The sequence below is a fragment of the Neolamprologus multifasciatus genome, chromosome 5 (assembly GCF_963576455.1).
Source record: "Neolamprologus multifasciatus chromosome 5, fNeoMul1.2, whole genome shotgun sequence".
Classification (NCBI taxonomy): domain Eukaryota; kingdom Metazoa; phylum Chordata; class Actinopteri; order Cichliformes; family Cichlidae; genus Neolamprologus; species Neolamprologus multifasciatus.
Window position 1 is genome coordinate 36,501,743 of NC_140443.1, and position 144,179 is coordinate 36,645,921.

General features: G+C 42.0%; 1 protein-coding gene and 1 long non-coding RNA gene across 6 annotated transcripts; both read left to right on the forward strand.

Annotated features, from left to right (window-relative positions):
- The first annotated feature begins 19,834 nt into the window (after positions 1–19,834).
- Positions 19,835–87,159, forward strand: LOC146519245 (NACHT, LRR and PYD domains-containing protein 3-like). Of its 5 annotated transcripts, none has more exons than XR_014874085.1 (15): positions 19,835–19,931; positions 31,823–31,954; positions 32,039–32,143; positions 42,702–42,791; positions 50,489–50,724; positions 50,829–52,620; positions 61,044–61,220; positions 67,349–67,519; positions 67,814–67,987; positions 68,273–68,446; positions 68,714–68,887; positions 70,760–70,933; positions 84,607–84,653; positions 84,808–86,036; positions 86,274–87,159. XR_014874085.1 is itself a non-coding variant. In XM_085159432.1 (15 exons), the coding sequence occupies exons 3-15, from the start codon at positions 31,866–31,868 to the stop codon at positions 85,344–85,346; spliced, it is 3,942 nt and encodes a 1,313-aa protein (XP_085015558.1). In that variant the 5' UTR covers positions 19,856–19,931; positions 25,787–25,837; positions 31,823–31,865; the 3' UTR covers positions 85,347–87,159. The 5 variants fall into 5 exon arrangements, 4 of the variants coding, with proteins under 4 accessions (XP_085015556.1, XP_085015559.1, XP_085015560.1 ...); XM_085159432.1 differs by adding an exon at positions 25,787–25,837 and having other exon boundaries at positions 19,856–19,931; positions 84,808–87,159; XM_085159430.1 differs by having other exon boundaries at positions 84,808–87,159.
- Positions 87,160–88,468: 1,309 nt separating this feature from the next.
- Positions 88,469–92,653, forward strand: LOC146519246 (uncharacterized). The gene is made up of 2 exons (XR_014874087.1): positions 88,469–88,800; positions 89,380–92,653. It is a non-coding gene; the product is annotated as an uncharacterized LOC146519246 (long non-coding RNA).
- Positions 92,654–144,179: the final 51,526 nt, after the last annotated feature.

Consider the following 144,179-nt stretch of genomic DNA (forward strand, 5'->3'; position numbering starts at 1 on the left):
ACGGACCGGTGCAGCGTCTGCATCACTGCAGCCGCCGCACCAATCCGTCTGTCGATCTCCGGCTCCCTTCTCCCATCACTCGCGAACAAGACCCCGAGGTACTTGAACTCCTCCACTTGGGGCAGGAACTCATCCCCGACCCGGAGTGGGCACTCCACCCTTTTCCGGCTGAGAACCATGGCCTCAGATTTGGAGGTGCTGATCCTCATTCCCGCTGCTTCACACTCGGCTGCGAACCGTTCCAGTGCGAGCTGGAGGCCCTCACCCGATGAAGCCAACAGAACCACATCAACCGCGAAAAGCAGAAATGAGATTCTGAGGCCACCGAAGTGAAAGCCCTCCGCCACTTGGCTGCGCCTAGAAATCCTGTCCATAAAAATTATGAACAGAATCGGTGACAAAGGGCAGCCCTGTCAGAGCCCATCACCCACCTGGAACGAGTCCAACTTATTGCCGGCAATGCGAACGAAGCTCTTGCAACGGTTGTATAGGGATCGAACGGCCCGTAGCAATGGGCCAGACACCCCATACTCCCGCAGCACCTCCCACAGGACACCCCAAGGGACACGTTCGAATGCCTTCTCCAAGTCCACAAAACACATGTAGACTGGTTGGGCAAACTCCCATGCACCCTCAAGTATCCTTGAGAGGATAAAGAGCTGGTCCAGTGTTCCGCGACCAGGACAAAAATCGCATTGTTCCTCCTGTAGACGTGCCAGTGGGATTATTAAGGAGGTCCTCGAAGTATTCCTTCCACCGCCTGACAATTTTCTCAGTCGAAGTCAGCAGCGCTCCGTCAGCACTATACACAGTGCAGGTAGAGCACCGCTTTCCCCTCCTGAGACGCCTGACGGTTTGCCAGAATTTCGAGGCAGTCCGAAAGTCTTTTTCCATGGCCTCTCCGAACTCCTCCCACACCCGAGTTTTTTCTTCAGCCACTGCCCGAGCCGCATTCCGCTTGGCCTGTCGATACCTGTCGGCTGCCTCCGGAGTCCCACTGGCTAACCAAGCCCGATAGGACTCCTTCTTCAGCCTGGTGGCTCCCCTCACCTCTGGTGTCCACCATTTGGTTTGGGGATTACCACCACGGCAGGCACCAACCACCTTGCAGCCACAGCTCAATGCAGCAGCTTCGCCAATGGAGACGCTGAACATGGTCCATTCGGATTCAATGTCCCCAGTCTCCCTCGGAATGCTGTTGAAGCTCTGCCAGAGGTGTGCGTTGAAAATCTCGCACACCCTCACTACGCGTTTAGGTGCACCGGGTCTGTCCAGCGTCCTCCCCCGCCACCTGATCCAACTCACCACCAGGTGGTGAGTTGGATCAGGTGGCGGTTGACAGCTCAGCCCCTCTCTTTACCCGAGTGTCCAGAACATATGGTTGCAGGTCTGGTGATACGATTACAAAATCGATCATCGACCTGCGGCCTAGTGCTTGCTGGTGCCACGTGCACTTATGGACACTCTTATGTTCGAACAAGGTGTTTGTTATGGCCAAACTGTGGTTTGCACAGAAGTCCAATAACAAAACACCACTCGGGTTCAGATCAGGGAGGCCGTTCCTCCCAATCACGCCCCTCCAGGTCTGGCTGTCATTACCCACATGAGCAGTGAAGTCTCCCAGCAGGACAACAGAGTCTCCAGGTGGAGCACCTTCCAGCACCCCACCCAGGGACTCTAAGAAGGCTGGGTTCTCTGAACTGCCACGCGGCGCATAAACGCAGATGACAGTCAGGACCCATTCCCCGACCCTAAGGCGCAGGGAAAAAACCCTCTCATCCACCGGGAAAAACCCCAACGTACCGGCAGCAAGCCGAGGGGATATTAGAATACCCACCCCAGCCCGCCGCCTCTCACCAGGAGCAACTCCCAACTGAGTCCAACTGGTGGACTAAGGCCCGGCCACCAGACGCTTGCCCTTGGGCACCCTCCCCGGGCCTAGCTCCAGGGCGGGGCCCGGGTAACCCTGTCCCGGGCAGGGTAAACTGTTTCCTCGATGTTTTCCTCATAAGGGTCTTCTGAATCGCTCTTTGTCTGGTCCCTCACCCAGGACCAATTTGCCATGGGAGACCCTACCAGGGGGCAAAAGCCCCCAGAAAACATAGCCCCTGGGATCCCTAGGACACACAAACCCCTCCACCACGATAAGGTAGCGATTCACGGAGAGGAAGGTGTAGGTCTGTTAGGTTGTGGTGATCCTCGAGTTGGGGGATGGGTGTTCATACTGGAGTACAAAATTAAAACCAATGGAAGATGGACAAGAAAAGTTCAAAGCCATCAGGTGCTCAGTTTAGAAAAAAGAGAAAAGAAGAGGAGGAGAAATGAGCAAAAAGATACAGGTAAGCAGATGTGTCATTGGATAATGGCAGGTCATCCTGAAATAATCAGAATCAGAATACTTTATTAATCCTTAAGGAAGTTATGTGGGTTACAGTTGCTCCAAGAAGAAATGGTAAAAATAGTAACAGTAACAGACTAAACTCCAAACAATGCCTTATGTTACAGATTTTACACATTCAAGAAAAAGCACTAATAAATACAGATCACTCAATTATAAATATCAAGGATTAACAGAGGTGATTATAAATAAATATCAAGAAAATTGATGAGAATATTCCAGAGTAGAAAAGAGCGTGTGTTCAGCACAATATTAATTAGTCATTGTCAATTCTCGATTTGTCCTGTTCTCATTGTATGGCGAATTATAATGGCTGATGGCTGTTTGGTAGCCGTTTGCATACTATGCATACTCTCTCTCTTCATATATGTGTGTTTCTCTGGTGAAATTCAGTAGTGTTCCAACAAGTTTCATATTAATGTTCAATCCATAATATGTTTTATGTATGTGTGTGTGTGTGTGTGTGTGTGTGTTGGGGGAGGGGGGGGGAGGGGGCACCAGAGGGAGTGTTCGCCCAGGGCGCCAAACAGGCTAGGACCGCCACTGCATGACAATAAGAATAAAATGTGTAGCTGCTTCAGTGTTTCTGTCAATTTCTGCAGATCTTGACTCATCGGTAATGTTTGTAGGGTGAGTGCATTTTTAAAACAATTTGTGCAAACTGCACTACAAGGTGGAATATTTGCAAAATCATGACTACCTCATGATATTTTGTCTCAAAAATTAACCCTATGAATATATCAGTACTATTAGGATGAAATTATTGTGTCACCAACATTTTAACATTAGACATATAATTTTAACATCCTCTGTAAACAAATATCCTGGCTAACTCGAGGCTGCCGTTTTCTCTGACAGTTTCAATCAAAATTAGAAATGCTACTCTGGGAGACTGAGATAACTAATAGTGCTTCCTGCTGTGCAGTTAGTTTCCAAAACACATTATTCATGGGTACATACAATATTAGACTGATGTGGGCCAAAGCCTAGCATAGCCTGTAATGTTATTATGACGGACACAGTTTATGAGTGAACTTGGCTTTAAGTAACTTACAGGTTTCTTTGAAAAATACTTTCTTATATCCAGGTTCTTCCTTTTTTCTGCAATCTTCCTCTCTTCCCTGTGCAAGGAGGAGAGAAGCTTACTGCTGCTAAAACTAAACAGAGCTCCCTGAAAGGCACAGCCCATCACATTGGCCATATTATTCACATGACGTAGGACTCCAGTAGAGAACATAATTTAACTCTTTCTGCACCGCTAGGTGAATGAGACGTTGACAGATCTTTTTTTTTCCTTTCTATCGGTTGTGTTTTTACTCGGAGAGATCAAATTATTGGTGGGGACAATTCAATAATCGATGGATATTGGTGGGCACATGTCTCTTCTGTCCATGCCAAATCTACGCCCTTGCCGCAATGAGCATCGTATAATCATATATACTCATAAATATACTATGCATAGTCACAATGAAGCGTTTTTATAGTGGAGTCATTGTGTTAAGCATTTAGCCTGCATGTTCAAATCACGACACATGTGTTGGGTCTGCGCTTCAGCAGGCTCACTAGTTCAGACTTATTCCCGTGAAGAAAGCAAGACAGAATAGCGATCGATCAGTTTTCACAGGCTTTTCACAGGGTACCAGGGGGCAGCATCTCTGCCCTCGGTCTCAACCGACTCCAAAGAGCCAGCGCCCCCCTTCATCGTACAACATATTTGTTTAATATGTGCGTTGAAAGATATATCCTGGTCAAAAATGACTTCAAGGTTCCTCACAGCGTTACTGGAGGCCAAGGTAATGCCATCCAGAGTAGAGATGGACCGATCCGATATTACGTATCGGTATCGGTCCGATACTGACCCAAATTACTGGATCGGATATCGGCGAGAAATAAAAAATGTAATCCGATCCATTAAATATCAAAAAAGCACCTCACAAAACTTGCTACGTGGCGTAACTCCGCTCATAACCGTAGCACTTAGCAGCAGTGTGCATCACGTGATAGTGCGGCTTTGTGTATTTGTAGCCTAGCTACCAAACCAGCATTTCATCTCCGAGGAAGTTTTCCCAGAGAGAAGTAAAGCAAGTGTGTAAGTTCATCTCTGAATGTCTGTAAAGCGTTCCCACGTTAAGCTTAACAACCATACCTGGAGCGACTGCCTCTCTCTCTCTCTCTCTCTCCTGCTGCTTCAATCGTGAAACAGCTTAATGATCAGCTGATCGGCTTTTCTGTCGCGAGTCCGTCTCTCTTCTTAGTTTTTGGCCCACTTCTCACCAGAAAGAGGAAACCAACGTGCTGCTGAACAACAGCAACAACGTTTAAGCTTGATAAGCTGTTGTTAGAATTTATTTAATATTATTTTCTACACCAGGATCTTTTTCTACATAGCTGACAGCTGGTAATTGTGCAGGGGCGGATCTAGCAAAGTTTAGCCAGGGGGGCCGATAGGGCATGAACAGGGAAAAGGGGGCACAAAGACATACTTTTCTTTCTTATTCTCATTTAAAATGTCTAGTTTTTAATAAATAATTATCTGACTCTTACACCCAAAGTTTTAATCTTGTGTAAAATATATAGAAGTCCATTACTGTATATAGTAACTGTTAAGTCTAATATACCCTAGTAAGCTATAGTACTTTTTCCTTTGGGAAGATACCATCTGTGCAGTCTGCAGTTCTGTTGAAGAAAGATGTTGAATCTATTTAATTATTCTTGAAAAATAATTTATTTTTGTGCATTTCCCCCCTGCATCAAATTAAATTTGATTACATCGATTAAGCATCATGAGGTGGAGGGTGGTTCCCTATTTTTTTTTTTTTTTTTGCTGGGAGTTTGCAACCCTATTAGTTAGGTTGCTTAAAATTTCTTCTAAGTACTCTTTAAAATACCAGAATAGGGAGGATGGAGCAGGTTTAACTTTATTAGATTGATCAGTGTTGCTGAACTATGACATATTTTGGACGCAGTGTATTTTTTACATACAGGTATAACAGAATAGCTTTAGTGTTGTTGTTTATTTAAACTTGAGTATAAACTTATACAAAATGCAGCAAGATATTAAAAAAACGTTTTGTTGATTAAAAAACACACTATATCGGATTCATATCGGTATCGGCAGATATCCAAATTTATGATATCGGTATCGGTATCGGACATAAAAAAGTGGTATCGTGCCATCTCTAATCCAGAGTAAGAATCTGGTTAGATACCATATTTCTAACATTTTCAGGGCCGAGTTTTATTCAGATAAACCTGAGGTTCAGTTTTATCTGAATTAAGGAGCAGAACTTAGCGGGCATCCAGGTCTTTATGTCTTTAAGACATTCCTGCAGTTTAACTAATTGGTGTGTGTCCACAAGAAGATGATGATGGAGGTTGAAAGCTGGGTGGTACTTTGTGTCAGGCTTCCAGTCGGTCCTGTAAAGCAGACAGGCTCACAGAAAGAAACACTTCTCTACCAGACTGAAACTGAAAAGAAAAATGGACTAGTCTCCCGTTGACTGTATAAATATAGTTGCATTTTTTAGTAAATTATCTCATGAGTCACTGTGATTTTGACAACGGACATTTACCGCTTCACTTTGCTCTGTACTGCCTTTTGGGGAACCTGACACAGGGTCATTTGCATACTAACAAATGACCTGGTGGATGTTTAGCTGGGGGGCAGAGTGAGTACTGTGTGAGCTGTGGACAAATAGGCAAACCAGAGGTGAATCCATCACATTTTTTTATTTTTCCACTGGACTTTTCAGCTACTGTAGTAAATCTTCTCCATATTCAGTTTGTGGGTAATCTATTATTTTCTTTCTCACCTTCTAAATGTTTGTTTCAAGGGTTGTTGCCCCCTCTTGTCCCATTGTTTAAACTAGGGAAAGTGTATAAACTGGATATTGGATGGTAATATTCAGTTTATCAGGTTTACAAACAGATGAACAACCACCTCCCAAAACCACAAGGGTCACTGAGAGAACCGCCGTGATGACGAGTCAGTCTCTTGCTGCTGATTGGAGCATCATAAAACTGCACACACACTAATGGTATTTTTACCATTTTATTTGTATATAATTATAAAAAATGCTGAAATGAACACTCTACATTTCACTTTTAGTTTTTGTCTGCTTTGAGCACTCATACTGTAGCACATTTACTACTCCATGACATAATTTTAGTCAAAGTGCAGACGTGGATCAAAACACACTTTCTGAATGCTAAATCATGTGCTCTACCACCTAAGCCACAGCTACAGACAGGGAGGGACTTTTGACTTTTCACACAACTTTATTTACACAAAATAAAAAAACAAACAAACAAAAAACAAAAACGTAAAAAAAAAATGCTACCCCATAATCAGTAACATTTATTGTACACTAAACATTAACTAAGGTACTCAGCACACACACTTAAAAGTTAAGAAAAGGTCTCCCATCTGCTCCTACTGAACACAAAACCTGTCCAATCCCCCACAAAATTTCAAAGGAGTCCTGTCTATTAGTCAGACAGTAAAAAGCATGCTCTACTCTCAGACGGGATGCCAACAATCCCTTTAGATTCTGCACAACATCAGTCCAACCCTGAGCTAGCATCTGGTTCTTCCTAGTCTTCCATATTGCCAGCTTTGCTCTACCAAACAAAAAAATTAATCAGAACCAAGGTCCGTCTTTTCTTCACTGAATACTTAGGGCCAAAAACAAACAAATGTACAGAGAAAGTCTCCCCCAGAGATTCCACCCACTCTTGCAACAAAGAAAATAAACCCACTAACCGCGGACAACAGACCGCTAAGTGCTCCAGCGTCTCCCTTTCTGAACAAACAGGACAACCCTCCCCAGTAGTGATGGGTCGTTCGCGAACGAAATGGCTCTTAGAGCCGACTCTTTGAAGTGAACGACGCGAGCCGGGTCCTTATTGGGAGCCGTGAGTTGTTTTTTTTTCTTTCTCTCAGCCTCTCTCTCGCCCTTTTTTCTGCTAAACTCAGCACGCGCTGCCTGTACTTTGCGCTGGGCAGAGGGGGGAGGGGCGTTAGTTACACTCGCAGTAGCACAGGAACAGAGCCAGAGAGAAAGAGAGCGAGGGACAACAACGTCACATTAGAAAGGTATAGTAATCATCCACTATTTTCAGTTGCGGATGATAAAGGATTCAGAAATCATGCAGGCCCATATGACAGAGAATGTGCATCTTCTTTTTGTTTTAATATTTTAATTTATATTTAATTGTGTTGTGGTTTGCAGTGTTTTGTGTTGTTTCACGTTAAATTTGTTTAAAAGGAAAAAGCTGAAAATTTAAATAGTTAAAAATGTAAAATGTAAATAGTTGTTTTTTGTATTATATGATTTATTTATTACATTTTATGTGGAGTGAATAAATAAAGTATATTTATGGTGGCCCTTAGAGACAAAGCACGTACAAACTCCTAAGCATGTACAAACTCCAAAACGCGTAAAAACTCCAAATCACGTACAAAAGACAACAGAAGTGCTCCAGGATGCTAGGGCGCAGTGTTGAGCTTTTGTTTCCTAGTGGCTAGACAAGCCAGGAAGTATCAACAACCGGATTTGGTGTGTGGTAGTAACAGGTAAATGAACTTTTTTTTTTTAAATTATTTGAATAAATATGAGTGCTTGTCTATAAATACACAAACAATACACACATGCTTTCAATTGTGTAATTTAAGTGATCTGGGTAGCTCTGTTTTGGAAGTTCAGTAAACGCTAGAAATGTGTTTTGGAGTTTGTACGTGCTTTTTGGAGTTTGTATATGCTTTAGAGTTTGTACGTGCTTTGTCTCTAGGGGCCATATATAAACATATATAAATAAAACCACTTTTTTAACATTAGTAATTCCTTTTCTGCATAATTTTATATTATTGTTAATGATTAAATAATTAAAGCAACAAAACAACCTGAAGAGCCGGTTCGGAGCCGAAAGAGCCGGCTCTTTTTAGTGAGCCGAGCCGAAAGAGCCGGATCTCTAAAGAGAGCCGGAAATCCCATCACTACTCCCCAGTGCTTGGGTCCAGGTGGGCTCTGTGTCTGTTCATCTTTGTAAATGTTTATTTATAATGGAGCACTGTAATGAAAAATAATTCCCCCTAGGGATCAATAAAGTATTCTGACAGACAATACACTAACTAAGAATAGCACAATATATACAGGCATATATATACATAAAAGTCACTATACATAAAATTCACTATTAATAAATAGCTGGAAAAGAACATGTGCAAGAAGGGTGTAGCTGTTGCAGTAAACAGTGTGTTAAGTGGATGAGATGTACAGGGAGATGGCCACAGGCAGGAATGATTTCCCGTGTCGTTCAGTGGTGCTTTTCGGTACTCTCAGTCTTTCACTGAACGTGCTCCTGTGACTGACCAGCATGTCATGGAGTGGGTGGGAGGTGTTATCCAACATTGTCTTTATCTTGGACAACATCCGCCTCTCCGACACCACCTTGAGGGAGTCCAGCTCCATCCCCACAACATTACTGGCCAACATTACTTGGCCTTTGCTTTGTAAGAATGACAGCAGTTAATGATCCGAAGTCTACTATTATTAACTAATGCTAATTTGATGTGAATAAGCATTGTCCCATAATGGTAACTCTTTTCCCCTGCATTATAATGATGTCAGGAGTTAATGCTATGTAGGCTGCCATTTGGGGCTAACTCTAATTTGGGGTGAATAATTATTAGCAGCTAATGCTAATAATGTTTTCCCTTCCCTTTTAACAATGTAAGCAGCTAATGCTAATTTGATGTGAATTACCATTATATTAGTGAGCAGTTAATGCTAAGTAGGCTGCCGTTATTAACTAATGCTACTTTGACGTGAATTAGCATTATGCGCTCATGCTAATACTTTTTTCCCTTAGTTTTTAACAATGTGGGCAGCTAATTCTAAGTACGCTGTTGTAAATAGCTACTGCTAATTCAATGTCAGTTAGCATTATCCAATAATGCTAACACTGTTTTCTCATACTTATTAAAAATGATAGTAGCTAATACTAATACTCTTTTCCGTTGGGTAACAACGAAGTAAGGAGTTAATGCTAAGTAGGCTGCTTTTAGTACCTTATTCTAATTAGGGGTGAATAATTATTAGCGGCTAATGCTAATACTGTTTTCTCTTTCCTTATAACAATATGAGCAGCTAATTCTAATTTGATGTGAATTAGCACTATATTAGTGAGGGGTTAATGCTAAGTAGGCTGCCATTAGCAGCTGAAGCTAATTTGAGGTGAATAAGCATTAGTAGCTAACGCTAATACCATTTTTCCTATGTTGTAATGATGTGACGTTAATGCTAAATAGGCTGCCATGAGTGACTCTTTTCCCTTGCGTTATAACGATGTGAAGAGTTTATGCTAAGTAGGCTGCCATTAGCAACTAATGCTAATACTGTTTTCCCTTGCTTTCTACAACTTGAGCAGCTATTGCTAAGTCGGCCACTTTGCTCTGCTAAGGATTTGTGTGACCATGATTGAAACTCTGATAAGCTAATGCTGCTGAGCTAATGCTGTTTATGGGCCCTGTTAGAATCAATATTTCAAAAATTTCATTTTCATTCTTTTGTTTGAGAACAATAACAGAAAAATGTGCACTTGAGAACAAATTTATTATGAATTCAGCTGTGAATGTAGAGTTTGTCATTATTTAAGCTTCCATTTCCAAATGTTAGCTGCTCCTGTCTGCCTCTTTGTCACACACACAGACTGAAATGATTCACAGCCTTGTTTCATCCTTCTGTCACTGTCACTGTGGACATACAGGATACATACAGGATGGGAAACATACACATGGCTGACACTTTATTAGGTACACAGTGGCATCTATCTCAGGTACACCTGTGACCTCAGTGTTCCTGCAAACAGACTCCTTGGAGACCCCCTACATAAATATCCATGTACTATCCAGCTAGACTAGTGTGTCTGTCCCTGAAAATATTCCTGCATGTGTGATCGTTCATGTGTCATCTACAGCAGCGGTCCCCAACCTTTTTTGCGCCACGGACCAGTTTATGCCCAACAATATTTTCATTATTTCAATACATTATTTTAAAGAGTGAATCAGACACACCAGTGTCATCCCTGATATCTCTGTCGCTACCCGATCCGTACCGGAAACCCGATCGGTACCCCGCATGCGCAAAAGGTGTCTACTTCCGGTCGTAGCGTTTTACGATAGTTATGGGTCAGAGTATCAGTTAAGATGTTAATAATAATAAGTATATCTTAAAATGTTTGCAATAATGAAGCATTTCTGTACAATGTAAACAAAAACGAAAAATAAAAAGATAGTTACGGATCGGGACTCCCCGATCCTTACTGCGCATGTGCAAAGTCGGACCGTACAAATCGGGTCTACCCGATCCGCACCGCGCCAGTGTTGCCAACTCCTCAGTAAGGAAAATCGCTATTGGTTGTCCTAAAAGTCGCTAGAAGTCGCTAAATGACGTCATCACCTAATTTGCATAATTGGTCATGCTAATGTAATTGTAACCTACGCTGCTGGAGAGAGAAATAACATCGTGGACGAGACATAAAGTGAGCAAAAAACGTCCTAAATGCATTTAGAATTTATTTAGAACTACAAATTAAATTTCTTTTAGCAATTATTGTTTTTTGTAATGTCACAATTCCAACCCTGCTCCTTTACCCGGGCTTGGACCGGCAAAAGTGACCCGAAATAGGCACTCTGGTGGAGTTACTTTGGGTGTGTGTGTGTTTATAAGTAGTTTTAAACCTGATCCACAAAACAGCATAAGAGTAAAAGAAGAACTGACTGCGTTACAGCACCCGCTGCTTGTTGAGAGTAAAAGCGATATGCGCTTTCACGTCTTTTTTTAGCGACTTTTTCTAGAAAAAAAGTCGCTAGGGGGTCTGAAAACTTGCTAAATATAGCGACAAAGTCGCTAAGTTGGCAACACTGCACCGCGCATGTGCAGATGTTTTCTTCTTCTTCTGTTCGTTTAATGGCAGTTTACTCCCCAGTGTACGAGGATACTGCCACCTGCTGACCAAGCGAATGAACCCTATTGTAAACTGAATTAGCGTCATTACAAACATGTGTTAAATTTGATTTAGTGATAGTCGAGTGTGTTTATGCTTGTCTGTGTGGAGAGGATTGATTGGAATAGTGATTATGATGTCCGCTATCACTGTCAATTGCCAGTAAACACTTCATCTGGCTGCTGAATCTTCACGTGACATATTACAAAGTCTGTATTATTAATTCTTTAATTAGGTGTCATTCTTCTTATTTTACGGCGCTGTTGTTCAATCGGGGAACGCTCTCTGTTGAGGAGAAAAGCATAAATTTTTTTGTATACGGATTATCCATAGTTTAAATGTCCTGGTAGTCGAAAAGGAGGCAGAGCTGCTGAGAAATGCTAGGAGCTAACCAGGCGCTAACCGTATCATTCAAATATATTGAATGTCGCAATGTTGGCAAAGAGAGGAAGTGACGTAAGATTTGCGCATGCGGGGTACTGATTGGGTTTCCGGTACGGATCGGGTAGTGACAATCTCCACTAACATTTAATCGTCCTTCAGCTTGTGGCTGCAGTTAGCTGGTCTGCTAGTTAGCTGATCTGCTAGTTAGCCGGTATGCTAGTTAGCTGATCTGCTAGTTAGCCAGTGTGCTAGTTAGTGTTACGGATTCAAATATTGGGGATGGATACAAGAGGAAAACCAAAATAACAACACTGGTCTGGCCAGGTTGAGTCAAACGATGATTTAATGAATACACGCGTGGGAGATGGATACCGTACGCAGACGGCATCAGATCTCTAAATGGTGGAGCATTGATCAAACTCTTATAGCCTCTAGTGGCCCCCACCTAATCATAAAAGCCTAAACATTCACATTCTTTCTCACACACAGCGCCTAAGCTACGACCTTGGCTCCCTGTTTATCTGCTCCTGCTGAGATGGGGCAGAAAACCTCTCCGGTATGCTCTGTTCTCTTCTAATCAGACAAATAAGGCGATGACTTTCTGCAAACAGTATTTCTTATAACTTAGCAGTATAATGCATCATAAAACAATATCATTCATTCACAATAAATCAGCAGTCTAATGTAATGCAAATCAGTTTAACAAATGTAATACTTATCACCTTCTTCTAATTCAGGAGAATAATGCAAACTAAAACTACATAATAATTCACAATCTTTAATTAGGGGTCTAACATGGCATAAAATAATATTATAATCCCACATTAAAGGGTTCGCTAGTTAGCCGGTGTGCTAGTTAGCCGGTGTGCTAGTCAGCTGATCTGCTAGTTAGCCAGTGTGCTAGTTAGCTGGTGTGCTAATTAGGTGGTGCGCTAGTTAGCTGGGAGCTAACTCACTAGAACATTTGATGCTAAACTGTCTAAACTGTGTGAGCAGCTTTCAAGGCTGCTCTGTGTTACTCTCCAGCCTCTCTTTAACTCAGTCCTCTCAGTTTTCTCCTCCTTACAAACTAGAAAACCTTCTTTTTCAGCTTCTCCACACCTGAGCTGTGGCTAGGCTACCAGCATGGAGGCTCGGTGTGTCTCACTCAACAGTTACACTCGTCACCCAGACTAACAACACTCCACAAGTTCACCACTAGGAGGCGCTAAAAGACCACATACAGTGAGATCATCACTAAATGTCTGCTATGTCTGACGGTGACTTGGGTTTTTACTAACTGGCTACATGAGAAAGGATTAGCTGCAGTTCCATCTTTGTAAAAGAGACTCAGCAGCAGATTGGAACCAAACAGAAACATTTCTATTTTTTCTGCAGCACCAGCTGAATGCATGGAGCCTAAACTCCAGTGACAATGAGACACATACAGTATGACTGCTGTGACTTTAAAGCTGGGCCTCATTCACTGACATTAGTCAGATATCTATATCACACTTAAAGCTTTCTGTAAATGAAAGTGAAAACGAGGCACTTCAGTAAATTTTAAACATAATCTCTGAACATAACCTGATCCAGACCAGGTTGTAGGTTCAGCATCAGTAACCATGGTGATGCAGCCATATAAACACAAAGCTAGACAGAGACAGACAAACATTTATGTTTACAATCACTCATCTCCAGTTAACCCAGCATGCATGTTTTTGGACTGTGGGAGGAAGCAGAGTATCTGAAGAGAACCTACACAGGCCACACTATCACCCTTATTTAGAGAATTATCATTTAATTAGGTGATAAAGTAGAGAAAAAATATTTTAATAAAATAATATTCATAAATCAACTATTATTCAAGTAAGTAAGTAAAATATATTTATATAGCACATAATCTCGTTTGTATAGAAATGTCTGCAGCTGCTTTTTCAAAGAGTCGGTGGAGTCTAGACAGCGTAAAGACAACAGCAGGGAGTTCCACAGCCTCGGTGCCTGAAAAACTCGATCCCTACTTGTGTTGAACCAAGTCCATGGGACCAACAGTGACCTCTGACCTCTTTAGGTCAGAGGTCACAGGATGAAGCATGGGGTTTCAACAGGTCAGAGATGGACTGAGGATCATGTACAGCTCTAATAGTTATGACTAAAATGTTAAATGAACCCTAAAATTTTGTGGCAACCAAAACTGGAGTAATGTGTGACCTCTTGTTTGTGCCAGTTAAAAGTCTCGCCGCAGCATTCTGTACAGTGTGAAGCTCCAGAGCTGATTTGTTGAAACAAGTAAAAAGACCATTACAATAATCAAAGTGAGAAGAGATAAAAGCATGAATAATCATCTGAAGTTCTGCCTTTGACACCAGTCTGAGTTTAGAAATGTTTCTTAGATGGTAACAACAGTTTTGAACCAGTTGTTTAGAGAGTTTCTCAAGCAACATTGAACTGTCGAATATAACACCTAAGTTTCTGAGACTTGATTTAAAAACTGATCTGGTGCCTAATTTCTGAAGACATGTGATCAGGTGCAAATATCAAAGTTTCTGTTTTATCCGTATTAAATTAAATCTTTGAAAGAACAGTATAACTGAATGTCATCAGCGTAGAGATAATAAGAAATATTATTGTAACGCCTGATAATTTGGCCTAGAGCAGGGGTGGGGAACTCCAGGCCTCAAGGGACGGTGTCCTGCAGGTTTTAGATCTCACCCTGGGTCAGCACACCTGAATCAAATAATTATTCATTACCAGGCCTCTGGAGAACTTCAGGACATGTTGAGGAGGAATTTAACCATTTAAATTAGATGTGATGGATCAAGAAAACATCTAAAAACTGCAGGACACTGGCCATCGAGGCCTGGAGTTTGACACCTGTGGCCTAGAGGAAGTATATAAAGCAAAAAGAGCATCGGACCTAAAACAGATCCTTGAGGTACCCCAGAAGGCAGAACTGATGTTTCAGACAACACATGATTTATACAGACAGTAAAAGATCTCTCAGATAGACATAAACCATTTAAAACAACACCAGTAATCCCAAACAAGTCCTTCAGCCTATTTATCATGATGCTGTGATCAACAGTATCAAAACCATAGGTGAGATCCAACTCGGTGTACTCTTCAGAGTCTGCTGCCATCAGAATGTCACCACACACTTTAAGTTAAGCCATTTCAGTGGAGGACAGTTTACAGAAACCAGACTGGAAAATGTCCAGAGCTTTGTTTTTCTTCAGAAAGTTGTTTAGTTGTTCTGCAACTGTTTTTTCCAAGATCTTTGACACCAATGGTCATTTTGATATTGGCCTGTAACTGCTTGGAAAAGATGGGTCCAAATTTGGTTTCTTTAATATTGGTTCAATGACAGCTTGTTTAAAACAGCTGGGAACTGAGCCAGTATAAAGACAAGTATTAATTATGTCCAGAAAACAGGGGCCAATAGAGTCAAACACACTAATGAAAAATGGTGGAGGAAGTACAGGGTGGGCCATTTATATACACCATAATAACATGGGAATGGTTGGTGATATTAAAGTCATGTTTGTGACCATTTAGAAGTCGGCCATCTCGGATACAGCTTTTGTTTTTTCAATAGGAAGAGGGCCATGTGACACATCAAACTTATTGGTAATGTCACAAGAAAAACAATGGTGTGCTTGGTTTCAATGTAACTCTATTCTTTCATGAGTTATTTACAAGTTTCTGACCACTTATAAAATGTTTTAAATGTGCTGCCCATTGTGTTGGATTGTCAATGCAACCCTCTTCTCCCACTCTTCAAACACTGATAGCAACACCGCAGGAGAAATGCCAGCACAGGCATCCAGTATCCGTAGTTTCAGGTGCTGCACATCTCGTATCTTCACACCATAGACAATTGCCTTCAGATGACCCCAAAGATAAAAGTCTAAGGGGGTCAGATCGGGAGACCTTGGGGGCCATTCAACTGGCCCACGATGACCAATCCACTTTCCAGGAAACTGTTCATCTAGGAATGCTCGGACCTGGCACCCATAATGTGGTGGTGCACCATCTTTGTGGAAAAACTCAGGGAACGTGCCAGCTTCAGTGCATAAAGAGGGAAACACATCATCATGTAGCAATTTCAAATATTCAGTGGCCTTGAGGTTTCCATTGATGAAGAATGGACCCACTATCGTTGTACCCCATATACACAGCAAATTCAAAAGTGAACTCCTACAGGGGCTATGACACCAATACAGTAAATTCACAGACTCCACCCCCAGCACCATAGGCTCCAATCGAAGCTGAAGTGAAGCCGTTTCAGAACATTTTGCTCTACATATTTGAGTTGTTTGCCATGCTTGGTAAGTCATTTTTTCACAGATTGTTTCAATTATTATTATTAGCTTTTACTTCTGTGGCTCTTTGGAGTTGAGACAAAGCTGTGTGAAAGGCATTAGCCATGTTGCTCGGTGATAGCATAATATTCTGTTTTAGCTAGCTGAAAGGTATTGTTTGCGGGCAAATACCACAGCCTTGAAAAAAAAGCTTGCATGTGAATTTTTAGTCAAATTTTTGGTCAAAAACACCTAAAACAATGTCTAGAATGTGAAATGTTGGTATAACGGTGCTACTTGAAGCCTGAAAACGATCTCCCATAAAAAAAACGAGCAAACAGCAGTAGCAGACGTCCTGACTGGGTTCTACGTTAGCATTTAGATCCCTCCAGAGTTTTGTGCACACGGTTTAGGTAAAAATGAAAAAGGTTGAGGTTTTACATTTAGTTCAGTATTACCTGTTGCCTGTGTCCTTGTCTTTTGGGAAAATACTTTACACAAGTAATGGCTCAAAGAGGATTCCTTTTTTTTTTTTTACTGTGCTGCAATTGATTACTGGATTATTTGTGCCATTAATTAGTGTTAACTATTTTTTATTCAATCTCCACATAGGATATGCTTGTGAAGATGGGATATGGGGGAGAGCAGAAGTGCGTTGCAGTTCCACAAAGTGATGAATGAAGGACATGCATATTGTATTTTGTATTTATTGAAATAAGTGATGAGAATGCTGTTATTTGCATTTACCAGCTCACCTATGTCAGACCTTTTGATAAACGAAATTCTAATGAAAGTGAGAACATGTACACTGTTACATCTTTCAGAAAATGTTTTGAAATTGTGGTGCACAGTTCAGAATAAATGTTTTTCAAAAACCATCGCGTCTTTTTAGTAAATGTTTATTTTCAAAAGAAATTTCTAGAAGTTCAGAACAGTAAAATTCCCGCTTTTTAGAATTAATTAGAAGATAACTCTTACGTAGTTAAACTAAAATACTCTTTGAGAGTTAATATATAAACTCTTAACACCAAGTGTTAAATTATCAACTCCAGACAGATTTGGTGTTTAACACTAAATCAGAGGTAATGTACCAACTCTCCAAAAAGAGTTAAATTAACACTCTCTGGTGTGGACCCATATAGACACTTTAATAGTGTTGAAATCAAATCTGACAGTTTTAATTTGGACGTGCTGGATTTGCTGTGTACCACACCAAACCATCACTTTTGTTGTTCCAACAGTCTTGGAGGGATCCATCCAATGTGGGTTAGTGTCAGACCAATAGTGGTGGTTTTGTTTGTTAACTTCACCATTCCCATAAAAGTTTGCCTCATCACTGAACAAAATCTTCTGTGTGAACTGAGGGTCCTGTTCCAATTTTTGTTTTGCCCATTCTGCAAATTCTGTGCGCCGATCTGGGTCATCCTCGTTGAGATGCTGCAGTAGCTGGAGTTTGTAAGGGTGCCATTTGTGAGTAGCTAATATCCGCCGAAGGGATGTTCGACTAATGCCGCTCTCCAGTGACATGCGGCGAGTGCTACGCTGTGGGCTCTTGCTGAATGAAGCTAGGACAGCCACTGATGTTTCTTCATTAGTGACAGTTTTCCTGCGTCCACATTTTGGCAAATCCAACACTGAACTAGTTTCATGAAACTTAGCAAGCAGTTTGCTAACTGTAGCATGGGAGATGGGTGGTCTCGTAGGGTGTCTTTCATTGAAATCTGCTGCAATGACCCGGTTACTGCGTTCACCAGATATCAACACGATTTCGATCCGCTCCTCACGTGTTAACCTCTTTGACATGTCAATGGCTGTGAACAAACCAAGCACATCATTGTTTTTCTTGTGACATTACCAATAAGTTTGATGTGTCACATGGCCCTCTTCCTATTGAAAAAACAAAAGCTGTATCCAAGATGGCCGACTTCTAAATGGTCACCACCCATCTTGAGGAGTTTGCCCCCTCACATATACTAATGTGCCACAAACAGGACTTTGATATCACCAACCATTCCCATGTTATTGCGGTGTATCCATATAAATGGCCCACCCTGTAGAATAAAAAATTGTGATATTTAATTGTGATTAAGCAAAATTAATCCACAGTAACCCTGTGGTGAAACTGATTAAAAATTTTGTTTGACAGCACTAATATATATTATATATATATATATGTCTGTGAAGGTTCTCAGTCATCCAGGTCATCGTAGTCATCGTAGCTTGCAAAGATAAGCGTCTGGACTTCTTTAAGTTGCTTGAAGATGTTTCACCTCTCATCTGAGAAGCTTCTTCAGTTCTTCAGTTATATATATATTAATGCTATACACTAATATATATCATATATTAGTGTATACTTACCTAATAGTATATAGCTTTTTTAAAAAGCTGTATTTCACAGGAGAGAACTTGTGTTAAACTATTCAAATTATCTTTGAACATTTGACATTCTTTGTGTTTATTGTGCATTTACTTCATTATATTGCATAAATGTCAGTTACATGCTTAAATATGAAGTTGAAAAAATGTAATTGCAACCAGGCTATTGATCAAGTAGTTGCGATTAATCATGATTAATAACAGAAAATTGTGAGATTAATTAGATTTTTTTTAAAATCTATTAACAGCACTATTTAAAACACTTCCTGTCAAGTGCAAGTCCAAAGCTAGGAAGATTATGATGGACCTCTCCCATCCCAACAATGGACTCTTCTCACTGTTGAGGTCAGGAAGCGCTTCCGCTCCCTTAAGGCCAAAACAGAGAGAATGAGGAGGAGCTTCTTCCCCCAGGCTATTCGGGCCCTGAACCAGGTGTAGGACTGGACTCTCCCACACACATCACATCACCACATGCACCACTACACATTTCCTATAATCCTATAATTCCTATAATTTATAATCTTTATAATCTCTTTCTGCTATTTGCACATTTTTTACTGTAAATTCCTAAGTTAATTTGTAAATTTTGTAGTAACCTGTAAATTGTAAATACTGTAAAACTTTTTTTCTGTCATTTAATGGTCGGGCATTGTACAGCTACAAGCATTTCACCCCCATGTCATACTGTGTATGGTTGTGTGTGTGTGACAAATAAAATTTGAATTTGAATTTGAATTTTGTCACTGTGGTGGTTACAGTGAAATCATGCAGTTTGCGTTTTGACCTCCAGAGGGCGACAAATCAGTACAGACAGAGAGCTCCATTCAAACTTTGCTGCCATCAGTAATAATTCTTTAAATATAATTAGTTTGAGCAATTATGATATCAGGGACAATCTAGACATGTGTGACAATACTGAAAATGTTACATGACACATTAAACATAACGTGATCCACTCTCAGTCTGCACTTTCATTCATGACTTCAACATGTTAAAATGAGCTTTGAAGAAAAATACGGTGAAATAAATTTTTCATCACAGGATTCATGTGAGCACCAGATGAACTTTACAAAGAATCAGTGGATTTAGAGGCTTAAGTCTGTTTTTTTCCAACTTCTCACTGACTAACATCTTATATAATTTCAGATCCCTGTTGTTCCCCCACCTGCCCTGTAGGTGCCCTACAGGTTTTCCTACTGTTTCCTGACCCCTCCTCCATCAGCACACCTGTTCCCTGCTCCTCCTGTGTTCACACCTGCAGCTAAAACAAGGTTTCAAGTCTTCACACGTCAGCATGTTAACTTTACTCAAATTAGACTCAGTTTTACCAGTCAGACGACATATTTCTGGAGTGAGCACATGAAGGTGTGGCCCTCTCACACTCTGAAGGTGGAGTCCCACCACCTTTCAGGAAGCAGCTCACCTGTGTGTCTGTGTTTAGTGTCCAGGTGTGAAGTTGAGCTTGTTGTGGTGTGTTTGAAGAAACTGTAAGTTTGCTTTGTTTCCTTTGTTTCCTCCTTTAACAGTTCGACTGTTTGTTTCTATGATGTCTGAACCAGATGTTCAGCTCTTATTTCAGGACAAACTTTGATCAAATCCACATGATTATAGATTATTGATTGACTGAATCCACACTGGAGATCAGTCAGTAACTCTGCATTTCTGGTTTTTATAGACCTTTGTAAATTAGATTTTTCTATAGCTGTGGCTTAGATATAGATTACACATATAGGCCTTTGCTTAAAACTACTACATCACGATTGGCTCTGTTCAAACACACTACTCAGATGAACATAGTGGTTTGAAAATACTTTTATTTTTAAAGTAATACTGCACAGATGTAAAATCATTAATTTATATGATAATGCTAATTCTTCAAATAGAGATACTCACCAATAAAGCATTTCTATGAGTTGAAAATAAGTGTTATTATAACACAGTGTAAGTGTTATTCGCTCTCTGTATTTCAGTGTGAAACAGTAAAAATGAACAATTCACATTAGTTTACATGTAGATGTACCAAACTTTGTAGGAAGTGTAGGAAAGAATCAACACAAACCAAAAAGAAATTTAGACAATTTATTTAGGGATTTTTTTCATATCATCTGGCTTATGTTTGTTTATTTCAGAACAGATCCACTGTGTCTAATCAGAACTTTGGATGTTATAGATACTACATCTGGCTCTGCTTTAATGTCTGATTGGCTCAGAGATGTCTGGAACAAATTGGGCTGAATGATTCTGATCTGCTGTGTGATAATGCTGACAATATGGCCAAAAATGTTAATTCAGGAGGTAGATCAAAGGGCCTTAATAAAAGTTCTTAATATCAGTAATAATATTTCTGGTGTATAGCACAAGTTCCGAAACACATGAGCACATTTCCAGCTTGGAAAGCAGAACAGCAGCTCACTAAATGGATAGTTTCAACTCATTTCCAGCAAACCGATGTCAGTGAGCACAATGATTTCGTCAGCAGGATGATGACCTTTGACCTGTGAGCTGGGGCTGCCACTCCTTTATAGTTTGAAGTGTAAGAGACAAGCTGTGATCAGTTTGTCCACTCTGAGCAGTCAGACGACATATTTGTAAACCAGCACATGAAGGTGTGGCCCTCTCACAGTCTGCAGGTGGAGTCCCGCCTCCTTCTAGGAAGCAGCTCACCTGTGTATCCGTGTTTAGTGTCCAGGTGTGGAGTGGAGCTTACTTTGGATAGATTATTGTTCAGCTGGACTCAAACAGTTTGATGAACAGCTGATATTTGATTAATTTCTTAAGAAATTGTGTTATTTCAGAAACAGAATTTGAATACTTTATTGATCCTAGGGGAAATTATTTTTGGTTACAGTGCTCCAGTAAACAGTAACAAAGACAGACAATACACTGAGTAAGAAATAGCACAATATATATATATATATATATATATATATATATATATATATATATATATTAGGGGTGCAACAATACTCGTATCAATATTGAACCAGTCGATGCAGTGCTTTCGGTTCGGTATGCATATGTATCGAACAATACAAAATTTTTTATTTATTTTATCAACTTTTCTTCTGACGATGCTGTCTGTGTTGAGCGCTCAGTGGATCTGCGTTCGACTACTCCGCCTCCATTGAGTGCAGCACAAGCTAGCAAGACAGAAGCTAAGCTCATTGCAACATGGCAACTGCCTCAATGCTAGCCGAAATTGAACCTCCCCCACCCTCATTCAGATCTGGCGTTTGGAACTATCTTGGTTTTCATGTGAAGTATGACCCTGATGGTAAGTGCGTCATGGACAAAAGTAAAACAGTATGTTGGATGTGCCACGCAATGCTCAATTGGTGGGAACTAGTGCGTTAGTGCAGTTAGCTTGCTTGTTAACGTGTTGGCGCTGTCCAGCCCCACGCACGGGGAGATCCGCGGTAACTCATTAACGGAAATTTGCCGTGTTGTGGCGTTAACGTCATTTCAGATTAACGCTGACAGCACTAGTAGGAACACAACGAATATGACTGCACATTTACTCCGACATCATCCTAGTGCAAAGACAAGTGGAAGCAGACAAAAACAACAAGCACGCATGCTACAAACTTTACCAGAGTCATTTAGACAGCCGTTAGCACATGATTCTCCTTATGGGGACCTGATATGTTTAATATGCTGCTGAGAATATAACCCAGAAGAAGCGTATAGTATAGCTTTTATTTTGGAAAGAGCCATTTCTCTGTAATAAACTCTCTTTTCCAAAGATGAGTGATTCCTCAATCAGATAGATTTTTTTATTATTATTTTGTTATTTCAGCAACAATAAATTTAAAAACTGTACTTTTGAGTTAAAATATATATTTATAATTTTAATAAATGACAAATTAAAAAGGCATGAACATTTTTTTGTATCGAAAAAATATCGAACCGTGACACCAAAGTATCGAACCGAACTGTGAATTTTGTGTATTGTTGCACCCCTAATATATATATATATATATATATATATATATATATATATATATATATATATATATATATACACACATACACATAAAAGTCACTTATTAATAAATAGCTGAATAAAAGAAGAACATGTGACAAAAGGGTGTAGCTATTGCAGTGTACAGCATGTTAAGCAGTGTTGGGCAAGTTACTTTGAGAAAGTAATTAATTATAGTTACTAGTTACTACTTCAAGAAAGTAACTGAGTTAGTAACTGAGTTACAATATTCTAAAAGAAATTAATTACTTGAAAAGTAACTATTGCGTTACTTTAAAAAAAAAAAAAGTTTAACCCTCTGCCGTCCAGGGTATAATTGGCCATTTTTAACAACTTTTGATTTTCCCTCCACATTTCACCTTAAAAAACTATTTACTTTGTCTTGTTTTGTATCATTCTTTTTAGCATAACCTCAGGTGTCTCATTGTTACATTTATGTTTTTATTTTGACATACTGTATTAACACAATTGATTTAAAATCAGACAAAAAACATAAAATCCGAGTAGAAAAAGTTATATTTTTTACTGTAACAACTACAAACATGTTCAATGAATCATATTTCATAACTTTAAATGCAAATATAAAAAAAGTGACAAAACTATTGAGGAAAAAATGCCACATCTATATTGTTTATCATGACTCTGGTTTTACTGGTATATATCACCTTGTTGCTTTGTCTTTAAGTGGTCATGTGATTGGCTTACCACGACAACTTTATTCTTCCTCAGTCAGCAGCAGCACTCATGCGATTGTTTTGCCCCCTTAGTTCTTGGTGTTGTGCCAAAAAGTGATCGTCGGCCAGAACGTGATTGCCGTCCGCGGGACCGCGCACAGCTGCTTAAAGCTGTAGCGCCCAGATTACTTATAGCTACTTCCATGCAACTGATATAAGATGCGGTAACCTGAACACAGGTTCAAACGTCTGTTTGTTGAAAAATTGTAATGCGGTAATGGCGTTGTAACGAAATAAATAGTAATTAGTTAGATTACTCGGTACTGAAAAAAGTAACGCCATTAGTATAGCCGTTATTCCCATCACTGGTGTTAAGTGGATGCGTTGTACAGAGAGATGGCCACAGGCAGGAATGATTTCCTGAGTCTGTTGGCATCTGCGACCCTCAGCCTGCTCCCCCAGCATGCGACGGCAGATTGTACTGGCGACAACAGACTTATTTCTTGATTTCCTAAAAGAAAACCATCTCTCCATTTATGTCACACACAGCAGTGTGCTGCTGTGTCCTGTTTCCTGCTGGTCCTTTCAAAATAAAATGACAGCAATGTTAGTTGAAATGTGTTGGTTTGCAGCTGGGTTATTAAATTCATATTTCCTTAATGGATCATTGACTCTACTTATGTTAATGTTTGATTCTCATCGAAGAATCACTTTGCAGTGATCCTTTAGGATGGACTTATGGAGGCTTTAGTGAGTCCATCACAGCTACACACACTTATTGTGAGTTTAGTGTCATCTATGCACAAACATTCATTCATGTTTCAACTGCTGCTTACAAATCTGTCATAAAGGAGAATGGTAAATGGTAAATGGCCTGTATTTATATAGCGCTTTACTAGTCCCTAAGGACCCCAAAGCGCTTTACATATCCAGTCATCCACCCATTCACACACACATTCACACACTGGTGATGGCAAGCTACATTGTAGCCACAGCCACCCTGGGGCGCACTGACAGAGGCGAGGCTGCCGGACACTGACGCCACCGGGCCCTCTGACCACCACCAGTAGGCAACGGGTGAAGTGTCTTGCCCAAGGACACAACGACCGAGACTGTCCAAGCCGGGGCTCGAACCGGCAACCTTCCGATTACAAGGCGAACTCCCAACTCTTGAGCCCCGATCGGCAGAAGTTAATTCTACACTGATGGGCACAGACGAGGAAGACATGTGTCTCAGTTTGTTGGCCTCGTTGGTCATGTGACTGTGTTTCCATTTGGACTCAAACTAATATGAGTGGTTTAGCTGCAGCGCAGGTTTGACATGATGATGCTGCACAACCTGATTGTTCAGGTGTGAGTCAGACAGTGTGAGAGAGAAAATTATGTGTTTGTTCATCAAACTGCTTCACAACAACATGAATATATGAAGCTGGGCAGGTAGCTCCATGCCCTCCTGGGTTTTAAATGCACCTTAGAACACATATGCACCAACACTACATATGAGAGGGCGGAGGGAGGTTTGGAGACTTCACACACCCCCGTTCTCTGTTGCTACCTTGGACCCCACACATGAATGGTCTCAGGATGCTTTACTGTTGGCATGACACATGACTGATGGTAGCGCTCACTTTTTCTTCTCCGGACAAGCCTTTTTGCAGATGTCCCAAACAATCAGAAGGAGGCTTCATTGGAGAATATGACTTGGTCCCAGTCCTCAGCAGTTCATTCACCATACTTTCTGCAGAAGATCAATATGTCCCTGATGTTTGTTTGTTTGTTTGTTTTTTGGGGGGGGAGAGAAGTGGCTTCTTTGCTGCCCTTCTTGACACCAGGCCATCTTCCAAAAGTCTTTGCCTCACTGTGCGTGCAGATGCGCTCACACCTGCCTGCTGCCATTCCTGAGCAAGCTCTGCACTGGTGGCACTCTGATCCCGCAGCTGAATCCTCTTTAGGAGACGATCCTGGCGCTTGCTGGACTTTCTTGGATGCCCTGAATCCTTCTTAACAAGAATTGAACCTCTTTCCTTGAAGTTCTTGGTGATCCTATAAATTGTTGATTTAGGTCCAATCTTAGTAGCCACAATATCCTTGCCTGTGAAGTCATTTTTATGTAGCGCAATGATGGCTGCACAAGTTTCTTTGCAGGTCACCATGGTTAACAATGGAAGAACAATGATTTCAAGCATCACCCTTTTAACATGTCAGGTCTGCCATTCTAACCCAATCAGCCTGACATAATGATCTCCAGCCTTGTGCTCATCAACATTTTCACCAGAGTTAACAAGACAATTACTGAAATGATCTCAGCAGGTCCTTTAATGATAGCAATGAATTGCAGGAAAGGGTTTTTTGGGGGGATTAAGTTAATTTTCATGGCAAAGAAGGACTATATAATTCACCTAATCGCTCTTCATAACATTCTGGAGTATATGCAAATTATATACAAGAACTTAAGCAGCAACTTCTCCAGTTTCCAATATTTATGTAATTCTCAAAACTTTTGGCCACGACTGTATGTGTGACTATAAACCCATAACTCTGCCATCCACACAGCCACAGCTCACGTCTGGACTCTGTTTCAGAATTAATTGGAGAATACATAAATAAACAAATATGACAAAGCTATATTTTAATTACTTGGTGTAAAACATTATTAAATATCAATCACAATTCTTTATTTTAATAGATGCTGTGTTGTCTTCTGTCCTGTGTGTCTCCCCTCCCCTCCCCCAACCAGGTGAGGTGACTCAACTAAAAAGTTCAAACCCTTAAGTTTTTAACTACATTGACTCACATGATTTTTTGTTTTCTTTCAATTTCAATTATATTTATAAAGCGCCAAATCACAACAGCAGTCGCCTCAAGGCGCTTTATATTGTTCAATAGTTTGTACAATAATAGATACAGAGAAAAATCCAACAATCCTATGACCCCCTATGAGCAAGTACTTTGGTGACAGTGTGAAGGAAAAACTCCCTTTTAAAAGGAAGAAACCTCCGGCATAACCAGGCTCATGGATGGCCACCCCTCATTTTATTAATAACTGACATCTATGGTGTTACAGGTCTATTTCGACCCATTGATATTTACAACAAGAAAAGGCAAAAAGTATTTTTTTCAGCAATAGAACGTTAATATAAACTGAAAAAAATGAAAAGCAGACATGACACAGATCATCAATCAATCAAAAATCAATCAAAATTTATTTATATAGCACATTTTAAAGACCGAAGTACACCAAAGTGCTTTCCAGTAAAACCATGATACATTAGCCTCGAATGCCAGGTTAAACAAGTACGTTTTTAGACGTGATTTAAGAGATTGAATAGAATCTGATGCGTGAAAATGAAGAGGAAGAATATTATTATTTAGGATTTTATAAGTAAACAATTACATTTTAAAATCAATTCAATATTTAATAGGAAGCCAATGTAAGTTGGCTAGAACAGGGGTGATGGAATCATACTTTCTAGAGCCAGTTAAGAGACGTGCTGTGGCATTTTGGACCAACTGCAATCGCTGAAGGAGGGAAGATTGGAGGCCCAAGTAGAGAGAATTACAATAATATATTCTTTAAGTGATGAAAGCATAAATGAGTTTCTCCAGATCTTTGCGTGGTATATAAGGTTTAGCCTTAGAAATTAGGCATAGTTGGTGGAAGCTGGTTTTTACCACAGTGGACACCTGTTTATCTAGTTTGAAGGAACTATCCATGAAAACTCCAAGATTCCTAGCAGCATCAGTGAGGTGATTAGCAACAGGCCCGAGTGTACCAGTCAGTTGGCCCAGAGGCATATTTCTATCAAAAACAATAATTTCTGTCTTCTTTTCATTTAAAGTAAGAAAGTTATGAAAGTTAGCATGACACAAAATATAGATTTGCATGGTCAAATAAACAGCAACGAATCAAGCAAATCAAATCAATAGAAATCAATTACTAGTTCCAAAATAATACAAAGCTAAATCAGAGTAAAAGCCTCTGTATGCAAGAACATGCTTATGTATGTGTGTTTAGAAGCATGTCATATCGAGGACCAACTAACGGTTATCGAGGTTAGCCAACTAACGGAGTTGCAGAAAGGTGCAACAACGAAGGTGCATAAAAAATACAGCAAGCTGTCCATACCTGAGTCCTTGGAAAATGCCAAACAAAGACTCACAGCCTTGGCAGCCGCTTGAGGAGGTACACCAGAGAGATAGAAGGCAGGAGAATAAACCAGCTGTTCTCCACCGAACCAGCAAAGGTGTACTCTCAGTGGCAAAGGAACAATAAGAGAACAGCACCACCAAGGCTGGAGACGGAGCAATACTGGAAGAGCATATGGGAGAAGGACGCAACCCATAATGGCAATGCTCAGTGGCTAGTGGATCTGAGGGCAGACCATAGCAACCTCTGACTGCACTCCACGAGCGTCTGGCAGTACAAATGAACCAGCTGCTAGTTGACAAGAGACACCCTGAATGGCTAACCGAAGGTCGGACGGTCCTGATCCCCAAGGACCCCAAGAAGGGACCGGTCCCATCCAACTACCGACCAATACCAGAGGCGCAACACACCAGCTACTGGTAGACAGAACAGTCAGCCGAGACTGCAGGACCAGACTGACCAACCTGTGCACTGCCTGGATTGATTACAAGAAGGCCTATGACTCAATGCCCCACAGCTGGATACTGGAATGCATAGAATTGTACAAGATCATCAGGACCCTAAGAGCCTTCATCAGGAACTCAATGGGGATGTGGCTTACAACACTAGAGGCCAACTCCAAGCCCATAGCACAAGTCACCATCAAGTGCGGTTCTGCATAGGCCTGAACCCCCTCAGTGAGATCATTAACAAGACTGGCTACGGATACCGACTACGGAACGGAGCAGTTGTCAGCCACCTCCTGTACATGGATGACATCAAGCTGTATGCCAAGAGTGAACGAGACATCGATTCACTGATGCACACTACCAGGATATACAGCAATGACATCGGGATGTCATTCGGGCTGGAGAAGTGTAGTCGGATGATAACAAAGAGAGGGAAGGTAGTCAGAACTGAGGGGATTGAACTACCAGAAGGCAACATTGCAGACATAGAGGACAGTTACAAGTACCTGGGGATCCCGCAGACGAATGGGAACCATGAAGAGGCCGCTAGGAAAGCTGCAACCACCAAGTACCTGCAGAGGGTCAGACAAGTCCTGAGGAGTCAGCTGAATGGTAAGAACAAGATCCGGGCCATCAACACCTACGCCCTGCCCGTGATCAGGTACCCAGTTGGTATAATAAGTTGGCCAAAGGATGAGATAGAAGCCACTGACATAAAGACAAGAAAGCTCCTTACCATGCATGGAGGGTTTCACCCCAAGTCCAGCACCCTGAGGCTGTACGCTAAGCGGAAGGAAGGGAGCCGGGGACTGGTGAGTGTCAGCACCACAATCCAGGATGATACAACGAACATCCAAGAATACATCACGAAGATGGCCCCAACTGACAGCATGCTCAGCGAATACCTCAGGCAGCAGAAACCCAAGAAAGAGGAAGGAGATGAGTGTCCTGATTCGTGATTTGAGGTGAAAGACAAATGACTGGAGGTCCATTGTGCGTCAAAACAATGATTTTATTGAAACACATATATGTGGGAAGCCGAGCACGATCACCCAAACAGCATCGATCTTCTTCGAACAATAAATGAGCAGTCATATATATAACATAGTTGATGACGAGCATAATGCGTCAAAGCAGATAAATGACCTGCATCAGTTCCAGTAATTCCAAGCTTGGACATATTCTAAAAAAGAACAGTTCCTTCCTCTGTTCCTCCGCCACCGCCAGATGCTTCCTCTTATTTCATTTACTGCACTTCACTTATCTGTGGAACTAAACTGTCACGTATGCAGGTAAAACAACTCTGCAGTTTCAAGCAAAACAAGTCTAGATACTGTGTATGTGTACAGGCAGCCTGTGTGTGTCTTGACCTCAGTGCATGACCTCACTCGACAAACAAAGACATTTTAGAAGTATACTTCCTGACTTATTCCGAGTCATCTGTTACCAGGCAAACTCCAATGCAGCAGGCTGCTGAGTGCACACAGGCCTGTACTCTGTTTCTATCTAATATGTGGTGTATTGTAAGCATGTATGCAATCTTTTCTTTAGCTCAATAAAGTTTCCAATTGATCGGCCAGACTCACGCTGACCGAAGCTTCAGACCATTATCAACTGAGCTTCAACTCTTTAATTAGCACAAAAATGCAATATGTGTATAACATGATTACAGTTGCATCTGCAATGAAAGATTATTATGTGATTATGCTCACACCTGAAATACAGACTTTAATGTAACATCAACAGCTTCAATAACTGCTCTGATGAAATGATAATGATAAATGATAAGTAGTGCAACAGTAATAATAATGGTTATGAATAGTAACAGAAAAATAATGTTCTCATCTCCACACGAGGAACCATCATGGAAGGACAGGCCCCTGCACGGTATGTACCACCGGCAGATAGAGGAGGTGGCTGATATCCAGAAATCCTACCAGTGGCTGGACAAAGCTGGACTGAAAGATAGCACAGAGGCACTAATCATGGCAGCACAAGAACAAGCTCTGAGTACAAGATCCATAGAGGCTGGGGTCTATCACACCAGGCAAGACCCCAGGTGCAGGCTGTGTAAAGATTCCCCTGAGACAATCCAGCACATAACAGCAGGGTGCAAGATGCTAGCAGGCAGGGCATACATGGAACGCCATAACCAAGTGGCCGGCATAGTATACAGAAACATCTGTCCCAAATATGGCCTGGAAGTTCCGAGGTCAAAATGGGAGACGCCCAAAGGGTGGTGGAGAATGACCGAGCTAAGATCCTGTGGGACTTCCAGATACAGACGGACAAAATGGTGGTGGGTAACCAACCGGACATAGTGGTGGTAAACAAACAGAAGAAGACGGCCGTAGTGATCGATGTAGCGGTTCCGAATGAACACGAGAAGCTGGAGAAATACCAAGGGCTCAGAGAAGAGCTCGAGAGGATGTGGAGGGTGAAGGTAACGGTGGTCCCCGTGGTAATCGGAGCACTAGGTGTGGTGACTCCCAAGCTAGGCGAGTGGCTCCAGCAGATCCCGGGAAGAACATCGGAGATCTCTGTCCAGAAGAGCGCAGTCCTGGGAACAGCTAAGATACTGTGCAGGACCCTCAAGCTCCCAGGCCTCTGGTAGAGGACCTGAGCTTGAAGGATAAACTGCCCGCAGGGGCGAGCTGGGTGTTTGTTTTATATATATATATATATATATATATATATATATATATATATATATATATACACATATATATATATATATAGATAGATAGATAGATAAAGATATGTACATAGACAAAGTCATTTTATTCATTTAGAATTTAAAACGGGTATATGCTGAACCTAACACAAGAGGAAGGTTAAGACTTACAGGTCTGTCATATCCACCACTGTTTTGATGTGCAACAGGAGGTACTCGGACTGAAACAGACCAATTAGATCCATCAGAAAGAGAACAGGAAGATCAGGTGAGGACACATCAAGTGTTTGGGCCACAGAAGACACGTGTTGATCCCAGATCCTTTCCTTCATCACACTAACCACGTGTAGAAAACTCTACAGGATGTTTCATTATGAAAATTAAAAAAGTAAATTATTTGTATTTTTATATTTTGTTTAGCCCCAACCATTGCTGAGCTAAACAGCCACTAAAAAAGCATTTGTAAAAGTATATTTTTAATTCGTCCCATGATCGGAAGGTCGGGAGTTCAAATCCACCAGACGGCTACCCTGAGGTACCCCCGATCGAGGTACCGCTCCTACACACTAATCCCCGGAAGCTGGATTAGTGGTTGCCCACTGCTTCATTGAGTGAATGGGTTAAAATCAGAGCACTAATTTCCTATGGGATTAATAAAGTGTGAAGTAGATCAATTCCACTGTTTATAAAGAACAAGCAAATGTATTACAAGACAATGGGAGATCAAAAAATGTAAAGCAAAAAAATAATTGTCTTTTTATTTTATGAGTTACAACTTTCCAGTGAAAAAAGAAAACATGCATATTCACTCGAATGAGATAAAAAACAAAAATGCTACAACATTATTAACATTTTAACATTTTTTTTTTGCTCCAAATTGTTGATAGGTCCAGTTTCACATTGTAATAGAGAGCCTTAATAACATATGTGCTTTTACTCAATTTTCTTATTTTATTTTGTGTAGATAGAAGTTAATATTTTTATTTGGTCAGTTTTGTTTTACAACTAAATACTGTAAGATTACTGTAAAGATCATTTAATACTAATTGATACATTATTATTATTATATTTCTTTTTTTATATTTTATTATGTGATATTTTCAAAAACATTGCCCATCAGGGGGAAAAAAAAGACTTTTTCAATTTAATTCAGCTTTGTTCATATAAAATTGACAAGGGAGGGGCGGGGCCATCTGCTGCGACCGGTTGGGGTGAGACAAGGAAGACAGGATAAAGACATGCTGTGGTGTGTGTCAGTGAATGCATTGTGTGTTCTTCATGGCTCCATCTAGTGGACTGATGGCAGCTTCCTCTGCCTCACACTGCTGTCTGACTGCATTCAGCTGACACTGAGATGAAGCAGGAAAGAAGCAGCTGATTTTGGATAGCACACATGATGGAAAGGAGGATTTTAGTTGATGTGCACATGAATGATTTGTGTTTCCTCTGCAGGTGAAGGTAGAAAGTGTGTGTGAGCTGATGTGAATTGAGCAGCATGGATCAGTGTGAGGACAGAGAGGAGGGAGTCCCTCCCTCTAAAACCACTCTGTGTGGGGAACATGAGAGCCAGACCAAAGCTCAGAGGTGAGATGACCATCTCTAACTGTCCATGACTCTTCTCCATGTCACAGCTCAGCACTCACATCACTGCTCCATCATTATTCACAGGAACCCACCTGGACCTCCACCCAGCTCTGTGTCCTTGCAGAGTGACAGAGCGTCTAAACATGCAGATATTTCTTTTAAAGTCCAGCCTCCGTCTGCTTTAGAGAGGTGAGCTGTTAGTAACATGAACTCTTTGATTTAACCGCTTGATGTTGTTGAATATAAACTTCAGTGCAAACACATGATTCCCTCAATCCCATTTAAACTGCTCATGTTTTCTACTATTAGTCATGTTGTGCTGTATGTTGGAGGAAGTTGGAGGAGGTAACTAACTTTTACAATCAGGTTTTAAAAGCCTTCATAGCATGGAGTCAGCACTATTAAAGGTTTGTAATGACATCTTCATTAACTCTGATTCTGGTTCTTGTCCTTGGCCTAACAGCTGCTTTTGACACTGTAGACCAAAACATTTTACTGTGTAGTTAAAACCATTCTGCAGGCATTTGTGATACTGCATTGAATTGGTTTTGGTCTTATCTGTCTGACAGAACTTTTAGTGTTTACTTTATAGGGTATGAGTCCTTTTCCAGTGCTCTCCAGTTTGGGGTCCTGCAGGGCTCAATTCTATGGTCTCTGCTTTTTTCAAGAGGTGGGTGGCCAACCCCCCCCAACTATTTCTGACAAACTCCAAGAAGTGATTATGACAGAATGGGTTGCTATCAGTCAGGATTTGGCCCAGAAGTTGATTGAGAGCATGCCCAGTCGAATTGCAGAGATCCTGAAAAGGAAGGGCCAACACTGCAAATACTGACTCTTTGCGTAAATGTCATGTAACTGTTGATAAAAGCCTTTGAAACGTATGACGTGCTTGTCTTGGAGATTATGTATTGCAATTTCAGGAGCGGGACCACGCCTCCAAACACTCTCCTTCTGGTTGTCACCTATATAGGTTCGCCCCAGTTCTGCAAATTGTTCATTCTCGTTTAGGTGCAAACAGGGTCCATTCTCGGCGAATACCTTTTAAACACAACTCATCTCTCAGGAGTAACATAATTTTACTCACCCTTCCATTCGCTACAATCGCCCTCTCGTCCTTCAGTGCGTCAGACGTACAACTTCTCAAGCTCTGCATCCATCGCTTTTCCTCCGGCAATCCCAGAAACACATCAAACGTCACAGCTGCACTTCCAAAAAACCGAATGCTGACGAGCTCCTAGCAGTTTTCTCGCCACCTGACATATGGTCTGCTATGCAGTGGCGTGTCCAGCGGGGTGGCCTGGGAGGGGGGGGCACAGGCAACCCCCAAGCCAGACTGGCCACCCCAGGTGCCACCGAAGCTAAAACAATAAATTAAATCAAATATACAATACACAGTTATGTTCTCAAAGTGAAGGCCAGATATCCGAGTGTAAGTGAATGCAGCATTGGCTTCTGCACTATGAGCACCACGTTAGCAAAGAAAGGCAAGCGCGAAAGAAAACAATTTTTTGGTGAAGAAAATGAGGAGAAAATAAATTTCCCGGTAAGTAATATTAAGTTTGTTGAGTTTACTAAACTTCAGTGAGATTAGAATACCAAGGAAAAAATAACACTTAAAGAACTATTGCAACCATCGAACATTTCAGACAGTAGGCTACTGGGGGGAGCTAGCATAAGACTTATGAGTTATAAGATATAATCCAAGTCGTAATATTGCTGTATGGAGCTGCAGATTTGGTTGCAGGTTAATACTGGCAGTGTCACCATGCCAGCTGACTGTATTTCATCACTTACACTACACTTTGCAGTCTAGCTAATTTCTCTCATTACTTATCCTGCCAGCTCCATGTTATGAATAGAGTGTAAATCACCTCATCAAATGGTTTTGCCATGTTCAATGCAGGGATGTGCAGTTCTGATTCTCAAGGCTCCTGTCCTCCCGGTTTCAGACGTTTCCATACTTAAACACAGCTGATTTAAAGAATAATTTACAGACTTGTGCACAACTAGGTGTTTGGGGGTTATTTTATTTGAATTGGCTATGTTGGTATAGGTAACATCTAAAACGTGCAGGATAGGGGTCCATGAGGGCCAGAATCTGACATCCCTGACTTCTAGTCAAGGTCATACATCAGGAAAGTTGTCAGGGAAAGGTAGACTGAGCAGCAATAATCATTGTCACCTGTGAGTTCTACAAATGAAGGTATGTGTGATAATGAATAAGGAAAATGCAAGGAAGGGATGTTTATATTGCCAATTGTTCAACCGATCCATAGGGGACAAATCCTACTATTTGGGAATAAATAATTAACTAAGCAAATATATGTATTGTGGCACATAATTGGAAAGTAAAACAAAATCCTGCTTTGAATAACATGTTTTTTTATCTAATGATCCACCTATTCTAAATCACTGATATTATTTGATGAATCATTGAGTAGGTACTTGAGTAAATGTTCACTTTCAAAACATAAATATTTTGCAACTGCAAGTCCTGCTGTTTACAAATGTTTTTGTACTTCTTGTCTTCCTAACATGTAACAAACTCTTATTAAAAGTTCAAGAGGTTTATTTTTGCACAATTACTTGCTTTCAGATTTCATTCAAATGTTAGTTTTTCATTTGTTTCACCACTTTTTTCCTGTTTCAAAATCAAACACCAGTTTATGAGAAGATTATCTTCTATTTTTTAATAGGCAGATGAAGTTTTGCATTGACATTGGCTAATTTGCCAATCGTATGTTAAAAATGTTCGTATTTTAATATTCAAAAATGTTTTTGCCCAAAACATATGTGCACTATATATCAGTAAAAATACTATCCAAATATTGCTGTCCTTGAATGCTGAATAAACACTGACAAAGCACTGATTGTATCTCTTGTACTTCATCAACACAGTATCTAAAAACTTTGCACTGTAGTGGTTAAAATCTCATTCTAATAAGAGTTAAAAGCGCATTCGGTTATTAGGTTTATAGGGTTATTGAATTATGGTAAACGGTTCGTAGATTTTTTTTTTATCATCATCTGCCAATTACATCTGCCACCCTTCTCCAAATCTGTGCCCCTACCTGGCCCCCCCCAACAAAAAATTTCTAGACACGCCACTGCTGCTACGTCCATCAATTCAGTCGTCTTATCTCCGGCCGCCTGCTACTTAAGTGAAAACCAGCGAGGTCGCCCGCCAACAGAACTCACAGCTCCTCTCACTTTGCTCCAAAACGGATCACAGGCCGGGCGAGTTAGCCGAAAAGCCGGCGGACGTCAGCGCCAAACTCACGCTTCCAAACAAATCGCAGCTCCAACAACAAAAGCTACAACGTACTTCGTAGCTCCACCCACCCGCCAGCGCCAGGTAGCAGGAGGAAGCTCAGCTCCACGCTCCATCCTTCTAACCAAGGGTGTAGATTTGGTTTTGGCTAGTGATGTGCGGATCGATCTTGAAATATCGATTCCTCCAATACCAATCATTTATGTTCTGGAATCGATTCTCACATTAAAATATCGATATTTTAGTAATTTAGAGTAAATTTGTAGTTTATCATTAACAGGAACACAGTGGAAAGAAACTATAACATTCGGATTGTCTACATTCAAAGGAACTACTTCCTCTTCCGCCTTTCATAGTCATGTGCGAAATATACGGCTGTATAAATGTCTCACAGCCCCTGGCGTGCGCACTCACAACAATGGCTGAGCGTAATTGTGTGTATTTTACCTCCACAAACAGCTGAGACGTAGTTTGCGATACATGTGGCAAAAAATTGAGGTGTTGTGGCCATACTTGCCAACCTTGAGACCTCAGAATTAGGGAGACAATTCAAAAGGGCTGTTGGGGGGGTGGGGTGATAAATACATTTTACAGTGTTTATTTATCGGATAAAATACGTTAAATGTCACCGTTATTATTGGCCGGCCCGGAAACAGCGGGGGTGTCCAAATTCAGAGGCTGCTTCCACCAGAGGACCCGGCCTTCGCGGTGTAAAGAAAGCCGGGTAGTGCGGCACGAGCTCCCTCGGTGGAGTGAAACTCTGCCGTCTGCTCCTTGCTATCTATTTTTTTTTTCTGTCTAAAGGCGAGGAAAGATGCCCAACGGATTTACTTTACCAAACTGACCATCCCAGCCTTGCCGTAATGGTCTATTTGATTCACCTTTTATTGTTTATTTTATTTATCTTTTTATTTTCATTTGCTAGATACAGACTTGAATGAGGAAAAGAAAAGGGAGAAAAGAAGAGGGGGAAAAACAGCGGAGAAGAGGGACGGGGATAAAGGGCAAAAAAACCAAAAACCAACTAAATAAGCAGACAAAAAAAATACATATATCAATCACCTGGATCACCTGTTGAGAAAGAAAAAAGAAAACAAGAAGAAGAAAACAAGAGCAATACAATAAACAACATCACGATGATATATGGGAATATAACAGTAAATACTAAATATTAAACATTATTGTACAGCACGTAATATCAACAGCGCACAGTGTGCTTTGAGGTAGGAGCCAAAAAGGTGTAGTTTGTGTGTGTGAGCACCCGTGTGTACACTTGTGAGCATGGACGCGCTTGTTTTTAAAATGTTCCTTCATGTAATGATCTGTTAGAGGGTGTGGGGGGGGGGCCACAGCTCCGTCCTCCAGGGCATGAAACAGGTATGGAGGAGATCAAGACTCCAGACATCCAGAGGCCCCCAGAACACAATAGACCAAGGAAGACCAACACAGGGGCAACCGCGCCACTATTCCAGAAAGAGCTGAGGAGAGTCCCAGATGAGGGGTCACTCAGCAGCCGCGGAGCAGAAGCCAGGGGGGGTTGCAGTGACGAGGTCGAGGGCACCCCACCCCGAAGTGGCCCGAGCGAGCCCCAGGCTCCAGGCCCCGATAAGCAGCCACCAGGGAGTGAGCCGGTGTACCTGGGCGCCCATCTCCGGACACAAAGAACCACCAACGCACCGATGTCTGAGGGCGTCTGCCACTGGCAGGGGGAGTGGTGGGGGGAGATAGGCCTCCATACCTTAGAGGGCCTGAGATTTCCCAAGAGGTGGCGTCTGATACCCAACCTGACATATAGACACAGACATACAGGCACACACAGATACAAACATCCATTCCCACCCTCATGCTCTCATATGCAATTACTCAACACTCACCCAACGTGGAGACAGACATAGAGAGACATTGTACACACAATCACACTCCCCAAGCGTACTCTAAGAACCTCTATAGCTCCTTGCTATCTAAAACCAGGCGCTGACGTAAACTCTCGACCGTCTCACACTTTGTTTAATTAGTTTTCTGTTTGACGTTTATTCAGCTGTGTGAAAACCCCGGAGGAACAATCCTGAGGGATTAATAAAGTTAAATTTAATTTAATCTAATCTAATAACTTTAATCTCAGCCAAACCGATTTACCCACGAACAAATAAAACACTGAAAAAGCCAAACAATAACATTTTTAAGTTATCAAAGTGACATATGTCATGTTTAACCCGAGTAGCGAAAGACCACGGGGGTTTGAAAATGATGTGTCAGATATTTGAAGTTTACACAGCTATATTCTCACCTGAAAATATGTTAAAAGTTTTTTTGCGACCCAGAAAGAGGTGAACTGAAGAAGAGGAGAGGGACAGATGCTGCTAGGGCGAGACAGATGTCTCTCACGGAGTCCTTTAGTGCTGCAGGCAGGCAAGGTGTTCAAATAGCGCAGAACTTCAGATTTTCTTTATTTCTATATGATGAACTCTGCATTATTAAGTGATAAGAACACATAATCTGATGTCCTGTAATCATTATGACGCTATAATTTGAGATACAATGAATAAAATAAGTTTTTGTACAAAGTATCGGTATCGGATCAGTATCGTCGATATCACCCTGAATATTACTTGGTATCGGATGGGAAAGGAAATCAGTGGTATCGCACATCACTATTTTTGGCATTGGTGGGGACAGATGATTCAACCACCGAACCCTGCCCTGTTTCTTTTTTTCCCCTTTTGTCTTTGCTTCTTGATAAAAAACCAAGATGGCGCTGGAGTGACGGCAGCCTTTCCAAGTAGCTCTGCAACACCGCACTTTTTCTTAACTTTTAACTTTTTTTAGACTAGGCTTTCAAACTTTATTTCACCTTCCTCTAGTTACTGTACTTCTACCTCTTAGATATAGCGATACAAGATGGATAATGCACTTTTTAAAACTTCTGGAACCAGCTCCTTCATCTACTCGAGAGCGGAGCTGCTGGCTCTAAGAACAAAGGGACAGACCGGCATGCGACACAACATCCCAGCTGAGATAAAGAGGAGCTACAGAGGCTGCAAGGCTGGAGCGAGGAAAGCGGATCACCGGAGGCGATTCAAACCATCAATCCCGACAGTGATAATGGGCAACGTGAACTCGCTACCGAATAAAATGGACGAACTGTGTGCTCTGAACAACCACCGACTATACCGTGAGTGCAGTTTGTTTATCTTCACGGAGACGTGGCTAACCGAGCTAACGCCACAGGCTAACGTAGACCTATGCGGTTTCACATCGGTGAGAGCCGATAGGGACACGCAGGCCAGCGGAAAAAGCAGAGGTGGGGGACTCATTGTCTACGTTAACAACAGATACTGCAACCCCGGACACGTCTCCGTTAAAGTTTCGGTATGCCGTCCGGACCTGGAGCTGCTAGCTGTTAGCTCGCGGCCATATTATCTACCTCGGGAGTTCAGTCATGTGATCTGTGTGTGTGTTTACATCCCTGCGAAGGCCGACGCAACAGCTGCCTGTGAGAAAATACACACAGTCACAGCAAGACTTCAGACACAAAACCCCGAGGCTTTCATTATTATATCTGGAGACTTTAATCATGCCACACTGGATTCTACTCTGGCTGCTTTTCACCAGTTTGTGAATTGTCCCACAAGGAGCAACAGGACAATTGACCTACTGTATGCTAATGTGAGAGATGCATACAGCGCCACCCCCCTCCCCCCACTAGGGAAGTCAGATCACAACCTGGTTTACCTACAGCCACAATACACACCCCTCGTCCAAAGGCAGCCTGTCACAACACGCTCCATCAGGAGATGGACCCCAGAAAAGGAGGATGCTCTGAGAGACTGCTATGACACCACAGACTGGGATGTGCTTCTGAGCCCATATGGTGAGGACATAGAGGGGGCGACACACTGTCTTACAGACTACCTCAACTTTTGTGTGGACACGGTCGCCCCTGCTAAGACGGTACAGTGTTACCCTAATAACAAACCGTGGGTAACACAGGAAGTCAAAGCTGTCCTCAACATGAAGAAGAAGGCTTTCAGGAGCAAAGTGAAGGAGGAGATGAAAGCAGCACAGCGGGAGGTGAAACGCTGCCTGAGGGAAGCAAAGGACACCTACAGGAGGAAGGTGGAGCAGAAGTTGGAGAGGAACAATATGAGGGAGGTCTGGAATGGTGTGAAAACCATCACAGGCCACAACACCAAGAACAGCACAGTGGGGGGGACTGTGGAGAAGGCAAACGAACTCAACAACTTCTTCAACAGGTTTGACCAGCCCACAACCCCCCCACCCTCACCTTTACTACAGAGCCCTCTCCCCACTCTCCTACCTCCCTTGCTTCCCCCCCTTCCTGACACTATGATGACACCCCCCTCCTCCAATCCCTCTCTCAGCAGCAGGACATCTTCCCCCCCCTCCTTCCAATCATCTCCCAGTGTCACAGTGGATCAGGTCAGGAGACAACTGAGGAAGCTTCGCCCCAGAAAGGCAGCAGGTCCGGACAAGGTGTGTCCGAGGATGCTAAAGGCGTGTGCTGCTGAACTTGGGGAGCCGCTACAACGAGTCTTCAATCTCAGTCCGCGACTGGGGAGAGTGCCCGCCCTATGGAAGACATCCTGCATCGTCCCGGTCCCCAAAAAGAACCGGCCCAATGAGCTGAATGACTTCCGACCGGTGGCACTGACGTCACATCTTATGAAGACTCTAGAGCGGCTCTTCCTCAACCTCCTCCGACCACAGGTACAACATGCCCAGGACCCACTACAGTTCGCCTACAAGGCGGGTGTCGGAGTGGAGGATGCCATCCTGTACCTCCTACATAGAGCCCACTCACACCTCGATGGGGGAAAAGGCACGGTCAGGATCCTGTTTCTTGACTTTTCCAGTGCCTTTAATACCATCTGGCCCTGTCTGCTCCAGGAGAAACTGAACAGGATGGAGGTGGACCCCTGCCTGGTGGCTTGGATCTCTGACTACCTCACCGACAGGCCACAGTATGTCAGGCTGAAGGACATCACGTCTGACACTGTGGTCAGCAGCACAGGAGCACCACAGGGAACTGTGCTGTCCCCTCTTCTCTTCACCCTGTACACCTCTGACTTCTGCTACAACTCTGAATTATGCCACATTCAGAAGTTTGCAGACGACACAGCCATCATGGGGTGTATCTGGGATGACCAGGAAGAGGAGTACAGAAGTCTGGTGAGGAACTTTGTCACATGGAGTCACACAAACCACCTGCAACTCAACACCTCAAAGACTAAGGAACTGGTTGTGGACTTTGGGAGGTCCAGAGCAGGTCCACTGCCGGTTCAGATAGAGGGGAAGGAGGTGGAGGTGGTCAACAAGTACAAGTACCTCCGGCTGTGGGTGGACAATAAACTGGACTGGTCATGCAACACAGAGCACCTGTACAAAAAAGCCCAAAGCCGACTGTACTTCCTCAGGAGGCTGAGGTCTTTTAACATCTGCAGGAAGCTCCTGAGGATGTTTTACCAGTCGGTGGTTGCTGGAGTACTTTTCTATGCTGTGGTCTGCTGGGGGAGCAGCACAGCAAAGAAGGACTCATCCAGGCTGGAAAAACTGATCAGGAAGGCTGGCTCTGTGGTCGGCATGAAGCTGGACACTCTGGTGTCAGTGGCAGAGAAAAGGACACTAAAGAAACTGCTGGACATTATGGACAATGCTGGGCATCCTCTGCACACGGCCATAAACAACCAGAAGAGTCTGTTCAGTGACAGGTTGCTTCTCCCAAAGACAAGAACCAACAGACTTAAAAACTCCTTTGTCCCACACGCCATCAAACTGTTTAACTCCTCTCTGGAGGGGAGAGGGAGGGGAAACAGGAGGACAAAGGAGGGGGGAACAACTAAGCTGTAGTGCCTCTTCACTTCACTGTGCAATTACCTTTTGTGCAATACTTTTTGTTAATAATCAGCGGTGCAATAGACTCCATACTTGAAATGTGCAATTCACTTGTATTTTTATTTTTATTTTTATTCCTATTTATTCTATTTATCCCCTTTGTATATTTTATCTATATATGTCTTTGTATTTATATATGTGTGTATATATATATATATAATATTCTTAACTCTGTAACTTCTGTCGGTGCTGTGCTTTTTTGGAAAACAAATTTCCCAGAGGAACCCACCCGAGGGATTAATAAAGTTTTATCTATCTATCTAAAAAAAGGAGAAATATACTTGCTTACATGAACCACCAAGTCATCATCCAATTTCACCTGTGATCTTGTATCACCATTGCTCTCTGAGCTTTGTGTTGGTTCTTCTGTCACCTGACAAATAGGACATATATGACAATAAGAATAAAATGGGTAGCTGCTTCAGTGTTTCTGTCAATTTGCGCAGATCTTGACTCATCAGTAATGTTTGTAGGGTGAGTGCATTTTTAAAACAATATGTGCAAACTGCACTACAAGGTGGAATATTTGCAAAATCATGACTACCTCATGATATTTTGTCTCAAAAATTAACCATATGAATATATCAGTACTATTAGGATGAAATTATTGTGTCACCAACATTTTAACGTTAGACATATAATTTTAAAAGCCTCTGTAAACAAATATCATGGCTTGCTCGAGGCTGACATTTTCTCTGACAGTTTCAATCAAAATTAGAAATGCTACTCTGGGAGACTGAGGCTACTTCCACACGTACCGGGGTATTTTTGAAAACGCAGATTTTTCTATGCGTTTGCACCTTTCGTCCACACATAAACAGCGTTTTCGGTCACTGAAAACGGAGACTTTTAAAAACGTCTGCCAGCGTGGATATTTTTGAAAACTCAGTTTTTGCATTTATGTGTGGACGAGGAAAATGGAGAAAACGCAGTGTCAAAGGTGTGCTCATTTTTTGACGTCTCACTGTGCGCCACGTTATTGTTATTATTGTTATTGTTTCGGTAAAATGAATTTCTACAATGGCGGACTTAGACAAAATACTGTTAATACTGTCTGAGGTGTTTAAATGCTTACATATACACACAGTTACTGTCCCTCCACACAGGACTCTTTTCTGCTTCTACGCGCCATCTTTGTTTACTCTTTTCCACCCAGGCTTCTAGACTTCTGATTTGCCAACATTTTTACACGGTTAGGAATATATCGCCATCTGCTACTTTGGCATGTTCCTAGCAGCATTTTCCTTCATTTTTGCGTTTACATGTGGACGGGATTTTTTATCTAAAAAAAAGGAATATCTCCGTTTTCAAAAATACCCGTGTACGTGTGGACGTGGCCTGAGAAAACTAATAGTGCTGCGGGTTGTGCATTTAGTTTCCAAAACACGTTATTCGTGGATACATACAACTTTAGACCAAAGCTTAGCATAGCCTGTAACGTTATTGTGACGGACACATTTTATGAGTAAACTTGACTTTAAGTGACTTACAGGTTTCTTTGAAAAATATTTTTTTTGATCCAGGTTCTTCCTTTTTGCTGCCATCCTCCTCTCCTCCTTGCAGGTCCTCGCAGCGCAGGTTTGCCGCTGCTAAAACTAAACAGAGCTCCCTGAAAGGCACAGCCAATCACATTGACCATATTTGTCACATGAGGTAGGACTCCAGTAGAGAATGTAATTTAACTCTTTCTACACCGCTAGGTGAATGAGACGTTGACAGATCTTTTTTTTTTCTCTTTCTATCGGGTTTATTTTTCTTTACTCTAAGAGATCAAATTATTGGTGGGGACAATTCAATAATCACTGGATATTGGTGGGGACATGTCCCTTCTGTCCATGCCAAATCTACGCCCTTGCTTCTAACACTTTTTTATTGCAAGCTGGAAATCTGTCGCTAGCTCCATACTCTCTATTGTTCTCCATCGTCATGATAATTTAATTATGATAATCATAATTATTAAAGTTAACTCAGAAAGATCAATTGGAGAAAAAGAGTCTAACTTAACAATAATGGTACTAAAAGTAGCTGTAGATAATATTACATCTGTGGGTTGATTATTGGTAATTTTTTCTCTAATGATAAAAATTGTATTTGTGAAGATGTTCATGAAGTCATTACTAGTTAACGTTAAAGGGATGTTTGGCTAAATAGAGCTCTGACTTTTTGTCAGCCTGGCTACAGAGCTGAAGAGAAACCTGGGGTTGTTCTTATTTTCTTCAATCAGTGATGAATAGTAAGATGTTCTGACTTTGCGGAGGGCTTTCTTATAAAGCAACAAACTATTTCTCCAAGCTAAATGATGATCCTCTAAATTTGTGACACGCCATTTCCTCTCCAGCTTACGAGTTATCTGCCTTAGGCTACGTGTTTGAGAATTATACCACGGAGTCAGGTACTTCTGATTAGAGACCTTAGTTTTCACAGGAGCTACAGTATCCAGAGTCGTACATAGTGAGGAGGTAAAAAAAGATAATCGACCTCTGTTGGGGTAGCGTTCAGATAGCTGCTCTGCTCTATGTTGGTACAGGGCATTGAAGATGATAACAGTGGGTGGATTATATTCTTAAACTTAGTTACAGCGCTTTCAGAAAGACATCTACTGTGATAAAGTCTATTCCCCACTGCTGTGTAATTAATTATTGTAAATCTAAGTGTTAACAGGAAATGATCAGACAGCAGAGGGTTTTCAGGAAACACTGTTAAATGTACAGTTTCTATGCCATGTGTTAAAAAAATATCTAGAGTGTGATTTTCCAGGCACTAGGATATATGTGGACAATGATTATTCCCCGGAGATACAAGGAAGAAAAAGAGAATATGCGGCAGCAAAGAAGGTGCTTAAGGAGAATAACATTCACTTCCAGTCGCCTTTCCTGGCCATATGTTAAAACGAGATCTAGAGTGTGATTGAAGTGGTGGGTGGGTTCTTTTCCCTCCTTTGCAAATTTCTGCAGCAAACCTCGGCACCGAATTGCCAGGTTCCCAGCCTCTTCCCTCCTCGGCTAAACTCTATGGCAAACATCGGCACCGGGTTGCCAGGTTCTCTCTTAACCCTTTAAAACCGGTCAGAGCGGGCACGCTCCGTTTTGCGCAACTACTTTTAAATCCTTGTAGAACCACAACCACGTAAGCTAGCGCAATAAATTTTTTTTGCATATGAAATCGGAGGAGTTGTACTTACATCTTATGCCATCAGCTTGTCCTAGGTCACAGTTTCCTTCCACATATGGCTTTGCAAAAACTGCATAAAAAGCGCTTGCAGCAACAAAAACATAATATTCCAGAAACACGCTTTGCCGATCCGATCAGCTGTTCATACCACTTCCTACGTTAGAATAGACGTCAGCGTGAACTATCGCATGCCGCCATTACCTGGCCAAAACCAGAAGTGATGTCATTTTCGCGGAAATGTAGTTTTTTACCATCAGGGCCTCATAATAATGGATTGGATTTATATAGCGCTTTTCAAGGCACCCAAAGCGCTTTACCATGCCACTATTCATTCACTCTCGCATTCACACACTGGTGGAGGCAGGCTACGGTTGTAGCCACAGCTGCCCTGGGGCAGACTGACAGAAGCGAGGATGCCATATCGCACCATCGGCCCCTCTGGCCAACACCAGTAGGCGGTAGGGTAAAGTGTCTTGCCCAAGGACACAACAACCAGGACAGAGAGCCCGGGAATCGAACCGGCAACCTTCCGGTTACAGATACGCTTCCCAACCCCCTGAGCCACGGTCGCCCATAGCCCGTCATGAGCTTATACTGGTGTTTTTAAAAGTTATGTTTGACTTTATGACTTTCTGTGTCGTTTCTGGGATGCTTAGAACTAAAATTGCACTGCTAGAAATAGATTATTTTGATGCATATGCTGCTTCTTTGCAAATTTGCACTATAATATTTATTTTTGTTTTTCCTGCAGTATATAAAAATTGATGTATTTCAAAAATAAAACTATGAAGACACTCAAAATAAATTCCCTGTGGTGGGAAACTATTTTGTGCAACTTTTTTGTATTTACAGTTTTGAGGGATAAGCCTCTTAAATTTCTCTAACTAGAAATATATGTTAAAAAACAACAAAAACGATTTTAAATTTTTTTGCAGTTTACTGCACTTTCTTGCAATTTATGTAATTTCTATGCACTTAATGCATACATATTATTAAAATTTGGGCTATAATGGTTGTATTGATGTATAGCAACTTGAAATGCTCCCAAAAATGGCTCCACAGCATGTAAAAATATAATATAAGCTCTGGCGGACTTGGTTCTATGGTAGGTCTTAAAGGGTTAATCCCTCATTCGAAAATGCAGCAGCATGCTTTCCGCACCACAATGCCAGGTTCTCTTCCTCTGTCCCTCCTTTACGAATGGAATATCAAGATTGACACAAAGATGCCTGTTTCTTCTTTATCCCTCATTCGCAAACACAGCAGCGCGCTTTCTAATATAGAGTTGCACCGAGATGCCAGGTTCACTCTTCATTCCTCATTTGCAAATGCAGCAGCATGCTTCCGGCACCGAGATGCCAGTTTTGGCAGGAGCCTTTGCAAAGCAAAGGTAAACCTTCGTGGCACCGAGATGCCAGGTTCTGTCCTCTATCACTTCTTTTAAGACACCCAAACTGCGTCGTGTGCATAATTCTTCATGGTGTCCCTTCATTTCTGATGTGCTATCACTAGCACCATCAGGCATCCACCCTCGACACAATCATTCGAGGCCCCTCTCTAAGTCGACTCATGGTTCTGACTACGTCTGAACAGCTTATCATCTCCCACGAAGTCCAATGGACTCGCAATCTGCTCTCTGATGATTTTGGGGGTTATTATTATAGACATTATTTTCCTCTAATCAGTCTTCCCAAGCTGCTGCTGTCACTTCTGTTAATTCAGAAATCAGCTCAGTCATAATTGCTACCCTATCCAAATTAATTAACCCACTAAGCACCCCCCTCTCCATCTTTTACTCAAACACAAGCTCACAAGCTTTTCGAGCCGTCAAGCCCTACCTCAAATCTCAAATCCAGCATTCTTCTCTGTCAGAGTTTCAGCTGAAAGTCGAGCCACGTCACTACCCGATTGAGGGTTCCCCTCATTCATCCATTAAGATTTTTCTCTTTGTTTGCAACTTCCTTGGATCTCTTCTTCCATTCCTCCTGAATTGTCCGAGTTCATCCACTCCACACCATGGAGCGACGTTCCCTCTCCGTGCAATCTCCGTGTGCTCGTCTTCGTCCTCTTCTCCTTCTCTCTCCCCAACCGGACGCGGCAGATTGCTCGTTTGGCTCTGGGCGAAGGCAGTCGCACTTTTCTCCTCTCCTCTTTCCCCTTATCTTCCCTGCTTAGCCTCTTGTGTCCTTGTCTTGTCTCGTGTGTATTACTTTCCCTGGAACACTCTCTCACAGTCTGTTTCTAAAACCTAAAAGAGAATTATGGATTTGATCAACTGGTCTCTGAAAGAATTCTGGGCTCGGGAGAGCCCGAGTGCCCTGGAGGGACTTTCCCTGCCGGATACACGATGGACGGGTGGCAGAAATGGAGGGTCGTGTGCCTAGCGGGAATGTCGATCGAGGACGCTGAAGATATCTACCTATTTGGAACCATGATAACAGGGTTCTTGCTGATTGGAGCTGGCTTGGCCCTGGCTTATCGGAGAATTAAGAAAGCAGAACCAGCTGTTCAAACCCCCCAAGGCTGCCCGCTGGGATTGAAACAATGGGATGAGGCGCGACTTCTCAGAATGGGCTCACTGAGTGCAGCATGGTTAAGACCTTGGAGAAGCTTACGGCTGCCGTGAATACTCAGAATAACACCTCTGAGAGTATATTGGGTTACATCAAGGAGAAATCCACTCAGAATAACACCTCTGAGCGAAAGTTGGATTACATCGTGGAACAGCTCACTGCAGTCATGAGTTCTCAGAATCGGCTGTCTGAGCACAAGAATGACAAGACCACGGAGAGCAAGTTTGATAACATCATGGAGAAGCTCGCGGTTCTCCATGAGATTGAGAGACCAGTGTCGGAGTGTTAAAGAACAGCTTGAATGAGCTGCGAGCATAAAAGAAAAATCAACAACATCAACATCATAATGCACACATGGCTTTGCGGAGGGTTTTCTTATAAAGCAACAAACTATTTCTCCAGGCTAAATGATGATCCTCTAAATTTGTGACACGCCATTTCCTCTCCAGATTACGAGTTATCTGCTTTAGGGTACGTGTTTGAGAATTATACCACGGAGTCAGGTACTTCTGATTAGAGACCTTAGTTTTCACAGGAGCTACAGTATCCAGAGTCATACGTAGTGAGGAGGTGAAATTATTAACAAGAAAATCGACCTCTGTTGAGGTAGCATTCAGATAGCTGCTCTGCTCTGTGTTGGTTCAGGACATTGACGATGATAACAGTGGCTGGATTATATTCTTAAACTTAGTTACAGCGCTTTCAGAAAGACATCTACTTTAATAAAGTCTACTCTCCACTGCTGTGTAATCAATTATTGTAAATGTAAATGTTATCAGGAAATGATCAGACAGGAGAGGGTTTTCAGGAAACACTGTTAAATGTTCAGTTTCTATGCCATATGTTAAAACAAGATCTAGAGTGTGATTAAAGTGGTGGGTGGGTTCTTTTACATTTTGAGAGAAGCCAATTGAGTCTAATAACAGATTAAATGCCATGTTGAGGCTGTCATTTTTAGCATCTACATGGATGTTAAAATCACCCAGAATAATTATTTTATCTGAGCTCAGAACTAAATTAGATATAAAGTCTGAGAAATCAGACAGAAACTCTGTGTAAGGCCCAGGTGGACGATAGATGATAACAAGTAAGACTGGTTTCTGAGTTTCACAGCTGGGGTGGACAATGTTAAGCATCAGGCTTTCAAATGAATTAAAAGTCTGTCTTGGTCTTTCATTAATTAATAGACTGGTGTGAAAAATTGCTGCCACACCGCCCCCTCGACCTGTGCTTCGAGATTTCTGGTAGTTAGAATGACTCGGGGGTGTTGATTCATTTAAACTAACATAATCATCCTGCTGCAACCAGGTTTCTGTAAGGCAGAGTAAATTAATTTGTTGATCAATTATTAAGTCATGTACTAACAGAGACTTGGAGGAGAGAGACCTAATATTTAATAATCCACATTTCACTGTTTTACTCTTTGGTTCAGATGTGGATACTGTATTGTTCTTTCTTTGTAATTGTTTAATGTTTAAGTTGTTTGTTGCTGGTTTTTAGTTTGTTTTTTGTCTTTTTGGAAGCTGACACAGTCTCTATGGAGATGGGTTTTTGGGGGGGTAGCAGGAGGAGAGAAGCTGCAGAGAGGCGTGTAAGACTGCAACTCTGCTTCCTGGTCCCAACTCTGGACAGTAATATTTTGAGGGGTTTAATAAATTTGTCCATATTTCTAGAAATGAGAGCTGCTCCATCCAAAGTGGGATGGATGCCGTCTCTCCTAACAAGACCAGGTTTCCTCCAGAAGGTTTGCCAATTATCTATGAAGCACACATCGTTTCTGGGACACCACTCAGACAGCCAGCAATTTAAGGAGAACATGCGGCTAAACATGTTACTCCTGGTCTGATTGGGGAGGGGACCAGAGAAAACTACAGAGTCCGACATTGTTTTGGCAAAGTTGCACACCGATTCAATATTGATTTTAGTGACCTCCGATTGGCGTAACCGGGTGTCATTACTGCTGACGTAAATTATGATTTTACTGAATTTACGTTTACCCTTAGCCAGCAGTTTTAAATTTCCTTCAATGTCGCCTGCTCTGGCCCCTGGAAGACAATTGACTATGGTTGCCGGTGTCTCTAGCTTCACATGTCTGAGAACAGAATCACCAATTACCAGAGTTTGACCCCCAGCGGGTGTGTCGCCGAGTGGGGAAAAACGGTTAGACACATGAACGGGTTGGTGGTGTACCTGGGGCTTCTGTTTAGGACTATGCTTCCTCCTCACCGTCACCCAGCCGCCCTCTTTCCCCAGCTGCTTGGGATCTGCCGGGGAACAGCTAGCGGGGCCTACGCTATCTTCGGCTGCACCAGCTACAGGGGCCTGGCTAGCTAAGGGTGAATGAAGGGTGCGAAGCCGAGTCTCCAATTCAGTAATCCTGGCCTCCAGAGCTGCAAATATGCTACATTTGTTACAGATATCATTACCGCTAAAGGAGGCCGAGGAGTAACTAAACATCTGACACAATGAGCAAGAAAGTGCAGGAGGGACAGGTGAAGTAGCCATGGTGCTAACGAGTCGGCTACGAGCTAAGCTAAGCTAGCGAAACAGTACAGAGACAGTGAGTGAATACTTTGGCTATAAATTAGGTAGTGAGTACACAGAAAGTGTGCTTCAGATGAAGCACGTGAAGATTATACTCTGAAAAAAGAATGTATTTAAAAGTTGTTAATTAAACTGCTAAGCAAATAAGCTACTCAGAAACACCACTGTGTTTGAGCAGGAACAGGAAGTGATACTCTACCACAGAGCGAGCGAACACCAAGTGACAGCGCCACTGATCTTGGCTGTTCAACTTGTAGCCAAGCATCTCACTGATCACTGCTGCCGTATTGTAGATCAGCTTGTTAGTGTCGGTAATCGTGGCTGTAGGTATCGTCCGTAGTCCTGCATTAACATCATCTAGCAGACCTTCTGAGGGTACTTCACGTAATCTTGGTAACCGGCTACGGGGGGTCCAGGTTTCAAGCTTGGCCATGATCCTATCTTTCAGGTCAGTTCTTTCAGGTCGCACTCAACGATCCTTCTCCTATCGCACTTGGGGCTTGGTACCCAATCTCGGGTGGGGGTGATGATATCTCCCCATTGCCGTAGCATTTATGTTGTACCTCGTCAATCTCTAGCTGTGAGAGCAGTCCCGTCTTCCGAATGTTGGAACACTGAGCTGTCATTGTGGATGTTGGGTATCGAAGAATCCATAGGTCCCTTATCCTATTCATGTAACCCCTCCCGCCAGGGTTACTTGCGTAGTCGCATTCCAACAACGCCCTGTTGTCGTCTCTTGCCCACTGATGTCTTCTTGTTCCAGTAGCCCACTTCTCATCAGGGTGCCCTGGTTCCTCAACACCTGACGCGGACCTTGTTGATCCGGGCGACTTCCAAGCCAGCATGCCTTCGGTCATGTCTGCGGTAGGCTTGCTTAGCATAGGGGGTCTAGCCTTAGGACCCTTACTGGATACAGACGCCCCAGGAATTGAACTTGCGGGACTCTGCTCCAAAGGCGTGTAGTCTAACCACTATCTATGGTCATAATCTCTTAAATTTGGATGTGTTTTTTTTTTGCACCAGTCAGTAAATGATTTTAGTGATCAATAAATGTGTTCACAGAGAGAGGAAGAGGAGTGGTGTTTGTGAGGAGGAGCCGCTGTCCTGCTGTGCTTTGTGCCAGGACGTCCTGAAGGATCCAGTCTCTACCAGCTGTGGAGACTGGTTCTGCAGACAGTGCATCTCCTCATACTGGGACCAGTCTGCTTCACCAGGAGACTTCTCCTGTCCCCAGTGTGGAGAAAGATCCAGAACCATAGCTGGACTGCAGACAGCCAGTCAGAGCAGCTGTGTACAAAGTAAGACTGAACATCTGTCTGCTGAAAACTGGACCTCTTGTTGTGTTGTTCCTACCTTTAAGAGTTTTCTTTCTCTTTAGTCTCATTGTTTTTCTTTCTTTCAGCAGATGTTGGTCTGCAGGAGGTTTTAGATGAACATAAGATCAGTCTGAGGAGGAGATTTGAATGTGTGACTGAAGGAAGTGATGAAACAGGAAGTAGAACCCTCCTCAACAGGATCTACACTGAGCTCTACATCACAGAGGGACAGAGTGAAGAGGTTCATACCCAACATGAGGTGAGGCAGCTGGAGACAGCTTCCAAGATGGACACCCTCCATGACACTCCAATCAGGTGCCAGGACATCTTTAAAACCTTACCTGACCAACAGAGACACATCAGAGTGGTTCTGACCAACGGCGTTGCTGGTGTTGGAAAAACCTTCTCAGTGCAGAAGTTCACTCTGGACTGGGCAAAGGGCTTGGAGAACCAACATGTCAGCGTGGTGGTTCTGCTTTCATTCATGGAGCTGAACCTGATCAGAGATGAGCAGTACAGTCTTCTGGAGCTGCTCCATGTTTTCCATCCAACATTACACAAGGTCACAGCAGAGAATCTCACTGTCTCTCAGCTTTTGTTCATCTTTGACGGCCTGGATGAAAGCAGAATTTCATTGGATTTCACCAACAGGAAGCTCGTTTCTGATGTCACACAGAAGTCATCAGTCGACGAGCTGCTGACAAACCTCATCCAGGGGAATCTGCTTCCCTCGGCTCTCATCTGGATAACTTCCCGACGTGCAGCAGCCAATCAGATCCCTTCTACATGTGTTGACAGAGTAACAGAAATACGAGGTTTCACCGACGCCCAGAAGGAGGAGTACTTCAGGAGGAGATTCAGTGATGAAGAGCTGTCCAGCAGAATCATCTCCCACATGAAGACATCCAGAAGCCTCAACATCATGTGTAGTATCCCAGTCTTCTGCTGGATCACTGCTACAGTTCTGGAGCACACCTTGACTACAGAGCAGAGAGGAGAGCTTCCCAACACCCTAACTGACATGTACTCACACTTCCTGCTGGTTCAGACAAAGAGGAAGAAGAAGAACTACTATGAGGGACATGAGACGAGTCCACATGAGCTGACGGAGGCTGACAGGGAAGTTCTTCTGAAGCTGGGAAAGCTGGCATTTGAACATCTGGAGAAAGGAAACATCATGTTCTACCAAGAAGACCTGGAGCAGTGTGGTCTGGATGTGACAGAGGCCTCGGTGTACTCAGGAGTTTGTACAGAGATCTTCAAAAGAGAGTGTGTGATCTTCCAGAAACCAATCTACTGCTTTGTTCATCTGAGCATTCAGGAGTTTCTGGCTGCAGTCTACATGTTCCACTGTTTCACCAACACGGCGGCAAAGGTGGTAGTGGACTTCCTGAGGATAGACTACAATGAGTCATCTCTGAATGTTTTCCTGAAGAGAGTCATGAAAAAATCCCTCCAAAGTAAAAATGGCCACCTGGACCTATTTGTTCGCTTCCTTCATGGCCTCTGTCTGGAGTCCAACCAGAGACTCTTAGGAGGTCTGCTGGGTCAGACAGAGAACAGTCCAGAAGCCATCCAGAGAGCCATAAACAGCCTAAAGAAGATGAATAGTGATCAAAACTCTCCTGACAGAAGCATCAACATCTTCCACTGCCTGATGGAGATGAACGACCTCTCAGTACATGAAGACATCCAAGAGTTCCTGAAGTCAGAGAACAGATCAGACAAGGAACTCTCTGAGATCCACTGCTCAGCTCTGGCCTTCATGCTGCAGATGTCAGTGGAGGTCCTGGATGAGTTGGACCTGCAGAAATACAACACATCAAAACGGGGACGACTGAGACTGATTCCAGCTGTGAGGAACTGCAGAAAGGCTCGGTGAGTCCAAATTGGTTCATTACCATCATCAGAATAGAGCCGTAGATTTTTTATTCAGAAATACACCAGGTTTTCTTTAGGTTTTTAAAAATTCTGAAATTAAAATCAAAGAAAATAACAAATTTCAGATCATATTTCTAAGTTAAATCACCTGTCAGCATAATTTTGTATGTGAATACATAGCATAGCCATTAAGATGCATTCTACAAGCACTTTTTTTTAACTGTTTGGTGTGACTTCATTTTGATGTTCCCTTAGTTATGAATTTTTAGGATGTAGTGTGTTGAAATCTCCCAGTTCTTTGAATCTTTGGGCTGAAGGAAGGACAATACTCGGTGTATAAATGCTCAATCAACAATCCTTTATTTCCATACACACAATGAGCATAAAAACCATCCGGATGGGGAGAGATGCATGAGAGGGTCACAGCAAGTCTCAAAATGGTGGTGTGTTACACAGCTTTTTATACTTTCTACTGGCCCCCACCTGGTCGTAAACCTAAACATTCACAGTCCCTTATCTGTCATGGCGCCTAAGTTATGACCTCGGGCTCCCTGTCTTTCTACCTCCTACAAGGGTGGGGGCACAGAATGTGGTCTGTTTCTTCTTATCATCGGCACAAGGTCTTTTGCACACAACATTCTCAGAAAATGATTTAAGCAGTCTGACATGACAAGAAAACAGTGTAAATCATTCACAGCAGATAAATGGCGGCGCCCACCTGTCTAACAGAACCCAAAGATGGTCACATTCTTTTAATCCCCAAAAATATACTGGAACATTTGTCTAACATACTACAACAATGGTCATGTTCTTTAACCTAAAAATATAAGGGAAACTAAGCTACATACTTTGCACACAACCTAGACTAAGGAATATATTTATGTTCTACAGCTGTTTAACATAATTCATCTACCTTGACTATGGGTATAAGATAACATAGTTGGAATGATGATCTCACAAGTGATATGGAATAACTCACTGCTAACTTCTTTAACATCCAAGATGGGTAATTAATGAGTAGCAATGGATCAATGGACAGATATCAGATCTCAGCTTAACACCTGTATCTAAAAAAGTACCGTCAAAACATTACTTAATGATTATGAAATTTAATAACATCTATGAGGACATGGAGAGAAAATGTAAACACTGACTTGTGTTAGTGTTGTATTGAATGAATGCCTTTTTTTGCAGTTACAGCAGAGTCACTGAAACAGAGCAGTGACTTAAACAGGAAAACACAAACTAGACAGATACCCGGAAAACCAACTGAGTCCACTATAACCATACTATACAAAATATTTATATCCTTACACATATGTAGGTGTATAAGCTGAAAAGTCTCTGAATGTGGGCCTTTACAATTCTTCAAATAATCCCTGAGAGGAAATCTTGCAAGCAGATGCATTTCACATTCTGTAGTGGACAGAGACGTTCCTAGACTGTGAAAGTAGTTGAAGTGCTGATAGAGAGCACCAGACCATCTGCCACTGTTTCTCAACTTGAGGATATAAAATATATACAGGGATCAAAATTACAATACAAGCATGTTTGATGAATCAATAAAGACAGTCTGAATCAGCAGAGGTGGAGCAGGATCAATAAACTAATTAGCAAGGCTGGAAGCATCATTGGTCTGAATCTGGAGGTGTTTGAGTCAGTGAGGGTCAGAGGTCACTCAACATGAAACAAACTTTAAAGTCATAATCGCATGACTGAGTTATCAGAGAAGAAAAAAAATATGTAAATGAAAAATGATGAAATTCACAAATGCAGACCCTCAAATATTATCCAATGACCTGTTAATTAGATTTTTCCGTTTTTTCAGGCGATTCTCTGTAAACTGAGATGGCTGTGTGGGAAAATCGAGTAGATCTTATTAAATTTCGTTCTTTGTATTCTTGAACTAACCCTAGACAACAAATTTTATTCAACTGTGGTGCTCTGTGCTTCTTTTGGGTGCCCCTCTCTGGTGGTTCCGTTCGGTCCGGTGCTCCCTGGAGTCTCGCCACCCCTGTGGTCGCTGTGGTCCCGAAATGTCCTGCAAAGGAAACAAAACACCTTTCCCTACTACGCCTTACTAGTCTACTATGCGTATCAATTGTTCTTTTAATTATTCAAAGTTAGTTCAACCTATCATGTTCTGGGCTCTATCCTTTAAGCGACACTTTTGACAACTTTTAAAACACTTAAAGAGCCGCTGTCACATCCCTCCAGGTGTTTCCTGTTGCTCACTCTCTTCTCCTCTTATCTGATTATCAACATCCTGTACACAAACTGTTGCTTCTGCAAGTGCGAAAGTTGCCAAGCAGAATGTGTCTTAACTCTGACCTACAATTCGCAGTACGTTATCTGTCTCTGCAAACATCTTCATTGACCTTTTACACCCTGTCACCTTTCACAATAGATCATCTCTTCATGAGCACTTTAAGTCATTATAACCGCTTATTCTACTAAAATATCAAAGAGAAAACAAACATTTCCAATCAATTAAGTTTAAGCATAAAAGCAATTACTTATGCGTAAGTTTTATCATAGCTAAATTATCAAGCTCCCAGAAAGTCCAAACATGATCATAAAGCCCCTTATTTCAACTTAAACACAAAATCACCCCTTCATGACACACCTCATGTGTCAAATAAGCTAAAGACCAGCTACTAAAACTGAAAATACTGAAAATATTTCACCACCTCTTATAAAATTAAAAGAAAAGCTTAGTCACATTATTTCTCTAAAACCCTCAGCAATTCTCCTCTCGGGTATATTGCCCCGGGCCTCCAAACATGTCTTTAGGAATAAAATCAGTTTAATCATCATGTTAAATCTTTTAAACTCCTGGCTCCATTCAGAGCTGCCTAGAAACAACACCTGTGTGTTAACACTAACTTCATTTTTAAAACTCACATTTCCCACTTGTAATACCTGTGTTATAACAAAACTTAAGACAAAACAGTTATCAATCATGTTCTTCATACACTATATTTTGATTTCATTTGCTCCTCTTAATTTAATGGTACATGTTACGGATTCAAATATCGAGGAGGGACACAGGAGGAATCCAAAATTACAACACTGGTCCAGAAGGGTTAGATCAAACGATGTTTTAATGAACACACGTGTGGGAGATGAACACTGTACACAGACAGCATCGATCTCCACCCAAAAATACACCAGCAGTTGTGTTTATAGCATCAGGGTACGTTTTCTGACGCCCCCTCTTGCGTCATTACATGCATAAGTTATAAAAACTTTGTGGAAAATTGGTCCAGGTCTGCTTTGCCCTGAATATAACAAAACTGAGACATTCTCTAAACCATCACGAGTTCAGGCTTCAATTTCAATCCAATTATATCCTGTATTCTCGCACTCGAAATCGTCCTGGCTTCACCTCTGACTGGTCCCTGTCCCTCTTCTCACGGTGTCCGGTGTGGCCTTAAAATCTCCAGCCAACACCGTCAGCTGTTTCTTCTTCTCAGTTGATCTTTTCCCTTTAGGTTAACTCCCAGCGTGGCAAACCTGAAAATCAGTGTCCAGTGCTTTCCCACAGTCATTTATCCCACTGTTCTTCCCAGCCTGTAATTCACAGTGCATGTTGTATCACGTGCTTTCTTACATGCTACTGCTGGAGTCGTCAGTGTTATAGTTCAGTTGCACTGTTCTGTCTGTCTTCTGTCTTCATCAGGAGATTGACTGTCCTTTAAGATCCTTCTCAGGATAAGGAGACAATGAGCGGTGAAGCTGTCAAATTTTAAGCCAAAGCCTGTTTTCCTCCCAATTCTGTTAATCTATGCTTTTGCCGCTGTACTCATGTTTTCAAGTTGAGAAGAGTCCACCTGTATTGACACACTAAAACATTCAATTAATATCATTTTCATTGCTGTCTTAATACATTCAGTCTCTAATTCCTCTGTTTTCATATTGCAACGTCACAAGCTCACAGTTTCCTGCTTCACTTCCTGCCAGACACAAACACTGCAGTTTGCCTACGCATACACTTTTCATCTCACTCAATTGTCATCTGCTTTTACAACCTAAGTGAACTGTTATTTTATATTTACAGTCTATAAACCCTCTGTAACTCGGCTAAGTCTTAATCTAAAACCAATGCACCCTTATTACACACACACACTTAAATATACTAAGCTCTTTGCATTTGCCAGCATTCACATCAAAATCTTCAGCGTGCTCAGCAGAACTCTTTTGGCACAATTAACAATTTAACAATTTTCCACACATATCACCATTCTTTCATTTCAGTTTTGTAACATCATTCACGCAATACTTTCATCATCGTCTCACACTCACCGCCTTTTCTCTCAAAACAATGTGCATCTTTAATCATTCATCCAAATAACAATTTTACACTTCACTTATACATTCACACATTTATATATAACAAAAGACACTGACTGCCAAGATAAATAATTTCCATTTCCATATCACAACTTCACTTCATTTCGACCACTTTAAAAGGCTCTAAGGCCCAGGTTTGCCCACCCTGCTGGTCAATCACCCTCAATTCGGGAACGCTCTCTCCGATAGCGGTCAAATTTCTAGGCCCTAATTAATTTATAACTTCTTCCCACAGCTCGACAGGAAGCTCCACTTCCAGCGTCTAAGTATCCACTTGCGCCTTAAAGCTTTACTTAAATCTTACCTGTCAGTCACGTTGAAGGGTCATGGCTGGGACCCCGCCCTGTCGATCAAACAGTGCAAGAAAAGTGGTGCTTGACCACTGATTATTAACGACTGTCTCTATCTGTCGCGGGTATCACCCGAATGACCCTGTCGCCGCAGGAAATTGCAGTGCATCCGCCGCAAGATGGAGCCATAACACTCAGAACATTTTGCACCCCTAGAGAAACGCTGTCTCCGTCCTACAATTTAAATAATTCTAGAAGCATCACTGTGGACTCTAACCGCCAGTTTATTATCTGATGCCCAGGTCCCACCCTATAATCAATGTGGGAATAAAATTCCCTGACCAAATGTCCTAATCTAATCTCTTTTCTTGGCTGACGTAACACACCCACACATATAACACACCAACTTCAAACATACGTCACAACAACTTTTAACTTCACCCTAAAATTAATCACAATAAATTTTGTCAAATATCCCCAAACTTTACTTTTATTTATCAGCCGCAAAAGAATTGGCACCAATTATTAAATTCCATTCTTTGTATTCTTGAACGGCCAAGAAAGACACAGGGCTCAAAGTGGTCAAACTCAAACAATGATCTTTAATTTTACATATCCCGGGATATGGAGACTGAGCACACACAGAAACGCCTGCTCACATCAGCCAGTCTCAAGCAGAAAACAGGAAGCCAGGTTATTTATGTACTTCTCGACGTCACATACACTTTAAGTTTCGATCAAACACTCTGCTTAGTTTCACTTTCTGCCTGCAAAAGCATGCTCTGCAAAAGCATGTAATTTCCTGTCAGTCCTTTCGGCACAAACTGTACTAAGAGTTGGACCTCTCTTATATAAACCAATATAATCAGCATATAAGCATTTAAGATTATATATTCATTACTTAACAATCTGAAGTTTCTGAAACACTCAGACCAACAACTATGCGATGTTTAAAGTCGCTTAAATCTCATTTCTTCATCATTCTGATGTTCATTTTGAACTTCAGCAGGTTCTTTTCATCATATCTAAATGCCTAAATGCAGTGAGCTGCTGCCGTGTGATTGGCTGATTAGAGATTTAACAGGTGTACCTAATAAAGTAGCTGGTGAGTGTAAATGCACCTCTGATTAACATTTTAGAGGAACCCTAACCCTAACACTGGGGAGAGGGAGGTCAGGGTTTCTCTTCTTATGCTGCTGGCCTCACATAATCATGGAGGAAAAAAGGGGAAAAAAAGGACATATTCCTTTCCTACAGTCGTGGCCAAAAGTTTTGAGAATTACATAAATATTGAAAATTGGAAAAGTTGCTGCTTAAGTTTTTATAATAGCAATTTGCATATACTCCAGAATACTATGAAGAGTGATCAGATGAATTGTATCATCTTTCTTTGCCACGAAAATTAACTTATTCCCAAAAAAATATTTCCACTGCATTTCATTGCTGTCAGTGTGCCCCAGGGCAGCTGTGGCTAAAATGTAGCTTGCCATCACCAGTGTGTGAATGTGTGTGTGTGAATGGGTGGATGACTGAATGTAGTGTAAAGCGCTTTGGGGTGCTTAGGGACAAGGAAAGCGCTATACAAATACAGGCCATTTACCATTTACCATTAAAGGACCTGCTGAGCGATTAGGTGAATTATATAGTCCTTCTTTGCCATGAAAATTAACTTAATCCCCCCAAAAAAACCTTTCCTGCAATTCATTGCTATCATTAAAGGACCTGCTGAGATCATTTCATTAATCGTCTTGTTAACTCAGGTGAGAATGTTGATGAGCACAAGGCTGGAGATCATTATATCAGGCTGATTGGGTTAGAATGGCAGACCTGACATGTTAAAAGGAGGGTGATACTTGAAATCATTGTTCTTCCATTGTTAACGATGGTGACCTGCAAAGAAACGTGTGCAGCCATCATTGCATTGCATAAAAATGGCTGCACAGGCAAGGATATTGTGGCTACTAAGATTGCACCTAAATCAACAATTTATAGGATCATCAAAAACTTCAAGGAAAGAGGTTCAATTCTTGTTAAGACGGCTTCAGGGCGTCCAAGAAAGTCCAGAAAGTGCCAGGATCGTTTCCTAAAGAGGATTCAGCTGCGGGATCGGAGTGCCACCAGTGCAGAGCTTGCTCAGGAATGGCAGCAGGCAGGTGTGAGCGCATCTGCACGCACAGTAAGGCAAAGACTTTTGGAAGATGGCCTGGTGTCAAGAAGGGCAGCAAAGAAGCCACTTCTCCCCCCAAAAAAGAAAACAAAAAACATCAGGGACATATTGATCTTCTGCAGAAAGTATGGTGAATGAACTGCTGAGGACTGGGGCCAAGTCATATTCTCCAATGAAGCCTCTTTCCGATTGTTTGGGGCATCTGGAAAAAGGCTTTTCTGTAAAGAAAAGGTGAGCGCTACCATCAGTCGTATGTCATGCCAACATTAAAGCATCCTGAGACCATTCATGTGTGGGGTTGCTTCTCATCCAAAGAAGTGGGCTCACTCACAATTTTGGCCCAAAACACAGCCATGAATAAAGAATGGTACCAAAACACCCTCCAACAGTAACTTCTTCCAACAACAGTTTGGTGAAGAACAATGCATTTTCCAGCATGATGGAGCACCATGCCCAAAGGCAAAAATGATACCTAAGTGGCTCGGGGAACAAACGTTGAAATTGTGGGTCCATGGCCTGTAAACTCTAAACTAAGATCTTAGATCTAAGACTAAGATCTAGATCTAAACCCAGATCTTAATCCCATTGAGAACTTGTGGTCAATCCTCAAGAGGCGGGTGGACAAACAAAAACCCACTAACTCCAAGAAGTGATTATGACAGAATGGGTTGCTATCAGTCAGGATTTGGCCCAGAAGTTAATTGAGAGCTTGCCCATTCGAATTGCAGAGGTCCTGAAAAAGAAGGGCCAACACTGCAAATACTGACTCTTTGCATAAATGTCATGTAATTTTTGATAAAAGCATTTGAAACATATAAAGTGCCTGTAATTATATTTCAATACATCACAGAAACAACTGACACAAAGATCTAAAAGCAGTTTAGCAGCAAACTTTGTGAAAACTAATTTTTGTGTCATTCTCAAAACTTTGGGCCACGACGGTACTTTACTTACTTTAAAGTAACATTTCTTCATTTCACTTGCAGATGTTTCTAATCTCTGCGTACACCTGGTCTGAGATGTGTGAGCTGTACATTGTTACAGGCTATTTATCTTTTATAAATGCTGTGTTTGTTTGGGAAGAAGCTTCATAAATATCATAAGGTTTACATACTATCCTAATCTGGAGGATGTTCCCTCTAAACTGCACGCGTGCACAATTGCGCACTGCTGGCACGGTCTTTGCGCAGAAAAAATCTGCATTGCGCACAAAAAAAAAAAAATTCTAACCTGAATTGAAATGAAAGTAAATACATTAACAATTCTGTTTTGCAGTGTTAGTCAGTAAGTGACTGGCTGCTCCAGTATGAGATTAGAACAATGCCACCTTATTGTATAGTCCAGCCAATCACGCGATTCACATTCGTATATATGCAGCTAATCAACATCGTTGACAGGCTATGACAGCGTCCTTATGTGCCGACACCGGTGTTTTAGCTAGCAAAGCGGCATGGCTGATGAGCAGTGAAGCGACATTAATGACAGCATGTCCAACCATTGGAGAAGCGAGCAGGACAGACGGAACAATTGACGGGAAAAGTGTGGACTTTTTGAAAAATTTTTAATTTCTGCTTTCATAATAACAAATTTTATATTTTCTATAATCCTAGACTGACTTATTGTGGACTCTTAGAAGCTCACTGTGAAGTTGTGGCCTCAGTTTTGAAGTCCAACCCCCCCTCCCAGCTGACAGAGTTAGATATGAGTGGAAACGAGCTGCTGGATTCAGCAGTAATGTTTCTGTGTGCTGGACTGGAGAGTCCAAATTGTCGACTGGAGACTCTGAGGTGAGTTCACTGACTGCAGCTGTCACTGTTTTTCTGTGTTTCAGTTCTTTGATGTTTGAAACTTTATTTAGTTCATAAATGTTCAGGATGTGTCTGAAGACAAATGTGAAGAAGTTTCAGTGCTTTCAGACAGGGAGACGTTTGACAGGACAGTTTTTCAGCCTCCACAGGTTCAAGTTGTGTTCCATCAGTCAGCGAAGATTAAGTCAGCACTGATGAGGCAAGATCTGATGATAGCAGATAAAAACAATAATAATGTGTTTCGCCTGGCTTCTTAATCTGCCTTTGTGTTTGTTTATATTACATGCTTTATCAGTATTGTTTTTACAATTGTTTTTACATTTTTATCTGGTGTCACATTATTGCAGACATACGATCACCATTCACTATTGTTGATCAAATTTGCCATCGATAGTTTCCAGACTCAGGAATCAGAATCAGAATCAGAATACTTTATTGATCCCCACTGTTGGGAAGGTTACTTTTAAAATGTATTCCACTACAGATTAGAGAATACATGGCCTAAAATGTAATAAATATTAAATAAATATTAAATATTAAAATAAAAATATTTTGTAACATATTCCGTTACGTTACTCAATGAGAGTAACGTATTCTGAATACTTTGGATTACTTAATATATTATCATGCTTTTTACAACTACATTAATGTACTATTGCTGTGTGATTTATTACTATTACTGAAGGTTACTCGTCATACCAATACCAACTAGATTCTTAAATCTTAATATAAATGAGTAACAGCAGGTGGACATTAGGTAAGGCTGCACTTTTTGCAGCTATCTCGTATAGAAAACTATTCGGGGCGTTTAAAAAACAGGTCCGCAGCTCCGAATCGTAGCAAAGGGACCTCTGGCTATTACGTCGGTTCCGTGTCGGGTTCTTAGCTGAACACTAGCTTTACTTTGTTGTCTAGGTCATTGAAAGGCTGCACCAATGGAACTTATTGTTTCGGAGGAAAACATGAACACAGTGTACAGTCGAGTCTTAATAGCTTACTTACAACTGGCTGTAGAGACTGTGAGATTGAAACCCAGGCATTAGAGCGTCTTAATGCGTGTTTTGTTTGGGTTTCCACCAGCGTGGAATTAGCAAAAATAGAGAGAGCATAGCTTAACATATGGAACAGGAAAACACTGCCATGTAATCCATTCATTTCAACAAAGTAATTGTATTCTGAATACTACCTTGTTAAACAGTAACTGTAACAGAATACAGTTACTCATATTTTGTATTTTAAATACGTAACGGCGGTAGATGTATTTCGTTACTCCCGAACACTGTTGATCCCTAGGGTAAATTATTTTGGTTACGATGCTCCAGTATAAACAGTAAAAAAGACAGACAATACGATAAGTAAGAAATAGACACAATATAAACAATATATACATGCATATATATACACATATAAGTCACTTATTGATAAATAGCTTAAAAAGGTTGTCGCTATTGCAGTATACAGTGTGTTAAGTGGATGAGTTGTACAGAATTGGCCACAGGCAGGAAGGATTTCCTGTGTCGTTCTGTGGTGCTTTTTGGTACCTTCAGTCTCTGACTGAACATGCTCCTGTGACTGACAAGCACGTCATGGAGTGGGTTGGAGGTATTATCCAACATTATCTTTATTTCGGACATCCGCCTCTCCGACACCACCTTAAGGGAGTCCAGCTCCATCCCCACAAAATTACTGGCCTTACGGATCAGTTTATCGAGTCTGTTGGCATCATCAACTCTCAGCCTGCTCCCCGGTGTAGAGGATTGTACTGGCCACAACAGACTCTTAGAAAATCCTTAGCATAGTCCGGCAGATGTTCAAGGACCTCAGTCCCCTGAAACAATAGAGGAGACTCTGGCCCTTCCTGTAAAGTGCTGTGGTGTTTTTAGCCCAGTTTAGTCCAAATTCCTGTCAATGTATACTCCAAGGTATTTATAGTTGTCCACCATGTCAACATTGACCCCCTGGATTGAAACCGGGGTCAAGTGTTTTCTGGTCTTCCTGAAGCCCATGATCAATTCTTTTGTCTTTGCCACGTTGAGCTGAGGAGGATTCTTCTCACACCATGTGACAAAGAACTCGACCACAGCCCGGTACTCTGTCTCCTCATCCCTGCTGATGCATCCAACCACCGCAGAGTCATCAGAAAACTTCTGAAGATGGAGGTCTCGGTGCAGTGGCTGAAGTCTGTGGTGTAGAGGGTGAAGAGGAAGGGGGAGAGGACAGTCCCTTGTGGTGCCCCTGTGTTGCTGATTACCTTGTAAGACACACACTGTGGAAGACGCACACATTGTGGTCTTCCTGTCAGTTAATCAACAATCCAGGACACCAGAGAAGCATCAACCTGCATCGCTGTCAACTTATTTTCCAGGAGGGTTGGCCTGATAGCGTTGAAAGCACTGGAAAAGTAAAAAAGTCTCACGGTGCTATCCGGCTGGTCCAGATGGACTTCCACAGATGCGTTATCATTGAGAATGTCCTGGTGCATCCATGATTCAGTGAAACGCATCAGGCTACACTCCCGGTATTCCCTCTGACTCTGTACCAGCGCTGAGAGCTTATCAATTTTATTTATTAACGATCGCACATTTCCCATTACGATAGACGGGAGACATGGTTTGTACCTGCTCCTCGCTTCGAGCCGCCGCTGTCTCACCGTCTCCCTCTTTCTTCTTTTCTGTCTTCCTGTTTTCCTCCACATTTCAACTGGTACGTCTGTGGGTCTGACCGGCCAACTAGCCGGCATCAGGGCGATCAGCTGATTCTGGAGTAAACAGTCCTTGCAGTATGTAGGAGTTGTGTTGCATTCCCGTTCCTCGATAAAAGCACCTGAACAAACAAAAAATCTATATCAGCTCAAAGTCTGAAATACTTTTTGTTTTCTGAAAAATCATAGCTTATTAAATGCTGTTTTTCTTACCTGTTTACTGTGACTTCTGTGTCTGAAGTTCAGTGTTGGGGAGTAACGGAATACATGTACCACCATTACGTATTTAAAATACAAAATATGAGTAACTGTATTCCGTTACAGTTACTGTTTAAAAAGGTGGTATTTAGAATACAGTTACTTTGTTGAAATAAATGGATTACATGGCGGTATTTTCCTGTTTCGCGGGTCAGGACTGTTTGGGTTTTGTTTGACAGCTACATTCTGTTGTTCCAGGCGGCAGCGTTACGGTTGCCATGGTTACAGGGTGATGCTCTCTCTCTGTGACTGTGTGTTTCCTGGGTGAGAGAGCGCCTTTTTGCTGTTGTGCAAAGCTAATAGGCAGAATGCTACAGGCATAGCTCTAAAGAATGTAGCATCATGGGCAGTGTAGTCCGTGCTGAAGGGAGAATGGACTTCCATACCAGTTATGTGTCTGTGAGCGCGAGGAGGGAGAGAGAGTGGAAAAGTACCAGCTGTCATCGAGCAGAAACGGGAGATGGAAGCATTTAAATATAATAACCACTGCAGCCAAGAAGAGTGCCTGACGAGCCCAGTTGTAAGTAAGCTATTAAGACTCAACTGTGCACTGTGTTTGTGTTTTCCTCTGAAACAATAAGTTCAGTTGGAGCAGCCTTTCAACCGCTTTCTCTGTCTGTCCCGTGGGTCTCTCGCAAGCAAAGTTGTGTGGGTCAACTTTGCTTGCGAGAGACGCACGGGTTCTGTGTCGGCTACGAGCCCGACACGGAACCTGATGTATTAGCCAGAGGTCCCTTTACTATAGTTCGGAGCCGCGGACCTTCAGTAACAGTAATAAATCACACAGCAATAGTACATCCATGTAGTTGTAAAAAGCATGACAATATATTTAGTAATCCAAAGTTTTCAGAATACTTTACTGATGGGTTTGTCTAGCACAACCCCTCGCTGGAACGAGACAATTCTACTACAACAGCAAAAGCAAGACGGAAGTCACCAAAGTTCTTTATTTTAATCGTGCATGAGGGAGAGAACTGGATGAGCGCCGTTCCTTCACTTGACCCCAGTTGCTCTCATCTGCTCCCTCGCAACACTGTTCTTTATTGACGTTACATGAATATGCACGGGTTCATTAACATAGGATATGTTACATAGGTATGCACATGAACAAAGAGTACCATGCGTGTGTGTGTGTGTGTGTGGGGGGGGGGGGGTCAAGATGTGACCCTGTGAACGACTTCCGTCAACCTGCAGTCCAGAAGTTCATCTAAACAAAAGGCACTTATACTGAAACAGATATACTTGTGTTTGCTATACCATAAAACAATAAAAGAAGGTACGACCTCTCTCATGACCCCAGGATGTGAGTGTGTATGCCAGGACACTCTGGAAGGCACACAGAGTCTTTACAGACTGCTAAGGATCAGACCCCTATCAATATGCAATTGATTATAAAACTCTAAGTATAAATGAGTAAATATGTCTAAGCATAAATGAGAATCAACAATATAAACCTGACAGTTACTTTCATTGAGTAACGTAACGGAATACGTTACAAAATACATTTTGAGCCATGTATTCTCTAATCTGTAGTGGAATACATTTTACATGTTTGGGGTTTATTACCAGTGGGTTTAAATCTGGGACTCTCCGCCATTTGACCTTACTGAAGAAGCTTCTCGGATGAGAGGTGAAACGTCTTCAAGCAACTTAAAGATGCTTTTTTTTCCAAGCTCCTTAGACTACGATGACCTGGATGACTGAGAACCTTCACAAACAATACATTTCAAAAGTAACCTTCCCAACACTGATGAAGTTCATGTTTAAAAAAACTTGCTTGGATAAGTATGTTGAGCCAAAGGTGGACAAAACTCTAAATGCATACTTTTTCATGTCAGGAATGGCACTCCATGTTTTAAAAACTTTGTCTGTGTTGGGGAGTTTTTCCATATCACTCCATTTGTGCTCTTTAGTGAATGTAGCCTTCTGATTTGAACTTATTTACCCTCAAATCTTTATCCGCTCTGTCAGCTTGTTCAATTTCTAGATCTGGCTTACTTATTGCGGTGAATGCAACTGTGTTCAGCAGGGATGGGTTGATGTCGAGCGGTGTGACAAAGAAAGAGAGTAGGTTTCTCCTTTCTGAAATCACTGAATCTTTCACCAAATGCAGCTTGCATTGCAATGAAGGCACGGTGGAAAGGATCATAATTTATTTGACTGTTGGCTCTCTTAGGGAGGGGAAGTGAGAGAGTGTACCTTTTTGTGCATCTCTTGCGAACATTGTCATGTTGCTTTCAAATGCCAAAACATCCTCCAGCATTTGCATGGCCCTGCTTCCCTTTCCTTGGAGATTTTTATTCTGCGTGTTCAAGTGACTTGTCATATCCACCATGAAGTAAAACTTACCTAGCCAATCGAAGTCTTCCAGTTCAGGATAGCTGAGGCCTTTGCTTTCCAACAAGGATTTCACATGTTCCAGACAGGGAACGAAGCAAATCAGCACCACTCCCCTTGACAGACACTAGACTTTTTTGTACAGCAGGAGATCTGAATATTCATTCTCGACTTCTCCTAACAATGAACAAAACTGTCGGTGGCTAAACCCCCCCCAACCCCCTTCAAACACCTTCGAAGCTTATTTCTTCTTTGTTGTGAGATCTGATGATTTATGTGGTATGTGCTGCGGTGTGTTTTTTCTGTTCTCAAACTGATCTCCCTGTTGGAGCTCAGTCTGGGGGGAGTTCTTTTTTTCTTCTCGTTTTTCCTCATGTTATGCATTTTCCATTGTTGTACCTCTCTGACCTGTCTTCCCCATGCAGTGTTTGTGTAATCTATGTATGGTCGGAAGGGTAAGATGGCGCTGGCAAGGCTTGCAGCCTTAACCCAATTTCCCTCGGGATGAATAAAGTATTATCTATCAATCGATCAATCAATCAATAATAATAATCTATGAATTAAAATGAATTAAGAAATGCCCTTTATTTATGGTTGTGGTTTTATGATTGTGGCCAAAGGGAGCAGCTACAAGGAGGCTGAAGAGCCACATGTGGCTCTGGAGCCACAGGTTGCCGACCCTTACTTATTTTTTTGCTTGATTTTGTTAACTATGAATTGTAGTATCTACTGACATTATTTTTCTTCACTTGTAACAATGAAGGTTTTTGGTATTAAACACAAATTTACTTTTTTAATTTTTATTTTCCAGACTGAGTGGCTGTAACCTCTCAGAGAGAAGCTGTGTAGCGCTGTCCACAGTTCTCAGCTCCCAGTCTAGTTTGAGAGAGCTGGACCTGAGTAACAACACCCTACAAGATTCAAAACTGAAGCATCTGTTTGCTGCACTGCAGAGTCCACTTTTTACACTGGAAACTCTGAGGTCAGATCAAAGCATATTTATTTTCATCAAATTATATAAATGAAAAATTAAAACTTTTAGCTTATGAATGTTAGCTTAATCAATTTGTTTTACTTACTTACTAGTTTTAATTATTTATAAATCACAACAAAATACCATGTTTCTGATATGTTAAAAATAAAGAAATAGCTATTCCAGCCAGTCCTGAAACAACACTAAATATTGCTAGACCTAGTAACTGATAACTTCACCATGAACTACATGAATACACTTTAAATTCAGCTTTGTCTGTGTGTGTGTTTTCTTTATTTCTAGACTAAGTGGCTGTTTTCTGTCAGAGTCAAGCTGTGAAGCTCTGTCCTCTGTTCTCAGCTCCCAGTCCTCTAGTCTGAGAGGGCTGGACCTGAGTAACAACACCCTACACGATACAGGAGTGAAGCCACTATCTGCTGCACTGCAGAGTCCATGCAGCACACTGGAAACTCTGACGTCAGCTTTAAGGATATTTATTTTTCATCAAATTAAATATTTAAACAATGTAAACTTTTAGCTATTAAATGTCAGCTTCATCAGTTTGTTATTGCAGCTTACTAGTTTTCATTATTTATAAATCACAACAAATTGCCATATTTCGGATGTATTAAGAATAAGGAAATAGCATTCCAGCCAGTCGTGAAACAACATTAAATATTGCTCGACCTAGAAACTCTGTATCACTGTACCATCAATATAGTTTAAATTCAGCTTTTGCATGTGTGTGTTCTTTATTTCTAGACTTGGTGTTTGTTGCCTGTCAGAGATGAGCTGTGAAGCTCTGTCTTTTGCTCTAAGTTCTAAGTTCTCTGTTTTGAGAGTGCTGGACCTGAGTAACAACAACCTACAAGATTCAGGAGTGAAGCTTTTGTCTGCTGGACTACAAAGTTCACACTGTACACTAGAAACTCTGAGGTCAGAACAAAATGATTTTTTTTTCTTATCAAATGACATAATTAACCAATAAAAGATTTATCTAATAAATTCCCTTTTTTCCATTTCTGTTTATTTTGCCATTATTTCTAAATCACAGAATAGTGCCACGTTTCTGATCTGTTTGAAATAATGAAATGCAAATTCCAGGTAGACCTGAAACAACATCAAATATTACCAGACCTACTTAGTCATTTAAATTCAGCTGTGTGTGTGTTTCTGTTTGTGTGCGGTGTTCTTTATTTCTAGAACAAGTGACTGTAATCTCACAGGAAGAAGCTGTGAAGCTCTGTCCACAGCTGTCTGCTCCCAGTCCTCTAAGCTGACAGAGCTGAACCTGAGTAACAATGACTTGGATGATTCAGGGTTGAAGCTCATGTCTGCTGCATTGGAGAGTCCACATTGTACTCTGGAAACTCTGAGGTCAGGATTCAGTCTTTTCCACTCAGCATTATTTAGAATCCATACTACATTAACACTGGAAGTCCCAGGCTTTTCTAAGCCCAAGTCAGCCAAGTGGAAGCTAAACTGGCTAGTCTTTTAGCATCAATTCATATGTAAATTAGGTTGTTACTTGAGAAGTGGGGGAGTGGGGGTGTGTGAATGATTGCGGATTTCTAACTACCAACTGCCTCTTTGTTAGTGTGTGGGGGTGGGGAGCTGCTAAAAGCTGTGAACTTCCTTTCCTGTTGAGGTCAATGAAATTGTCACCTTGCGGGGTTTACTAGGCTGCTGCTCAGCAAACCTGTGAAACCCACAGTATAACCCTAACCCTGCAGTATATTGCAAGTAAACCTGACAAGTTTGGGATCAAGTTTTGGGTGGCTAACTGCCAACTGCCTCTTTGTTAGTGTGTGGGGTTGGGGAGCTGCTAAAAGCTGTGAACTTCCTTTCCTGTTGAGGTCAATGAAATTGTCACCTTGCGGGGTTTACTAGGCTGCTGCTCAGCAAACCTGTGAAACCCACAGTATAACCCTAACCCTGCAGTATATTGCAAGTAAACCTGACAAGTTTGGGATCAAGTTTTGGGTGGCTAACTGCCAACTGCCTCTTTGTTAGTGTGTGGGGGTGGGGAGCTGCTAAAAGCTGTGGACTTCCTTTCCTGTTGAAGTCAATGAAATTGTCACCTTGCGGGGTTTACTAGGCTGCTGCTCAGCAAACCTGTGAAACCCACAGTATAACCCTAACCCTGCAGTATATTGCAAGTAAACCTGACAAGTTTGGGATCAAGTTTTGGGTGGCTAACTGCCAACTGCCTCTTTGTTAGTGTGTGGGGGTGGGGAGCTGCTAAAAGCTGTGGACTTCCTTTCCTGTTGAAGTCAATGAAATTGTCACCTTGCGGGGTTTACTAGGCTGCTGCTCAGCAAACCTGTGAAACCCACAGTATAACCCTAACCCTGCAGTATATTGCAAGTAAACCTGACAAGTTTCGGATCAAGTTTTGGGTGGCTTGCGACCTAAAATCAAAGTACATTTGCAATGTCTTCCAATATCTTGGCAAGGGAAGTACATTTGCAAGAGAGTTGGCTCACTCTCATATGGCTGGGAAGAAGGCAAGAAAAGAACAGTTGCTTTGGACACAACCCTCCACACCTTTTTTGTTTGTTGTTTTTTTGTACTGTTTTTATCAATAAATCTCAGCAACAAAGGAAATACACCCATGTGTGTTGATTTCTCCCTAAGATGGCAAACAGAAACACAAGTTTCCTTGTGGGTTAGGGTTAGGCCACACCTAGACGGGTTAGGGTTAGGCCACACCTAACCTAGTGGCTCAGCACCACCTTATTTACATAACAAAAGCAGCAGTTCACAGTTCAGTCCAGGATATTAGCTAAAAGCTTACCAGCCATTTGGCTGGTTGGCGGGTTTTAAACGTAGAAAAGCCAAATGGCTGCTCTCTGGGAGTTCCTGTGTTAATGAATAAATGGCAAAGGGTTATAGAATTGTCTGATGCCTTTTTATTTATAATTAGTTTAATTATTTGGCTCTGAATTACACTCATATTACATTAATGTGCACATTAAATATTAAATGCATTACTGCCTCCCTCTCCTTTCTGTGGTGTTGGAAAACACCACATTTCTTACTTCCAGGATGGATTAATTAAATTCATTGTTGTTCTGAAAACTCTCTGAAAACCTTCAGTTCATCCAACATGCTGCAGCAAGAACACTAAGAGGGACTTGAAAGAGGGACCGTATTTTCTCCGTATTAGCTTACCATCATTGGCTTCCTCTGGAATCGAGAGCCAAAAAAGTGAAGTGTTTTCAGATGAGTTGTTTTGTGTGTCTGCAGTCTGTCAGGCTGTCTGGTCACAGAGCAAGGCTGTATTAATTTGGCTTCAGCTCTGAGCTCCAACCCCTCCCATCTGAGAGAGCTGGACCTGAGTTACAATCATCCAGGAGACTCAGGAATTGAGCTGCTGTCGGCTGGACTGAGGGATCCTGGCTGGAGACTGGACACTCTCAGGTATGGAGAGAATGTCTGATAGAGGAGGAAGAGCTGGAAACATTTCCTGTGTCCTTCCCTCACTTCCTTTTTGTTTCAGGAACAGAAACACTTGTCTAGCTGGAAAGTAGATGGATATTTATATAGGGGTTCTCCAATGAGTCCATTTGCAGTAACATTAATGATAACTGATAAGTCATGTTGAAAATCTGATTAACAGTAGACCTACAGTGAGGTCCATAGATATTTGGACAGAGACAACTTTTTCTATTTTTGATTCTTGACATTTTAAATGAAAAAAAAAAAAATCTGATGCAGACTTTCAGCTTTAATTCACTGGGTTTAACAAAAATATTTTAATGCTCTGCTAGGCCTTTACTGCAGCAGCTTTAAGATGTTGTTTGTTTGTGGGCCTTTCTGTCCAAACTTTTGAAATACTCAGTTGGGTTAAGATTAAAATTTTCTACTCCTAATATTGCAGCAATTTCTTGCATGGCCTTTTGCATATGGCTTGTTTCACCTGTATGAAGAGCTTCTTTGGCCACATTTATCACAGCAAAACCTTTCAACTGAAAGTACCACACCTCAAATGAACTCAAGGCCTTTTTGTCTGTTTAATCGATGATGGCAAAGTGAAGGAATTGCCCATTTGCTCATTAAATGGCTGTTGAGTCAGCCATATAGTTTAATTCATAATATATTTTTTTGTGTTTACACTCACTCTTTGAAATAGATGCAAGTAAAACATAGCAAAAAAAAAAAAATCAAAACAAAGATTCTCAGAGCCTCTTTCATTGAATTTTTAGTGTTTAGTCAACTTTGTTACATCTGTGGTGTTCCCGGTCAAAGTTGGCCACCATCAGAAATGAATTATTTATTTATTTATTAACCTTTATTTAACCAGTAAGATCCCAGACCTGGCCAAGATAGGGAGCAGCAGGTGTCTCACAGTTACAGAAATTACTCAAACACAGGCAGCAACAACACACATGCAACAATAAGTGAAAGAATACAAATAAAATTCAATTTAATTCAATAAAATTCAAATAAAAATAAAAAGTCAGTTAAAATGACAATCTAATTGAAACACTTGCATGTTATGGACTTGGCCTCAAGGATTCGTAGTTTAGATTTAAAAGCACTTAATGAAATGAATTCAGTCATTTTCCATTCCTTCTGCAGTTTGTTCCAAGCCAAGGGTGCTAAATGGACAAAAGCTCTTTTACCAAGTTCAGTTTGGGCAAATGGAACAGAAAGCAACAAGTAACCATGCGGACGAAGAGAATACCGACCAGCATGTTTCATTACAAGCAGGGAACATATATAAGAAGGCAGCAACCCAAGTATCGCCTTATATATAAAACTGTATAAATGAGAGTTCCTCCGACTTACCAAAGCAGGCCATCCTACCTGAGAGTATAACTCACAGTGATGATTCTGAAATTTACGGTTAGTGATGAACCTCAGAGAAGCATGATACACAGAATCAACCATTCAAAGACATTGAGCAGAAGCATTCATATATAGAATATCACCATAATCCAGCACAGGCAAGAATGTTGCAGCAACAAGCCGCTTCTTTGTATTAAAAGAGAAACACAATTTATTTTGAAAATAAAATCTCAGTTTTAACTTCAGGTTTTTCACAAGATTCTCTACATGTGGTTTGAAGGTAAGCAAGATATCAATTAAGATTCCCAGATATTTATAGGTGTGAACCAACTCTATTTTATTACCTTCAAGAGTGGTTACTGATGGGATTGTTTGGGCTCGTCTCCTTGATTTAGAAAACAACATGAGCTTTGTTTTGTCTGCGTGGGGAACAAGTTTAAGCTGAAGTAATGAGTGCTGGACAGCAAAAAAGGCTTTATGCAAGGAGTCGATGGCTTGGACAAGAATTGAATCACAGCTGTAAATAACTGTATCATCAGCATAGAAGTGCAAGTTTGCATCTGGCACATGTAGACTAAGATTTTTACGTAAATCATAAATAGAAGGGGACCTAATACAGAACCCTGTGGCACTCCGTTGTGCACTGTAACCAAGTCAGAACATAAATCATCAGATTTAATGCACTGAGTCCTGTTACTGAGGTAGTTTGAGAACCATGCCACTGCTCTCTCAGAGAGTCCTGACTGGAAGAGTCTAAGTTTTAAAATACAATGATCAACAGTGTCAAATGCTTTTGACAAATCAATAAAAAGGGATGCACAGTGTTGTTTTTTTATCAAGTGCAGTAGTAATATCATTTACCACTCTAATTGCAGCTGTGATAGTACTGTGATTCTTCCTAAAGCCTGATTGATATTCAGATAAAATGGCATTGGTGTGTAAAAACTCCTTTAACTGCTCACACACAAGAGCTTCAAGAACTTTAGCTAGCACAGATAGATTAGATATTGGTCTGTAATTAGTTAACACTGCTGGGTCGCCCCCTTTTAATAGTGGAATAACAAAAGCTGATTTCCATACTGAGGGAATTTTATTCATATCCAGTGTGAGGTTGAAAAGTGTTGTGAGAGGCTCTGCCACAAAATCAGCTGCCAGTTTCAAGAAGTAAGGATCTAGTAAGTCTGGCCCTGGAGATTTTCTAGGATCTAACAGTTTAAGAGCTTTACAGACCTCCTGCACAGAGAAAGGAACAAAGTTAAATGGCTGACCAGTGTACACCGGAAGGTTTGTGCCAGGTTTTACAGAGACTGGGTTCAGAGAGTCAAACAAAGAGCCAGAAGATATAAAGTGCTTGTTAAAGCAATTCATAATCTCCTTGCTATCATAAACAAGAACAGAATCCTTAAAAACATAGGTGGGTAGAGCGTGGGAGCTTTTACTCACTGAAAGAGACTTAATGATTTTCCAGAACTTCTGTGGATTATTTAGGTTCTCAGTGGTGACAGACAGATAATATTCTGTTTTAGCTTTCTTAATAAAGGAAGTACATTTGTTTCTTAGTTGTCTGAAAAGAAGCCAATCACTGGGGTAGCCAGTTTTCCTCGCTTTGGCCCAAGCCAGGTTGCACTCATGAATGATATCTGCCAGCTCTGGGGAGAACCAGGGGTTTTCACGACCTTTTATCCTATATCTTCTTAACGGAGCATGTTTATTCACAATTTGCATAAACCCATCCCTAAAGAATGCCCACGCTAATTCTACATCAGGGATCAATCCTATTTTCTTCCAGTCACAGTTTGACAAATCATGATAAAATGCTTGTTCATTAAAATGTTTAAGAGTTCTTTTAAAAATAATACGATGTTGTGACTTGGCCACTTTAGTATTTCTAATAGCAGCAACAACACAGTGGTCACTTAAGTCGTTACAAAAGACACCCAAAGATGAAAATTTATGAGGAACATTTGTCAAAATCAAGTCAATCAAGGTAGACTTTTCAGGGCTTTTGAGATTCGACCGAGTGGGTAAATTGACCAGCTGGGTAAGACTGATAGGATCACAAAAAGATTTAAAATAATCTGAAACAGTTTTGAGCCAATCCCAGTTAAAGTCACCAGCTAGAACAAGCTTACCATAATTTAGTCTGGACAGCAAAAGGTTTAAAGAACACAGAGCTTCTGTGGAGGCAGAAGGGGGTCGATAGCAACAAGCAACTGTTATGCAAAGACCCTTTGCAACATTCACATTCAGAGCCAAAAATTCCAATTGTTTGCAAATTGATTCTGATAGAACTATTGTAGCATCAAATTTTGACTTAACATAAGCAGCAACACCACCACCTTTCTTAAGCCTATCAGTGCGATAGATATTGTAGCCAGCCATGCTAACATGTTCATCAGATATATATTTAGACAACCAAGTTTCAGAAATGAGGATAATATCTGCATCTGTTGATTGAACCCAGATCTTAACCATATCCATCTTGGGTAACAAACTGTGCACATTAAGATGAACTATCTTCAGCCCAGGTGAGGATTTAAATTCAGATGGTGTCTGACTACATTGCAGCTCAGGGCCTGGGTTAGGTTGTACATTACCAGATAAGAGCAGTAGTAAGACGATCAGAAGTCTCTGCTTTGTACTTATTGATTTTGACTTGTGAAATGTTGAAACAAAGCAGGATTTTTCATAACTAATTTTGTAATTGTACAAAGCAAGAAGGTTTTGAAGGTGAGGTAAATCTTTCTGTAGTTCAAATGATAAATTAATGTCCTGTTCCAAATACATTGGAAATTGTACAGGATATATAGCAGCAGTGACGCATGTAGATCTGGGAACCATGTCTCGCAGAATGGGGACACTGTTAAATGTTCTCATCTTAGAAAAATTGAGTGTCCAAAAGTCCCCCACGGCCAATAAGCAAAGTAAAGTTATTAACCCTTTAAAGCCAGTCGCAGCGGGCATGCTCCGTTTTGCGTAACTATTTTTAAATCCCGGTAGCTCTGCAACCACGTGAGCTAGCGCAATAATTTTTTTTTGCATTAGAAACCGGAGGAGTTGTACTTACATGTTATGCCATCAGCTTGTCCTAGGTCACAGTTTCCTTCCACGTATAGCATAAGATATAACCAGTCCATAACTGCTCAGGGATCCTGGGTTGCTCAGACCCAGAACCCTGACACAGATGCAGTTGGTTCTCTGTGCTCTCCAATCCTGCTCATACAAATTTGCTGACCCTGGACTGTTTGTCAATACTATCAGTAAAAAAGTAAAGGCTTTGAAATGTACTCAAAGCAAGAAAGTGAAAAGTAAGTTGTTTCTACCTCCTATTTTTGTTCAAAGCTCACTGCACCTTGTGCTATAATAATATAATAGCAGTAGATAGGAATACAGACTTCAGTCTAATTTATCATTCTAATTGTACTCATTTTGAAAAAGAAAGAAAAAAATATTTCAATTTCCTGTTGCTACATTGTAGAGGGTGACTTTGCCTCTAAACAGGAAAATGTGGACAGTCAGGGATTAAAGTGGATTAAGCAGGTGAGGAACCCTAAAATTAAATGTAATGGTTCAGTGTGGGGAAAAGAATCATAACTCACAATAATTTCTATTGAGAGGTCCAGTAAATTTTCTTAGTGTACAGGCTGACCTGCTGCTCTCTGTGGATGTACACAACTGACTGCAACCAGATGTTAGATGTTTCATGAGTTTTCCTGCAGCAGTCCAGCCTAGACTTAATAAATGTATGACTCCGTTTTTAAGTGTTACTCTGTGTGTCTGGGAGAGATGGGCAGTAACGCGTTACTGTAATCCGATTACTCTTTTCAAGTACTGAGTAAAGTAAGGGATTACTATTGCAAAAAAGGTAATTAGATTACTGCTACTTTCCCATAAGCACGCTTTGTTACTGCATTACTAAATCGTGATTTTGTTTGTGAGTGTCTCATGACAATGATGTAAGCGCAGGTGATGTTCGTGGCCACAGCTACGTGCAGATCAACAATGGATAATATATCAAGTGAAGGAGAAAGTATGGCCATGCAGAGTTTAAAGCGTGGAAGTACTGACTTTACTTTGAGATTGATTCTGTAAAAAGTGACAACAACATTACAGTCCGCTGCACACTGCATGGGAAGACTTCTGAGCAAGCACCAAGTACCCTGCCAGGGCAATGTGAAAGTCACAGAGTAACCCCCGGATCCTTCCACTGACATGACCACTGTGGCACACCTGGACCAGAGCAAACCTCCACCTGCCCCACTCCTGCTATACAGGTGAAAATAGAGCAACGGGACCGTTGAGTCTTTGATTTTATTTATTTTTTGCTGTGATTTACTTGCATCTATTTGAAAGAGTGAGTGTAAACACAAAAAACTATTTTATTTTACATGCTGGAATATGCAGAAAATGGGTTTAAATGTTAAACAAATTTCTTCCAGTCAGATAATTTTGTATATTTTTTAATTTGTGCTTAATGCAGAAAGTTAAAAGATTAAAACTAAGAAAACAAGTTTTAAAATGAGACTTTTTCATTTGATAACATTTTATATGATGGATTATACAGAAAAAGTAGAATTAGGCTGAAAGATTTATTTCTTTATTACCTATTCAGGTTGTGTATTATGTTTTTAAAAAGTAACTAAATATCAAAGTAACAAATTACTTTTGAAAACAAGTCATCAGTAAAGTAACTGGATTAGTTTTGGGGGGAAATAATCAGTAATTAGTCACTGATTACATTTTTCAAGTAACTTGACCAACACTGGTGACAGGATATTTTTAAATTCACTCTTAAATTTCATTCTCATTCTGTTGTTTGACAAAATAAAAGAAAAAGTACGAAGAGAAGATATTTATTATGGCTTTTGCAATGAATGAATGTAGAATTGGTCAGACTAGGTTGTGGTCACAAAAATCCTGAGTGGGCAATGCAGTCTACATAGCATTAGCTGCTCACCTGGCTGAAAAGCAAGGGGGAAAATGCATAAGCATTATTGGCTAATGCTGAATGACTCAAAATAGCATTAGCTGCTAATAGTACTAACAAGAGCAGTAAATCCTGATAATGGCCCCAAATCAAGGTTCGAGGTTCTTTATTCGTCACATGCAGCTTGCTAGCTTGCCGTTATCTAGCAATGAGAGGGAATGACAATGGATGTGTCCACATTCAGAGGCAGCATCCATGGGAGGCTGCATTTGTAGGCCGATTATGTCACACTGAGGTGACGAAGGCTGTCCAAATTCGAAGGGTGCTCCAGTTGCGGCTCACAAGTGCATCCGTCTTTTCCCCAGATTTGAAGGGTGTATCTCTCCTGGGTGGGCCCTTTATTTCAGTCCAGACATATGTGGCTTGGGTCAAGCTTTGGTTAGTTAGTTAAATTTTCTACCAAAGCTGGGTATGATTGGCAGTGTGAAGCCATACTAAACATTTTATGATAAACTGAGCAGACAGTTCACTATTTAAAGTAAGTGTATTTAAGGGGACTAAACATCTGGCCCATGAACTGTGGTAAGAAAACAGACGTGATCATGCTGTGATAAATTTTATTTAGTTAAAATTTTGTTTTCATCAGTGGGATTGTGCTGGTTTCAGTGGAAAAAGTATGCAGCTCATTTCAACAAAAGGTTCAAAGAGCTGTGAAAAGTTGTACATTCATAAAGTGTGTCAGTATTTTTATAAAGATGTCATGTTTCTGTATCATCTCTCTCCTGTTAGACCCTCCGACTCAAACAGTCTGCTTAATGCACTGATATCTTGAACATCTTAAGTGAATCATATTACACAATTTTCTCATCCAGTAAAAGAATATTTACTGCATCAGTTTGTCTTCCTTTTAATCTGAAACATACAAGGATCAAATCTTTTTAGTTTATTTTTGGGATATTGCCCTTAAATGTAACTAAAGCTGGGTTCCGGTGACGCCATGATCTAGTCAAGCAGCATAAGGAACGAGCTCCATCCAGATTAATACATTACTCCTAACTACAATTTTTAAAACCGGCATGGCATCGTCCCTGAGAGGCAAGGGATCCAGCAAACAGGATCAAAATAAAGATAAAGGCGAGCATTTGAAGCAACTAACTTTGTCCTCGAATGCAGATGCTAATGCTACTGCTAGCACTCGTGATGCAGATACGAGGATATTTGCAGAACTGGAGAAGATAAGAAAAGATAACAAAGACGGGCATATGGAAACACAGCAAGCTCTGACGAGACTGGAGGCATCTTTCAAGATTTTGAGAGAAGATATGACAAAGCTGGAAAACAGAACAATGGAGATGGAGAAGCGGATCGGCGACAACGAAGACTCCACCAGGCGTCATGAACAAGCTCTCCGGTACTTGTTACATAAAGAAATGGATCTCACAGCACGATGCAAGGACATGCAAAATAGACTAAGGTGAAACAACCTGAGGATCTATCGTGTCCCAGAAGGGAGTGAGGGAAGAGATGTTAAGCTGTTTGTACTAGAGCTGTGTAAATCAACTCTTCAACTTCCCGCTGATCTTAACATTGGAATAGGGCTGGTTTCACTCATTATGCAAATGTACTGTTTATAAGATTGGGGAAACCTGCAGTCAGCTGAGACTGAAAAAGTCACTTGGATGAGTGACGAAACGTTTCTCCCAGAAAAATGCTACGTCCAGATGTACAGAATCAACTGCTTGAAAAGTCAGGTACGTTGAAAAACCAAGTGTCTTTGATCTACCAGAAACTGCTGGTTGACATGTCTGATAATACCTATCATATAAAACAACGATGGGAAATGGAACTCAATATAATGTTGGATGATGTCACATGGGAGAGTGTCTGTTGTGGCTGCCATAGAGGGGCGGGTAGTCAAATGTGGAAGGAATTTGACTGGAAGATTAAATTAAGATTTTTTAGAACTCCACTGAAAACCTTTCTATCCAAAAGTAGTGTCAGTGATAAATGTTGGAGAGGGTGTGGGTCTGTGGGGGACCAGACGCATATTTTTTGGGACTGTGTTTACATACAACAGTACTGGATGGATGTCAAGAACATTATACAAAACATATTGTCAGTCAACCTCCCAATGGATCTTCTGATCTTTTTGTTGGATATCTTTCCTGATGGTTTCTCCTATGAGCAGCACTTTCTCCTGCATCTCCTCCTCATGACTGCATGAAAAATGATAACAATTCACTGGCTCAAACCAGAAACACCCACAGATGCCCAGTGGCTTCTGAAAACTAGACATGTCTATACGATGGAATGGATAACAGCTCAACTGCAATTAAAAGTGCCAACCTTTGAGGAAAAAATGGAGACTAATTATAAAATATCTTGAAAGGACACTCAAGCCTTAACATTGTTACATCTGTGGTTAGGTATTGGTATGTATGTATGTATATATGTATTTATGTATATGTGTATATATGTTTTTTCTTTTAAATTAAGTTTTTGAATAACCCCCACCATTATATGCAGCAGATTTGGTCTCAGGTCATGTTGTTGATGTGAATTGCCTTGTTATTTTTGGCAATAAAAGTTAAAAATATATATATAACTAAAGCTTTGTGTTATGAAACAGCTGTGTGCAGGTAGGAAAAGGACCCAAAATGCAGACTCACGGAAACAAAAGGTGAACTTAAATACAGCTTTAATGCTGGATGGCAAACAGAAAACTGGCTGAAGTAGAATACAAAATGAACTAACTCGGCAGGCTGGCAGACAGAACGCACAGCATAGAAGATGGTGGATAAGGGAGATCACGACACGGACACAGAGAAACACAGGGCTTAAATACGCAGACGGAGCAATCAGGGAATGGGTAACAGGAGGGAAATACAGCTGGGGCAAGGGGGAAGCAAAACCAGATACATTAACATAAGACATGGACCTTAAAAGTAAAAAAGGGAAACATAACACAGAGGCAGACTTGACACAGAAATACAAAAACTATGGAACAGAACAGAAACCATAAGGCACAACTCTGACAAAGAAACCAAAAGACTACAAATGATGAATAAAGGCAAAAACCAAAGTACAATAATAATGAAAACTCTCAACTCTGGGTCATCTAAGGAGCTTGGAAAGAAAAGTGTCTGGACTTCTTTACCTTGCTTGAAGACGTTTCACCTCTGATTCGAGAAGATTCTTCAGTTCTAGGGTCAAATGGTGGAGAGTCCCAGATTTAAACCCAATTCAATTCAATTCAATTCAATTTTATTTATATAGCGCCAAATCACAACAAATGTTGCCTCAAGGCGCTTCATAGATACAGAGAAAAGCCCAACAATCATATGACCCCCTATGAGCAAGCACTTTGGCGACAGTGGGAAGGAAAAACTCCCTTTTAACAGGAAGAAACCTCCGGCAGAACCAGGCTCAGGGAGGGGCGGCCATCTGCTGCGACCGGTTGGGGTGAGAGAAGGAAGACAGGATAAAAGACATGCTGTGGAAGAGAGACAGAGATTAATAACAGATACGATTCAATACAGAGAGGTCTGTTAACACATAGTGAGTGAGAAAGGTGACTGGAAAGGAAAAACTCAATGCATCATGGGAATCCCCCGGCAGCCTACATCTATTGCAGCATAACTAAGGGAGGATTCAGGGTCACCTGGTCCAGCCCTAACTATATGCTTTAGCAAAAAGGAAAGTTTTAAGCCTAATCTTAAAAGTAGAGATAGTGTCTGTCTCCCGAATCCAAACTGGAAGCTGGTTCCACAGAAGAGGGGCCTGAAAACTGAAGGCTCTCCCTCCCATTCTACTTTTAAATACTCTAGGAACAACAAGTAGGCCTGCAGAGTGAGAGCGAAGTGCTCTAATAGGGTGATATGGTACTACAAGGTCATTAAGATAAGATAGGCCTGATTATTTAAGACCTTGTATGTGAGGAGCAGGATTTTGAATTCAATTCTGGATTTAACAGGAAGCCAATGAAGGGAAGCCAAAACAGGAGAAATATGCTCTCTCTTTCTAGTCCCTGTCAATACTCTTGCTGCAGCATTTTGGATTAACTGAAGGCTTTTCAGTGAGTTTTTTGGACATCCTGATAATAATGAATTGCAGTAGTCCAGCCTGGAAGTAATAAATGCATGAACTAGTTTTTCAGCGTCACTCTGAGACAGGATATTTCTAATTTTAGAGATGTTGCGCAAATGGAAGAACGCAGTCTTACATATTTGTTTAATATGTGCGTTGAAGGACATATCCTGGTCAAAAATGACTCCAAGGTTCCTCACAGTGTTACTGGAGGCCAAGGTAATGCCATCCAGAGTAAGAATCTGGTTAGATACCATATTTCTAAGCTTTTCAGCGCCGAGTACAATGACCTCAGTTTTATCTGAGTTAAGAAGCAGAAAGTTAGTGGCCATCCAAGTCTTTATGTCTTTAAGACATTCCTGCAGTTTAACTAATTGGTGTGTGTTCTCTGGCTTCATGGACAGATAGAGCTGGGTGTCATCTGCATAGCAGTGAAAATGTATGCTATGTCTTCTAATGATGCTGCCTAGGGGAAGCATGTATAATGTAAACAGAATTGGTCCTAGCACTGAACCCTGTGGAACTCCATAATTAACCTCAGTGTGTGAAGAGGACTCTCCATTTACATGCACAAATTGGAGTCTATTAGATAGATATGATACAAACCACTGCAGTGCAATACCTGTAATACCTACAGCATGTTCTAATCGCTCTAATAGGATATTATGGTCAACAGTATCGAATGCTGCACTAAGGTCAAGAAGGACAAGCACAGAGATGAGTCCACTGTCAGAGGCCATAAGAAGATCATTTGTAACCTTCACTAAAGCTGTTTCTGTGCTGTGATGAACTCTGAAACCTGACTGAAACTCTTCAAATAAACCAAAAACCCAGTGGGAGTAACCCTCAAAGAGGGACAAAATGACCCCCTGATGATCCTCTACCTAATCACATGAGGTGGCTTTTCTATAGAAGAGCTACCTGCACAAGACTCAGCTGTCCATCTGCATCTTAAGGATAAAGGACACTCTTTCGAGGATGCCAATGTTCACATTTTGGACAGAGAGGACAAATGGTTTGAAAGAGGAGTGAAAGAAGCCATTTATGTCCACTGTGACCGACCATCTTTGAACAGAGGTGGTGGCTTACGACACCAACTGTCTGCCATCTATAATCCAGTTTTGAGTTCCCTTCCCAGACGCCTTAATGCCCACTCACATCCTGGGCCATCTGACCTCAGGAAATCATATGATAGGGTGGGGCCAGGTTTCACAATGAGCTCACCCGAAACCCAGGCTGATTGTGACCTACACCCGTTTTCACACCTTGGTTCATGTGATCAGGTAGAGGTAAACATCTTCAAGCAACTTAAAGAAGTCCAGACGCTTTTCTTTCCAAGCTCCTTAGACTGCGATAACCTGGATGACTGAAAACCTTCACAGACATAAACTCTGGGTCAACGACCCAGGCACCCTAACACTTTGAAACAGTGGTCATTTGCTGTGTCCCAATTAAGAGACCACACGCTTGAAGTACGCGCACTACGCGTACTACGTACGGTGCGTACTATAAGTACGAGAAGTGCGGAAGTGAGAGGCTTGTGAAATGGGACGGTCTAGCCTTCGTCGAGCTGTTCAGGTTGCCTAGCAACCATGATACTAACCGCGAGGAACGTTACATACAGCTTTGTGTGACAGAAATGAAGGAGAAAAATGTTTTGTTGGTCAATCATTTTTGTCATGACATCATTTTGATTAGTTGAGTATCTGAGGCTGAAACCACAGGACTGTAAAACATGATTGTTGGGCTTCATTTCTGTACCGAACAGTCATTTCAAGATTAGTTAGTAAATAACAATTAGCTAATGTTGTTCATGAGACTAAAATTATCTCACTGTGGTAGTGTAAATATAATATGGCCAATATTATAGTATTGTCAGATTATTATGATATATATATATATATATATATATATATATATATATATATATATATACACACACATATATATATACAACCAAGTTAACGCTGAAAGTATGAACATCACTAATGTCACATAACTTTGCCGACATGTGGCCAATAGTAATGTTTTAATGTCCTTCGTTATTAAACATTTGCACATAAATAAGTGACGTCATATTCAGTACTTACTTTTGACAGTTCACTTTTCGGCCGCTCCCTTCTGCCGTATTTTGCGGCAAAATTATCCACACCCAACGCCACGCTATGAATTGTGGGATATATGGGACCACGAAGCGTGCACCGGACCACGCTTGATATTTGGGGAAATCGACGGCGCATTTGGAGTATGCATTTGAAGTACACTTCAAATTGGGACAGCCATCGTCGCGTGGCGGTGACGTAATCGCACTTAAAATGCGTACTTCAAGCGTGCAGACCCTGAATTGGGACACAGCATCAGTGTATTGATATTTGACTGTTAGACAGTCGCACAGGTATAAATGAAAAGAAATAGCTATTTATACCTTGAATTTGCACTGAAATGTAATATTTGAGAAAACTGTTATATCTTCTTATATATAAATATAATATTCAAGGATGAGTGTTACCTGCCTTCTTCACATATTTAAGGTTTTATTACCACAGTCAGAGAAGCTGCTGTTATTCATTTGATTATTTTTAACATTGTATGCTAACAAATAGCAGTCACAGATTAATATTTATTGTTCTATTTTAATAGAATAGAATAAATATTGTAAAATGAATAATTTTCTACTTCCCAGTTTTTCTTGATTGAGTTGTCAGTAATGTGACAATAACTCAGACTGGAGGTAATCTTAATGAGAAATGAAATTTCCGACTTTCAGAGGACAGAAGGAGACTGAGAGGTGACTCCCAGTGATGTCAGCTGACAGCAGAACGATTCAGTGCACTAACATGAAGATCAGAGTGTTTGCTGAGGACATACAGTAATAGTTGAATAGTTTCAACATGAAATATTCAGAAACAAATATACGGTCCAGTGTTTGTGTGACAGAGGCAGACATTTCTCTGTGTGCATGTGGAGAAATCGGCTGTTAAATCAGAACATGAATGGGTTTCGGGGGCACATGAAAACAACGCTGTACTATCTCAGATGACCGAGGTCATGTACAGTAACCACAGTAACCACACAAACACCAAAATGAGAAAATACAGCTTGCAGCAAGGGCAGGGAGGTGTCCTTTTCAGCTAAACAGAAGAGGAATATACAGATAATGAAGGTCACACTTTGAGTCAGTCATATTTCATTCAATACAGTGTTCTACTGACAGATCCAGGATCAGTCCAAATCATCAGTAGTTTTATCCACTGTGACTGTGCTGCTCTGACCCTCCTCCTCCTTTCAGGGTGGAGCCTGCTGGAGTCCGATGGTTGAGACCAGGTCTGAGGAAGTGTAAGTGTGTTTTTAATGGGATTCATGAAAACAAAGCAGCACACATTCAACCATCTTCATCATTCTGATGTCAGGAATCATCATTAAAGTGTCAATCAATGAACAGATGATGGATCAATAACTGCAGCTGGATTGTGTTTGTTCTCTCCATCAGATTCCTGTCAGCTCACAATCGACACAAACACAGTGAACACAAAGCTCCAACTGTCTGACAACAACAGGAAGGTGACACGTGTGGAGGAGGTTCAGTCATATCCTGATCATCCAGAGAGGTTTGATGTTTATCCTCAGCTGCTGTGTAGAAATGGTCTGACTGGTCGCTGTTACTGGGAGGTCGAGTGGAGAGGAAACGTTTATATATCAGTGAGTTACAGAAGCATCAGAAGGAAAGGAGTCAGTAATGACTGTGTGTTTGGACACAATGAACAGTCCTGGTGTCTGTACTGCTCTGATGGTGCTCCTCGTTATGTCTGGCACAATTATAGACAAACATTCATCTCCTCCTCTTCCTCCTCCTCCTCTGTCTCTAACAGAGTAGCAGTGTATGTGGACTGTCCTGCTGGCACTCTGTCCTTCTACAGAGTCTCCTCTGACACCCTGATCCACCTCCACACCTTCAACACCACATTCACTCAAACTCTTTATCCTGGGTTTTGGTTCAGGTTTCCTGGTGCCTCAGTGTCCCTGTGCTGAGTGGAGTGTAAAGAGCGTCTCCTGTTAGAGAAACACTCTGACTGTTGAACAGATAGTTCAGTCTGTACATGTCTGTCTCTTTCACTCACAAACACGTTTTCAGATTCATGGATTCAATCAGTTGATGTTTGAAACTGTTCTAAATGATTCCTTGTAAACGTCTTCCTCTTCAGTCCTTTAAAGGTGGAAGCTCCCATTATTCCAGGATCCACATGTTGTTTTTCTGTCTTTTTCAACTCAAAGCTTCACAGTGAATATCAGTATGTTGTGTTTCTCTGAAGCTCAGTTCACAACCAGCTCCTCTGCATTTTCAACAAGTCTGAGCTCATTAAAATTAATCAAAATGTTTGATTTCTCTTTCTTAATAGGATGTTTCCAAACTCTCCACACGCTCTTACTGTTTCACTCATTGTTGGAAGCTCATCATGTGAAAATGTTTCAGCCATAGAAGCTGAAAATATTGGATCAATGGTTTTGAATGCAGTTCTAAGCAGAATCATTTTGTATTGTTGGATCATAATGCATGTGCCTTATCTAAAAAAAACAGCAGACGCTGCATTGACTATATGAAACTAGTCTTGTGTTTTTCACAGAGACATTTTCAACAGTAATATTCTTCAGTATGTTGGTAACGTCTTTGTTTGAATGTGCGTAGAAATGTGAAAACGTTCTTATATAGCATTGCATATTGTTGACACAAAGAAAGAAAATGCTCTCAATTATGGAAACAGCCAGAGGGTTTATGTTTGATGTTTGATTTACATGTGTGCAGCTGTTAATAAAGTTGGTGCTCTCTTGGGGGTGTGTTTATTCATCCAAAATGGCCGATGACTCCTGTGTTTTTATTCCTCCCTAAGTATCGTTGGTGCAATTTATCATGTATGTCGGTTTTTCTTGCGCATTTTCATACTTATGCTAACAAATAAGTTCTGTATCACATTGCTTGGTTAAAGAGTTTGTCCACTGGCTGAATCGATGTGCTAAATAATGAACATTGGCTTTTATGACTCATTTCTTTGTGTTTGTCATTTTTGACACAAAATAAACTTGGTTGCTTTCTCACAGTGTTGTGTTCACATGTTAGAAATGTTTCTGACACAAATATTGCACAAACTTGCTTTTTTCTTCAATTTTTTTCTATGGGTGTTTGTTTTTTCATTTTGTAATGGTTAGTAATGTTGGCAGTGAACGTCTGACAGTCTGTCCTGATATGAGTTGTGGCAAAGTGACCAAAATATGGTTGTGGTGTGTTGACAGTGTAACAGCAGCATTGGAGTGGTGTGAGAGTCCAGCTTCATCCTTTATGTTGGACACTAAGATCTTTTATACAGAAAGACTAATAAAGAATCAATCATGAATAATTGTTGTTCAGACATTAGTTCCTAATGTTTGGAGAAACTCAATCTTTATCACAGCTCTGATGGGGCTGCAGTTAACTTTCACACTAATTAAGCTCTTTGTTTCAATTCAGTGATTCCTATTTAAAAACCTCTGCCTGCTAAACCTTCTGCTTCTTTTTCTGTTACTCCAACTTGACTGTGCAACAAGCATTTTCCTAGATTTGTTTAAACAACTGAAGTAGTAATATACCTGCACTTTTTTTGCACCCCATGAGCCACTGTCAATATGTGACATATTGAAATTGCGTTTGAATTTGCGCTTGCTTTTTGCTTTCACTTTCATTTTGCGATCGCGCAAACGGTGTGTAGAGAGCAGCAGCACTGATTGGTGAATGACGATTAATTGCGCACCAATTCCTCTGACATCGTCTTATCACTCATTAGCTTACTATTCAAACGCGACAAGTGAAATCTCTCGCAGCAAGCTTAAACATGTGAGAGGTTGATTGCGCAAAGAATCGCTGAGCGTTATGTGAGTGAGTGTAAAAGCAGCAGGATTTAAGCTGGTATTTTAGTTCTGCTCAGCTAAATAAGACAGGTCAGGGTGAAGAAGGGGCAGCCAAAGAAAAGCTTGCCGCAAAACGGAAAAGTTATGACAAATCAGACTATGAGGCAAAAAGAAAGCGCAACTTTTTTGGTTTCATGGACAAAAGAATTTCTGTGGCTGGAATATGACGAGCTAAAGAACATGATGTTCTGCCAGGTGTGTTGTGAGTTTCATTTGATTTCTGAGTCGACAAGCGCCTTTGTTACTGGGACCAGTAATTTTAAGAAAGACCCCATCAGAACCCATGAGAAATGCATTATTGCCCAGTCTGCAGTATCTTTCCCAGAACAAACACCAATTGCAAAAAAAAACCATACTAAAACTAAACCAAGCACAACAAGAACTCCTGAAAAATCAGTTTAGAACAGCGTGCTATATTGCAAAGAGTGAACTACCACTGGCAGAATTTAGCAGTCTTTGCAAACTTCAAAAAGCAAATGGCCTCGATCTTGGTTCCACTTACTTCTTACCTGTGACTTCAGTGAAAATTTCAGATTCAGGATCTGACACAGACTGATTCATGTTCTGCACAGTTCTTACAAGTCCATAGAAATTTCTGTTCAATTTGAACCAAGTATTTGAGTTGATGGTTGTAATTTTTATACAGTTGTTGTGATTTGTGATTTTAACAATTTTTTTGATTAACTTTTGTTTCCGTTACAATATTATACTTTAATGTATAATATTGTAAAGGAACCAAAACATAAAAAAATAGCTTTATTTTTTTATTCGGGCTACTTAAATTTATTTTGGGCTACCAAAAACTGAAGAATGCCTGCCCAAAGGGCTACCAGAGATTTTGAAATTTTGCGAGCCTTGCACACTAGCACTGTATCATCCCCCTATAATTATCTAGTAGCCACACTCTGTAACAGTAAGACTCGATGATTACACATAGGGGGTTACAGGTAGGCTCCCAACAGGCAGCAAAACAAGTCATAAAACAATAAAAGAGGCTTCCTTATCAAGAGCATCCCAGCACACACATCCCAACTGAACCTCCATAGTTTACACCTTTTTTCATTACAAACACTTCCTTTATCTCTCCATGTCAGAGGTCAACTAAAACCATGTCCAACTGAACCTCCAAAGGTTACCAAAGGTCTACCTTTTTCATTATAAACTGCTCTTTTATCTGTCAATTACACTTTCTACTGACTAACCGAACCTCCATACACAGCAAATTCAAAAGTGTTAAATGTTTTGGTGTTAGTAGTCTTAGAGTTAATTTTACTCTAAGTAGAGTCACATTCTTTTAATGTAACTCTGAGGTGTAAAATGATAGTAGTTAAAATCGAGTGTTAAAAATGAGTGTTTCTATTTCAAATCTGGAGGTGTTACAATGGAAACATTAACTCTTGACCTCTTAACTCTGAACTCCTACAGGGGCTATGACACCAATAGAGTAAATTCACAGACTCCGCCCCCAGCACGGCTCCAATCGAAGCTGAAGTGAAGCCGTTTCAGAACATTTTGCTCTACATATTTGAGTTGTTTGCCATGCTTGGTAAGTCATGTTTTCAAAGATTGTTTCAATTATTGTTATTAGCTTTTACTTCTGTGGCTCTTTGGAGTTGAGACAAAGCTGTGTGGAAGGCATTAGCCATGTTGCTCGGTGATAGCATAATATTCTGTTTTAGCTAGCTGAAAGGTATTGTTTGCGGGCAAATACCACAGCCTTGAAAAAAAGCTTGCATGTGAATTTTCAGTCAAATTTCTTGGTCAAATACACTTAAAACAATGTCTAGAATGTGAAATGTTGATATAATGGTGCTACTTGAAGCCTGAAAATGATCTCCCATAAAAAACGAGCAAACGGCAGTAGCAGATGTCCCGAGTCCCGACTGAGTTCTACGTTAGCACTTAGATTCCTCCAGAGTTTTGTGCTCACGGTTTAGGTAAAAATGAAAAAGGTTGAGGTTTTACATTTAGTTCAGTATTACCTGTTGTCTGTGTCCTTGTCTTTTGGGAAAATACTTTACACAAGTAATGGCTCAAAAAGGATTCATTTTTTTTCTTTTACTGTGCTGCAATTGATTTGTGCCATTAATTAGTGTCAACTAATTTTTATTCAATCTCCACATAGGATATGTTTGTGAAGATGGAATATGGGGGAGAGCAGAAGTGCGTTGAAGTTCCACAAAGTGATGAATGAAGGACATGCATATTGTATTTTGTATTTATTGAAATAAGTGATGAGAATGCTGTTATTTGCATTTACCAGCTCACCTATGTCAGACCTTTTGATAAACAAAATTCTAATGAAAGTGAGAACATGTACACTGTTACATCTTTCAGAAAATGTTTTGAAATTGTGGTGCACAGTTCAGAATAAATGTTTTTCAAAAACCATTGCGTCTTTTTAGTAAATGTTTATTTCCAAAAGAAATTTCTAGAAGTTCAGAACAGTAAAATTCCCGCTTTTTAGAATTAATTAGAAGATAACTCTTACGTAGTTAAACTAAAATACTCTTTGAGAGTTAATATATAAACTCTTAACACCAAGTGTTAAATTATCAACTCCAGAGAGATTTGGTGTTTAACACTAAATCAGAGTTAACATACCAACTCTCCAAAAAGAGTTAAATTAACACTCTCTGGTGTGGACCCATATAGACACTTTAAAAGTGTTGAAATCAAATCTGACAGTGTTAATTTGGACATGCTGGATTTGCTGTGTAGTTTTTCCACCTTTTTCTTTACAGCCTGCTCTTTATATCTGCATCTCAGAGGCCAGCTGAAACCAAGTCCACCTATATAAAAACACCCCATCAGACACATAGTATTTTCCTCTAGTGATGGGATAACCGGCTCTTTCAGCTTGGCTCACTAAAAAGAGCCGGCTCTTTCGGCTCCCAACCGGCTCTTGGTTGTTTTGTTGCTTTAATTAATTTATTATTAACAAAAATATAAAATTATACACAAAAGGAATTACTAATGTAAAAAAAAAGTGGTTTTATTTATATATGTTTATATATAAATATATACGGTGGCCCCTAGAGACAAAGCACGTACAAACTCCAAAACACATTTCTAGCGTTAACTGAACTTCCAAAACAGAGCTACCTAGATCACTTAAATTACACAATTGAAAGCATATGTGTATTGTTTGTGTGTAAATTTGCAAAGTTACTGATTTAAAAAATATATTTTTGAATTTTTAATTGCATGACAAACATACGGTAGACTCTTGAGCATATTTATATAGCTAAATTCACAATGGTATAACCGTGCTAAATAAAAGACGCCCAAGCACCAATGCACTCTAATACAAGCCTCTAAACTGCATGTTGATAAGTGCATGAAGTATACCTCTACCTCTACAGCTGAAAACAGTCTGTATCCATACTTTGAGGATCTGCTGAATTGTTTTTAATGGCACTTTTTTTTGACAAACTGCAGATGATGAATTCCTCTTTATTGGAGAAACTGTCCCTAAGCTATTGTTGCTCATACTTACTGAGTTCCCTAGCTACTTCCTTACTATGTCAGTAAACTTTGTGAACAATAAAAGGTATGGTAGATTTAAAGACACATTTTAATTGAAGCAAAGAAAAAATTGGAATGAATTTTATGTGACTGTTCATATTAAATCCAACAATGAGTGAAAATCCAAAACCTGCTGCAATCCTTTGTATTAATGACCTCTCTCTCTCTCCCCCTTCTGTGCGTGTGTGTGTGTGCGCGTGTGCTCGCAGAAGGAAGGTCATGGCTCCTGCTTTTTTTTAATGCATTTCCAATCAATTTTTTTTTACAAGTGTAGCTCATACAATGGTATAAATGTATTCTTTGCGATACTTTATAAATATGAAACTCTAAAGATTTTGAGTTCATGCACATTGTGAAACAAGAATCTAAATATTTGTGTCACAATGATTTCTATAAAAGCATGTTGTTTATGGGCATAATGTAACAAATCGTTTGTGGGCCCTATTAATGATCAATGGTAATTGAAGAGGAAGCTTGAACCCTGGCTCAGGACATTTTCATGACAAGTGTCAGCGCAGACATCTACTAACGAGAGAACATGTTTTATCATCATAAAGACTGTGATATGAAGCATCGTTAAAGTGTCACTTCAGTAATGTTGACTCATGTTTTTTAATATATGACTTTAAAACACTAAACTCTAATTTCAGTGGTTATTTTAAGTTTACAGAATATAACATGTGGTAAGACGACGAGTTTTACTTCTCACTGTCCGTGTTATGTGTATCTATTTATCATGTATGCTACTTTGCTCTGTGGACTGTAAAATGTTTCATTGAGTTCATGAAATAAACCAGACTTTCACTGTCTGCATCTTTTACTGTTTTTCTGCTTTTGTTCACTCCAAGTTTGACAAACCTACAGACATCCAGAGTTAACTCACTAACAATGTGGAGCAGTCTCAGTGTATTTAGCTGCTTTTTTCCCTAAACACAACCAACTGAGAGAAACGCTTGTAGTCCTCATTTTGGTCATTTTGAATGTTGAAGGAGATTTGTTCCATAGACACCTTATACTAGTGCTTCCTGCACTTAATCCATCACTACTATGTTCTATTTAAATCCAGATTCATTTTATAGTTTGCAGTGAAATTTGTTAAACCGTTGCTTAATGGGACAGAAGTACAAGTCACTCTTTACTAACACATTTGTAGATAAGTTTATTGCTGAACGACACAGCTAGCAGTCTCACACACTCTTTAGGTTTTTGAAGTTTTGTGTGTAACGGTTTAGTCTCTCAAACCTTACCCGTTTCTCCCCAGTATCACAACAGTATGACTCCCAAAGTACGGCTCAGTAAACAACCAATGATTCTAAAGCCAGAACAGAAAGATACAGTTGGAAGATGAATGATTGCGTTTTTATGATGCATAGTAAAACTACCCCCTCTTCTTCTTCTCTGTGTTGTTGTTCTTGTGTGTGTGTGTGTGTGTGTGTCTATGCTTTAGAAGTCAAATAAGACATTAGCCATACTTTAAAAAAAACCCATCTGAATTTCATTTAGAGCTGAGATTCTAAGTTGTAAGCAGAAATCTTATGCTCAGCCAGAAGCATGTTTCCCCACTTTCACAATGCTAAGGTGACAAATCCACAACCCCCAACAGATGGTTTGTTACACGCGGGTGTGAAATGTAACTTCCACTTTGATAATGATCACTCCACCTGCATATTTCTTAAAATGAAGCATCTTTATTAAGCTCTTATTTATAAATGTCTACACAATAATAGACACCGTGTGCTCTGTGACATTATAGTCTTCTACTTCTGCTTCCATTGGTTTGCATTTTAAACTCCCAACCTTTCAGGTTGTTATGAACAACTTATATTTCTAACATTTTGTGATGTAAAAGTGAACCATGTGGCTTTTTTAAATTTTCTGACTATCCTTGAAACCAGTGGCACGCTCAATTAAATCCTGAGGCTTCAATCTAGTATAATCTACTGACAGGACTCGTCTATCCTTTGGTCCCTGTTCCTCTGGTGCCACCTCCAACGACCCGTTTCCCCCTTGTCCTGTAAAATCCGTGACAGAGTTTAATGGATTGGTAGTCATGTGTGTTATCGTTTCTTCTCTAACTGGCTTTATGGGATTGGCCTTTTCAAGAAAATTAACCTTAATTAATCCCTTTGGATCAGTTCCTACGGTCTCCACACCCAAAACTAAATATACAGGTTTTTGACGATGCCAGTTTCCCAACGACAGAGTCAACAGATTCTGAGATGGACTATAGTCCCATTGAAGTTTTAGCTCGTTCTCTGGTCCTTGTTCTGACGGTTCCCAATTTTCCCCAGTGTAGCCCTTTACATGATTCCACTTCCGACACCAGTTGTCATAAGGCCGACTTCCCCTTCACAATGTGTACTCACCGAATAGTCCCAACAAACCCACACATTATATCCTCTCCAGCTACTGCTTGCTTCCTTACAATTAATGACGTCACACAAATCAAATGTAAATGAGTTGGTGGAACCTTTAACGTAATTCAATTCTATGCCATTGTATGCGCTGAGACACTCATCCCCTTTACCTGACACCTCGCGCTTTGGTCTTTTCAATGACCCTGTTTTAGCAAATACTGTCTCAGGAAGTGCTGTGCTGGACTGGCATCCGCGTTCGACCAATTCACAAAATGCGCTCTGCAAAAGATAAACAAGAAAACACGCGACCGCAGTCATTATTAATACACATAGGATACGTGGAATCAAAATCAATATTGCAATACACCTCCTGTCTCTGCGCCCCTGAGGTTTGGGCGTTTCCATTATGTTTTGTGGATTTTAGCTTTAGCATACACTTTCACTCCTTCTAACGTTCTTTCAATTTGTTACCGCTCCTTTTTGGTGGTGCGGCGACCTTCTGTGATGCTCTTCTTCTTTCTTTGGCCTCCCAGGTGGACTACTGGTCGGCCCGTTGCACAGTTGAGAGGATTTATTCTGCCTCTTTTTGTTGACACCCGTGTTAGTTGAAGACGAGTTTTCCTCTATCAAGCTCTCGTGTGCAGGTGCACTGCGAGCAGTGGTACCAGGTGTCGCCTTTCCCTTTCAGTTGAACTGCTGTAGTCGTTCTGGCAATGACCTCGTAAGGACCAGTCCAGCGTGGTTCCTTCTACTTTCGTTTGAGCACCTTCAGCCACACCACCTTTGCCTCCGGGGTCGCCCTGTCCACAGCATGTACTCCAGAGGTGACCTGTTTTGTGAAACTGGAGACAAGAGCTTTTAGTTCATTCCAGTATTCTGCATGAGACCTGTCATTCCTGGTGCTCGGTTCCACCGGGACCTCGGTCCAGGGTGCTGGGAACGGCCTTCCCGTCTGCAGCTCGTGGGGCGTGAAGCCTGTGGATTGATTAACAGAACATCTTATAGTCATTAGAGCAATTGGCAGAGCTGAGATCCAGTTTAGCCCTGTCTGCGCACAGATTTTAGATAATTTGTTTTTCAAATTTAAGTTCATTCTCTCTACCTTCCCTTGAAATTGAGGATGGTACACTGTTCCAAATCTGTGTTTTACTCCCAACATCCTCTCCACTTCCGCCAGGTGTTGGTTTTTAAAGTGGGTTCCATTGTCTGATCTAATGCGCCGTGGAAACCCATGCCTAGGGATGTAATGATTAATTAAACACTTAATCACACTTTTGGCATCCTTCCTCTTAGTAGCCCATGCTTCTGGCCAGCCGGTCAGAGCATCTACACACACCAACGAATACCTCACTCCCCCAGGCCCCACATCAATCATGTCAGTAAAATTAATAACAATTTCTTCCCCTGGTCTTTCGGGCAGGAGAAACTTACCTGCTTCCGGCTTTACCATGGATCGTGTGCTCCACAGATTAAGCACGTTCAGGCTTTTTCTTTTATCATGGCTGTTAGATCTGGATGCCACCAGTGACACAAATTTCTCTCCATCTGTGCCACTCCCACGTGGCCAAGCCCGTGTTATCTTCTGTCTGGCCAGTTTATCAGTTAAAACTGGTCTTCCATCGGCTCCTCTCCAAATACCACCTTCTTTGCAGGCTCCTTTGCTCTGCCACACCCCTTTTTCCTACAGAGATGCCTCCTCCTGAGCCTGTCTGGCTTCCTCCAACATACTGATGCCTGCTTCTTCTTCAGCAATCACCTGCACCATTTGCTGTCGTCCTTTATAGCCTGCTGCTTCCTTTGCGGCTTCGTCCGCTTTCTGATTTCCTTTTGCAACCATGGTGTCTGCCTGAGAGTGTCCTTTACATTTAATAATGCTCACCTCATTTGGGTCATGCAGGGCCCTCTCCAGTTCCTCCATTTCCTTCCTATGGCAAATAGGAGCATTTGTTGCCATTCTGAACCCCGCTCTTTTCCATTGAGCGAGCTCCACGTGGGCTGCTCCAAAAGCATGTCTTTGGCCAGTCTCAAGGCCCGACTTAGTGCAATTGCTTCTGCTCTCTGAGCAGACTGTTGTCCTTCAATTCTTCCTGCTTTTTTGACCTCAAATTCAGTTCCTTGTTTACAGACTATAGCGTAGCCTGCTTTCAACCCTTCTTCATCATGATGACAGCAGCCATCTGTGAACCAGTCCTCAGCTTCAGGAATGGGTTCTGCTTTTAAGTCTTCCCTGACTTTCCCTTCAACTTCTGCTTTCTTAACACAGTCATGGGATTCTCCTGATCCCATTAAATCTGCCATATTGATTCCTTCATGTGTAAATGTCAGATTTGGACCCTCCAGAACCTTACTCAATCTCTGTTGTGTCAGTGGTGTCATAGTGAATGCTTGTGAGTTCACATATGCCACCACGCTGTGTGTGGTAAGAACTTTTAATGGGTGTTCTCTCACTACATGTGCTGTTTTCTGTATTATTTTAGCGACCCCTGCTGCATGCTGTGTGCATGTAGGATGTTTCGCTACTGTTGGGTTCAATCTTATGCTGACATACATGAGTACCTGTCTTCCTCCCTCTTTTTTCTGAAACAACACACCGTATTTGATTCCGTGTGTTTCAGAAATATCTGAATAGAATGGTTCCTCATAATTGGGCGTCGCCAGATCAGAGGCTCTTGACAAGTCTTGTTTTAATGAAATGAACGCAGTTTCAGTGTCAGGCGTCCATGGCAGTTCAGCCTTAAGGTTTCGAACGCCCACCTGTCTGATCAGGTCCCGTAAGGAGGCCATCTTACCTGCATAGTTTGGAATGAACTGTCTGCTGTAGCCCATCAGGCCAAGAAAAGAAAGGAGCTCTTTCACTGGTCTCGGTTTTGGGTGTGTCAAAATTTGGTCTCTGTGTCTGTTCGTTAGTCCCAATGATTTATGTGCGATTACACGGCCCAGAAATGTGACTTCTGGTCGAACCAACTGTAATTTTTCTTTACTTACTTTGAAACCACATTCAGCCAGTCTTTTGAGCACTGCGAGCGATGCTGCTGTACAGGCCGCTGCCGAAGGAGCCGCAATGAGCAAGTCATCTACATATTGTATTAGTGTACACCCCTCAGGCAACTGACAAGGTGACAGGGCCTCTTTGAGCACTTGATTGAAAATGCTGGGGGACAGGGCAAAGCCTTGTGGCAGGCGTGTGTATCTGAATTTGCGACCTCTGTATGTGAATGAAAAGATGTTACAAGATGTTATAATCTATCCAAAGGTTCTTTGCAATTTTACATTGATAAACATTATCCTTAACATATTTGACCCACATAAAGTACGATGGCCATCACACTGTCATTTAGAATTGTTTAAATAACTCGTATCTTAAGTCATTCCATTTATGGCTTGATTGGGTGGCTCAAAATGCTAAAGAACAACATGTATCTGATTGTGTTGCCTGTGCTTCAGCTAGACCCCGTTTGTTCACGCAGCCCGCACCACTGTATCCAGAGGATAAGTGGGGCTACGATTGTATGCTGCAGCTAACTAGAGGTGCAGTGAGTACTGGCAACTGCACTCTGTTGTCCAGACTTTTCCCTCTCATTTCAAAACAGACAACAGTGGGACCATTTATGACAAAACAAGATAATTATACATGTTTTAAGTTCTCGACCCAAGTTGGTGTGCTGTCACACGCATGGGAAGAACCACGAATAATGTAAGTGACCCCAGTACATTGATTGGAACATGGGCAAGAAGTGGGTTGTATCATTATTGTGGGCAGAGCACTCTTTTGGTTCAGGTTCCTCTGGGAAGCGTAGGGACATGTGCGATGGTGCGGCTGGGAGCTCCACTCATACTCATTGGAAATCAGGTAAAAGCCATACCACAATCCAACACATGCACTTTAGCTGCCAAACGTAAGAGACACATTTTGGCAAAAAGAGGGACCCAGGGGACGCATGTTTACGACCCTAGATTCAATTCACCCAACTGGATTGACTCCATACGGGTGCCCAGGGGAGTTCCAAATGAGTATAAACTAGCAGACCAAGTTGCTTCAGGATTTGAAAGTATATTTCTATGGGTAACTCCAAACAAGAATGTTGATCGTATAAATTTTGTTCACTATAATTTGCTGAGACTCTCTAACCTAACCAGAGACGGCATGGAGGGGTTTGCGGAACAGCTGGGTCCGACCTCGCTGATGGGAGTGCAAAATTGAATGGCCCTTGACATGTTGTTGGCGGAGAAAGGGGGCGTCTGTGCTATGTTCGGAGACATGTGCTGCACCTTTATCCCTAATAATACTGCCCCAGATGGCTCAGTAACCCGAGCTCTGGAGGGTCTGAAAACTCTGTCTAGAACCATGCATGAGCACTCAGGTATCAAAAAATCGTTGGAGAGCTGGATGGCATCCGTGTTTGGACGGTGGAAAGGTTTGGCCATGTCAGTAATGTTTTCACTCGCTACACTTTTAGGGATACTGGTCACCTGTGGTTGTTGTCTCATTCCTTGTGCCAGAGGATTGTTGGTAAAGGTTTTGGCAAGGGCAGTGGACCCCGGAGCAGTCGTTCTGGTGTTCCAGTGTCCATTGGGGTGGCTGTAGCTCAGGAGGTAGAGCAGGTCACCTACTGATCGGAAGGTTGGTGGTTCGATCCTTGGCTCCTCCAGTCTGCATGTCAAATATCCTTGGGCAAGATACTAACCCCAAGTTGCTCTCCGATGCATCCATCGGAGTATGAATGTGTGTGAATGTAATTAAATTGCACTAAGTATAGATAAAGTGCTTGTGAGAATGGGTGTGATTGGGTGAATGTGGCATGTTGTATAGAGCGCTTTGAGTGCTCCGAGAGAGTAGAAAAGCGCTATATAAGAATCAGTCCATTTACCATTTACCATTGAGAAACTTAGATGCCATGGAGTGGGCCGAGGAGTGATACAACACGAGGTGTGGTGGCATTCCTTTTTGGAATGTCAAAAGAGGGAATGTGGAGATACAGAAATTCTTTTATTGCTGCCATATAACCTGCATCATTATAATAGCATTAATAACATTCTTTACAGCATTATTTCATTTAATAATATTTCTCACAGTATTGATATTGCATTAAAGTTGTTATTGAAGATGTTCATTTGAGGATCCTTCCATTATGTTAACTTTTATTACAGGTACGGCCAGAAGTATTTCATACACATTGCATAGTATTTGTGCTCATTAAGAGTTGTTGCTTAGTCTACAGAGGGTCTTAAGCTTTGTGAAGCATGACGTCTTCACAATCTATTGTGTTAAAGACTAGAGCATAGAGGGATAACTGCAATACATGCTTACAATACACATATAATCTAAAAATGTGCCAGGCCTGAGGCCTTAACTCATTTGGCTTCTAACTGCATCTTAGTCTACTTGGTAACAGATGACCGGAGTCAATAACGAGCCCTCAGAGACCCTGAAGGCTTGAAGTTATTACCTTGTTTGGAAGGTGTTATAGAAATGAGAAGTTCTATGTCTGTTTATAGCCATCTAAGATGTACCATTTACTGTAGCTAACGTCTTTAACCTAGTTTTACGCCTTGGAGGGGCTGATACCTCACTGCTTTAAAAGTGTTCACAACATGTATTTTTGTCAGAAGACATATGCTGATGTTTTCTCTCCTGTGTGGTAATAAACTCATCGTTTGACTGCATCTTCTGGGCCTCCGTGGTTTGTGTCACTGCTCTACATTGATTGATTCCACAACAACAGTTACCTCAGAACCTGTACTGTCAGACCTATGCATGTAAGGTAAAACTTTCCACAGTACTTCCACTTAAGTAAGTAACTAAACACATAAAGTCACCCTTACCAATAATCGACTGCTCCTTGAAAAAAGTAGCACAATCAGACAACTGACTCAGCAATGATAAGTAGAGCTACCCGAGGCCAATACTCAAGCGGAAGAAAATTCTAAGTTTTGGTTTTTGTGGCTCGAAAAATTAAAGAAAGTATGTTTAATAATTCAACAAGACCCGCACCTTCAACACATGCACATTCAAATTTTGGATCAGACTAATATTGCTGTTGTTCAATAGTTTTTAGCCTCTCTCAAAATTCATTTTATAACCTTTATGTTTCCAGCCGATAAGGAGAATGAGTGCATTTCAAATGTGCGTCCAAAGGCTTTAAACATCCGCTTTGTCTGTAACGACAGCATCAAACTACAGAGCATTGTTTTTACTAAAATTCAACATTTTCAGATGAAAATTTGGCTGCTTTTTTTTCACTGTAACACCCCCCTCAATGCCATTTTTGTGATATTCTTGGAGATTTCATTTTCTATATTTATGCTTTTGGTGTGAGGGTATCTAATATACACGTTGTCACTGTGTTTTTGTACTACCAGCTTGGAGGGCTCTGCTTTTGTCAGCCGGTGATCAGCTGATCGCCAGCTGATCACAGGGCCGGGTTTAAAAGAGAGACGCCACCCACCTATTCGCCGCTCAGACATCGTTCTCCTCATGTCAGAAGCTCCAACTCTTTGCCGACGTCAGTGTCCGTCTGATTCAGCAACCGTGAGTGTTTTTCCTCTCGATTCTTTTTCTGTAACGCCAGTCCGAAGCCACGCTTCGTGCACTGATTGTTACTAGATTAACTGCGTGTCTGTTCCAACCCATCGCTAGCCTTCCCCGCGTTTGGGTCTAGCCAGCACGCCACACGGGCACGCCGAATTACCGTGCGTAGTCCGCCCGATCGTGACAGGATGTCTGAGCCCCGTATAGACCCAGCGGAATTCGAACGGCTGAAAGCTGAAGTAATATATCTTCGAGGTGTGGTAGATCGGATGAGCACAAAAATGGAGTCCCTCACCGAAAATGTCCTCCAGCTTTCCACTTCCGTCACCAAGCTGCAACGTCAGCCAGCGCCGGTGAGCGCGGAGCCCCGGATCGGACTACCAGATAAGTGGAACGGAGTTGATGGCCGGCCTGATGGGTTGCTTGCCACTTTAGACATGCTGTTTGAATGTCAGCCCACTAAATATCTCCTCCCCCCTCTGAAGGAGCCGCTGCTAGCTCAAGCAGTGCATCCAGCGAGGAGCCCATGCAGCTGGGTGGACTCCCTAAGGGAGAGAGAGAGAGACGCTGGCATGAGGGCCTCTGCGCCTACTGTGGATCAGCTCGACACCGTCGTCCCCAGTGCCCGCTACGTCCGGGAAACGACGACGCCAGGTAGGCTGCAGGGGAGTCCCACCTGGCCCTTCACACTTCTCTGGCCCCTCTCGTTTTCTGTTACCAGTAACATTCCACCTGAAACACCGCCAGTTCTCTTCTGAAGCCCTCCTGGACACCGGAGCCGCTGAGAACTTCATCGACCAAACACTAGCCTCCCGACTACGCATTCCGTTAACTCCTGTTGATCGATTTCTCCCGGTGACCTCAGTAGACGGGCGACCCCTCCAACCCTACCCGATCCAGTTCCAGACCCAGCCGGTTCGCATGTCTATTGGGGATCACCAGGAGGAGATCCGGTTTCTTGTAGTCTCGGCCACTACCTCTCCTCTCATCCTTGGATACCCCTGGTTCCGTCAACACGACCCCCACATCTCCTGGTCTTCCTGCCAGGTCCTGGATTGGGGTCCCCAGTGTCCGCGCCGCTGCCTTCTCTCTCGGACCAAAAAGGACCCGGAGTCAGAAGAGGCCTCACCCCCGGAGCCCACTGATCTGGATAAGATCCCTCCGGCGTACCATGACCTGTCTGAGGTCTTCAGTAAGAGGCGAGCCTCTACTCTACCGCGTCATCGCTCCTACGACATGGCCATTGAGCTCCTCCCGGGAGCGGTCCCTCCTCGTGGTCGCCTGTTTTCTCTGTCTCCCGCAGAGAATAAGGCCATGGAGGAGTACGTTGCTGAGGCTCTCCAACAGGGCTTTATTCGCCCTTCTACTTCTCCTGCTGCTGCTGGATTCTTCTTCGTCAAGAAGAAAGATGGCGGGCTCCGCCCCTGTATAGACTATCGGGGCTTGAATAAAGTCACCGTCAAGAACCGCCATCCTCTTCCTCTGCTATCCACCGCACTCGATTCCCTCTCCCAGGCCTGCGTCTTCACCAAACTGGACCTACGCAGCGCCTACAATTTGGTGCGCATCAGGGAAGGGGATGAATGGAAGACGGCCTTCATCACCCCTCACGGGCACTGGGAGTACCTGGTGATGCCCTTCGGCCTCTGCAACAGCCCTGCTGTCTTCCAACATCTAATCAACGACGTCTTGCGGGATATGCTAGGCCGGTGGGTGTTTGCTTATCTGGATGACATCTTGATCTACTCCCGCACCGAAGTGGACCATGTTCGCCATGTGAGGGCCGTGCTGAGCAGGCTGCTCGAGTACCAGCTGTTCTGCAAACTAGAGAAGTGTGCTTTCCATCAGCGGTCCACCTCCTTCCTAGGCTTCACCATCTCCTCTGATGGCCTGACCATGGACCCGCAAAAACTCCAAGCCGTGACCCAGTGGCCTCAGCCCTCCAGCCTTAAGCAGCTACAGAGCTTCCTGGGCTTTGCCAATTTCTATCGGCATTTTATTCGGAATTTCAGCACCGTTGTCGCCCCACTGACATCCCTCACCAAACCAGCTAACCTGCCTAAGCCCTTCTGCCTCTCCCCAGGCGCAAAATGGGCATTCCGCGACCTCATCCACCGGTTCACCACGGCCCCCGTCCTGCTCCACCCTGATCATGCCAGAGATTTTGTGGTGGAGGTGGATGCCTCCGATGTCGGCGCTGGCGCCGTCCTCTCTCAACATGGTCCGGATGGAAAACTTCACCCATGCTGCTATTTCTCAAGGAAGTTTTCACCCACGCAGCAACGGTACAGAGTTGGGGACCGAGAACTCCTGGCCATCAAGTGGGCCTTAGAAGAGTGGCGGCATTGGCTCCTGGGGACGAAAGACCCTTTTCTGATCTGGACTGATCACCAGAACTTGATCCATATTCGGTCTGCCAAGCAGCTCAACCCAAGGCAGGCCCGTTGGGCCCTGTTCTTTGAGCCTTACAATTTCCACCTCGCCTACCGCCCTGGTTCCAAGAACGCTAAGGCAGACGCTCTCTCCAGACAGTTCGCCCAGGATGGCCTCACGTCAGACCCTGGACCTATCCTACCTTCTCAGTGCTTCGCTGCCCCCCTTCGGTGGCCCCTGGAGGACTCCATCCGGGATGCCCTGACCGCCGAACCGCCTCCGCCTGACACCCCTGCTGGGAGGCTCTATGTACCTTCCCGGTGCCGTCAGGAGGCCTTGCTCTGGGCTCACTCCTCCCCGCTCTCTGGTCACCCGGGGCCTGACAGGACCCTGCAACTCCTCCGTCGTGCCTTCTGGTGGTCCTCCATGGCCCGGGACGTCCGTGAATTCGTTTCCGCCTGTGACACCTGTGCTCGGGCCAAGTCCTCCACTCAGCCTCCCACTGGCGACCTTCACCCTCTCCCTGTGCCGGGACGTCCCTGGTCCCATGTCGGCCTTGACTTTGTTACCGGCCTCCCATCCGTGGGCGGTCTTGACACCATCCTCACCTTTGTAGACCGGTTTTCGAAGGCAGTGCACCTGGTCGCCCTGGCTGGCCTCCCTTCTGCCAAACGGACGGCCGAGCTCTTCTTGGACCATGTCGTCCGGCTTCACGGGTTCCCCAAGGACATTGTCTCCGACCGGGGGCCCCAGTTCACCACCAGGTTCTGGAAGGCCTTTTGCCGCCTGATTGGAGCCTCTCCCAGCCTCTCGTCCGGCTATCACCCGCAGACCAATGGGCAGGTTGAACGGACCAATCAACAGCTGGGGCGCTTCTTGAGGTGCTTCGTCTCTGCCCAACCGTCGCTTTGGCCTCGTTACCTGCTGTGGGCTGAGCTGTCTCATAACCTTCACGTCTCTTCTGCCACCAGTCTCTCGCCCTTTGAAACCTATTATGGTTTCCATCCTCCTATCTTCGGCCATCAGGAGGTGGAGGTCGACGTGCCTGCTGCTGAACAGATGGTCCGCCGCTGTCGTCAGGCCTGGATCAAGGCGCGGGCGGCCATTACCCGAGCCAACGCTCTGTACGCCCAGCAGCATCGTCGCCGCCATCGCCCGGGTCATCCTTTTCAGCCAGGGGATCGCGTCTGGCTCTCCACGAGGCACCTGAGGCTCCGCACCGAGTCCAGGAAGCTCACTCCCAGATTCGTTGGTCCGTACGAGATCACTGCCCGGCTCAACCCCGTGACTTACCGTCTCCGGCTTCCGCCCGCCATGAAGGTCCATCCGGTTTTCCACGTCTCGCAGCTTAAGTGGCGCGTTACTTCCTCGCTGGCGCCCCCCTCCCCGGCCCCGCCCCCGCCCAGGTTCGTCGATGGGGGTCCTGTCTACACTGTCCGGCGGATCTTGGATTCCCGTCCCCAGGGTCAGGGGGTCCAGTATCTGGTGGACTGGGCTGGCTACGGTCCTGAGGAGCGCTCCTGGGTGCCGTCCCGCTTCGTCTTGGATCCCTCCCTCATCTCGGATTTCTGTCGCCGCCGTCCTGGACCGTCGGGTGCCGGTCGTCAGGGGGGGGGTCCTGTCAGCCGGTGATCAGCTGATCGCCAGCTGATCACGGGGCCGGGTTTAAAAGAGAGACGCCACCCACCTGTTCGCCGCTCAGACATCGTTCTCCTCATGTCAGAAGCTCCAACTCTTTGCCGACGTCAGTGTCCGTCTGATTCAGCAACCGTGAGTGTTTTTCCTCTCGATTCTTTTTCTGTAACGCCAGTCTGAAGCCACGCTTCGTGCACTGATCGTTACTAGATTAACTGCGTGTCTGTTCCAACCCATCGCTAGCCTTCCCCGCGTTTGGGTCTAGCCAGCACGCCACACGGGCACGCCGAATTACCGTGCGTAGTCCGCCCAATCGTGACAGCTTTTGGTTTGAGCAGTCTGTTTTTATTTTGTCTCGTGAGTGTGTATTTTGTTAACACAAACTTTGTGTGAAGTTCACAACAGAGGTAAAGAGATTTAAACACACCAGTTTAAGGAGGCAGGGGTTGGACCAGCTGCACAGGACAGGTGAAGCAGAGAGTGTCAGGGGAGATGTGCAACAGAAGCAGAGGGAACATTTTACAAGATGATAAATGGCACATTTAGATGATTAAGGATTTGTTGACAAGATTAAAAGACACGTCCGTCAGAGTTCAACAACATTACAGTTTGATTAAATGAAAAGTTTTTAAACTACTCAAGGTTTATTTTCTCCTCTGATAGTAATCATATTAAACATGTCAAAAAAGAAAGAGTATGAAGAAAAATAGTAAATGTGTGTCAAATTAAACTCTTCCTGTGAACCTTATATCATCCTTTAATATGTTCGGTGTTACAAACTTGAAGAAGCACAGAAAAGATCATCAGACATTAATCTAATCAGTATTCAGCCTTCATTGATATTGAAAAGTTGAAATCTTCCCTGCTAGACCGAAGTGCAGCGTTTAACACTGTTGGTGATAACATTTTATTACAGCTATTATTAAATGGAGAGTCCTCTTCACACACTGAGGTTAATTATGAAGCTCCACAGGCTTCTGTGCAAAGACCAGTTCTTTTACATTATACGTGCTTTAGAAGACATAGCATACATTTTCACTGCTATGCAGATGATACCCACTTTTATTGGTTAAACTGCCGGGATGTCTTAGACACATAATGAGCTTTAATTTTCTACTTCTAAGTTCAGATAAAACTGAGGTTATTGTAACGGGGTGTAAAAATCTTAGAAACACTGTGAACAAACTGGCTAACAAGATCCTTACTCTGGACGGCATTGCCTTGAGCCGCCTGTTGTAGTGATTTGGCACATTACAAGTTAAATTGAAGCACACAATCCCATCGCACAACATCAACATTTATTTATTTATATACAAAAATAAAAATGCTTTTTTACAGAAAAGAATTGTAACTTCACAATACCTCATGGGCAGTGTAGTCCGTGCTGCAGGGAGAATGGACTGCTATACCCATTATGTGTCTGTGAGCGAGGGAGGGAGAAAAAGGAGAGTGGAAAAAGTATGAGCTGTCATCGAGCAGAAATGGGAGCTGGAAGCATGTAAATATAATAATAACCACTGCAGCCAAACAGAGAGCCTAACGAGCCCAGCTGTAAGTAAGCTATTAAGACTCGACTGTACACCGTGTTCGTGTTTTCCTCCGAAACAATAAGTTCCGTTGCAGCAGCCTTTCAACGCCTCTCTCTGTCTCTGGCTAGCAAAGTTGACCCAGACAACAAAGTAAAGCTAGTTTTCAGCTACGAACCCGACGTATTAGTCAGAGGTCCCTTTACTACGGTTCGGAGCCGTGGACCTTCAGTAATAGTAATACATCACAAAGCAATAGTACATTCATGTAGTTGTAAAAAGCATGATAATATATTAAGTAATCCAAAGTATTCAGAATACGTTACTCTCATTGAGTAACATAAGGGAATACGTTACAGAATACATTTTGGGGCATGTATTCTGTAATCTGTAATGGAATACATTTTAAAAGTAACCTTCCCAACACTGTCTTTCACTGGGCATACAAACAGATTAAGAGTATATCTACTGCTGTTCACTGTTTGTGTCAATATGGAGAAATATGAAAAGACAAACACAGCACATACAGAGAAATATAGACAGGATGTGCAGCCAGTGCAGTAAATGGTCTCAATATCAGCTCTTTAGAAAATGATCCTGATGAACATGAAACTAACATCAAATGAGAAACACAGCTTCCTTGTTTCATGTCCAATAACAATAAATGAAGAGCTAATAAAGAGCTATTCTATTGTAAAATGCTGAGATGATTATTAAACAGAACCCAGCGGCTCACCAAAAGCCTGCATTGAAAATCTATATGAAAGTAATCTATGCTCATATATGACAAAATCCTTTAACTGTCACTGTGTTTTTCATCTGTGCTGTTGTTGGTTGGACAAGTTTCTAAATGACAAAGAGCTCAGTGGACTTTGCATCCATCAAATCCTGTTAGATGTTTGGATTGTTTTTCCTTCACAGCTTTGTGATGAAGGCTAAAGAACAGAGATATGAACTATTGCCAATATGAATCCTGATGGCATGACGTGGGCATAGACCCACCAAAGCAACACTCAGCTCACCTCATTCCAGGCGCTTGTCTGCTGGAGACCATGAGCCTTGTTAGTCACACATTAGCACCGTGGTAGGAAACAGTCTATTGATCCAACACAAACTATCAAACACATTGGCTCACAGTCAGATTGGCTTTGTATGGATGGTGTAACAGGGGGCTGGGAAAGGATGCTGAAAGCTGAATATAATACAGAACAATAACAGGACATATTATAATGTAGCAAACATGATGTTCAACAGGCACACTTCTATTATTCATGATCACAAACACAAAGAACTTGTGCAGCCCTGATATCAGCCCTAATATATGAGTGTGTTTGCCCAAAGATTGAAACAGCATCAACATGACAGCTGTAAGAAATCTTCTCTCAGCCTTGTTTGGCAGAAGATCCCTGCAACAAAGATTGTAGCTGAAAGATGACGTGTGTAAAGTTTGCTCTTTGGGAGGGTTGAGGCTGTTTTTAGACCTTTGATAGTTTCCAATCCAGTTCTGAAAGACACAAATAAAAACAACATCATTAAGATCAGATCATGGAGCTGTTTCCTGCCTTGTTTCTATCTTCACATTACAAGACTTTACTACAATAAAGATGCTAACATGTATCTGTAGCAACAACATCATTGAATCTAGAACAACTGGAGCCAAACCAGTGGCTCTGCTGGGATCACTGGTGAGCCAACAGTTCCTTGTTGGATGCAGATTTCAGGGCTTCCTTTTGCTCCTCCGTTATAACTGTTCTCTCTTCTCAACAAATGATGACACAAAGGAATCAGCAGTGACAAAGATGATGCTGAAGAGAAGCACACATTTCACACATATAACAGACCAGTCCAGTTACACACACCTCTGCTTGACATTAGGCCTCAAACAAAGACACAAAACACTCACTTGACTCTAAATAGAAGAAACAAGCAGCTTTTTCTGTTCTGTGCTTATTTATATTTGACACACATGCTTCTCTTTGTGCAAACACACATTGCACTATAAGGGTAACCTAGCACACAATGATTGGACAGCACAGTGATGATGCTGGGAGATCCTATACGAAGCAACACAGAAACACTGAGAACAAAACTTTAAACATTGATTATATTGAGATAAGCAGCCGACCCAGTCTAGATAAAGGCGAGCAGCTGGGACCGCTGCTGCACCAAAAACAGGTTTCAGTGTTTCCATGTGTGTGTGTGATGTCTTTACTTATACTGGTCAATAGACTTTAGTCAACACATTATTGAAAGGTGTTACACATGAAATAAAAACAGTGTTTCATCTTTATTCCTCTGAAGCAGCTGCATTATAACCAATCTGCTCCTTTGTGGCCATTTAAAACAGCCTTAAATAACTGTTGTTATATTTGTTGCAGTTTCTGCTCCTCTTGGACAGACAACTCTTGAAAAGACATTTTTGAATTTCAACTTTTAACTGGATAAATATCGGATATATAAACGTCTGCAACAAACTGATTCCAGCTTCTACCTCATGATAGGAATGTTTTTGTGGCTCAAGATGACCTGATATCTTTCATGATGGAGACATTTGACACATGTTTCACATATTATAGACCAACAAGTTATTCATAGCAGTTTAAATACGGGGAGTCACTTTTGGGCCCAGCAGATAAAACAGAGCCAATATTTCCTTCTTTATTTAAGTGACGTGTGTCACAGATGTGACCTAGTAAAGTGTAGCTGAACATTAGTAACGTTATTAACACTCTCAGCTCGTCCTTGTTCCAGACCTGAAGATCCTCTTCTTTCATTCAGCAGCAGCTTCAGGTCTCTGATGGTCCAGGGCTTGTTGTTGGGAAACAGCCCTGCTGGGATGATGGTGTCCTCACAGAAACAGTCAGTGATGCTGTTGATCTCCATCACAGAGCACGTCCCAGTCTGCAGTCTCAGTCCTGCAGGGCCTCGCTGGCTTCCTGACTCCACCCAGTCAACAACAGGAAGTGTTTGAAGTGCAGGAACAAACTGAGGCTGTGGTCAAACAGGAGTTTTGATCTCCTCGCTCTGACTCTCACTGCGGCCCCGCTGCTGTGTCAACATGTGTTTGTGCTAAACAATGATGGAAAGTGTTATAAATGACTTGTTGGCCTCTGATCTGTCACAAACAGCTGAAACGTGTCTCTCATGAGTCACATGAAGGTTTTTGACAGAAAGGACAAAAAGTAGCTGCAGTCAGTTTGTGTCAGTTTTATATTTATTCATCTGGGAGAAAAATCTGAGGGACATTAAAAATGTGTTTTCAACAGAGACAAGAACATAAATATAACAGAACAGGTAAATGAACATATTTCAAGTAAACAGCTGGACTGATCAGGTCCAAACACACAGTGATAAACTTGTCAAACAGCTGTCATATCTTTATATATAAGCTCTTTATAAATCCTGTTCACTGCAGTCTGTTTACTAATAATGTCAAACTGTTAGAAACACAGAAACATCAGAATCGTCTTTGTTCACATAAACCTGTCTGGGATCCTTTGTTGTTCTTTTGATGCAGAGTTACATTATAAATGTAAAGAGTTATTTCAGAGTCTCATCAGTTTTCCTACATGTCTTTATTGAACACATCAGCAGGGCTGAAGCTCTCATGTTAAACACACACTGATCTATGGACACGTTCATGTGTTTCTAACAGAACCAGGCTGTTATCAGCCCTGCACTAACATTATGTCACACACACTGAATGTAACAGTGACAGTTTACATCATCACACAATCAGCTGTGATTGTTTCACTGTCATCAAACTAGTCAACAGGAAGTAGAATCAATAGAAACCAATCATTTACTGACAGCATGTCTGATGGAAATAAGTGCAGATTCTGTATGAAGTATAACTGCACACAGTAACTGTGTTACAATAAGGACTTAACAGCGCCCTCTGCTGGAGTGTTTTCACACTGAGAGCAGCTTTCCTCTGAATTCAGTGAGGTTATGACTGAAATTATTGGTGTAGTCGGTTTTATAAAGACCAGACCACTAAAAACAAGAGTGTCTCTGCTGTCTGTGAGGAGATGGAGCCGAACATCAAGCTGTGCTGTTTCACAGTGAAGCCAGGCGGCTGTCACCAGGAAAAGTCTTGTCCCGAGTTTTTGAGCTCAGAGAGCAGATGAAATGTTTTTGGAGCAGGAGCACAAGTATGAAGTTGCAGAGTTAGTGATGAGAGATTCCTGGCAAAACTGGCCTACCTGAGTGACATATTTGGAAATGAAGTAAATCTACAGCTTCAAGGGAAAGATAAAAACCTCCCTCAGGTCACAAGACCAGCTCTGTCACTGGAAAGCTTGCAGTGTGGGGCAGGAGACTCGATGAAGGAAACACAGATTCGTTGGAGAACCTGCATGAATTTGTTGACACTACTGACGATGATGCCGCCTCAGTGACTCCATATATCAAGCAGCATATTTCATCACTGATGGGATACTTTAAAAAGGACTTCCATGAAAACAGTTCCCAGCATGACTGGGTGAGAGATGCTTTCAAAGCACCAGCTCCAACTGGTTCCAGCTTTGCAGAGCAGAACCAGTTCATTGACGTGACGTCTGACTCCACACTGAGACTGCAGTTCACATCACAGACACTGAGTGGATTCTGGCTGAGTGTAGAGAAGCAGTATCCACTCTGAGGGAAGAAGGCTGTGGGCGTTCTTCTTCCTTTAGTCTCATCTTTGTGAGACTGGCTTCTCTGCTGTTGCTGCAGACCAAGTCCAGGTCCCAGCTAAACACTGAGCAGGAGCTGAGAGCTGCAGGATCCTGCTTCAAACCTGCTTTGAAAAGCTGTGCACTGCAAAACGTGCTCGTCGGAGCCATTAATGCTGACTTTGTTATTTTGATCAAAGAAACAAATCAGCACAAACTGTTTTATTCATTTTTGTTTTGTAGGTTAAAGTGTTTCATATATTGTGCTCCTGAGTTAATGTTGCTGATCAGTTTGAATTCATTTTGATTATTTATTGAGTTTATTTAATTTTATTTTTCAGTATCAAACGGTTCAAATGTTTATAGTTTTAGTAAGGATTTAATTTCTTTTTGATTTAAGGCAAATTGTTGCACTTTACTTTGTTTGTTTCCATCTAAAAGTGTTACATTGTTTCTCTTCCAAACTAAAAAGTGTTTCTGCTGCAGCTTCCATTCACTCTTTATCATTTTCCAGTCAGTGAAAGTCTTTTTGTGTTCTCCTAAAATCCACCGTGCTCACAGTGAACACTCGTATGCTGTTGTGCTGTCACAGACTGTGTTATCAGCCGTGTAGCTCGCTCATACCTCACTTCATTTATTCTTCTTGTTCTACCGTCAGACCCAGGCCGACAGCTTTGGTTGAAGTTCTTATGTATGATTTCATAGTAGCTCTTCAGATTTCCACTCTTTATAACTTTATAAGTACTTTTGACAAAGCCGTCTTCTTTTACTCACTCATCCACTCAGCAAGCTCCCAAGATAGTAACCTATCAACCCGCACACCCACATAGCTTGTTCTTCTTTGTCGTTTTATTGGCAGTTGGTGGTGCATTACCGCCAACAGCTGGCTGGGAGAGTGGACCAGCATGATGCTAACCTGCATAGCTGCATGTCACGCCAGTTCAAAGGTCAGCCACAGCACATCTTTTATGTCTTCTTTCTCTCAGCCAAACTGGTCACATGGCTGCCCCTCCCTGAGCCTTGGCACATCCTGTGGCTTCAGAATAAGCAGCAGCTCAGGAAACAACACCTACAAAGTGTTTTCAGTTTGACCCACAGAGCTGCAGAGCATGATAGGACCCGGTGATAAACTGGAGCAAAGCTCATGCTAATATCACACACAGCAAAGAGCACATGTTTAACAGGGAGGACGGTAACAGAGGGAATGATCAGGACAGTGAGCTGCGGTCATCACAGAAACACTGTTTACACAGACTCCCCAAAATTTTGTCAGTGTTGTGTAATCTGTGCATAACACAGAACAGAGACGTGATAAGAAAACCTCTGATCAAACATGATGAATCCTCAAGTGTCAGTGAGAATAAAAGAAAGGGAAAAGTGAGTCATTTGTCATGAGAAGTGGGGCTCAGGAGGTGGAGCAGGTCACCTGACAACAGAAAGGTCGGTGGTTTGATCCCTGGTGCTCCAGTCACTTCTTCTTCTTCTTTTTGGTCTCCTCTCTGGGCAGACATGCTTTCACTTCAAGCAGCTGAAACATGAACGAGGCCACGAGCTACACTTTGCATGTTCACAGTGATGCACGCGTTAGGGTTAGGGTTGGTAAATGTTCCAATTCCAATGAGTAGTCTTTTAGAGGTAGCCAGGAGCCAGTGGAAAGCCAAGAAAACCAGTCACTTGTATCACTTACGTAGTCCTGATTTCGGGCCTGCTGGATCTGTTTCAAGGCGTTCAGGGCGTCAGTCATGTTTGATGAGTGTACATTGTTTGGTATGTAAGTGCAGCAGGTGTTGTTGAAGAGGACGCAAAGTCCCCCTTTCTCTGCTAGTATCAAGTCCAGAGCTACTCGATGTTGCATCACTGCGATCCGTAATGCCTCAATTTCCTGGTTCTGCTGTTCGTTGATTTTGCACGAAGCGCTCAAAAAGAGTCCAAAACGGTAATCCAGACTTTCAATCCTCAGCATGTTTTTTCCGGTTCCCACCCAGGGAAACAATGAATGGAGTACTTTCTGTCCGGTAGTCCATAATTTGAATTCCTTGGGTAGGTCGCTTCCCCATATCGGGTCATGTGGTTGAAGTCTAGGGAACGTTGATGTTCTTTTCCGGCGTGCTGTAGAAGTGGTGTTCACTGCGGTCATCCTGAAAGTGTGGTCTGACAGGAATATAGGAGCACATGTTCCTGTCCAGCCTGGGGGCAGTATGAAATATGCCCGTTTTCCACATAGCCAGGCCATTCCTTGCACCCAGTATGTGCCTTTAGATGGTCCAGTCATTTTCACAGGGGCACCCTCTCCTCCTCCAGCGGTCCGGTTGCAGTTGGTGGTGTTTCCAAGCGGCCTGTTACCTTTGTTTTGTTTATAGCACATGGAGTAGTTCTTCCCTGGAGTTTGGTCCAAGAACACTGGGAAATGGATGGATGTTTTCCGGTTTGTTACATTGAAGTTGGTCCAGAAAAGTTGATCACATGCTCCTTTATCAAGTACAACGTCTTCAACAGTGATTTTCTTTTGTTGTAACCCTCCTAGAAGGTTGACGTGAAGAGTGTAAATAATAGATGGGTTTGTCTCGTCAATCTTTTCTGTCTGCGTCATGGTTCAGCTGTTGTTGGCATCAGCTGGGGTCCTGTAAGGGTGAGCATCGTAGTCAAGGTAACCAAGTGGGTCCACCTTCCCATGGCTGCGTACAGGTCCATCACACCCTACTGCTTGGTTGCCCTAGAGTTGGCCAATGGCTGGAGGTGGAAGTGCGAGCAATGCTCAATCAGCACTTCCCCCTCACCACTGAAGCAACCAAGTGAGGGTGAAACTTTCCTTACTCGTTGACTTCTGTAGAGGAAGTGGAATCCTCTGGGACCTCAACCTTTTTGCAGTGGCTCTGATGTATCCAGGAGGGTCTCTCCACTATTTTGCAGGCAGTTGGAGTGGTCAGAAGCACTTGGTCTGGACCCTCCCACCGTGGCGAGCTCCAATTTTTCTTCGGAGTACTCGGACATGGATCCAATCACCTGGCTTCAACCTGCAGGAAATAGAAAAAGAGTCTTGCGACAGTTTATTGTTCAAAACAACTTCTCTGTTTATCAACAATCGAGTCATCCAATCCGCCAGAGTGGTTTCACAGATTGATTTATCTAGTGGCTCGCTAGTAACTGGCAATGGAAAAGGTCACCCATGTATAATTTCAAATGGGGACAGTTTGTTATTTCCTTGTGTTATTCTCATCCACATCTTGACTAGGCCTACACATTCTGGCCATGGTCTGCCAGTTTCTTCCACTGTTTTCCTGAGCCTTTGTTTTATAGTGCCATTTGTTCTCTCCACTAATCCTGCACTCTGTGGATGGTAGGCACAATGATGTTTTAAACTGAAACCTAGTGTTTCAGATACTTTGCTGATCACATCATTTACAAAATGGTTCCATTATCTGATCTTATCAGAGTAGGAATTCCATATGTTGGAATGAAATGTGTTTTTGGCAGGTCATACATGTTCTCACATATTCTTTTGCTGAAGTTTCAAAATTTAAAGTGTAGAATTGTTGGTTTATTATAAAGACCATCCCTCAGATCATCCCTCCCGATGACCCATGGCTCAAAACCATGGCTCACTAGAGCGGCTGTTTTGTGTAATGATTTGGGAAGAATGGGCTTTCCTGCTATTTTCATTATGTCATCTGCTCTGTGTTTTAGCCATTGTTTTTGTTCTTTTGGCGGTGCTGCTTTTTTTTCATCTTGCAGTATAGATAGTGGAATGGTGTGGTTTTCATGAGTTGTTAATAAGATTGTGGTTGCTATGGCTGCTGATTTTGCAACTTTGTCAGCAAAATTGTTTCCCTTTGTAACTTCGGAGTCATCCTTCTGATGTGCTGGACATTTGCAAATTGCTAAATGTTGCATCACATAAGGAGTTTCCTCCCATGTAAACATATGTGTGCCATGATAAAACCTTCCTCCACACACTGGAAATAAGAAACTAATTTCAACCCTCTGTTACATCTTATTCACTTATTTTATAATCCAGTCATTTTTTCAAATCTAGTATCAACCAGCAAATTTGCATATCAGCTTATAATGCGCTAAGTTGACAGGTCAACAGAAATGCACGTTCAAAATATTATCACAAAAGAGAATTTCCTTCATACAGTAAATTACTTGTGCTGCATCAATCAAACAGAAACCATCTCACAATTTATTGTATCACCAACTAAATTTGTTGTCTGATTACTGCTTGGTCATACCAGACTCTCTCTGTCTTTATTTTATCCTTCTCTGTTTTCACAAACGTTTCACCTATTGTCAAGCTGAAGAGTTAAATGTCAGCAGTGGATAAATTCAGCATTTGATAACAAAACTCTGTTAAGTTTTCCCTGCTTTAACACCAATGGGAGATATAGGCGCATGTATAGTGTGTGCTATAGTGTAAACTGTTCCTCATTGCATGTATGTGTGTTGGTACGCTTGCATGCAGGACCTGTAGGCCTGTCTCACCCAAAAGGGCATTTTCTTAACAGCTGCCTTTGTTTCACGTGTGTTAAGAAGGGTAAATGTGCTTGTAGCAGTTGTGAGATTATTATGCTGTTATATATTACATTATACCTGTAATCAAAATGACAACAGATACTGCTGTAGGCCACATCATACTTCTTGTGTAATCAGTATGTAGTTTTAGTTTGCGTCATACTTCTGAGTTAAAAGAAAGTGAAAATCATTAGATTCATTAGATAAGTTTGTATTATCCTATACTGCTGACTTACTGTGAGTGAGTTATACTGTTTCATGACATTTCATACTGCTAAGTCATGAAGAGAATATTGTGTTCAGAGAGTCAGGGCCTTTTTTTTCTGATAGTAGAGACAACAGAGCACATTCCACGGGAGCTTCACCCCCACTTTTTGTCGGATGCAGAAAAACAGGGAGCCAAGGTCATAACTCAGGCTCACTGACAGTTAGAAAGAACGTGAATGCTTAGTTTGTGGCTGTGGCGCATTTTGTATGGCTTCTTTTCTTTTGTTTAGTAGCTTCCTGCCTTCAGGTGAAGACTTTGTCCCTCAAAAGTGAAGCCAAACAGGTGTTGTGAGTCGGGGTGTAAAGGCACTGAGAAAAAAGCGTTTGATAAGTCTATCACTAAGAACCATTGTTCTTTTGGAGTGACTTGATTCAGTATAGGGTGGGGATTTGCTACTACTGGTGGCATCATTTCAGTGATTTCATTTATTGCTCGCAGATCATGCACTAGACGGTATTTTGCAGTATTAGCTTTCTTCACTACTTAAACAAAACATCACTCTTTGTTTATTTTATTATTATTATTATTTAAATTTTCCTTTCTCAAAAACAGAAAATGAAATTGTAGTTGTTCTTGGCTGAGAAACACAAAACCTCCTTTTGTTTTTTGTTTTTTTCCTCAAGATAAGAACCTAGGTTTTAACTTTTCTGATTTATCACCTAAAGCAAAGCAGACAACCCAGCTCTCAGCTGAACTTATCATCATCAAGGTCGCATGGTGAGAGCCACTTCAGAAGTCACAGTACTCCTCACTCAAGCAACACGTCAAAAAAAACAAAAAAACAAAAAAACAAAAACTCAGCACACTACACAGAGAACAACAGTCAAGACACAACTGAAGATGCTGTTCTTCTTTGTTCTCCTTGAACTTTAGAATAACTTCATCTGCATTAGTAAATCATATGCCTATGTGATCACACTGTGATCCACGAGTGTGATCACAAATTTACTTATTTTTCAAACCAACAAAACAAAACAAAAAGCAAGTTGCTGACAGCATGAACGCTTTACACACATGAGTCAGGATGAAAAAAAAGGCTGCTTTCAAAACCAAATCCAAAGTATGAGGGAAAAACCTGAGCTCACAGACAGCTGCATGTTTGAGCTCTCATGCAGCTCCTGCTCTAAAAAACGTGTTACTTGCTCATCAGCTTAGCAGTGACCACATATTTAATTCAGCTTCTCAATTATGTAGCTTTAGCTGTTGTATACAGGGTTTAGCTTATTAGTTGTTAGTATAGGTTTGCTCTATATCTCAGCAATGTCTCATCTAGGATGACAGGTTTTTAAGCAGGTCAAGTGCCTCTATGCACTTAATTAGTTGATGTATTTTCTTTATTTTCTTCATCTCATATGTCATTGTACTGAACTTGAGCAAACCTTAAGCTTAATGCAGACTGCTTTTAACAGTTATCCACCTCACATCATAACTGACTAAGGTGCCTCTTCATATTAATATTATTTCATTATTAATGCTATTATCTTTTTATATAACAGCAATAGTATATTACAATATTTTATTTATATTTTATTTTGTATCCACCAAGGGCTGCGGGTGATCTGCAGTTTCACCCAAGCTGGAGACATTTTCCTTTTCACACACTTTCCTTGGCTGAACAATGACACAGCCTTAATATACCTGATGCATCTCTCTATTTTATTTAATATGTGTTTGTGTGAATTATCTGCTTTCATTCATTCTATTCATTCTGGGCATGCTTCATTGTTAATACCAGTTTACAGGTTGTTATCCTTCCTATTATCAGTTTGAATACATTACAGTTAGGCTCTAATTTAATTTAGCCTTTTATTTTTCCTATTTTTTCCCTTTTGTATTTATATGTATTCAGTCGGGTCGTTTTGTTAATGTAATTTCTTGTTTCAGTGCAGGTCTCAGCTGGGTAACAGCTGAGGGATTGCATTTCTCTTCCCAGCTGCGGTTTTTAGCTTTTCGTGGATTTCTCCACCTATTTGCACTTATTCTACCTGCTCCGGTTTGTTGTTTTTCTAACCATTCCTCATCAGGTGTTAATTTTGCTTGTTTAGTCCCCATTGTCAAAGATTTTGCTGGGCCGTCGCTGGCACGCTTGACTTCACAGTGGTTTACTGATATGGCCTTCGACTTCACCCTACAGGTGAAGCGGTATCAGTTTTATGAGATGAAACTCAACCGTTCTCCTTTGTCAAAAGCAGAGATGGGCAGTAACACGTTACTTGTAAGGAACGCTGCGTTACTGCGTTATTAAAACCGTGATTTTTTTTTGCGATAATGTCTCATGACAGTGACGTAAGCGAGCGCGATGTTCGTGACAACAGCTGTCACGAACGTGTGACCACTGCGGCACACCTGCACCAGGGTAAACCTCTGCCTACCCTACTCCTGCTTTACAGGTAAAAATAGAGCAAAAGGACCGCTAGTCTTTGACTTTATTTATTTTCTGCTGTGTTTTACTTGCATCTATTTGAAAGAGTGAGTGTAAACACCAAAAAAGAAAGAAAAAAAAGTGCTGGAATGTGCAGAAAATAGGTTTAAATGTTAAACAAATTTCTTCCAGTCAGAGAATGTTGCAGATAATTACATTTTTGCTTGATGCATAAAGTTAAAAGATTAAAACTAACTAGAAAGCGAAAATTTCAGAAGAAATTTTAAGTGTGCCTATGCCACTGCAAATCAGTGTCGTTTGCCATTCATATGGCTACAGAGAGCAAAACTCAGCAGAGCAGCCATTCTCCACCATGAACTATGGTAAAAACAAACACCGCTCGCGCCTCACAGATGGCAGCTTACAGTTTTGTGTAAAGATGAGGTGACTTCGTACAGCCCCGATCTGCAGACGCTGTGCACAGAGGTTCATGAGCAGAAGTCCCATTGTACCACGGCAGACCCGACAATGTTTGCATGAACACGCTTTGTAGCATTACTTTATTGACCACTTTTCACACATGGTTGCTGTACCCACACAGCTGGCTGTAGCTTTTCATCTCACAGCCCGACACACACCAAAAAAAAACAGCCGAGAGAGCACAGACTTTACGCCTGAGAGGCGTGATTGCAGATGCCGCTCAGGTGGGTCCACCTCCCCTGCAGCGGCACTGCAGACCACGCCCCGCCAAACACATCAAACACGTAAAATAAATATTTGTGCACTTTTGCATTCACTTTTTGTTATTTTTACACAGTGTTCTGGATGATTAACAATGGCCTACAGCCAATCTTGTGTATTATTATACAAAGTTTGGTTGTAAGATTCAGATAACTATTTAATAAAAGCTAAATATTTTATATGAGAGTAAGAAAGAAAAGTATTTCTTTGTGCCCCCCTCTCCCTGTTAATGCCCTACCTGGCCCCCTGGCAAAAGCTTTGCTAGATCCGCCCCTGCACAGTTACCAGCTGTCAGCTACTTAGAAAAGGATCCTGGTGTCATTTGTCTCTCAGAAACAGTTCATAACTTCAACTCATTCATGTCACCTAAAAGGTAAACCTGTTTCTCCATCACCAGTTCAGCTCTGATGATTCAGTAAGGACATCTCCTGGTTTGGACCAGCTCTTTTTTTCAGCTGTGGCTCCAGCAAACATCAGCTGATACTAGAAATTAAAATCAAAGGAATTCTAACAACAGCTGATCAACCTTAAACGTGCTGCTGTTGTTTAGCGCGATAAACAAACAAGAGAGAAAAGCCGATCGTTGATCAGTTTCATGACTGAAGTTTCAACAAGCGAGAGAATGACAGGAGAGGCTGTCATAAAGTTCAACATCAGTAACTTAGCGAGCACACAGCTGTATAGAAACTCCGTCGTGCTACAAATAAACTACACCTAAACTCGGTTTATATCTGACCCAAATAGAGTGCAGCTCATAACTTCTTACCTGAAATTCAGTTCACCTCACGCTCCGACCGGCAGCCGCCTGCTTCTCCTGCCTTCGGTTTCCCTTATCCACGATTGAGCTCCGCGTTAGCCACCACCGGTCGATCGGCGGCCGCCTCGTATGTGTCTTTCCCCACATGTCCTTTCTGTCAGGGCTAGCTGCCCCCCTTTGTTGGAGCTCCGCGTTAGCCACCACCAAACAACTCAGTTATTTTTCCCACATCGACCAGCATCTGGACAACCACCTTTCACTGTTTATACCGTTACTAAAATTAATAAATGAATTATCGGCCCATATAAACGAAAAATAAGTCCAGCTGAAAAACAGTCTCTTGGCGATCAATCGGGTGGTGAAACGAGTGTCAGCCGCCTCACTGTAAGCCAAGCCCGGGTGCTTTTTAGCGAAGAGACGCTAGCCGCGCTAGCTACTTAGCCGCGCTAGCAGGAACATCGTAAGTTGCTAATATGGGATGTTTTGACAAAACAAGCAGATATTTGACGTTTACACACCTACATTCTCGCCTGAAAAAATCTTAAAAGTTTATTTTGTGACCTAGAAACAGTAATAAAAGCAATATATTAAACGAAGTGGTGGCCGCCATTGTTTCACTCAGTAGAGGCGTGCTATGAATTGTGGGATATGGAGTTTTCCACCAAGCATACACCCTTGAGGTTACCGTAACTATTCAATGGTTCGCGCAACCTTAAAAATTCCAATGGTTCCTGAAAGCAGCAACGCTGTGCGCGCCGTTGATATTGTCGTCATTACGGTAATCCAAATACGGGTAGACAGGCCGTACCACCCCGACATACCACTAGAGAGAGCCAACACACCACAAATGAAGTCTGTTTCTATGGGGCCAAAAGTTGAATCTTTCTCATGGGCCTAGAAATGGGCCTAAATTTGCACTAAATTCTAAATATTTAAAAAACTATAAAAGTCATAAACACCAAAAGTCATAGCATAGTAGTCCAGACCCAGCCGCACAAAATGATATAATATATGTGAACCTTGTCTCAAAACTGTGGGGCGAGTTTCGCTGCAAAATTTCAGGCGGAAAAAGGAAAATAATAATAATAATAATAAGAATAATAAATCCGACGAATAGTAATAAGTGTGCCTCTTGGCATAGGCACACTTAATAAAACAAGTTTTAAAAAGAGACTTTTCCATTTGATTACATTTTGTATGATGATTATGCAGAAAAAGTAGAATTGGGCTGAAAGATCTATCGCTTTATCACCTATTCAGGTTGTGAATCGTGTTTTTAAAAGTAACTAAGTAACTAAGTAATTAATTACTTTTGAAAATGAATAATCAGTAAAGTAACGGGATTACTTTTTGGGGGAAGTAATCGGTAATTAGTTACTGATTACTTTTTTCAAGTAACTTGACCAACACTGGTCACCAGTACGTGAGCCTCAGCAAAGAAAAAAATAGAAAACATAAAATGAAAGTAGTTCAGCAGCGTATTGCGCTGTAAAATCAACTTATTTCCAGACACATACACACATAGACATTTGCGTGCTAATTTGTCACAAAATATTTTACGGCTACCTCTGAAACCAGTCTAAACACAGTTACTTTTGGCATACTTAAAACAATTTTATCTCAGTTCCTTTTGGCCTTTTGGCGAACTTAAACCTATTTTACTTTGTCAAAATATTTTAATTTGTTGAAACGTATTTTAATTTGTCACAAAGTAATTTTGGCTACTTCTAAAACCGGTCTAAACATATTTTACGTTTCTTTAAACAAAATAGTGTTTCTCACCCTCAGACGTCTCACTGGTGGTTCAGATCGCCAGACTGAATCCCACCGCCGTGGACCAGACTAAGGACACTGGCCTTATTTTTTATAGATGAAATAATTATTGTGGGTGATTTTAACATTCATGTAGATGCTAAAAATGACAGCCTCAACATGGCATTTAATCTGTTACTAGACTCAATTGGCTTCTGTCAAAATGTAAAAGATCCCATCCACCACTTTAATCACACTCTAGATCTTGTTTTAACATATGGCATAGAAACTGAACATTTAACAGTGTTTCCTGAAAACCCTCTCCTATCTGATCATTTCCTGATAACATTTACATTTACAATAATTGATTACACAGCAGTGGAGAGTGGACTTTATCACAGTAGATGTCTTTCTGAAAGCGCTGTAACTAAGTTTAAGAATATAATCCACCCACTGTTATCATCTTCAATGCCCTGTACCAACACAGAGCAGAGCAGCTATCTGAACGCTACCCCAACAGAGGTCGATTATCTTGTTAATAATTTCACCTCCTCACTACGTACGACTCTGGATACTGTAGCTCCAGTGAAAACTAAGGTCTCTAATCAGAAGTACCTGACTCCGTGGTATAATTCTCAAACACGTACCCTAAAGCAGATGACTCGTAATCTGGAGAGGAAATGGCGTGTCACAAATTAAGAGGATCATCATTTAGCCTGGAGAAATAGTTTGTTGCTTTATAAGAAAGCCCTCCGCAAAGCCAGAACAGCTTACTACTCATCACTGATTGAAGAAAATAAGAACAACCCCAGGTTTCTCTTCAGCACTGTAGCCAGGCTGACAAAAAGTCAGAGCTCTTTTGAGCCAACCATCCCTTTAACGTTAACTAGTAATGACTTCATGAACTTCTTCACAAATAAAATTTTTATCATTAGAGAAAAAATTACCAATAATCATCCCACAGATGTAATATTATCTACAGCTACTCTTAGTACCATTGATGTTAAGTTAGACTCTCTTTCTCCAATTGATCTTTCTGAGTTAACTTCAATAATTACTTCCTCCAAACCATCAACGTGTCTTTTAGACCCCATTCCTACAAAACTGCTCAAAGAAGTCCTGCCATTGATTAATTCTTCGATCTTATATATGATCAACCTATCTCTAATAATCGGCTAAGTACCACAGGCCTTCAAGGTGGCTGCAGTTAAACCTTTACTCAAAAAGCCATCTCTAGACCCAGCAGTCTTAGCTAATTATAGGCCAATCTCCAACCTTCCTTTCATATCAAAAATCCTTGAAAGAGTAGTTGTCAAACAGCTAACAGATCATCTGCAGAGGAATGGTTTATTTGAAGAGTTTCAGTCAGGTTTCAGAGCTCATCACAGCACAGAAACAGCTTTAGTGAAGGTTACAAATGATCTTCTTATGGCCTCTGACAGTGGACTCATCTCTGTGCTTGTCCTGCTAGACCTTAGTGCAGCATTCGATACTGTCGACCATAATATCCTATTAGAGCGATTAGAACATGCTGTAGGTATTACAGGTACTGTGCTGCAGTGGTTTGTATCATATCTATCTAATAGACTCAAATTTGTAGATGTAAATGGAGAGTCCTCTTCACACACTGAGGTTAATTATGGAGCTCCACAGGGTTCAGTGCTAGGACCAATTCTGTTTACATTATACATGCTTCCCCTAGGCAGCATCATTAGAAGACATATAATAAATTTTCACTGCTATGCAGATGACACCCACAGATAAACTCGCCTAAAGAACACAAAATTCCAAGAAACCAAAAATGGAAATGTTTGCACACACGTGTGATTATGCGCAGAGGTCCACCCTACCGGCAAACCTCAGATCTCCACGCAAGAACACATGAATGCACATACATTTGCACACATCCAGAGATAAACTCCTACAAATCAGCCAAATTACAAGATATCCAAACATGGAAATGTGTGCACACACATGTGATTATGCGCAGAGTTCCACCGTATCAGCCAACCTCAGATCTCCACGCAAGAACACATGAATGCACATACATTTGCACACATCCAGAGATAAACTCCCCTAAAGAACACCAAATTCCAAGATATCTAAAAATGGAAATGTTTGCACACACATGTGATTATGCGCAGAGGTCCACCCTACCAGCCAACCTCAGATCTCCATGCAGGCACACATGAATACACATACATTTGCACACATCCAGAGATAAACTCCTACAAATCAGCTAAATTCCAAGATATCCAAACATGGAAATGTTTGCACACACATGTGAATATGCGCAGAGGTCCATCCTACCAGCCAACCTCAGATCTCCACGCAGGCACACATGAATGCACATACATTTGCACACATCCAGAGATAAACTCCCCTAAAGAACACTAAATTCCAAGATATTCAAACATGGAAATGTTTGCACACACATGTGATTATGCGCAGAGGTCCACCCTACCAGCCAACCTCAGATCTCCATGTAGGCACACATGAATGCACATACATTTGCACACATCCACAGATAAACTCCTACAAATCAACCAAATTCCAAGATATCCAAACATGGAAATGTTTGCACACACATGTGATTATGCGCAGAGGTCCAACCTACCAGCCAACCTCAGATCTCCACGCAGGCACACATGAATGAACATATATTTGGACACATCCAGAGATAAACTCCCCTAAAGAACACCAAATTCCAAGAAATCCAAACATGGAAATATTTGCACACACATGTGATTATGCGCAGAGGTCCACCCTACCAGCCAACCTCAGATCTCCATGCAGGCACACATGAATACACATACATTTGCACACATCCAGAGATAAACTCCTACAAATCAGCTAAATTCCAAGATATCCAAACATGGAAATGTTTGCACACACATGTGAATATGCGCAGAGGTCCATCCTACCAGCCAACCTCAGATCTCCACGCAGGCACACATGAATGCACATACATTTGCACACATCCAAAGATAAACTCGCCTAAAGAACACAAAATTCCAAGAAACCAAAAATGGAAATGTGTGCACACACATGTGATTATGCGCAGAGGTCCACCGTATCAGCCAACCTCAGATCTCCACGCAAGAACACATGAATGCACATACATTTGCACACATCCAGAGATAAACTCCCCTAAAGAACACCAAATTCCAAGATATCCAGACATGGAAATGTTTGCACACACATGTGATTATGCGCAGAGGTCCACCCTACCAGCCAACCTCAGATCTCCACGCAAGCACACATGAATGCACATACATTTGCACACATCCACAGATAAACTCCTACAAACCAACCAAATTCCAAGATATCCAAACATGGAAATGTTTGCACACACATGTGATTATGCGCAGAGGTCCACCCTACCAGCCAACCTCAGATCTCCACGCAATGACACATGGATGCACATACATTTGCATGCTGTGGACATGCTCTCTTCCACAGCATGTCTTTATCCTGTCTTCCTTCTCTCACCCCAACCGGTCGCAGCAGATGGCCGCCCCTCCCTGAGCCTGGTTCTGCCGGAGGTTTCTTCCTGTTAAAAGGGAGTTTTTCCTTCCCACTGTCGCCAAAGTGCTTGCTCATAGGGGGTCATATGATTGTTGGGCTTTTCGCTGTATCTATGAAGCGCCTTGAGGCGACATTTGTTGTGATTTGGCGCTATATAAATAAAATTGAATTGAATTGAATTGAATTGAATCCACAGATAAACTCCTACAAACCAACCAAATTCCAAGATATCCAAACATGGAAATGTTTGCACACACATGTGATTATGCGCAGAGGTCCACCCTACCAGCCAACCTCAGATCTCCACGCAATGACACATGGATGAACATACATTTGCACACATCCACAGATAAACTCCTACAAATCAACCAAATTGCAAGAAATCCAAATATGGAAATGTGTGCACACACATGTGATTATGCGCAGAGTTCCACCGTATCAGCCAACCTCAGATCTCCACGCAAGAACACATGAATGCACATACATTTGCACACATCCAGAGATAAACTCCCCTAAAGAACACAAATTTCCAAGATATCTAAAAATGGAAATGTTTGCACATACATGTGATTATGCGCAGAGGTCCACCCTACCAGCCAACCTCAGATCTCCATGCAGGCACACATGAATACACATACATTTGCACACATCCAGAGATAAACTCCTACAAATCAGCTAAATTCCAAGATATTCAAACATGGAAATGTTTGCACACACATGTGATTATGCGCAGAGGTCCACCCTACCAGCCAACCTCAGATCTCCATGTAGGCACACATGAATGCACATACATTTGCACACATCCACAGATAAACTCCTACAAATCAACCAAATTCCAAGATATCCAAACATGGAAATGTTTGCACACACATGTGATTATGCGCAGAGGTCCAACCTACCAGCCAACCTCAGATCTCCACGCAGGCACACATGAATGAACATATATTTGGACACATCCAGAGATAAACTCCCCTAAAGAACACCAAATTCCAAGAAATCCAAACATGGAAATATTTGCACACACATGTGATTATGCGCAGAGGTCCACCCTACCAGCCAACCTCAGATCTCCATGCAGGCACACATGAATACACATACATTTGCACACATCCAGAGATAAACTCCTACAAATCAGCTAAATTCCAAGATATCCAAACATGGAAATGTTTGCACACACATGTGAATATGCGCAGAGGTCCATCCTACCAGCCAACCTCAGATCTCCACGCAGGCACACATGAATGCACATACATTTGCACACATCCAGAGATAAACTCCCCTAAAGAACACTAAATTCCAAGATATTCAAACATGGAAATGTTTGCACACACATGTGATTATGCGCAGAGGTCCACCCTACCAGCCAACCTCAGATCTCCATGTAGGCACACATGAATGCACATACATTTGCACACATCCACAGATAAACTCCTACAAATCAACCAAATTCCAAGATATCCAAACATGGAAATGTTTGCACACACATGTGATTATGCGCAGAGGTCCAACCTACCAGCCAACCTCAGATCTCCACGCAGGCACACATGAATGAACATATATTTGGACACATCCAGAGATAAACTCCCCTAAAGAACACCAAATTCCAAGAAATCCAAACATGGAAATATTTGCACGAACATGTGATTATGCGCAGAGGTCCACCCTACCAGCCAACCTCAGATCTCCATGCAGGCACACATGAATACACATACATTTGCACACATCCAGAGATAAACTCCTACAAATCAGCTGAATTCCAAGATATCCAAACATGGAAATGTTTGCACACACATGTGAATATGCGCAGAGGTCCATCCTACCAGCCAACCTCAGATCTCCACGCAGGCACACATGAATGCACATACATTTGCACACATCCAGAGATAAACTCCCCTAAAGAACACCAAATTCCAAGATATTCAAACATGGAAATGTTTGCACACACATGTGATTATGCGCAGAGGTCCACCGTACCAGCCAACCTCAGATCTCCATGTAGGCACACATGAATGCACATACATTTGCACACATCCAGAGATAAACTCCACTAAAGAACACCAAATTCCAAGATATTCAAACATGGAAATGTTTGCACACACATGTGATTATGCACAGAGGTCCACCCTACCAGCCAACCTCAGATCTCCATGTAGGCACACATGAATGCACATACATTTGCACACATCCACAGATAAAGTCCTACAAATCAACCAAATTCCAAGATATCCAAACATGGAAATGTTTGCACACACATGTAATTATGCGCAGAGGTCCACCCTATCAGCCAACCTCAGATCTCCACGCAAGAACACATGAATGCACATACATTTGCACACATCCAAAGATAAACTCGCCTAAAGAACACAAAATTCCAAGAAACCAAAAATGGAAATGTGTGCACACACATGTGATTATGCGCAGAGGTCCACCGTATCAGCCAACCTCAGATCTCCACGCAAGAACACATGAATGCACATACATTTGCACACATCCAGAGATAAACTCCCCTAAAGAACACCAAATTCCAAGATATCCAGACATGGAAATGTTTGCACACACATGTGATTATGCGCAGAGGTCCACCCTACCAGCCAACCTCAGATCTCCACGCAAGCACACATGAATGCACATACATTTGCACACATCCACAGATAAACTCCTACAAACCAACCAAATTCCAAGATATCCAAACATGGAAATGTTTGCACACACATGTGATTATGCGCAGAGGTCCACCCTACCAGCCAACCTCAGATCTCCACGCAATGACACATGAATGCACATACATTTGCACACATCCAAAGATAAACTCGCCTAAAGAACACAAAATTCCAAGAAACCAAAAATGGAAATGTGTGCACACACATGTGATTATGCGCAGAGGTCCACCGTATCAGCCAACCTCAGATCTCCACGCAAGAACACATGAATGCACATACATTTGCACACATCCAGAGATAAACTCCCCTAAAGAACACCAAATTCCAAGATATCCAGACATGGAAATGTTTGCACACACATGTGATTATGCGCAGAGGTCCACCCTACCAGCCAACCTCAGATCTCCACGCAAGCACACATGAATGCACATACATTTGCACACATCCACAGATAAACTCCTACAAACCAACCAAATTCCAAGATATCCAAACATGGAAATGTTTGCACACACATGTGATTATGCGCAGAGGTCCACCCTACCAGCCAACCTCAGATCTCCACGCAATGACACATGGATGCACATACATTTGCATGCTGTGGACATGCTCTCTTCCACAGCATGTCTTTATCCTGTCTTCCTTCTCTCACCCCAACCGGTCGCAGCAGATGGCCGCCCCTCCCTGAGCCTGGTTCTGCCGGAGGTTTCTTCCTGTTAAAAGGGAGTTTTTCCTTCCCACTGTCGCCAAAGTGCTTGCTCATAGGGGGTCATATGATTGTTGGGCTTTTCGCTGTATCTATGAAGCGCCTTGAGGCGACATTTGTTGTGATTTGGCGCTATATAAATAAAATTGAATTGAATTGAATTGAATTGAATCCACAGATAAACTCCTACAAACCAACCAAATTCCAAGATATCCAAACATGGAAATGTTTGCACACACATGTGATTATGCGCAGAGGTCCACCCTACCAGCCAACCTCAGATCTCCACGCAATGACACATGGATGAACATACATTTGCACACATCCACAGATAAACTCCTACAAATCAACCAAATTGCAAGAAATCCAAATATGGAAATGTGTGCACACACATGTGATTATGCGCAGTGGTCCACCCTATCAGCCAACCTCAGATCTCCACGCAAGAACACATGAATGCACATACATTTGCACACATCCAGAGATAAACTCCCCTAAAGAACACCAAATTCCAAGATATCTAAAAATGGAAATGTTTGCACACACATGTGATTATGCGCAGAGGTCCACCCTACCAGCGAACCTCAGATCTCCACGCAAGCACACATGAATAAACACACATTTGCACACATCCACAGATAAACTCCTACAAATCAGCCAAATTCCAAGATATCCAAACATGGAAATGTTTGCACACACATGTGATTATGCGCAGAGGTCCAACCTACCAGCCAACCTCAGATCTCCACGCAGGCACACATGAATGCACATACATTTGCACACATCCAGAGATAAACTCCCCTAAAGAACACCAAATTCCAAGATATCCAAACATGGAAATGTTTGCACACACATGTGATTATGCGCAGAGGTCCAACCTACCAGCCAACCTCAGATCTCCACGCAGGCACACATGAATGCACATACATTTGCACACATCCAGAGATAAACTCCCCTAAAGAACACCAAATTCCAAGAAATCTAAACATGGAAATGTTTGCACACACATGTGATTATGCACAGAGGTCCACCCTACCAGCCAACCTCAGATCTCCATGCAGGCACACATGAATGCACATACATTTGCACACATCCAGAGATAAACTCCCCCACAGAAACAAAAATCCACCAAATCCAAACATGGAAATGTTTGCACACACATGCGATTATGCACAGAGGTCCACCCTACCAGCCAACCTCAGATCTCCATGCAGGCACACATGAATGCACATATATTTGGACACATCCAGAGATCAACTCCCCTAAAGAACACCAAATTACAAGAAATCTAAACATGGAAATGTTTGCACACGCATGTGATTATGCGCAGAGGTCCACCCTACCAGCCAACCTCAGATCTCCACGCAGGCACACATGAATGAACATACATTTGCACACATCCACAGATAAACTCCTACAAATCAACCAAATTCCAAGATATCCAAACATGGAAATGTTTGCACACACATGTGATTATGCGCAGAGGTCCACCCTACCAGCCAACCTCAGATTTCCACGCAGGCACACATGAATGAACATACATTTGCACACATCCACAGATAAACTCCCCTAAAGAACACCAAATTCCAAGATATCTAAAAATGGAAATGTTTGCACACACATGTGATTATGCGCAGAGGTCCACCCTACCAGCGAACCTCAGATCTCCACGCAAGCACACATGAATAAACAGACATTTGCACACATCCACAGATAAACTCCTACAAATCAGCCAAATTCCAAGATATCCAAACATGGAAATGTTTGCACACACATGTGAATATGCACAGAGGTCCACCCTACCAGCCAACCTCAGATCTCCATGCAGGCACACATGAATGCACATACATTTGCACACATCCAGAGATAAACTCCCCTAAAGAACACCAAATTCCAAGAAATCTAAACATGGAAATGTTTGCACACACATGTGATTATGCACAGAGGTCCACCCTACCAGCCAACCTCAGATCTCCATGCAGGCACACATGAATGCACATACATTTGCACACATCCAGAGATAAACTCCCCCACAGAAACAAAAATCCACCAAATCCAAACATGGAAATGTTTGCACACACATGTGATTATGCACAGAGGTCCACCCTACCAGCCAACCTCAGATCTCCATGCAGGCACACATGAATGCACATATATTTGGACACATCCAGAGATCAACTCCCCTAAAGAACAACAAATTACAAGAAATCTAAACATGGAAATGTTTGCACACGCATGTGATTATGCGCAGAGGTCCACCCTACCAGCCAACCTCAGATTTCCACGCAGGCACACATGAATGAACATACATTTGCACACATCCACAGATAAACTCCTACAAATCAACAAAATTCCAAGATATCCAAACATGGAAATGTTTGCACACACATGTGATTATGCACAGAGGTCCACCCTACCAGCCAACCTCAGATCTCCACGCAAGGACACATGAATTCACATACATTTGCACACATCCACAGATAAATTCCTACAAATCAACCAAATTCCAAGATATCCAAACATGGAAATGTTTGCACACACATGTGAGTATGCGCAGAGGTCCACCCTACCAGCCAAACTCAGATCTCCATGCAGGCACACATGAATGCACATACATTTGCACACATCCACAGATAAATTCCTACAAATCAACCAAATTCCAAGATATCCAAACATGGAAATGTTTGCACACACGTGATTATGCGCAGAGGTCCACCCTACCAGCCAACCTCAGATCTACACGCAAGGACACATGAATGCAAATACATTTGCACACATCCACAGATAAACTCCTACAAACCAACCAAATTCCAAGATATCCAGACATGGAAATGTTTGCACACACATATGATTATGCGCAGAGGTCCACCCTACCAGCCAACCTCAGATCTACACGCAGGCACACATGAATGCACATACATTTGCACACATCCAGAGATAAACTCCCCTAAAGAACACCAAATTCCAAGATATCAAAACATGGAAATGTTTGCACACACATGTGATTATGCGCAGAGGTCCACCCTACCAGCCAACCTCAGATCTCCACGCAGGCACACATGAATTCACATACATTTGCACACATCCAGAGATAAACTCCCCTAAAGAAAACCAAATTCCAAGAAATCTAAACATGGAAATGTTTGCACACACATGTGATTATGCGCAGAGGTCCACCCTACCAGCCAACCTCAGATCTCCACGCAGGCACACATGAATGCACATACATTTGCACACATCCAGAGATAAACTCCCCTAAAGAACACCAAATTCCAAGATATCCAAACATGGAAATGTTTGCACACACATGTGATTATGCGCAGAGGTCCACCCTACCAGCCAACCTCAGATCTCCACGCAGGCACACATGAATGCACATACATTTGCACACATCCACAGATAAACTCCCCTAAAGAACACCAAATTCTAGGATATCCAAACATGGAAATGTTTGCACACACATGTGATTATGCGCAGAGGTCGACCCTTCCAGCCAACCTCAGATCTCCACGCAAGCACACATGAATGCACATACATTTGCACACATCCACAGATAAACTCCTACAAATCAACCACATTCCAAGATTTCCAGACATGGAAATGTTTGCACACACATGTGATTATGCGCAGAGGTCCACCCTACCAGCCAACCTCAGATCTCCATGTAGGCACACATGAATGCACATACATTTGCACACATCCAGAGATAAACTCCCCTAAAGAACACCAAATTCCAAGAAATCTAAACATGGAAATATTTGCACACACATGTGATTATGCGCAGAGGTCCACCCTACCAGCCAACCTCAGATCTCCACGCAGGCACACATGAATGCACATACATTTGCACACATCCAGAGATAAACTTCCCTAAAGAACACCAAATTCCAAGATATCCAAACATGGAAATGTTTGCACACACATGTGATTATGCGCAGAGGTCGACCCTTCCAGCCAACCTCAGATCTACACGCAAGGACACATGAATGCACATACATTTGCACACATCCACAGATAAACTCCTACAAACCAACCAAATTCCAAGATATCCAGACATGGAAATGTTTGCACACACATGTGATTATGCGCAGAGGTCCACCCTACCAGCCAACCTCAGATCTCCACGCAGGCACACATGAATGCACATACATTTGCACACATCCAGAGATAAACTCCCCTAAAGAACACCAAATTCCAAGATATCCAAACATGGAAATGTTTGCACACACATGTGATTATGCGCAGAGGTCCACCCTACCAGCCAACCTCAGATCTCCATGTAGGCACACATGAATGCACATACGTTTGCACACATCCACAGATAAACTCCCCTAAAGAACACCAAATTCCAAGTTATCCAAACATGGAAATGTTTGCACACACATGTGATTATGCGCAGAGGTCCACCCTACCAGCCAACCTCAGATCTCCACGCAAGCACACATGAATGCACATACATTTGCACACATCCACAGATAATATCCTACAAATCAACCAAATTCCAAGATATCCAGACATGGAAATGTTTGCACACACATGTGATTATGCGCAAAGGTCCACCCTACCAGCCAACCTCAGATCTCCACGCAGGCACACATGAATGCACATACATTTGCACACATCCAGAGATAAACTCCCCTAAAGAACACCAAATTCCGAGAAATCTAAACATGGAAATGTGTGCACACACATGTGATTATGCGCAGAGGTCCACCGTACCAGCCAAACTCAGATCTCCACGCAGGCACACATGAATGCACATACATTTGCACACATCCAGAGATAAACTCCCCCACAGAAACAAAAATCCACCAAATCCAAACATGGAAATGTTTGCACACACATGTGATTATGCACAGAGGTCCACCCTACCAGCCAACCTCAGATCTCCACGCAGGCACACATGAATGCACATATATTTGGACACATCCAGAGATCAACTCCCCTAAAGAACAACAAATTACAAGAAATCTAAACATGGAAATGTTTGCACACGCATGTGATTATGCGCAGAGGTCCACCCTACCAGCCAACCTCAGATTTCCACGCAGGCACACATGAATGAACATACATTTGCACACATCCACAGATAAACTCCTACAAATCAACAAAATTCCAAGATATCCAAACATGGAAATGTTTGCACACACATGTGATTATGCACAGAGGTCCACCCTACCAGCCAACCTCAGATCTCCACGCAAGGACACATGAATTCACATACATTTGCAAACATCCACAGATAATCTCCTACAAATCAACCAAATTCCAAGATATCCAAACATGGAAATGTTTGCACACACATGTGAGTATGCGCAGAGGTCCACCCTACCAGCCAAACTCAGATCTCCATGCAGGCACACATGAATGCACATACATTTGCACACATCCACAGATAAATTCCTACAAATCAACCAAATTCCAAGATATCCAAACATGGAAATGTTTGCACACACGTGATTATGCGCAGAGGTCCACCCTACCAGCCAACCTCAGATCTACACGCAAGGACACATGAATGCAAATACATTTGCACACATCCACAGATAAACTCCTACAAACCAACCAAATTCCAAGATATCCAGACATGGAAATGTTTGCACACACATGTGATTATGCGCAGAGGTCCACCCTACCAGACAACCTCAGATCTACACGCAGGCACACATGAATGCACATACATTTGCACACATCCAGAGATAAACTCCCCTAAAGAACACCAAATTCCAAGATATCAAAACATGGAAATGTTTGCACACACATGTGATTATGCGCAGAGGTCCACCCTACCAGCCAACCTCAGATCTCCATGTAGGCACACATGAATGCACATACGTTTGCACACATCCACAGATAAACTCCCCTAAAGAACACCAAATTCCAAGTTATCCAAACATGGAAATGTTTGCACACACATGTGATTATGCGCAGAGGTCCACCCTACCAGCCAACCTCAGATCTCCACGCAAGCACACATGAATGCACATACATTTGCACACATCCACAGATAATATCCTACAAATCAACCAAATTCCAAGATATCCAGACATGGAAATGTTTGCACACACATGTGATTATGCGCAAAGGTCCACCCTACCAGCCAACCTCAGATCTCCACGCAGGCACACATGAATGCACATACATTTGCACACATCCAGAGATAAACTCCCCTAAAGAACACCAAATTCCGAGAAATCTAAACATGGAAATGTGTGCACACACATGTGATTATGCGCAGAGGTCCACCGTACCAGCCAAACTCAGATCTCCACGCAGGCACACATGAATGCACATATATTTGCACACATCCACAGATAAACTCCCCTAAAGAACACCAAATTCCGAGAAATCTAAACATGGAAATGTGTGCACACACATGTGATTATGCGCAGAGGTCCACCGTACCAGCCAACCTCAGATCTCCACGCAGGCACACATGAATGCACATACATTTGCACACATCCACAGATAAACTCCCCTAAAGAACACCAAATTCCAAGATATCCAAACATGGAAATGTTTGCACACACATGTGATTATGCGCAGAGGTCCACCCTACCAGCCAACCTCAAATCTCCACGCAAGGACACATGAATGCACATACATTTGCACACATCCACAGATAATCTCCTACAAATCAACCAAATTCCAAGATATCCAAACATGGAAATGTTTGCACACACATGTGATTATGCGCAGAGGTCCACCCTACCAGCCAACCTCAGATCTCCATGCAGGCACACATGAATGCACATACATTTGCACACATCCACAGATAAACTCCCCTAAAGAACACCAAATTCCAAGATATCCAAACATGGAAATGTTTGCACACACATGTGATTATGCGCAGAGGTCCACCCTACCAGCCAACTTCAGATCTCCACGCAGGCACACATGAATGCACATACATTTGCACACATCCACAGATAATCTCCTACAAATCAACCAAATTCCAAGATATCCAAACATGGAAATGTTTGCACACACATGTGATTATGCGCAGAGGTCCACCCTACCAGCCAACTTCAGATCTCCACGCAAGCACACATGAATGCACATACATTTGCACACATCCACAGATAAACTCCTACAAATCAACCAAATTCCAAGATTTCCAGACATGGAAATGTTTGCACACACATGTGATTATGCGCAGAGGTCCACCCTACCAGCCAACCTCAGATCTCCACGCAGGCACACATGAATGCACATACATTTGCACACATCCAGAGATAAACTCCCCTAAAGAACACCAAATTCCAAGATATCCAAACATGGAAATGTTTGCACACACATGTGATTATTCAATTCAATTCAATTCAATTTTATTTATATAGCGCCAAATCACAACAAATGTCGCCTCAAGGCGCTTCATAGATACAGAGAAAAGCCCAACAATCATATGACCCCCTATGAGCAAGCACTTTGGCGACAGTGGGAAGGAAAAACTCCCTTTTAACAGGAAGAAACCTCCGGCAGAACCAGGCTCAGGGAGGGGCGGCCATCTGCTGCGACCGGTTGGGGTGAGAGAAGGAAGACAGGATAAAGACATGCTGTGGAAGAGAGACAGAGATTAATAACAGATACGATTCAATACAGAGAGGTCTGTTAATACATAGTGAGTGAGAAAGGTGACTGGAAAGGAAAAACTCAATGCATCATGGGAATCCCCCGGCAGCCTACATCTATTGCAGCATAACTAAGGGAGGATTCAGGGTCACCTGGTCCAGCCCTAACTATATGCTTTAGCAAAAAGGAAGGTTTTAAGCCTAATCTTAAAAGTAGAGATAGTGTCTGTCTCCTGAATCCAAACTGGAAGCTGGTTCCACAGAAGAGGGGCCTGAAAACTGAAGGCTCTCCCTCCCATTCTACTTTTAAATACTCTAGGAACAACAAGTAGGCCTGCAGAGCGGGAGCGAAGTGCTCTAATAGGGTGATATGGTACTACAAGGTCATTAAGATAAGATGGGGCCTGATTATTTAAGACCTTGTATGTGAGGAGCAGGATTTTGAATTCAATTCTGGATTTAACAGGAAGCCAATGAAGGGAAGCCAAAACAGGAGAAATATGCTCTCTCCTTCTAGTCCCTGTCAGTACTCTTGCTGCAGCATTTTGGATTAACTGAAGGCTTTTCAGTGAGTTTTTTGGACATCCTGATAATAATGAATTGCAGTAGTCCAGCCTGGAAGTAATAAATGCATGAACTAGTTTTTCAGCGTCACTCTGAGACAGGATATTTCTAATTTTAGAGATGTTGCGCAAATGGAAGAACGCAGTCTTACATATTTGTTTAATATGTGCGTTGAAGGACATATCCTGGTCAAAAATGACTCCAAGGTTCCTCACAGTGTTACTGGAGGCCAAGGTAATGCCATCCAGAGTAAGAATCTGGTTAGATACCATATTTCTAAGCTTTTCAGCGCCGAGTACAATGACCTCAGTTTTATCTGAGTTAAGAAGCAGAAAGTTAGTGGCCATCCAAGTCTTTATGTCTTTAAGACATTCCTGCAGTTTAACTAATTGGTGTGTGTTATCTGGCTTCATGGACAGATAGAGCTGGGTGTCATCTGCATAGCAGTGAAAATGTATGCTATGTCTTCTAATGATGCTGCCTAGGGGAAGCATGTATAATGTAAACAGAATTGGTCCTAGCACCGAACCCTGTGGAACTCCATAATTAACCTCAGTGTGTGAAGAGGACTCTCCATTTACATGCACAAATTGGAGTCTATTAGATAGATATGATACAAACCACTGCAGTGCAATACCTGTAATACCTACAGCATGTTCTAATCGCTCTAATAGAATATTATGGTCAACAGTATCGAATGCTGCACTAAGGTCAAGAAGGACAAGCACAGAGATGAGTCCACTGTCAGAGGCCATAAGAAGATCATTTGTAACCTTCAATAAAGCTGTTTCTGTGCTGTGATGAACTCTGAAACCTGACTGAAACTCTTCAAATAAACCATTCCTCTGCAGATGATCTGTTAGCTGTTTGACAACTACTCTTTCAAGGATTTTTGATATGAAAGGAAGGTTGGAGATTGGCCTATAATTAGCTAAGACTGCTGGGTCTAGAGATGGCTTTTTGAGTAAAGGTTTAACTGCAGCCACCTTGAAGGCCTGTGGTACATAGCCGATTATTAGAGATAGGTTGATCATATATAAGATCGAAGAATTAATCAATGGCAGGACTTCTTTGAGCAGTTTTGTAGGAATGGGGTCTAAAAGACACGTTGATGGTTTGGAGGAAGTAATTATTGAAGTTAACTCAGAAAGATCGATTGGAAAAAAAGAGTCTAACTTAACATCAATGGAACTAAGAGTAGCTGTAGATAATATTACATCTGTGGGATGATTATTGGTAATTTTTTCTCTAATGATAAAAATTTTATTTGTGAAGAAGTTCATGAAGTCATCACTAGTTAACGTTAAAGGGATGGTTGGCTCAACAGAGCTCTGACTTTTTGTCAGCCTGGCTACAGTGCTGAAGAGAAACCTGGGGTTGTTCTTATTTTCTTCAATCAGTGATGAGTAGTAAGCTGTTCTGGCTTCGCGGAGGGCTTTCTTATAAAGCAACAAACTATTTCTCCAGGCTAAATGATGATCCTCTAAATTTGTGACACGCCATTTCCTCTCCAGATTACGAGTCATCTGCTTTAGGGTACGTGTTTGAGAATTATACCACGGGGTCAGGTACTTCTGATTAGAGACCTTAGTTTTCACTGGAGCTACAGTATCCAGAGTCGTACGTAGTGAGGAGGTGAAATTATTAACAAGATAATCGACCTCTGTTGGGGTAGCGTTCAGATAGCTGCTCTGCTCTGTGTTGGTACAGGGCATTGACGATGATAACAGTGGCTGGATTATATTCTTAAACTTAGTTACAGCGCTTTCAGAAAGACATCTACTTTGATAAAGTCCACTCTCCACTGCTGCGTAATCAATTATTGTAAATGTAAATGTTATCAAGAAATGATCAGACAGGAGAGGGTTTTCAGGAAACACTGTTAAATGTTCAGTTTCTATGCCATATGTTAAAACAAGATCTAGAGTGTGATTAAAGTGGTGGGTGGGTTCTTTTACATTTTGAGAGAAACCAATTGAGTCTAACAACAGATTAAATGCCATGTTGAGGCTGTCATTTTTAGCATCTACATGGATGTTAAAATCACCCACAATAATTATTTTATCTGAGCTCAGAACTAAATTAGATATAAAGTCTGAGAAATCAGACAGAAACTCTGTGTAAGGCCCAGGTGGACGATAGATGATAACAAGTAAGACTGGTTTCTGAGTTTCACAGCTGGGGTGGACAATGCTAAGCATCAGGCTTTCAAATGAATTAAAAGTCTGTCTTGGTCTTTCATTAATTAATAGACTGGTGTGAAAAATTGCTGCCACACCACCCCCTCGACCTGTGCTTCGAGACTTCTGGTAGTTAGAATGACTCGGGGGTGTTGATTCATTTAAACTAACATAATCATCCTGCTGCAACCAGGTTTCTGTAAGGCAGAGTAAATCAATTTGTTGATCAATTATTAAGTCATGTACTAACAGAGACTTGGAGGAGAGAGACCTAATATTTAATAATCCACATTTCACTGTTTTACTTTTTGGTTCAGATGTGGATACTGTATTGTTCTTTCTTTGTGATTGTTTAAGTTGTTTGTTTTTTGTCTTTTTGGAAGCAGACACAGTCTCTATGGAGATGGGTTTTTGGGGGGGTAGCAGGAGGAGAGAAGCTGCAGAGAGGCGTGTAAGACTGCAACTCTGCTTCCTGGTCCCAACTCTGGATAGTCATGTTTTGAGGGGTTTAATAAATTTGTCGATATTTCTAGAAATGAGAGCTGCTCCATCCAAAGTGGGATGGATGCCATCTCTCCTAACAAGACCAGGTTTCCTCCAGAAGGTTTGCCAATTATCTATGAAGCCCACATCGTTTCTGGGACACCACTCAGACAGCCAGCAATTTAAGGAGAACATGCGGCTAAACATGTCACTCCTGGTCTGATTGGGGAGGGGACCAGAGAAAACTACAGAGTCCGACATTGTTTTGGCAAAGTTACACACCGATTCAATATTGATTTTAGTGACCTCCGATTGGCGTAACCGGGTGTCATTACTGCCGACGTGAATTATGATTTTATTGAATTTACGTTTACCCTTAGCCAGCAGTTTTAAATTTCCTTCAATGTCGCCTGCTCTGGCCCCTGGAAGACAATTGACTATGGTTGCCGGTGTCTCTAGCTTCACATGTCTGAGAACAGAGTCACCAATTACCAGAGTTTGACCCCCGGCGGGTGTGTCACCGAGTGGGGAAAAACGGTTAGACACATGAACGGGTTGGTGGTGTACCTGGGGCTTCTGTTTAGGACTACGCTTCCTTCTCACCGTTACCCAGCCTTTCCCCAGCTGCTTGGGGTCTGCCGGGGAACAGCTAGCGGGGCCTATGCTATCTTCGGCTGCACCAGCTACAGGGGCCTGGCTAGCTAAGGGTGAGAGCAGGGTGCAAAGCCGAGTCTCCAATTCAGTAATCCTGGCCTCCAGAGCTGCAAATATGCTACATTTGTTACAGATATCATTACTGCTAAAGGAGGCCGAGGAGTAACTAAACATCTGACACAATGAGCAAGAAAGTGCAGAAGGGACAGGTGAAGTAGCCATGGTGCTAACGGGTCGGCTACGAGCTAAGCTAGCGAAACAGTACAGAGACAGTGAGTGAATACTATAAATTAGGTAGTGAGTACACAGAAAGTGTGCTTCGGATGAAGCACGTGAAGATTATACTGTGAAAAAAGAATGTATTTAAAAGTTGTTAATTAAACTGCTAAGCAAATAAGCTACTCAGAAACACCACTGTGTTTGAGCAGGAACAGGAAGCGATACTATACCACAGAGCGAGCGAGCGAACACCAAGTGACAGCGCCACCGACAGGAGGCCATGAAGAAGGCCTATGCGCAGAGGTCCACCCTACCAGCCAACCTCAGATCTCCACGCAAGCACACATGAATGCACATACATTTGCACACACCCAGAGATAAACTCCCCTAAAGAACACCAAATTCAAGATATCCAGACATGGAAATGTTTGCACACTGATGTGATTATGCGCAGAGGTCGACCCTTCCAGCCAACCTCAGATCTCCACGCAAGCACACATGAATGCACATACATTTGCACACATCCACAGATAAACTCCTACAAATCAACCACATTCCAAGATTTCCAGACATGGAAATGTTTGCACACACATGTGATTATGCGCAGAGGTCCACCCTACCAACCAACCTCAGATCTCCACGCATGAATGCACATACATTTGCACACATCCAGAGATAAACTCCCCTAAAGAACACCAAATTCCAAGATATCCAAACATGGAAATGTTTGCACACTGATGTGATTATGCGCAGAGGTCCACCCTACCAGCCAACCTCAGATCTCCATGTAGGCACACATGAATGCACATACATTTGCACACATCCAGAGATAAACTCCCCTAAAGAACACCAAATTCCAAGAAATCTAAACATGGAAATGTTTGCACACACATGTGATTATGCGCAGAGGTCCACCCTACCAGCCAACCTCAGATCTCCACGCAGGCACACATGAATGCACATACATTTGCACACATCCAGAGATAAACTCCCCTAAAGAACACCAAATTCCAAGATATCCAAACATGGAAATGTTTGCACACACATGTGATTATGCGCAGAGGTCCACCCTACCAGCCAACCTCAGATCTCCACGCAGGCACACATGAATGCACATACATTTGCACACATCCAGAGATAAACTCCCCTAAAGAAAACCAAATTCCAAGATATCCAAACATGGAAATGTTTGCACACACATGTGATTATGCGCAGAGGTCGACCCTTCCAGCCAACCTCAGATCTCCACGCAGGCACACATGAATGCACATACATTTGCACACATCCAGAGATAAACTCCCCTAAAGAACACCAAATTCCGAGAAATCTAAACATGGAAATGTGTGCACACACATGTGATTATGCGCAGAGGTCCACCGTACCAGCCAAACTCAGATCTCCACGCAGGCACACATGAATGCACATACATTTGCACACATCCACAGATAAACTCCCCTAAAGAACACCAAATTCCAAGATATCCAAACATGGAAATGTTTGCACACACATGTGATTATGCGCAGAGGTCCACCCTACCAGCCAACCTCAAATCTCCACGCAAGGACACATGAATGCACATACATTTGCACACATCCACAGATAATCTCCTACAAATCAACCAAATTCCAAGATATCCAAACATGGAAATGTTTGCACACACATGTGATTATGCGCAGAGGTCCACCCTACCAGCCAACCTCAGATCTCCATGCAGGCACACATGAATGCACATACATTTGCACACATCCACAGATAAACTCCCCTAAAGAACACCGAATTCCAAGATATCCAAACATGGAAATGTTTGCACACACATGTGATTATGCGCAGAGGTCCACCCTACCAGCCAACTTCAGATCTCCACGCAGGCACACATGAATGCACATACATTTGCACACATCCACAGATAATCTCCTACAAATCAACCAAATTCCAAGATATCCAAACATGGAAATGTTTGCACACACATGTGATTATGCGCAGAGGTCCACCCTACCAGCCAACTTCAGATCTCCACGCAAGCACACATGAATGCACATACATTTGCACACATCCACAGATAAACTCCCACAAATCAACCAAATTCCAAGATTTCCAAACATGGAAATGTTTGCACACACATGTGATTATGCGCAGAGGTCCACCCTACCAGCCAACCTCAGATCTCCACGCAGGCACACATGAATGCACATAAATTTGCACACATCCAGAGATAAACTCCCCTAAAGAACACCAAATTCCAAGATATCCAAACATGGAAATGTTTGCACACACATGTGATTATGCGCAGAGGTCCACCCTACCAGCCAACCTCAGATCTCCACGCAAGCACACATGAATGCACATACATTTGCACACAGCCAGAGATAAACTCCCCTAAAGAACACCAAATTCAAGATATCCAGACATGGAAATGTTTGCACACTGATGTGATTATGCGCAGAGGTCGACCCTTCCAGCCAACCTCAGATCTCCACGCAAGCACACATGAATGCACATACATTTGCACACATCCACAGATAAACTCCTACAAATCAACCACATTCCAAGATTTCCAAACATGGAAATGTTTGCACACTGATGTGATTATGCGCAGAGGTCCACCCTACCAGCCAACCTCAGATCTCCATGTAGGCACACATGAATGCACATACATTTGCACACATCCAGAGATAAACTCCCCTAAAGAACACCAAATTCCAAGAAATCTAAACATGGAAATGTTTGCACACACATGTGATTATGCGCAGAGGTCCACCCTACCAGCCAACCTCAAATCTCCACGCAAGGACACATGAATGCACATACATTTGCACACATCCACAGATAATCTCCTACAAATCAACCAAATTCCAAGATATCCAGACATGGAAATGTTTGCACACACATGTGATTATGCGCAGAGGTCCACCCTACCAGCCAACCTCAGATCTCCATGCAGGCACACATGAATGCACATACATTTGCACACATCCACAGATAAACTCCCCTAAAGAACACCAAATTCCAAGATATCCAAACATGGAAATGTTTGCACACACATGTGATTATGCGCAGAGGTCCACCCTACCAGCCAACTTCAGATCTCCACGCAGGCACACATGAATGCACATACATTTGCACACATCCACAGATAAACTCCTACAAATCAACCAAATTCCAAGATATCCAAACATGGAAATGTTTGCACACACATGTGATTATGCGCAGAGGTCCACCCTACCAGCCAACTTCAGATCTCCACGCAAGCACACATGAATGCACATACATTTGCACACATCCACAGATAAACTCCTACAAATCAACCAAATTCCAAGATTTCCAGACATGGAAATGTTTGCACACACATGTGATTATGCACAGAGGTCCACCCTACCAGCCAACCTCAGATCTCCACGCAGGCACACATGAATGCACATACATTTGCACACATCCAGAGATAAACTCCCCTAAAGAACACCAAATTCCAAGATATCCAAACATGGAAATGTTTGCACACACGTGTGATTATGCGCAGAGGTCCACCCTACCAGCCAACCTCAGATCTCCACGCAAGCACACATGAATGCACATACATTTGCACACATCCAGAGATAAACTCCCCTAAAGAACACCAAATTCAAGATATCCAGACATGGAAATGTTTGCACACATATGTGATTATGCACAGAGGTCCACCCTACCAGCCAACCTCAGATCTCCACGCAAGGACATATGAATGCAAATACATGTGCACACATCCACAGATAAACTCCTACAAACCAACCAAATTCCAAGATATCCAGACATGGAAATGTTTGCACACACATGTGATTATGCGCAGAGGTCCACCCTACCAGCCAACCTCAGATCTCCACGCAGGCACACATGAATGCACATACATTTGCACACATCCAGAGATAAACTCCCCTAAAGAACACCAAATTCCAAGATATTCAAACATGGAAATGTTTGCACACTGATGTGATTATGCGCAGAGGTCGACCCTTCCAGCCAACCTCAGATCTCCACGCAAGCACACATGAATGCACATACATTTGCACACATCCACAGATAAACTCCTACAAATCAACCAAATTCCAAGATTTCCAGACATGGAAATGTTTGCACACACATGTGATTATGCGCAGAGGTCCACCCTACCAGCCAACCTCAGATCTCCACGCAGGCACACATGAATGCACATACATTTGCACACATCCAGAGATAAACTCCCCTAAAGAACACCAAATTCCAAGATATCCAAACATGGAAATGTTTGCACACACATGTGATTATGCGCAGAGGTCCACCCTACCAGCCAACCTCAGATCTCCATGCAGGCACACATGAATGCACATACATTTGCACACATCCACAGATAAACTCCCCTAAAGAACACCAAATTCCAAGATATCAAAACATGGAAATGTTTGCACACACATGTGATTATGCGCAGAGGTCCACCCTACCAGCCAACCTCAGATCTCCACGCAGGCACACATGAATGCACATACATTTGCACACATCCACAGATAAACTCCCCTAAAGAACACCAAATTCCAAGATATCCAAACATGGAAATGTTTGCACACACATGTGATTATGCGCAGAGGTCCACCCTACCAGCCAACCTCAGATCTCCACGCAGGCACACATGAATGCACATACATTTGCACACATCCACAGATAAACTCCTACAAACCAACCAAATTCCAAGATATCCAAACATGGAAATGTTTGCACACACATGTGATTATGCGCAGAGGTCCACCCTACCAGCCAACCTCAGATCTCCATGCAGGCACAAATGAATGCACATACATTTGCACAAATCCAGAGATAAACTCCCCTAAAGAACACCAAATTCCAAGATGTCCAAACATGGAAATGTTTGCACACACATGTGATTATGCGCAGATGTCCCATCACAAAAGGGATAGAAGATGCATGTAAAAAGAAAAATAATCTATATAAGAGATTCATAAAACAGAGGACAAAAGATGCTGAAATAAAGTACAAGTTATATAAAAATAGATTAGTAAATATTATAAGAACAAGTAAGAAAGAATATTACCACAAATTATTGGAGCAAAGTAGAAGTAACACACAAGAAACATGGAGGATATTAAATAGTATAATCAAAAAGGGCTCAAAAAATAAGAATTATCCAGATTATTTTAAAAAAGATAAAGATATTGTGCTTGATAAAACTAAAGACATTGCAAATGAATTTAATGATTTCTTTGTAAATGTTGGCTTTAATTTAGCAAAAGAAATTCCAGAGTCAAGAAATAATAACGACCTAAATAAACATATTACTCAGAATGTGTCCTCCATGTTTATTGGTGTTGTAACTCATAGAGAAATAATTAACATTGTGAAGACA

What these genes read in the sequence shown, in the direction of transcription:
- LOC146519245 (XM_085159430.1), top strand. Translation starts at nt 31,866, where the DNA reads ATGGATCAGTGTGAGGACAGAGAGGAGGGAGTCCCTCCCTCTAAAACC. An exon ending in CCTCCGTCTGCTTTAGAGAG is followed by an intron (nt 32,144 to 42,701) that starts GTGAGCTGTTAG and finishes TCCTCCTTGCAG; the next exon opens with GTCCTCGCAGCGCAGGTTTG. An exon ending in AGCACACTGGAAACTCTGAC is followed by an intron (nt 67,988 to 68,272) that starts GTCAGCTTTAAG and finishes CTTTATTTCTAG; the next exon opens with ACTTGGTGTTTGTTGCCTGT.